This window comes from Pongo pygmaeus, chromosome 5, assembly GCF_028885625.2.
Source record: "Pongo pygmaeus isolate AG05252 chromosome 5, NHGRI_mPonPyg2-v2.0_pri, whole genome shotgun sequence".
Classification (NCBI taxonomy): Eukaryota; Metazoa; Chordata; class Mammalia; order Primates; family Hominidae; genus Pongo; species Pongo pygmaeus.
The window spans coordinates 117,540,694-117,684,872 of NC_072378.2; the positions used below are offsets into that span (position 1 = coordinate 117,540,694).

The 144,179-nt window shown below is 39.0% G+C and overlaps 2 protein-coding genes across 6 annotated transcripts; one reads left to right on the forward strand and one right to left on the reverse strand.

Moving 5' to 3' along the window:
* Positions 1–11,247: 11,247 nt before the first annotated feature.
* DCBLD1 (discoidin, CUB and LCCL domain containing 1) lies at positions 11,248–78,397 on the forward strand. Of its 4 annotated transcripts, XM_063666533.1 has the most exons (16): positions 11,263–11,525; positions 32,378–32,590; positions 48,405–48,539; positions 49,435–49,488; positions 50,112–50,163; positions 53,968–54,040; positions 60,884–61,017; positions 65,791–65,831; positions 67,198–67,413; positions 67,830–67,954; positions 69,245–69,392; positions 69,495–69,602; positions 71,694–71,781; positions 73,097–73,146; positions 74,050–74,169; positions 76,504–78,397. In XM_063666533.1, the coding sequence occupies exons 1-16, from the start codon at positions 11,414–11,416 to the stop codon at positions 77,034–77,036; spliced, it is 2,202 nt and encodes a 733-aa protein (XP_063522603.1). In that variant the 5' UTR covers positions 11,263–11,413; the 3' UTR covers positions 77,037–78,397. The 4 variants fall into 4 exon arrangements, with proteins under 4 accessions (XP_054346660.2, XP_063522603.1, XP_054346664.1 ...); XM_054490685.2 differs by lacking the exon at positions 49,435–49,488 and having other exon boundaries at positions 11,248–11,525; XM_054490689.2 differs by lacking the exon at positions 49,435–49,488 and having other exon boundaries at positions 73,101–73,146; positions 76,504–76,533.
* Positions 78,398–88,826: 10,429 nt separating this feature from the next.
* Positions 88,827–131,556, reverse strand: GOPC (golgi associated PDZ and coiled-coil motif containing). Of its 2 annotated transcripts, XM_054490690.2 has the most exons (9): positions 130,701–131,536; positions 107,652–107,816; positions 106,193–106,216; positions 103,723–103,898; positions 102,013–102,178; positions 99,411–99,506; positions 98,125–98,289; positions 95,407–95,587; positions 88,827–91,936 (listed from the first exon to the last, which is right to left on the reverse strand). In XM_054490690.2, exons 1-9 carry the CDS (start codon positions 130,983–130,985, stop codon positions 91,806–91,808), a joined length of 1,389 nt encoding a protein of 462 aa, XP_054346665.1. In that variant the 5' UTR covers positions 130,986–131,536; the 3' UTR covers positions 88,827–91,805. The 2 variants fall into 2 exon arrangements, with proteins under 2 accessions (XP_054346665.1, XP_054346666.1); XM_054490691.2 differs by lacking the exon at positions 106,193–106,216 and having other exon boundaries at positions 130,701–131,556.
* Between the last annotated feature and the right edge of the window lie 12,623 nt (positions 131,557–144,179).

A 144,179-nucleotide genomic window follows, 5' to 3' on the forward strand; every position in this document is an offset into this window, starting at 1 on the left:
CTCTGTCGCCCAGGCTGGATGCAGTGGAGCGATCTAGGCTCACTGCAAGTTCCGCCTCCCGGGTTCACGCCATTCCCCTGCCTCAGCCTCTAGAGTAGCTGGGACTACAGGCGCCTGCCACCACGCCTGGCTAATTTTTTGTATTTTTAGTAGAGACAGGGTTTCACCGTGTTAGCCAGGATGGTCTCGATCTCCTGACCTCGTGATCCGCCCGCCTTGGCCTCCCAAAGTGCTGGGATTACAGGCTTGAGCCACCACGCCCGGCCGACTCATATATACCAACTTTCATAATCCTGTCAACCCTTACATTTTTATATCCTAGTTTCAGGAACATTTCTTCTCCACGCCCAGACCAATTTACCCTCTCTTGTGCAAAAGGCTTTGAGTCCTCAGCTAACGGGGACTCAAAGGGCTGAGCCAAAGGACCCTGGCCCTTTTGTCCATCTTTCTTGATTGGTGGGCCTGATTATTGCCCTAGGCAGTTTCAGATCAGATTTTTCATTATAATCTCTGTCTTCCAGCTTTTAAAATTTCTCCAAACTGGGAGAAATACACCTAGGTGGTTTGGGGCCCTTTAAAGATGGTGGACAAGATGGGCCTCCCTTTGGTCCACCCAACTTTCAATGTGTTCTAGGTCCTTTGTTCTAACCCATCAATTTCCATTTTATTCGTTTCATTTCTGAATAACCATCTAGAGATCTTTATCCTGCTAGGATGAGTCCCATGACTCTCCCTTTCTTTTTCTTCTTAGTTTTACCCCATCACTACTTTCTTTATTCACCTTATTTCTTAATAACTGTTTTAAAATTTCCACCTTCCTGGACGAGTTTTTGACTCTCCTTTTTGCCTTTCCCAATTCTCTTGTTAATTAACTTAGTGTTTTTCTTAGCATCTGTAAGACTTGGCAAGCTGAGACAGCAAATTTGACAAGGCTTCTTGAACTGTCGTTCAATTCTGCAGGACTAACATCACATGGAGTACCCATGTAGAAGGGGCCCCCTTAACCACAGCATTTACCATGACTTGGGTAATAGACATTTTCAGCAGGTGAATATTCCCATCATCATAAAGCCAGTCCCAAACGGCTTGCATACAAAGCATATCAGCTGCTTCATCTGGGGTGTTCTACTTGGAATTTTTAGGTGGTCTTGGATAACCCCTCCCTCAGAGTAAACAGACCTTAAGGTGGCTTTTATCCTGTCCACCAGGCTGGCTCTTCTCTCAAGAATAATCTCCTGTGTGTCTGCATCATATATTCATCTGCAATTGCTTAATGGTGAGCTGTGGGTCTGGCATTAACCCAAACACACTCTTCCACTCTGCAGCATTTAAAACCAAAAATACTGCCCCTACATTAGTCACTCTCATAATCCATTTTATTATAGCAAAGATTCCATAGGAAGCTAATGATACCAATCTACAAAACAATTCCCTCATACTGTGTCCTCTGGTTTCAGTAGTTACTTGGTTTTGCCCTTCTCTCACATTGACTGCCTTCTTGGTAACCACAGGTCTTAGAGGTACTTTCTGTTGTTCCTGCATAATTCTGCCCTTGGTGGGCATCTTTGAGGCTGGTGGCCTAAGCCCAGATTGAAATCCAACACAGCATTCTCTTTTAATTTCATTTTAGCTGTTACAGATAACAATAACCAACAGATTGAAGATTTCACTTTTTCATTATTAGTTTGTATTTCCTTATACATCTAGTGAACCAACTCCTGGGAAGTTGGACCATCTCTAAATTCCACTGGTAACTTTTACCTTTAGCAACTGATCTCAACACATTGCAGCTTCATACCATTGTTACCAGAAAGGGTCCTGGATCCAGACCCCAAGAGAGGGTTCTTGGATCTCGCATAAGAAAGAGATCAAGGCAAATCCATAAAGTGAAAGCAAGTATATTAGAGAAGCAAAGAAATAAAAGAATGGCTACTCGATTGGCAGAGCAGTGGCATGGGCTTCTCAACTAAAGATACTTATAGTTATTTCTTGATTATATGCTAAAAAAGAGGTGGATTATTCATGAGTTTTCTGGGAAAGGAATGGGCAATTCCTGGAACTGAGGGTTTCTCCTCCTTTTAAACCATATAGGGAAACTTCCTGAGGTTGCTGTGGCATTTGTAAGCTGTCATGGGACTGGCAGGAGTGTCTTTTGGCATGCTATTGTATTATAACTAGTGCAAAATGGTGTAATAAGCAGTGAGGACAACCAGAGATCACTTTCATTGCTATCTTGGTTTTGGTGGGTTTTGGCTGGCTTCTTTACAATAACCCGTTTTATCAGCAAGGTCTTTGTGACTTGTATCTTGTGCTGACCTCCTATGTCATTCTGTGACTAAGAATGCCTAACCTCCTGGGAATGCAGCCCAGTAGGTCTCAGTCTTTTTTTTTACCAGCCTCTATACAATATGGAGTTGCTATGGTTCAAACACCTCTGACATATTTCTCCCCTCCCTTTTACAAGAGAACCCTTAATCCTAAGAGTTATGGAGAGAGGAAGATTCATTTTCTGTAACTTCTTCAGGCTGAATGGGGCAACGATATTCCTGTCTAATTATTAGGGTCTCTTGTATTCAGGGTAGAGAGGAACTCAGTCAGAAAGCATCAGTATGTCAAGGGGCACTCATAACTCTTGAGCTCTGGCAGAAAGTAATATCAGGAAAATTAATGTGTTCAATTTAAGAGAACATTGATTAAGCTTATTCTGCATTCCTACATATAGAGTACAATAACAATATATTCCACAAGAGTAAAGCTAAATAAGTAATACTATCCCAAGTAAACTAAATAAGAAGGCTTTCCACGAACTGGGCAATTGTTGAAACCAAGCTAATATGGAGTCACTAGATGATTCCAGTACGTGCCCAGAATTAGAATACTAATCCAGATTTTTACATTACCCATCTGTCTTGTTTCTTCTGAGCAGCAGCCAGAGATCACTTGTTGGTTCACAAGAATAAGCAGGGTTAGTCTGAATTGCAGAAAAAAAAAAAAAAAACCTCAAAAACAACTGATGAGAATAGAATCTAATAACAGGCATACCACAGTTTTTGAAACATAATTTTTCTCTCTCCCATTTTTTTTTACTAAAGACATTTTTACTAAAGACAAATCATGGTAAGACCGATATGCTTTGCTCTCACTCATAGGTGGGAATTGATTAATGAGAACACTTGGACACAGGGTGGGGAACATCACACACCAGGGCCTGTCATGGGGTAGCGGGAGAGAGGAGGGATAGCATTAGGAGATATACCTAATGTAAATGACGAGTTAATGGGTTCAGCACACCAACATGGCACATGTATAAATATGCAACGAACCCACACGTTGTGCACATGTACCCTAGAACTTAAAGTATAAAAAAAAAAAAAGAGACCGATAAGCTTTATTATGCTTGGCCTGATTATTTGTATACAGTACAGCAAGAATAATTATTTTTCACATAGGCTTTTTCAATTGGCTTTGATGGAACTCTGTTTCATAAGGAACCTCAGAAAAGACTTTTTTTTTTTTAAAGCCAAGCCCAGCCATGGGTTTGTACCCTCAAATACCTATGAGTTGGGTAACTTCCTCTCCTCTTGAGGTCCCAAGATAACCTGGGATTCCTGAGCCTGTCGGAAAGTGACACTCTTTACCTATCACACGTCAGGAACCCTGTACAGGAACTGTGTAGACAAGGTATGAGGCCAGTTTTCCCAAGGGACTTTTATTGGCTCTGTAAGTCAAGTTAGATTCCTTAAAGGAAAACACACAATTCCAGTCAAAGCCTTGGTAAAATAACCAGTTTCTCCAATTGCATCCTGTTGCAAAAGAAAACATTCTTATTGCACTTATGCAAATAATTATATTTCCATAAGTTAAGGATATTCACAAATAGTCTTCAAATTCTGGAAAAATCAGGTAGAGAGAAACAAATATGCTCCAAATTTTATTCATGGGAGTATACTTTATTCAATTGCTAAAAGCTGCCAATAGCTCAAAAGTTCTCTTGACTTGGAAAAACAAAACCAAGGATCTATAATATTTTAAGCAAAAAGTAAAAAAAAAAAAAACTTCAGCCTTCTACTGGTTCAGTCCATGAATATTCATGAACATTCCAGCTCTCCATAAAAGTCCTGAAAGTTTTTCCTCTATTCTAATGTCACAATCTCCAAAGTTATCAGAAACCTGCATTCAAGAGCACCTGTCAAAGTCCTATAGCTGACTAGAATCTAAACAAGACAATAACTGTCTGTGGATGACAAAAAGTCCTAGGACAGCCATTATTAAAACCACAACTGATAAGAAATTTTGGCTACTTCTGTGGCATAAAACAGTTTTACATAACAATGATAATTATTAATAACATAGAGTAAGTCATATCAGAATTATAGGAGTTTCCCGTAATTTTGGAACACATGCCAGTAACATATTTATACAATACAACCCAAAGAAAGCCAAACACCATTTCGTATTTAACAATGCTTCCTGTATGATTTTTATACCAAATAAGCCAAATGTCATTTTGGGACAGGGACCCCCTAATATCTAAAAGATTAATTACGTCAGAAAAAGTCACAATTTATAATTTGATTTTGGAAAGTTTGTCAAATATCAAATCCTAGGTGACCGTAAGTCACTCATTTAGCCAAAATAGGAGCTCAAAAAATAATTATTTTGAGATGGAGTTTCACTCTTGTTGCCCAGGCTGGAGTGCAGTGGCACGATCTCGGCTCACTGCAATCTCCGCCTCCTGGGTTCAAGCGATTCTCCTGCCTCAGCCCCTTGAGTAGCTGGGATTACAGGTGTCTGCCACCATGCCTGGCTAATTTTTGTATTTTTAGTAGAGACGGGTTTCACCATGTTGGCCAGGTTGGTCTTGAAGGCCTGATGTCAGGTGATCTGCCTGCCTCCGCCTCCCAAAGTGTTGGGATTACAGGCCTGAGCCTGTAATTTTTAAAAGACAAAAACGTTTACTCATCAATAGAGGGAAGACTTAGCTTTCCAAACAATCTGTCTCTTTCCTTTCTTTTTTTCTACAGTTTATTCAAAAGGGTAGACAAAAAACTTTCATTTTTTAAAATATTACATGAAAATCTTGTAAAAGAGAGAAAGCCAAATTTACCCTTGCCTTAGTGCACTATTGATGTCAAACCTAATTCTCAATAAAACCTTATAAACAAATCTATCCAATCTTAATCATTATGACCATATGCTAAGATTCTTATAAACGTTTTGTAATCTTTTACAATTTTTGTGACAGAGCAGACCAGTGCTGTGAGAAAAAACATGTTGTGCTTTTATTCCAATGTTCAATTTATGAAAAAACTAAATAATACTCCTTTAACTTTTAGCTAATATGTTCATATACAGAATTTCTTTTACAAGATTAATTTTTCACAAACATTCCACAACTTGCCCAAACCTTCAGCTTTTTCCTAACTTAAAACAATCCTTTAACCTTTTAATCTAGGCAAAAAATCTACATTCCCATGATTTCTTATATAATCTTTACCAAAAACACATTTTACTTTGCTTACACAACTTGCATGTAAAACTGTTTTTATTTTCCAAAGATTACTTAAGTTATGTGAGCTAAAAGGCATTACACTTCTTACTTTTCTGACAAAATGTTTGATTTAAGCACTTATTATTTTTTAAGCCAATTAATTAGAGCTCTTGTATATATAAACATCACATGCACAACACATATAAAAAGAAGAAGATCTAGTAGTTGTAAAATTTTTCATTTGCCAGTGTTTCTTAATTGAATTACTGGCTTCAGGATGGAACAGGGACAGGAAAACAGGCAGTTTCTACAGCCTAATAAGCAGGCACAGCTGGAAGGCAAAACAGATCCCCAAAAATTAAGGGTCCCATTTTATACCAGATCCTGGATCCCCAAAACGAGAAACGCTATGGAAAAAGACAGAACAATGATTTTACTGTGCATTTCATTGCAAAGCAATCTAAAGCCAATCAGCCCATTCTGTGATTAGCCCATCCCTCATAGGAGACTTATCTCTGGGTGTGTGAGGGCTGGGGAGACACATCTGCATACCTTCCAGGTGGCCAAGAGCATACTTCTCCAATCCAAACCAAGGAGTCAAGTGTTCGCCCATAACTGCCATTAGCCTTTCCTAAAAGTATATTTCCTACCTAGTTATTATACACAAAGTAGTTTTTGATACCCAAGAGTCAAAACATCAGATAACACAATGCAATGCAAAACAGAACAGAGCCTAAGATGTTGAGAGAGATCTATCCACTTTCAATTCCTGAGTTCTCTGAGGAAAACAGAGGTTTTTCCCCAATGCTGGTTCTACGGCATCTCCTCTGTTTTTCCCAAGGAGTCCCAGGCTGTTAGAACTTGAATATCCACTTTTAATTAAGTGGACTTTTCACCATAGCACTCTTTTTTTTTTTTTTTTTTAAAGTCCTTTTAAATCTCTTACTACCACCTTTAGCCACAACAAACTGCCAATATTTCTGGCTTTTGAACTTTACCAAAAATAATCGCACAGGTGGAACCCATAAGCCTTAACTATTAAGCTACAGCATTGGGAAGTTTCTATTGCACTTCCCAGAAGGAGTCTAGAGCAGCCAATTTTGAGTTTGCAAAGGCATAAATTTTGGGAATAACTATGACATGAACCCCAAATTCCTGTTCCCTGGATGGCAGAGACCAAGAGAAAGTACTGCCACATGGTTACAAGGTCAGGCTCCCAAGGACAGGCTCCCAAGGACATTTTTCAACATGTGGTCTCTGGGCAAGATGAAGGAGTGAACAGTTAACCTAACAGAAAAGTCAGAAAAGAGAAAGAAGAGAAAGAGAAACACAATTAGGAAACAGCTGTCCTGGGGTTGTCATAAGAACCAACTCAGATCAAGTATATGAAACTTCTTCAAAAACTATTTCTTGAAATGGCACAAATGTATCGCATGTAGTACAGATGCAACCAGAATTTAAAAATAGGGCTGGCCCCGGAAAGTGATACCGTAAATCGATGAATAATGAATCAAACACAATGACGGAATAAGGGAGAAAGCCTGGATAGGAGAGAGCCTGTTTGCCTCAATAGCATGCCTAAAGAAAGAATCGCAGGACAATGGTAAGTTTTATCAGAAATGGAAATTAGAGAAAGCCCACTTTGGGAGGAAAGTGTTGACTGTGCCCTGCTGAGCTCTGCCACAGGGAGGGAGGGATCTGACCTTTGTAGCCTAGCTGTTTAGTGCTTGTGGCAAAAATATCCACATGGGGGTGACAACGACTCTCTGTGACCAAACAGTCAAGCTCTCCTGAGCCTTCTTTTTATCTAGGCCTTGTCCTTGAACCCTGTCTTTGGCCTGCCTAGTCCAGCTTTAGCAAGAATTCTGCTAAGTTAGTTCAGAGAAAATACTCCACCCTCTGTATTGGATCAAGTTTCTCCTCCCTTATCTTTGACATATAAGTCCTTGACCTGCATTCAGCAAGAATCCCATTAAGCCAGTTTACAAGAATCCCCTCTACCCCTGATGTCTCCTCCTAGTGATTTTTCGTCACGGACCCCTCACCCTGCCCAGTGGTTAGAAATCCCTGATTCAAAGTTGAGCCTGATTGCTCCTCTATTGCTGTAATCTTGACACCTATTACAATGCAAATCTGAACAAGTTTCTACACTTTCCCTGCTTCCCACTACCCCCTGGAACCCTGAGATCCTGCTTATGCCTCCCACTCTGTATTCGGGCTCAAGTTCACTGATATAGTAGGCTCAATCTCTTTTTTATTTTTGAGGCAGAGTCTTGCTCCCACTCTTCGCCCAGGCTGGAGTATGATGGCATGATCTCAGCTCACTGCAACCTCTGCCTCCTGGGTTCAAGTGATTCTCCTGCCTCAGTCTCCTGAGTAGCTGGGATTACAGGCACCCACCACCATGCCTGGCTAATTTTTGTATTTTTAGTAGAGACGGGGTTTCTCCATGCTGGCCAGGCTGGTCTCAAACTCCTGACCTCAGGTGATCCACCCGCCTTGGCCTCCCAAAGTGCTGGGATTACAGGCATGAGCCACTGTGCCTGGCCAGGTTCAATCTTTATAAGCACCCTGTGATCTCTGTTTCTGAGCTTTTAAAATAATATCTTTTCCTTGTCTGACAAACATTGTCTTCCTTCTAATTAATATCTTCACCTCTCCCAGGCCCTGCCAGACTTTTAAAATCCAGGTTATATGCCCTTCTTCTGTGATTCCATGGTACCCTGTACCTCTTCTATCACTGTGCCTATCAATCTATATAATTCATTTTGTCTGTATAATTAACTTTTCCAAATTTTTATTATTAGATCATAAATGAGGAAGAGAAGGTATTTATTTTTATTGTACTGCTGTCACGTTGTTTCACATATGGAAAATGTCTAAAATATTGGGAATTACAATTGAACTTGAGATTTGGGTGGGGACACAGATTGAAACCATATCAGACATCTATAAGGGCTTCAGTTTTATAGCTCAGATAGTTTTCTTCATAGAGTCACAGGCAGAGTTACTAAATGTTAAGGATAAATTGAATTAGGTCATTGAACTGGACTACAATCTATTTTGAAGCTGTCTGTTTAGAATCATACTAGGTTTGCAGTTCTGTTTAAATTCTGTCTTACCTAAGCAAGACAGAACACATAATTTATAATATAAAATAAAGCAGCTCCTGACCAGCTGTTATGTATTTTTACAGAAGAGCTAGCAAATGTAAGCATAAATTGCAGTAAGATATGCAAAATAAGGACTGGATGGCAAGGGGGGAGATGGGTTAGAAGTGCAATAGCCTATGAGAGACACTTCCCTAGAGATATTTCCCATCATAGTATGTGAAATGTTTATAGATAGATCCTAATAATTTTTCTTAATGGAACTTGGTTCTTAGATTCCATCATGCATCATTTAAAAAAATCAAAATGGAATCGTCTCAAGATTAAAACAAGTATATTAATTCAACAAGGCTTATTTCATTGTATACAAAAATATACTGTAGTTCCAGCTACTCAGAAGGCTGCAGCAGAAGGACTGAGACCAGGAGCTGGAGGCTGTAGTGCACTATGATCAGGCCTGTGAATAGACACTGCACTCTAGCTGGGCAACATGGTAAGGCCCTTTCTCTAAAAATGATACATACATATACATATACATGTATACACACACACACCCCAGGTATATATATTTTATAATCTGTTGTATTTTCACATTTTTCTTTTATTATGATTTTCTTAACTAGAGATTTTACATTTCAAGGAAGGAATGGCATGATGAAATCAATAGGATCTGGCTGGTCTTTCTGTTTCTTCATTGTTACCAGATCCTAAATCTTTCCCCTTATCTGGCTCAGGATTCAGGTGTACAGAAGATAATTCCATTCCCATCAAGGTATTGACTGAGATAAAAAAAAAAAAAAAAAAAAGGTCACCCCTGAAAGCCCACCTGCCTCACATTATGAATTCCTCACTGGCAAACAATACTCCCCATTGTCTTTGCTTCATTCATAGCTCACAGTGTCAAACCTGTTGGAGCCTGGAAGCAGCTGCCCAAACTCAGAAAGAATGAAGGGAAATAAGAAAAAGGGAAAACTGAAGTTAGGAGGAGATTCAACGTATCAAAGTATCGTTTTATGTTTTTGAGTGTAAGAATACTCAATATTTTTATGGGTGTGAATTTACTTTCTGTTAAAAAATGATAAAACCTACCATTTATTAGGTACTTTCTCTACATGCTAGAACCTAATATACACATTCAGTTAGGTACTTTCTCTACATGATAGAACTTAATATACAAATTCAGTATACACTTAATATCCACATATATACCCAGTTTGATTCCGGACCTCATCTCTTCAACAAAGCTGAGGTCCAGAATCAAACCGGGATCCCCTCCATTTCTAAAGCCCAAGTTCTTTCATCTAAGATATGCTGCCTCAGAGAAAGCAAAGTCCCCAAAACAATCTCATTTGAGATTTTATCAGCTTGTTTATTTAGTTAAAAAAAAAAAAGGAAGAGGGAAAAATGAACTCATGTATGAAATGAGTCTGTCCAGGGTATCCAAAGATCACGAGGGGCCAATATTTGCCATTGGAGGGGCTGTTGCTTCCTCTCCGCCTCCATCCTTCCCTGCGCTGCACCTCTAGGTGAAACTTCAGCGTGCCGCGCGGTGGTGCGAAGGTGAGGGCAGCGCGCAGAGGAAGTAAACGGGGACTGCAGGGGACCAGAGACGTGAGATAGTCCTTAAAATACATATCTAATCTGTCCTCGTCATTTTCCACTGCCACCACCCTATTCAACTACTCGGTAATAACCCTGTAATTCTCCAGTCTCCAATCTGTCCTCCCCAAACCCTTCTCGCAACTCCTCAGAGGATCATCAGGTGGAGTACTTCCCCCTTCTGAACCTTCCGTGGCTGCTCACTACTCCGAGGACCAAGTTAAACATCCTTTAGGTTATTTAGCTGCACGTCCTGGCCCCTACTCTATACACTAGCTTCTACATCTGGCTGTGCACCCACCTGTTCACTGTGCTCCAGCCACCTGGCCTTTTCCTCCTTCAGCTTCTTTGCACAACTTGTCTGTTTTGGCTCCTGCTTTAATCTCAGCTTTGATGCCACTTAGGCCTTTCCTAGCTGATTCCCGCCCTCACCCCCGTTACCCGCCATCTAATTACAGCTCTCTAAATGTGCTTCAACAGCACCTTTCATGTCACTGATTGCAATTTGCATTGAATACTTGCCTGATTATTTTTAATGTCTGTAAGTGCCACATGGGTTTAGCCCTGCTCCTGACAAGCACACTGCTGAACTGAGGAAGTTTTGAATGAATGAATGAATGAATGAGTGAATAAATGAGTGAAGGTCCTACTTGGCACCGTCATCATCCTATCCTCAAAATATTTCGAGTCCCTCGGTGTTGCTATCCCTGGCATGCCCATCCCCGCGGGCGGGCAAAACCCTGGAGGTGGCAGCCTCCTAAGGCACCGCCGCGGGCTCAGCCCCTCCAGGAAGGACTCCCGCACCATGCGGCGAGGGGCGGGTCCGGCGGCGAGGTGTCCTGCTGCCTAGCAGGTTCACGTGTACTGGTGCAGGTGGGGAGGAAGGGAAGGAAGGAGCGCAGCAGGGAGCGCCAGATACGTGGAGGGGAACGCGGGCGGCGCCTGGCTCGCCTCCGGCCTCGCCGTCGGTCACTGCCTGGGAACGCGACTTCCTCCTCTGGGGGCCGACGTGCGGGGCGGGGCGGGGCCGGGCGGGAGACGCCCCCGCAGGGCTGGGCTCAAAGCCGCCCCAATGGGATTCGGTGCGGGGCAGCGACTGCGCCCCGTCCCGGCGCCGCGCTCGTCCGCTGAGTAGGCGGCCCGGCCCGGGCAGCTGCGGCTCGGAGTCCGTCGAGGGGAGGCCGAGCCTGCCAAGCTGGCGCCCAGCGGGGTCATGGTGCCCGGCGCCCGCGGCGGCGGCGCACTGGCGCGGGCTGCCGGGCCGGGCCTCCTGGCCCTGCTGCTCGCGGTCTCCGCCCCGCTCCGGCTGCAGGCGGAGGAGCTGGGTGAGTGGAGCGCGTCCGGCTGGCGGCGGGACCCGAGGCGCCGGGGGCGGGCTGAGGGCTGCGGGGCGGGCCGGGCCTGGGGGAACGGAGCGCGGGAGGAAGTCGGGCTCGCCGCTTGCCACCCGCGGAGTCCGGCTCTACCCGCGGGGCTGGGGGTGAAGTAGGTTGCTGCATTCCGTGTCGCTCCCCCACCAAACTCTTTCCTTCCCCCAAAACCAGAGAATTAACCTGGCGTCTCTGCACTTTCTCTCCGCCGCCCCCCAGCCCATTTCACTTAGTTTCCAGACTTCCTGACTCTGCTGGCCCCGTGAGAAGTGACCTGACCCCGAGGGTCGCCTTAGGGGACAGCCGTGTGCAGGGCCAGTTCTTTCCAGCCGCCTTTTGACAAAGCCGCTCCTCGGCCGGCGCTGGGCCCTGCCCTTCTTGCCGCAGCTCCTCCCGCGCGGAGTTGGAATCCCGGCGTGTGCGTTCGGGGCTCGTGCGGAATGGCCGGGGCACGTTTGCTGAGGTTGGCCTTGGACGCGGGCGACCAGGCGGTGCTGCCACCTCCTCCCGAGTGGCGCCGCAAGTTGGAATCGTGTGGCTTCCTGTGTATTTGAGCCGGTAGACTCTCAACCAGGCTGCTTTTTCTCTGGAGCTGGTCTTTGACTTGGAGTTAGACCTGATTAACCCACAACCGAGTTTACCCTCTGCCTGTCCAGCCGATTAAGGCAGCAACCCCCTTTACCAGCCCTGGGTGTCCCTATTTCATTTGTCCTCATTAATTAGTGCTTTTTTTTTTTTTTTTTTTTTTTTTAATAGCAAGGGCCAGCTTTCTGCCGAGTTGTTTCAGTGTTTCCTCTCCTCCCTTGCTCCTGGCCCAATATGCCTGAGCTTATTTAATGGCGCTGAGTCTATCCAGAGTACTTTGACAGCTCCCCCAACCACCATGCTTTCTGGTGAAATAAGAATCAAAACTAAAACCAATGCCGGCATTTTTTTCACTGAACTATGCCTCCATTCTGAAACATTGATACTCGAGATGTTGGTGGTGGTTCCTAAGTTTATATTACATACCAATTTGTTTAAAAAATCCCCAAAACCCTAAAGTTATTTTGTCTGGTACTGTAGCACAATACTAGGCAGATTGTAAAATTGTAATAAATACGTAAGATTTTGTTAAATGCGTAGGACTTTTATAATGGATGTTTTAAATATTTTTATTTTTTTCTCAACTCACAGTTTGAAGGTGCACCTTTAATACTATACGTCTATGAGAATCAGTCCAGCAGTATGTTCCTGTACTAATCTGGCCAAAGCTGTCACTTATCTTTCCCAATAAAGATTTAGATTTCGTATGGTCATCCAGGCTGTTAACTGGGCACTTTGTGAGAGCGGTTCTCTAGGAACAAGTGTGATTGCTTAGATTCTTTTTAAAAACCTATTATCATTATTATTATTTTTGAGACAGTGTCTCACTCTGTCGCCTAGGCTGCAGTGCAGTGGCACGATCTCAGCTCACTACAGCCTTAACCTCCTGGGCTCAAGCAATCCTCCCACCTCAGCCTCTTGAGTAGCTGAGACCTTACAGGTGCATCCCACCACACCTGGCTAATTTTTGTATATTTTGTAGAGACAGGGTTTAGCCATATTACGCAGGCTGGTTTTGAACTCCTGAGCTCAAGTGATCTGCCCACTCGGCCTTCCAAAGTGCTGGGACTTACAGGCATGTGTGGTTGCTTAGATTCTTACTGGGCTTCAAATCTTTATAATTTTATGTTAGGGTTGTGATAAAATGCTACCATCTGTGTTATAGGCAATTTCGTATTAGACTTTTATTTATTGGGTGGTTTTAGGAAACAAATGGCATAACTTGACCTGAATGTTTATAAGCCTAATCAATACAATTAATTAAGTTTTTTTGTGTCAGAGTCTGGTGACCTCATAAAGCTATACTGGGTCCTTTGTAGGGCAACTGCTTGCCTATCTGGTGTTTTTCTTGAATTAAATTTTTAAAAAAGTGTCCACACCTCCCGTTGTTTGCAGCCAGCCAGGTCTGGCATTTGGGTTTAGTGGCCAGAGCTTGGGATTATTTCGGCTCCTTATGCCCTGTTCTTCTGGATCCACTTAACTAAAGGTACATATTTACATAGATTGTTTCACGTAAGTTTGACCTTTCATAATAAGACATTAAGTTGATCATTAGTTTTTATTCCACTTGTATAAATTCATAGGTTTGGATTTAGTCCAAATTTGTTACCTTGATATACATTTTTGTAGAATAAAATACCCTTCATTTGTGTAATGAATTTGTGCAACCTAAAACTCCCTGCTTCTCTCTCCACCACAAGATTTGCAAATGGTTATTAGCTAAAGTATTCCCTTATGATTTAAGTGAAGAATCAGAATGAGCGCTTGATCTCTGAGGAAACTTCCAAGTGTAGATTCAAATCTTGCATACTTAAGAATTGCTTCAAAACCCTCTGCCCAACTCTTAATTTGTTATTTAGAAGGTCTGCTGTTAAATCATCTGTCATTTATTTTGGGTTAGACATAGGATCAGCTGATAGATGATGTTTTAGGTGAGTGGCTTTTTTAAAAATCAGCACAAATTTATTCTGTCACCTTCTGTACCAGTGTGTGCACTCACCCTTCTCTTGTCTCATCTGGACAGCTTGCCTTGTAGACTGTAAGATCCTGAGGGTAGAGACTGGGACTATATAGTCTTTGTCTCCCGAGTATCTGACAAAGGTGCTCAGTGTTCCTTGAGTTGAACTGAACAATCTCTTTGTGTTTAGGATATATTTTGAAATTACTTCCTAACTAGTGGAAACCAAGTAATAAAGAGCCTACTGACATTCTTTATAAAGATGTACATCTGCTGCTTCTACTGATTAATTTTGTTTATCAAGTCCAGCTCTCTTGGCATGCTTATTTCTATATGTAAGGATGCCGTTTAAATGAAAATACAGCAGAAAGAAGGGAACATGCCAGCAGAACAATATGTACAATATCTTTTGGCTCTAGTAGATATAATTTGTAACACTCAGAAACAGTGAGTTATATATTAATATTTCAGAGAAGAAAGAGGTTATGTTAAAAAAATTCTTTAAACAAATCAAATGACATGTTTAAAGCAGAATTTGTACTCTGAATAATGTCTCAAACTGCTTTTATTAACTTTTCATGTTACAATTTGAACCCTTTAACCTTGTGGAACTGACACAGACTTGAAAATCATTTTAAAAAACCACAACTTGGAAATTAGTAAGGCATCTGACATTTATGAGGAATTATGTCTTATTTTTAAGATACATGGGGGCATTAATTTAATTGCAGCATTTAGCAAAGGTTTTAGTTGTGTTAAAGCAGGAAAAAAAAGTTTGTTCTGGGAAATATACCCCATAGCATTTACATCTATTTCTACGTGTGTCTTAAAGCATAAAGTCAACTCTGTACATGTTAGAGCAATTAGTTGTTTTTCTTTATTAAAACAAATCAATAAATGTTAGCTATCTTAGTATTCATTACTGTTTATTACTATTGATGTGACAAATATTGAGGCCTCTTTGTTCTGTCTCCTCTACTGCCTCTCTGACCTCATTCCCTGAAATGCTCCCCCCATACTCAGGCCTCTCTAGCCGTTTGGTTTTTTTGCTATTTCTCCAAAATGACAAGCACTGTTCTACCTCAGAACCTTTGCACATGCTGTTCTCTGCCTGGAATAGTCTTGCCCCAAATATCCACAAAGCTTGCTCCTCCTTCAGTGTTTGTTTAGATGTTGCCCTCTTAGGGAGAACTTTCCTAACCACTTGAAACCCTCTCTTCATTCCCAGAATTCCATATTCCCCTTCTTAGCTTTCAGTTTTCTCTAGAGCAGGGATCCCTAAGCCCTGGGCTGCAGACTGGTACCTGTCAGTGGCCCGTTAGGAGCCGGGCCACACAGCAGGATGTGAGCAACAGGTGATGGAGCATTACCACCTGAGCTCGCCTCCTGTCAGATCAGCCGGGCATTAGACTCTCATTGGAGCTTGAACTCTATTGTGAACTGCATGTTTGAGGCATCTAGGTTGCCACGCTCCTTATGAGAATCTAATGCCTGATGATCTGAGGTGGAGCAGTTTCATCTCGAAACCATCCCCCTCCAACCCAGCCCCATACACGGAAAAATTGTCCTTCACGAAACCGGTCCTGTTGCCAAAAAGGTTGGGGACCACTGCTCTGGAGCACTTACCCTCTTCCAACAAAGCGTATAATTTACACTTTAAATTGTCTGCCTTCTTCCTACTGGATTATAAGGTCTGTGAGTTTTGTGCCTTGAACAGTGGCCATATTGGGAGCTCAATAGGGGATGGGTGCTTAGTGAGGGTGGGGTGAGAAGGCAGTGAAAACACAATTCTTGCCCTGTAAGACTCAACCTCACTCTAGTTAAGCAATCAAAACTGGCCAGAGGTGGCTCACACCTGTAATCCCAGCACTTTGGGTGGTTGAGGCAGGCAGATCACTTGAGCTCAGGAGTTTGAGACAGCCTGAGCAACATAGCAAAAACCCATCTCTAGCGAAAATACAATAAAACTAGCCAGGTGTCGTGGTGTGCTGTGGTCCCGGCTACTCAGGATGCTGAGATGGGAGGATCTCTTGAGCCTGGGAGACAGTGGTTGCAGTGAGCTGAGATTGAGCCACTGTACTCCAGCCTGGGTGACAGAGCAAGACCCAGTCTCAAATAAAAAAAGAAAAGAAATTAAAACCTGGACACGGCAAAGTAATGAAATTGTATGTCTAATCCAATGTTGAATGTAAAAGTCTGAAAGTATGTATGTAAAATAGAGAAATTCATTCTGGCATATTAGAAATTTGGCATTGAGGGTGAAGGGAAAAATATAGCCAGAATTTCAGATTGTTTTTTTTCATTAGACTGAGTAGTTTTGCCTTTTTGCAAACTGAGGAGTCATGTGGATGTCATCTTCCAGATGTTCATTGTCTGCTTTGTATATTAAAAAAATAGTTGTTTGCCTTACTGGGTGAGGGAGACTTAGTTTATGGGAAAAATAAAGCAAACGCATGTGATGACTTCTTACCCGATGTGGAAATAGAGTTGTGACTGTGAGCCCTGGTATGCTGAATCTAGAACCAACTGCCAAACTTGCCTTTCAGTGGGAGTTGAAGAGGAGGGGTTTTGGGGGATTGTGGGGTAAGCATTGGAGGATTCCCTAACCAAGATCCATGAAAGCAGAGATGAATCTCAGCCTCTTCTTTCACCACTAGCACCCAGTACGGTGCCTGGCACATAGCAGGCTCCAGATAACTACTAGTTCCTGAGTCAGCGCATGAATACTGTGGTTGAGGTTTGAAAGAATTGAAAGGAGGGTAATATTCATGTTATTTTAAACAGAAATTGTGTATATGACTATTGTGGAGCGTTAGGAAACACAGTGCAGGGATTTAAGAAAATAACTAGGCTGGGCAGGGCGGCTAACTCTTGTAATCCCAGTACTTTGGGAGGCTGAGGTGGACAGATCACTTGAGTCCAGGAGTTCCAGACCAGCCTGGGCAACATGGCGAAACCCCCGACTCTACAAAAAATACAAAAATTTGCCAGGCATGGTGGCACACGTCTGTAATCCCAGCTACTTGGGAAGCTGAGGTGGGAGGATCCCTTGAGCCCAGGAGGCAGCTGTTGCAGTGAGCTGTGAGGGTGCCACCATACTCTAGCCTGGGCAACAGAGTGAGACCTTGTCTCAAAAAGAAAATAACTTTGAAGTTATTCAACTCTGAAAAAAACCGGGAATCTCTGAGACCCTTTTACAGGCAACAGCAGGAAAACTGCCATGAGTAAGGGGCTGGCAGTCTTGAGATTAGACGGGGGAGCAAATGATCCACTGATTTAGACCAGGTATCCCCTATGGTCTGCTAATGCTTACACATTTAGGGTATCAGGGGCCTACTTCACCTCAAACATCATTTGGGGACAGTGTCTAGGCATTTGTGACATCAGCACTGTGTTAAGCCATATTGTCGTGTATGACTTTACTGTTTACTGCCATTTCTACTTGATTGATTAATCTCGTTCTTATTAGCTATTTCCTTAGGAGCCACATGCTGTGTGATAATATACCCAATATTTGCAGAGATGTCTTGTGTCTTGTATATAATTATATATGATTGTATTAGTCTGTTCTGTGTTGCTGTAAGGGAATATCTGAGGCTGGGAAATTTATGAAGAAAATAGGTGTATTTGGCTCAAGTTTCTGCAGGCCGTACAGGCATAGCATAAGCATTTGCTCAGCCTCTGGTGAGGGCCTCAGGAAGCTTGTAATCATATCAGAAGGTGAAGGAGAAGCATGTGCATCACATAGTGAGAGACAGAGCAAGAGACATGCTCTTAACCATCCAGCTCTTCTGTGAAGTAATAGCAAGAACTCACTCATCACCAAGGGGATGGTGCCAAGCCATTCATGAGGGATCTGTCCCTGTGATCCAATACCTCTCACCAGGCCCCACCTTCAGCATTGGGGATCATATTCCAACATGAGATCTGGAGGGGACAAAACATCCAAACCATATCAACAATAATTTTAGGCTAGGTAGATTTTTTTGTAGGAAAAGCTGCAAAGGATAATACTGAAATAAGGTAACAGCTTAAGTAGCTCTGTGTTACCCCCATGCCACCCCCCTTTTAAAAATAGAGCTGTGCTTGAGCTTCTTTTTTAAAAAACAAAAAAGAGGGGCGCCATGGCTCACGCCTGTAATCCCAGCACTTTGGGAGGCCGAGGCGGGCGGATCACAAGGTCAGGAGATCAAGACCATCCTGGTCTAACTCGGTGAAACCCCGTCTCTACTAAAAATACAAAACATTAGCCGGGTGTGGTAGCGGGCGCCTGTGGTCCCAGCTACTTGGGAGGCTGAGGCAGGAGAATGGCGTGAACCCAGGAGGCGGAGCTTGCAGTGAGCGGAGATGGTGCCACTGCACTCCAGCCTGGGCGACAGAGCGAGACTCCGTCTCAAAAAAAAACAAAACAAAACAAAAAAGAATAAATTTCTCTTAGGTTGGAGCTTTCTTCCCTACTTTCCCAATGATCTTCCCTAATGCTTACAATAGAAGCAGAACAGTTGTGAAACAAAGTAGGGTGTCAATAAATAACATTGTCCTGATATATCATAATCATGGAAAATGTTACACATAGAACCATTGAGGACATGTTTTGGTTCTATATATTTTTATGTAAATGCACACACACACACACCCCTATAGCAAATACATGTGTGTACACACACATTTACTATTGTTTTTATTAAATATTGTGTAGACACAAAATTATAGACTATAAATAAAGGTATAAAGAACAACAATAAAACTAATACCTGGGTTCCCCCCTCTGCTACCTAGTCTGTGTATGCTTTTATATTCTGCTTTTTTAAACCTATGTTTTATTGAAAGTTTTTTATTATATTACTTGGAAAAATTCCATATTTATATTTATTTTAGAATTTGCCTTGAAGTAAACCAAAAACTTAGTCATTTATTGCTACTGAGAAATACCTAATGGGAAAGTGGAATTTTTGTCCAGGCCAACTTATAATTGATGTGTCTTGTCAATGTTTTTGTTTTATATTATTCAAATTACTCTCTCTTACTCATGGAGTCATATAATTTGCCTATTCATACTTTATTTGAGAAAAGTACATAAGCTTAAACATACTAAGTATCAGAAAGGTAAGGTGTATTTTTTTAATCCTTCTTTGGTGAGATTCTTAATTTGTATTGAATAGATCAGGCTTGTTCATTATTAGACTATTTGGAGTTTATTGAGACCCACGTTAGTTTTTATAGTCAGCATCTTCAAACTCAAATTATAACCGCTATTGTGGCCTTCTTATTCAGTGTTCAACATATTTACATTTACTGAAAAAGAATAGTCTTTGTTTTCTTTCATCACAAAATTAAAATCCTTGAAAACGAATAATATATATAGCTCCATTTTTGCATTTGAGCATGTTTAATGGTTGTGCTTAAAGGTTGTGTGTAAATGATTTTTAAGAAGCATGGTATTCTTGAAAAACAAAGGAAAGAAAAACTTTATTTCACTATTATTTCTGACAAAAAACAAGACAAAAGGATATTAAAAGTGTGATGTCCAGTTAAATTTGAATTACCAAGACATAAAATTTCCTACAGGGACAATAGATAAACATCTGTGCATTTGTTGCCTAACTTTTAAATGGCTGAGTGGATTTAATTCAGCCTTTTTATTGCTTTTCACAAAAGCAAGTTTACCTCATATTAAAATATGGTTGATTTCAGCCCAAAAGAGAAAACTGTAGAGGCTTAATGACCCATGGGACCACTGAAACAGGAGATTCATATATTGAATTACTTCCATTCTGAGGATTTTAGAATGGAGGCTGCTTATTTTGAGAATAAAATGAACCAAGGTTTGCCCCCACCCCGCCCACCATTTTTTTGGGATCCCTGGAAAGCTTCTGCTTTGCCAAGAGACTAAAATAGGAGATGGCCTATTGCAGACAGAAAAATGGCCCTGTACCTACTGTCGCTGCCAGCTCAGAAGGGTCTACAAGTCTTTTGAGACTTCAAAATCTATTAATAAACTAAAAATTTATTAAGGATTTCTTGACTTTTTTCCTATTTCATTTGAATCTCTAAATATTTTCTTGCATAGCCACAATGTTATGAGCACACCTAAGAACACTAGTAGTTTTTCTTTAATATCATCTAATACTCAAGTCATATTCAGATTTCCCAAGCTATCCTAAACATGTCTTCTAACCTTTGGTTTGTACAAACAAAGATCCAAACAAGGTCTACATATTAGTTATTATGTCTCTTTAGTCACTTTTAATCTATCACTGACCCCCACCCACATGCTTTTTCTTTTCCTGCAAGGAAACCAGGTTCAGTTGTTCTGTGACACAGCTCATGTCCTTAAGTGTACTCACCGCTTCGGAGTAGTTTATCTTTTACTTGGTGCGTTATACCTGTATTTCTGTATAAGCCCGAAATTTGACCTAAAGACTCGATTAGATTCAGACTAAATGTTTTTGGTAAAAGTACTCAAAGGTGCTATGTACTTCTAATTGTATCACAATAGGACGCATATGTTATTATTGTTGTGATTATTGCTCCACTTTTAGTGATGCTCAGAATCACCAGTGACTTTAGGAAGTGATACATCGATCTCTCCATTATAAAACTGCCATCTCTCTATGACTTACAAGTAATCTTTGGAATGTTAGTTTCTTACTCAGTAAAAGTATTTCCCTGTCAACAATTCACTGTATGGTTTAAGCATCCAATCACTGTTGTAGCTTGTCCAGTCTGATTTTACATATAGACAAATTTTAAACCTCTATCTTCATATGTATTTTGAATCGTTGTATGTTTTTTACATCGAATTTCATCCCAACGATTCTGAGAGCTATTGAGGGAACTGAGATTCAGAGAAACAATTATTTACCCAAGACACATTTACTTCGTCTGTCCAAAGTGGGACCCAGGCATGTATCTTACAATTCTAAATGCCTTGAAATGGTTTCTTGCCCTTTGTCTCCAAGGATACCCATCATATGTTCCTATCCAGGGGAGAAAAAGTTAGAAAAGAAGTCATGGGGGAACACAGTTTGAGGGGGCTACTTATGCAATGAAACCTGAAATTCATAGTCTTTGGTTTATATTTGAGGTGATCACATTTGCCATAGAAATATTAAGATTTTTTAAAGTCCTTACTGGTAGCTAACCATTGCTTTTATAGCATTGCAGTACATCCAGCAGTGCAGAATATGGAATGTGGAAAAGCAGTACAATTTTCAGGACTGGACTGTGATATGAGTTTCATGAGGTTTATTTTTTCTCTCAACTCTCATGTTTCATACCTTATTAGATGTATGATAAGATACCATCTGTCTCCCCACTGAGATTTGCTATTTTCTTGTCAGTAAACATTGATTGCTTGTTCTGTGGATATGGTGCATAAACCTACGCTTGCACAAACCTTCCCATCCTATTTCTTTGTTTATTTTCCACAGTATGCTCAAGTAACTCCTGAATTGACACTTTTATCCAGGTTTCAGAAATGCCATTTTGGCTTAACTATAGATCCTGGAACTTATTGTTGCCTGTCCTAGACTTATAAATGAAATCTGGAGTGAAAATAAGTATCAGATACGGATGTGTTCCAATTTTAGGAATAGATATTAAAATTAAACCATACAAAATTTTTATCTTGAGGATTTTCTTTCACTTTAAAAAATATTCATGGCAATATCCCTCTTAATAATGAGGGCTTTTTCAGTCTGTTGCTACTCAGAATGTATCTTACAGGATCCAACTGAACAGTCACTAATAAGAGCTTTTTGGAAATGTAGAATTTCCAGACCCTGCATTTTGACAAGATCCCCAGGTGATTAGTTTGCATACTGAAGTGTGAGAAGTAGCACTTTAATACACTGACACCTTCTTTTACAAAGCATCTTTCAGGAGCTAAGCAGAGTGAACAACCTTTGTTGGAAGTAAAATAGGTACCTCTCATTAGACCTTTCCCTTAATAGTCTAGTAAAGAGTACTTCGATAATTTAAAAAGGGGGATGATAGAACTTCTCATATCATAATTTTTACAAAAAAACTCCTAATTAAACATGACTTTTTTCTCATGTTAATTTTGAGACAAAAAGAGTATGACTACAAAAAACTAAATATCAGTTATGCTGCTCAGCAGTAATGTGAGGTTGGGCAGTGTCTTAAATATCGCTACCTCAGTTTTGTCACCTCTAAGATGGGTGACTTAGGCAGTAGTGGCACTAGAGTACATGATTCCATTCCATCGTCTTTGAGGTCAGACTGGCTTCAGGTTAGGGTCTGATCCCAGCCCAGCCACATGGGCTGAGTTATGCTGCATCTCAGAGCCTTGACTCCTTCACCCACAGAATAGAGATAATAGGAGGGATGTGTGGCGAAGAAAGGGTATTGTGGGCTTCAGTTTTGTTGTATAGGAGATGTCCTATCTTATAAGCTACTGGGTATACACTTTGATGTTTGTGAAATTACTCTTTGTATGTGTGTATCTGTATATATATGTGTGTGTGTATATATGTGAAATAATTTGTAATCAATTTTTTAAAATTACCATTATCAGATATGGTTGTCATGAAGGCTAAATAAGGTAATATAAAGTCCTTAGAACACTGTATCTGCTACTTTTTACAATGAATGTTTGGTAAATGCTAATTTTTAGTAAGGGCCCTTTCATAATTTTATTTTTTTCCTTTCCCAATAACTTTTTGACTCTCAATTTTTAAACTATTATCTGTGAAAGTGAAAGCTCACATCTATGTGCAAAGGAGAAGTGTTTACAGTTTTAACTTATAAAACTCAGTTTAACTTTGTCTTTACTTGGTAATATTGGATTTTTCTGGACTCCAGAGAGAAAAGTCAATATCAGTATTACACTTTATCTGAATATTGGCAGTATGCATATTTAACATGAAACCAAGGTGAGAAAGCTAGCATGTTCCAGCGGCAGGAAAGATTTCTTGACTTATCTTCAACTGAAGCAGTGGCAGCTTGGTTATTACATCAACATCCTGACATTATTGACAAAGGTCAGCAGCCTCTTTTCTCTGACTTCCTTATTCTAAGCATCTATTCAACAGAGATAAAACAGTTGTCTTAGAATTGTTTCGCTGTACAAACAAGTTTTTTTTCTTAAAAGTCTTCTTTGAAATTAAGAAACTTCTCTTAACCAATGTGTCCAATTTGTTGTAGATGCCCACAAAGCACTTGTAACTTAATAACAACGGTGAGAAAAGTCTTGCTTTTGAATCAAGTCACATAATATAATTTCAGTATCATTTTTAGAACTCCAGAGGCCAAAATCCGCTTCTCCACATAAGATCTTTAATCCCAGAAGCCCTATCATGGGATCTCTCTGTGTGTCCCACTTGTGAGAGTCTAACCCAGGAGTTCACCAGTATCTCTCACAGAACACTACTCCCAGGAGATGCCCCAAGAGGAAAGAGTTTTCTGGGAAATGCTGTAAACTGCAACACGCATCAGAGCTTCACTATGCACTGTAAGGGCTTTGAGATGTTCTGTGGTAAAGAAAAAGGTGGGATTCTGCAAGCTTACTGACCTTGCAGCTCTTTTGAGGAGGGTGAGGGCATAACCCCCTGGTAAACCACCCAGACTAGTACCACAGTGTCTACTTCAGGACATGCTGACATAGCAGTAAGTGGGCATTAGATAAATACTGGGAAATGCATTCTAATTAGACTTTCTCAGCCGATTAAAGCACACACACACAGCCTTATTCATCTTCACCACACCCAGTTATGGTTGGTAATTTTACAGATGAGGAAAATTGATACACACTAAATGGGGGATTTCTCAGGATCATACAGCCAATGGGTGATGGAATTTGGACAAAGTCAGCTAATTCAAAGCAATATTTTTGATACTTTAATAATGTGTAGAATTTTAAGATAAAAATAGTAGCAGTTAATATATTGAATTTTTACTATATGGTTGCCTCTTTGCTTGATACTTTGTTTTTATTAGCATTCTCCCTTTTAATGCTCATGAAATTAGGCACTATTGTTGTCTTTATATTATGGATGATGGAATTCAGTTTTACCTTAGAGAGGTAAAAAGACTCACCCAAGGCCACAAAGCCAGTGTTAGGCAGGGCTGTGCCAGAATCCAGGTTGTAACCATTATGCTCTGTCACCTCCCAAGTATATGGAAATAATTTATGAATTAGGAAATGATAGGTGTGTCAACTCTCCTCCCCCACATCCACAAGCCTTCTAATAATCTTTTGCTTTTCAGCAGAAGTCTCAAGACTGGAGAGTGACCAAGAACTGCAGTGTTCACTGATTTTATGTATAGCACATTAAAGAATAGCATTGGCTAGATTTTGAGATTTTTTTCCTTTGGCAGCAAATTATGACTCTTGTAAATATCTTAACATGGTAATTATTGATGTCTTTGGACACTGATGGAAGTAATCCCACATTATATAGGGAATCATAGGGGAATCATAGATAGGATCTCTTTAAATGATTTGGTTCATTTTCATACATTCAGACTGATTTATTTTAAGTGATACTTTTAGCTGATAGGAATGTTGAAAGTTTCCACGGAGAGACTTTTGACATATTCCTTGTGTTTCCTTTTATTTTACTTTCAAATGTTTCATCTGCTGAGTCAACAGCATTATCATCCTTATTAGATCACTAGTCATATCATTAGCATCTATTTTATATGTGGTGAGAATAAAGTTGAAAGAGATTATCAAACAGTTTTATAAAACATGGTCGTGTGTTTCTAGTCGATAGCTGTAACTTCTTTCAGCATAGTATTATTATCCGTATTCCTTTCAGAAAAACTAAAGATTTTGATTAATTATTTTGTTTTATCATTACAAGTTCTGTTTTGCCTTTGTTCATTCTCACATAGCAACCGAGGCCCTTTTGCTCCTGTTTTTCTTTTGCTTCTAGCAGCCTACAAGGTAAAAAGCTAAGCACAATTGAAGAAGAGCAAAGTTTCCAAGAGAGTAAGGCTGAGAATGGAATTAATGATATCTTGGAAAATCTGTTTGCCCTACCATCAGACAAAACTCTTGTAATAATTGCAAGCTCTCCTTTGTGGTTGAAAAGATTGTAGTCATCAAGAGCTCACTTGATCTTAGACATGGGAAGAAATTTTCTCACACCCACACATGGATGATTGTATATGTGTTGAGACCTGTTGTAACTTGAATATTAGAAGAGCAAGGATACAACTAATGAAATCATGTTTTTAGAAATGGTTTTACTCTTGTGATATTTTAGGGCACTCTTTCCCAAGTTGCAGGTTAGGACCCATTAACAGATAATGAAATCACTTGAGTAGGCACAACCAGTATGCTTTAACAAAAACAAAAATGAAACTGAATAGAATAGGAAATAATCACAGTGCATTACATGTAATAAAATAATTGTATCACTTAACTTTTGTTCATTGTTTATGCATGTGTATGCATATGTGATTACTTGGGGTGTGATAAAAAATCTGTGTTCTAACTATAGGCCGTAATAATAATTTTAAAAAAGCTTGAGGTTTCTGTCTTACTCTAAGGACTAGTTAATAATCAATCTAAAAAGTATATTTGATTAGCCGGGCTTGGTGGTGCATGCCTGTAATCCCAGCTAATCGGGAGGCTGAGGCAGGAGAATTGCTTGAACCTGGGAGGCGTAGGTTGCAGTAAGGCGAGATCACACCACTGCACTCCAGCCTGGGTGACAGAGCGAGACTCCGTCTCAAAAAAAAATTTAAAAAAAGTGTATTTGCACTATTCATTTTACTCCACCCAAATCATTTTCCAACAAGTGCAATTCAGTTACAAGTTTTCTTTTAAAGTCTAATCATGCTTTCTAGTATTGCAGAACTTAGTCCATACCAGGTATATCTTATTTTGCTTTTCTTTTAGTGGAACATGATTTCTTATCAAAGGGAAATAGTCTTTTAAGGAAGTTATTGTTTTCCTTTCGTAGTGGATGGAATTAAAGTAGACTAAATAAAGGATTGGCTTGTGTATACAAGCATCTAGGATTTGTTCTAAGCTTATTTAGAAAGCTTGTATGTCGACAACTCCTGAATAGCTGATGTTAAAGGCTAAAAGGTAGAGACCTATCCATTAATTTCAGGCATTTGGAGAATAGATACTGAGTCCATATCTCTGTTTTTGTAAGTGTCAAGTTAGTCTCAAGAATTTACTTGTTAAGATATCTTTCTTCTCTTGACTGGACTTCTTGAAGTGAGAACTACAGTATACTAAGTTCCTAGTTGTTTGTTTCCTGAATTTTTAATGACAGTCTGAGACTTCTTCCTATCTGTATTATGAGGCTAATGTTGAAAGTGGCCTTTAGTGTTACAAAGAATGTTAGGTGAATTTGGTAGTTTTAATTATATTATTTTTCTCCTTTATATATATTCATATTATAGAATATTTAGAAGAAAAATGTATAAATAAAATGAAAATCACATGTAAACTTATACCGTAGAAGTAAACACTTTAAATATTACACATCTGTGTGTGTACAGTATATTCTGTATTAAAGTGTTTTCATTTTAAATATTCTTCTAAAACATGAGTAAGTTCCTTAACATCACATTGCTTGGAGATATCAGTTTGGCTATTCTTTTCTAATTTAGATTGTTTCCAAATGTTCAGAATTAAAATCTGTATACTTAAATTCTGTACATAGATCACTTTGGGAGTTCTGAAATATTCATGAATACTTGCACCTTTTTCCAGAATCTAAGCTTCATACATCTAGTTTTGTTCTTGTAAATTGTTTTTGAGGAAGTGGTGGTCAGTGTCACAAACCAGCTGTGGCTCCAAACAGACACCAGGATTTAGGCCCATTACAGAGAGACCACCCTGGAAATATTCTATAGTCGAGAGGAGCTTTCAGTCTAGAAGAGGAGGAAATGATACTTAGTTTAGTCATCATGTGCTTTGGCAAGAAATTACAGTCGAAAGGAAGGAACAGATAAACATTGTGTAGTAGCCGCTTTGAAGAGTGGTCAAATTCCCTATGGCAAAACTTCCTCCTCCCCTCTTCATTCCCCATTCCCCCTATTTTGATGTTAGATAGGTGGCACTTTACTGTGTCACTCCCCACCTGTCCTCCCCGCAACACTACTTGGAGTTTAATCATAAGATCGTGGTTTTATTTTTTTCCCTTAAAGAAGGATCTTTATTTCTTTTAATTTTTAATATTCTTAGAACTGTGAGCCCTCATCATCCATCTATAGCAACCATCAACATTTCTCCATATTTTTTCATTTATTCTGCATCTCCTCTTTTTTGCCAGGTATTTTAAGGCAAATCCCAGACCTTACGTCATTTCAGCCCTACATATGTCAGTAGGCATCCCTCAAAACAATGGCATTTTCTTATGTAGCCTCAAGGCCTAATAAAGTTAATAATTATCTGAAATTATTTAATATCCCAATTATCTATTTAAAAGATTTTATAAGGTTGGTTTTTCAAATCAGGATTCAAGCAAGTCTCACTTAATTGTTATGGCACGTAAGTGTCTTTTAAATCTAAAATAAACACTTTTTTGTGTGTGCCTCTTTAATTCATTGCTGAAGAAACTAGGTCAACTCTATTTCATAGAGATCTTTTTATTGCAGATCTGTTTAAATGCTTTAATTAAAAGAATTTTAGGCTAGGTACAGTGGCACACACCTGTAATCCCAGCATTTGGGAGGCCAAGGCGGGAGGATCGCTTGAGCCTAGGAGTTCCAGACCAGCCTGGGCAACATAGTGTGGCCCCCATCTCTACCAAAAAAAAAAAAAAAAAAAAAGATCAGCCAGGTGTGGTAGTGTGCGCCTGTAGTTCCAGCTACTTGGCAGGCTGACATGGGAAGATTGCTTGGGCCTCAGAGGTCGAGGGTGCAGTGAGCTGTGATCGTGCCACTGTATTCCAACCTGGGTGACGGAATGAGACCATCTCAAAAAGAAAAAGAAAAAAAATTAAGAGAAAAAGCATACAGGATAACAAAATGCAAAGAGTATAAAAAAGTATAAAATAGAAAAAGTAAAAGCCTCCTCACTTCCATCGCCAGCCAGGCAAACTTGATTGACATTGTTTTTTCAATTATTTAATTAACCTTTTTATTTTCAGATCATTGTAGATCACATGCAATTGGAAGAACTAATACAGAGAGATATTGTATACCTTTTACCTAGTTTCCCTCAATTATAACATCTTTGCAAACTACAATACCATATCACAACCAGGATACTGACATTGATACGTAAGACAAAGAAGATAAACTGATAGATTTTTAAGTAACTTTTGTCTTCTTTGTCAGTGATTGTCAATTAGAGAGTCAGGCTATGAGAGGTAGGCTACCTGAGTGTCAGAATGAGGTAATAAGAATAATGCTTCTCCTCATCTCTACTAAAAATACAAAATTAGCTGGGTGTGGTAGCGCGTGCCTGTAATCGCAGCTACTCAGGAGACTGAGGCAGGACAATCACTTGAACCTGGGAGGCGGAGGTTGCGGTGAGCTGAGATCGCGCCACTGCACTCCAGCCTAGGCAACAAAAGCGAAAGTCCGTCTCAAAAATAAATAATACTTGTCTATTAGTTTTCATGTGTATGCATCTGCCTTCTTCAACACATGACATTGTAGGCGTTTTCTCTCCCTAGCAGTTTTTCATTTTACCCTTTGGCATCTTTCTACTTAATCCTTTGAAATCACCCAAACTGTGGAAGCACAAGAGAGTGAAAATTCCTGATGTAGTTAATACCCATGGAATAAACTTATTATATTAGTCTTGCCACAGAAAACTCCATAAATAATCTACTTCCATAGGTCAGAGTGATACTAGAACTTCTGATGACAGTTGCTTTTTAATAAATTAGGACTCAGCACTTCCTTTGCGATTCAGGTTCTTTGGCAGAAAAAAGACTCATGGAGTTTTGTTCTGATAGTTAATGAAAGAGAGAAATTTTCCCAAGGAGGTACAGATCCCCAGGCAAAGTAACGATGGGAATGTTGACGATTTGAACTTGCCTGCATTGTGCCAGCATTGCTGGGTGAAAGAAGTTTTCTCTTGGGCCTTAGAGTGGAAGTGGTCGGAAAGAAATACAGTTACAGGGCTGAATAAAAGTGATACCCTGGCCGGGTGTGGTGGCTCATGCCTGTAATCCCAGCACTTTGGGAGGCCGAGGTGGGTGGATCATGAGGTCAGGAGATCGAGACCATCCTGGCTAACACGGTGAAACCCCGTCTCTACTAAAAATACAAAAAATTAGCCAGACGTAAATGCACCTGTCATCCCACCTACTTGGGAGGCTGAGGCAGGAGAATCGCTTGAACCCAGGAGGCAGAGGCTGCAGTGAGCCGAGATCCTGCCACTGCACTCCAGCCTGGGCGACAGAGCGAGACTTCGTCTCAAAAGAAAAAGTGACACCCTAAGATTTTCCTTTGCTGACGCATGTCACTTTAAAAAAATAAAATTTAGAATATGATAGTCACATGTAGGTTGACTCATATAATTTGCTCCTTATTTTATATTTAACTATGTTTTCTGAAAAAAAAAAAAAAGTTTTTCTCTTCCTCTTTTATGAAAGGAGAATTTCATAGTCCTAAGAAAAGTGACTTAAATATTTGACCAGGAGATTTCTTGGTGGCTTGGAGAGGTTGTGTTGTGTTTATATTTAGATGCATATTTGTTTGTACTAATTACCCTAGGATTGCTTTATGAGGGTGCTCAAAATAAATGCTTACAAAGGTAGGGCAGGTAACAGAAATGAGTAACAAGGACCTGGTGAAGAACTAGGGTGTTTGGCTCCTTTCAAGGGATAGCCACTGTATCACTAGCCCTGTGAGAATGCCTGATCACGTGGTTGTCACGTCTTTCAGTTGTTGTTGTTGTTGTTGTTGTTGTTGTTGAGACGGAATCTCACTCTGTTGCCCAGGCTGGAGTTCAGTGGCATGATCTCAGCTCACTGCAACCTCTGCCTCCTGGGTTCAAGCGATTCTCCTGCCTCAGCTTCCCGAGTAGCTGAGATTACAGGCTCGCGCTACCATGCCCAGCTAATTTTTGTATTTTTAGTAGACACAGGGTTTCACCATGTTGGTCAGGCTGGTCTCGAACTCCTGATTTCAGGTGAGCCGCCCGCCTTGGCCTCCCAAAATGCTGGGATTACAGGCATGAGCCACCACTCCCCGTTTGTCCTTCAGTTTTAAAGAGAAACTATAAATTGGATTTTTTATTAAAGCCCTTTAAAGCCGACAAATAATTCAGATTTTACATCAAAGCCTTGTGCACTGTGTGCTCCTGCACACTATGCTTCTCTCTTGTATCACTTTCATTTAATTCTTGGCAATTTTGTGTTTACCAACTGCCAGGGAGCCCAAGGAATTTAGCTGTCACCTCAAACTTAACCAAACTTACAACCTTTGTCCCCAAACCTGCTCCCTCTCTGGACTCTTTTTGCTGTCTATATTGGCCTCTGTGTTGCAATCATTTCTGGACTGAACAAGGCCTTGGTATTTTTTCTCCTTTGTTCTTCCCACTATAGTTCCCCCAAACCTGAGTCTGTTGATTTTGTCTCAAGAATTTGTCTGTTTTCTGTTCCTTTCCTTCCTGTTCCAGCTACCCCCATTGCTAGCCTGCCTACTGCTCCTCTGATCCAGATTCTGTCCCCATTCTAGTTCCTGTAGCATTGTCCAGCCAGGTTGATCATCTTTTTCTAATACCTCTTTCGTTATCTTCCTACTCAAAAAATTCTGTGTCCTTGTTGCCTACCATGTAAATTTCACTAATTCTGCCTAGATCTCAGGGCTTCATAGTAGTTTTATCTTGGCTGTCTAAAGTTCCCCCCGGCACTCCTTACCTATTGGTCCATTAAAGCCAACTCTATTTCCCCAATTCAGCCCCCTGTCAGGGGCTGCCAGGAATCTTGTGGGAGTTTCTGAATAATGGGTAGATCCTTTCCCTAGGCCTTGGCTGTTGAGATGATGGTTTTCAAATATTTTTCTTTTTTTTTTTTTTTAATAAACCTCTATTACCATTTGGCCCTGACACCTCAAGGCAAGAAGGAAGTGGAATAAAGGAAGACTCCTGAATCCAACTGTAACTGGGGAAGAGGCTGGGAGGGAAGAGGGCTGCTTTGAGGTCCACAGATTCACAGTATACCCAAGGTGAGGCTTCTCCATCAGAGACTTTGGGATGGAGAGGCCTTCTTTTACTACCTTTGAGAGTTCCTTCTTCAACAGCTTTCTGCTTCTCTCCCTCCAGCTGAGACCAGAAATTTTTGCTTTGTTTATGTGAAGCTGTGCTAACCACAGACATTTTGCAATCTGAATGCAGCGTATGCTCATTCTCCTTGCAGCCCACCCAGTTGTGCATGTCCTTAGATAGTTGTGTGATTGACTAAGTCACTTTAATCAACTAGAGCAACTTGTAGGTTAATAGGTGAACTTCCCTATTCAGAAAAGTCTTCAGATAATTTCTTGTTTTGATGAAATGCTGGTAATTCGCTGAAACATTCTTTCTTGCCTCTCTCCTTTGCATTTTGTTTGGACCCCTGATGTATATATAACACATAGCACCTAGAATTATAGTTATTTGAATGTGTGACTATTTGCCATTTTACTCTGAGTTCTATGAGACAGCAAGTGCTGCTTTTGTGTTTCCAGCTTTTAATACCATGTCTGGTTATGAAAAACACTCAACATAGTAGATCCTTGACATTTTCTGATTGTACATCCCAAGTCTATGAGGAACCTTAGAATCTGTGACTGTCATTAACTAAGACTTATATTTCAAATGATTATTAGGCTCAGTCCCCAGCTAAGTGACTTGTAGCTAAACAAAGTTATGTCAGCTTAAGCCTCAGATTCTAACAGGAGCATTTTCTGTACATTATCTCATTTAATCAGCACAACCACCTTCTAAAGTGAGTAATACTTTTTCTCCATTGTGAATTATTACATGACATTGACTTTGGGAGTGGCTTGGCAAATGCATGCAAGGCCTGCTGAGCAAGTTTGGACGGGTGGATAGATGATTAGAAAAAATAATGATTAAATGATTTGTTTCCTAAGGGCTTTCCGTTCTAATATGTGAAACATTTTGATCAACAAGAAGATAGAACTGGAAAACAAGAGATGAAATAACCTGAAACAATAGATATTGTTTAATAATTCAATCTTCTTTTTTTGTTTTTTGGTTTTCCTTCTCCCCAAAAACAATAAAATACGTAACTTGGAGATTGTATCGTACTCTCAGTCCTCAGTAATAATTAATTACCCCTTCTTCTTTTATTCCGCCCTTCTTTTTCTTTACCAGGTGATGGCTGTGGACACCTAGTGACTTATCAGGATAGTGGCACAATGACATCTAAGAATTATCCGGGGACCTACCCCAATCACACTGTTTGCGAAAAGACAATTACAGTACCAAAGGGGAAAAGACTGATTCTGAGGTTGGGAGATTTGGATATCGAATCCCAGACCTGTGCTTCTGACTATCTTCTCTTCACCAGCTCTTCAGATCAATATGGTAAGAAAAGAGAACTAGGTTTCTCTGAGCATCAAAATTTTCGATATTTGCAGAGAGGGGCAAGTGGTGTGTTAATTAACGCTATATCCTGAGAAGATTAGAAGAGAAACTTGCTTGTGTAAACTCTTGGGGATAACTTAGAAGGACACATTTGCTTCATAAGCTGAAACAGCAAAAGACATCTAAGGAGCTGTGAGCCTTGTGTGTGTGTCTCAGAACCTTTGTTAGAGTTTCAGTGCTCCTAGGAAGAGAATTAGAGATACGTGACATTTGGTAAACCATCTGCAGTTCATTATTCATTTGACAAATATTTATTGAATAGAACAGTGACCATGTTTCAGGTACTCTGTCAGGCAACTGGGATGTAACAGTGAAAAAACAAAGTTCCTCTATGAAACTTGCATCTGCGGGGAGAGGAAGGCAGAAAATAAGCAAATGCATCTGTAGTATGAGAGATGGTGAGAAAGAAAAGGAATAATGAAAACGAAGGCATCCAAAGGTGATGTAGAGCCTGCATTTGAGTGTTTTTGTGCCACTTCAAATGGGATGGTAGGGAGGCATCATCAGTAAGTGGACATTTGAGCAGAGACCCAAAACGAGGTAAGGGAATGGACTGTTCTGGTATGACTGAGGTCAGAATTTTCTGGGGAAGAAAACAGCAAGTGCAAAGGTCAGTTTCCTAAATAGCCTTTGAAATTTAGTGTTTTGTGCTTTGAGATGTGCTGTTAGCGCACTGGAACCTGAAATCACAGTAACAATGACCCTTTGATCCTAAGCCCAAGGAAATAGCTCAGGTTGGACAATTTGAAAACGATAACAAAATCTTACATACATTCTTTTGAGTATAGAGATTTTCTGATATTCTCTGTGCACACAACTTTAAAAATGATATAGGTTTTAGGTAAAATCCTGTCTGCCTGGTAGCTCTACTGATAATTTCTCAAACACACAGAGCTTTCTCACCTGTCTTGACCTTTGCACCCAGAGTTGCTTCCTCACTCCTGCTGCCTCTTCCCACAGTTTAGAAGCCCAGATCAGCCCTGAGACGATTCAGAAAGCTAAACTAGCTCCCATGGGATAAAAAGATCTAAGATTGTTTTTTAATCCCTAGGAGCATTGTCTATTTAATGATGGTTGAGTTACTCCGACAAAGTCAAGATGGTAGTTTCCATATAATTGTTGGTAACTTTTTAACTGTAGTTTGACTCAAATGGGCAGGATGACACTTCCAGGGATGCTGAAGGCCCCTGGGAACACTTATTGTTCCATTACCTCTGGTAATCTAATGTGTATTAACTTATGGAGGCATTTGTCAGGGAGTCCCTCATTAGCCAGGAGATTTCTTTCAGATTCTGAGGAGGGGGTGAGTGTCAGAGCTGCAGTGTGAAAAGTGATGCAAAGTGCTGCAGGGCCGGAAGCAGCTTTTCCACATGGGTCTCTTGGGGGAAGCATCTGCCTTGCCCGGAAGATGAGCATTTCATTCCACCTGCTGACATAACAGTGGAGGAATCATTTTGTTGCATAAGACTGTCACGTCAGAGGCTGAAGTGAGAGCAACTAAGGGAAGCAAATCCTCCCAAAGCAGGATGTGGAGAATGGATGTGGCTTTCCCGCACTAGGGAGTTTCCTCCATCATCTTTGAGGTATATTCATAAATATACACAAAGGCAGAAAAGGTCAGGGGCGGTGGCTTATGCCTGAAATCCTAACACTGGGAGGCCTAGGAGGAATGATCGCTTGAGCTCAGGAGTTCAAGCGATCCAGCCTGGGCAACACAGTGAGACCCCCATCTCTACATTATAAGAGAAAAAAGGCAGAAAAGAATGGAATTAGCTATGTATCTCAAGCTAGCTTGCAAGGTGATCATGTTCTGCCTCAGGGTGTTATCCTCCCCATTTCTAGATTCTTGAGCTTTCAAGCTTAGATGCGTCACTAGAAGATGAATAATGAGTTGCAATTCATTCACAGCAATAAAGCCAATTAATTTTTCTCCTTGAATTTTTTTCTGTATAAATTGAACGTTTGTCTTTTGAAAATAAAATGTATGCTCATCTTTATTATTATTATTATCATTCATTATTATAGAAATAAACATATTCAGTGCCTATTGTATGCCAGACACCTGCTTGGCTCTTACATATATTTTCTAGAATCCCCTAATCCACCTTCCAAGATAAATATTATCAATGCCTTTCCACAGATAGGGAAACCGAGGCACAGTGTGATTAGGTGAACATGCCCAAGATCCCAAGAGTGTACAATTAGGGGTGAAAGAGAGATTTATATCTGTGTCTCTGTGGCTGCAAGACACCTACTCCCACTGCTGTTGTCTCCTGGTTTCACCATCGCCAAAAAACCACATTGCACTATCATCCTTCCCGGGTGGACTGGCCCATTATTACATTGTACAGCAATTTCGTCTAAAACACAAGAAGTAGGTAGTATTTTTGATTCAGGATGTGCTTAAGATAAACTATATAATGATGCTCAGAATTTGTGTTGTGGCTACTTTAAAGATTTCCTTTGACCAAAAACACTAACCAGACCTATATTTTAACTTAGTTAAATAAACCCCTGGTCTGTTTGAACATCCTCCAGGAATGCAGAAGGAGGAGGAGACAGAAGTGCTTTGTCTTTCAGTGGCTGGCGCTCAGAGAGTGGACATTCCTGTGCAGCTGTTGCCCAGCTTCCTGGAAGGGTGGAAGGGTGGGAGGCACCTCTGCAAGCTGATGTGGCCACAGGATCTGGCATGGCTGCAGAGGCAAGGCCCTAGTGCCCTTGCAGGGTCCCAGGGATCCAGAGCTATATTGCCTGAACCAGTAAAAGAAGGGAATGTCTGCTGAAATTCAGCAGGGAGAGAATGCATGTTCTGGAATACCACCTTTAATTCCAAAATATGGTGGCTTCTAATGATTATGTGTGTGGCTGAAACAGAAGAATCGTTTTAGTTTATCCTGCCCGATATTTTTTATTAACCAACTAATTGTTAAAACCCACTGCCAAAGGATTTTAAAACTTAAAACTATCAGAATTTGAATATGGAGTTAATGTTTTGAAAAAGAATAATATTTTCTGGCATTAATGTTTGCAATGTCTGCCAAGAGTGGACATACTTGGAATGTGATTACATTAACCATTGTGAATATGCTAAAGTTGTATAGTGTTCATCATTACACAGTTAATTTTTAATGATTCCCCACCATGTCAATTTTGTTTTAAATATTTGGTTTATATACTTTGGGTATTTTGGTAATTCACATTCTTGCTAACAAAAATGCGTTGTAAACAAGTGTAAACACCCACAACAACTTTCACAGTAATCCAGCAAAATATGCACTTGATCTCACTGTTTCCTAGTACAGACAAAATGGGATTATTATTCTTCTCTTTGTCATATATTATAATTACAGCTGATCTTTCAGATTCAAGAATCCATTAGAAAAATGTACTTGTATGCCTATGGCTGAATTAAGACACTGAGATTTGTGTGCTATTAATATTATCCTGGCCAAAACAAAACAAAAAATCTTTAAGAAGTATCATACTTTTCTTAGTAGACATCATTTTCACTATAGCTAAGGGAATTCTAGGTTTTTGTTTAACAGACCGAAGTAACTGAGACTCCCTTTGAAAAAATGCTAATATCCCTTTTCCAGTCTGTGATCCAATTCAGGATCATAAAGCAGTTACTTGTCCTGACTTCTCAGTCTTCCTTCATCTTTTGACAATACTCACCAGTTATTTTACAGAATGTCTGTCAATTGAGTTGGTTTGATGTTTCCTCGTGATTGAATTCAGATTATATATTCTGGGCAGACATAATACTACTACTTTTTAAAGTAATCTTTAAAAGGCTTGCTTATAACAGTTTCTAACATTAGAAATTATGAGGTCATGTGTCCCTTCAAGAATGAGAACTAAATCTGCATTACATTTCTTTGCTTCCCTCTTGACTATTTGATTAAATGACTCTTCTTTTTTTCTATCAAAACTGCATTGATTTTTAGGTTATTTCAAGCTGAAGTGTCTTCCTGGAGCAGTTCTTTGTTCTTCAAAGAGGCCCATGTAATATGAAACTTTGAAAGGACTCAAATATAAGGTGTTGCCTTTTTGTAGAAGACAATTTTGGAGAAATTTGGGCACATAAGATAATAGAAAGTTGATTAAAGTAGCCTACCCAGGCTGTTCTAGGATTGAACATACTTTGAAACCTGGAATTTGGAGATGCAGACAAGTGGTTTATACTCTTTAAATTTAAACATATTGTGTAAGACATTTAAGATGACTGCCTTGGTCCTGTTCTCAGTTCCCCCCTCCCTCATTTTACATATATGTGGTAAAATAACAGGAGGTTAGTTATATAAAACACTGAAATATCTTACACTTTGAGGAAAAATAGCTGCTGATTCAGGCGTTGTGTCACACTAATATACACAAATTTAAAATATTAAATATATAATGTTGTATTTATTTATAACACTGAAGAAGGAAGGCTTTGCATTCATACTAAAGATACTACTCTTAACTTTACAGCTCTTTAGTGACCATGTAACCTTGACTTGCCCTCTGGGTAAATTCCATTTCCAGTCTTGCTGACCAGAATGGACTTAGAGATTTGAATTCATTCAGAGGTTTGTTTTTGCCCCACTGCCTACTGTAGGGACCTCAGAGGAGGTCATTTCTGTTTTCCTGATCTTTCAAGAAGGCTGGGTCTGAGTTTTCCCTTGAAAGGTGACCTCCACACTGGATGGAGTTTGGGGTGGGTCCGGGACTGCCTGAAGAGCTGTTGGAGCAGTCTTGGCAGGAGCCAGACACTGGCCAGTCTTCATAGGCATCTCAGGGTCTCAAAGGAGGTTGTTCTGATGGAGACTTCTAGACTTTACCACCTGGATCAGTGTAGATCAATAAAACCAGGCTGGCCTTGAAAATGGATTGAAATTTTTCTTGCTGCCTAGATATTACATGTGTGTTTAAGAGCACAAACTCTGTAATTAGACTCCCTTGCCTCAAATTCCTGCCTACTCACAGGTGTGAGCCACCGTGCCTGGCCCTGACTGCTTATTTCTAAATTGCTTGACCTTGAGCAAATTATTTAAACTTTCTGTGTCTCTATTCCCTCATATTTAAAATGGGCAGGCCAGGTGCGACATCTCATACCTGTAATCTCAGCACTTTGAGAGGCTGAGGCAGATGAATCACTTGAGCTTAGGAGTTTGAGACTAGGCTGGACAACATGGCAACCCCCCATCTCTACAAAAAATACAAAGATTAGCTGGGCATGGTGATACATGCCCATAGTCCCAGCTACTTGGGAGGTTGAGGCAAGAGGATCACTTGAATTCAGACGATCAAGGCTACAGTGAGCCATGTCGTGCCACAACACTCCAGCCTGAGTGACAGACGGAGACACTGTCTCAAAATAAAATAAAACAAAATGGGCAAAATAATAGTATCTACCACATATAGGTGACTGGCACACTTATATATGACTTTAAAGGATGATACCTGGTACATAGTAAGCACTTAGTAAACGTTAGCCATTATTTTTCCTCCTCCTCCCCTATCCTCTGCCCCTCTACTTTACTCTTCCTCTCCCTCTTCCCAGCCCCCTCTTCTTCTTCCTCCTCCTGAGTTGTCTTGCATACTGTTAATATTGTTTGTCTAAGATGTGCCCTTGTTCCCCTCGTAATACCCTGAGCACTCTCTGTTCGCCAGGCAGAGGCTGAGCTCCAGCAGCACACCCTACCCTACTCCTCCTGGTGGATTCCTGGTAATCCAAGAGTTGGCCCAAATCATGCCAAGCTGGTGGCAAGGGTTCACTGAGCCAGAACTAGCTGCATATACAGATTTTCTCCAGCCTCATGAGATGAACAGAGAACACATATTCTCTAAGCCACAGTATATTCAGTTTGGTGGTTTTATTTACTTCACTGCCACTGCCGGTCTATGTCTTTGCATCTTTTTCTCGTTGAAGAACCTCTTGATTTTTCTCTTCTCTCCTTTCACCAGTCTCAATTCCTTCCAGGCCATCTAATGTTGTGTAATTAAAAATAGTTGCAATAATTTCTTTCCTTAGTTCAAAAAATTGTTCATTGTGCCCCACTGTCTACAGAAACTTGCTAGCTTAACGTTGACGCATCGTCTTGCTTTCTTCTTCACTCTCATTTCTAGCCTCATCTCTGAGTCCTTCATCTCTGTGCCGTTTCCCAAATGCATCATACAGTTTCATGGCCTAGTACATTTTTACAGTCGTTGATGTTATTCCTTCCATGTCCCCCTCTTTTTCTTATTTTCCTGCTTTTTCTGCCCCTTCTAACACACACAGACACACAGACACACACAGACACACACACACACACACACACACACACACACACAAGTAAAAGTAAACCCTTCAAGTTTCAAATTCAGGGCTGCCTACCCTGGAACCTTCTCTGATGTTCATCAGTTTGTTCCTTTTCTTTGCTCATGTTCTCTTTCTAAAGTTTCAGTAGAGCATCAGTTTCGGGTTGGGATAATTATTTTAGCTTCTCTGTCAGATATGGGGTGCCCTGAGCCAGGAATTACATTTTATTCATCCTCTTTTATTCACCTAATATTTAGCATAGTCTTACAATTGCAGATGTTCAGTCAGTATTTAAGGACTGAGATTATAAGTAGTTTGATTTTGGCAAACATATTGAAAAATCTGGATTTTTACAAAAGATAAATTGGAGTGTCATTATTCACACTGTAGGGAAATTTACACTAAGATTCCTCTATAAACATTCCCTCTGCATTTAAAGAAAGCTTTGGTTTACATAAAATTTTAAAACTATGCTTATTATGTGGAAAAGACCATGTAATAATGTGGAAGGTGCCTGTGAGTGAGCATTCAACTATGTGCAATGCAATGGGCTTAGTACCTTAGCGTTACTAACTCATTTAACCCTTATAACAGGCCCTGTGAGATAGGTCCTGTTATCAACCTTTACACTAAGGAAACTGAAGCTCAAAAAAGGCCAACTAACATGCTTATAAGATCACTTAGCGGGACCTGGGATTCAAGTCTGGACATTTGAGGCCCTGCTCAAATGCCCAGAGGCCCTGCTCTTTAGCTCTGCACCATCCGATTCAGTGTTTGTGTTGAAAGCCATCTGTTCCTGTGGCTTGTGCATAAGAAGACCTGAGGTGTAGTTCTTGTTCGTCACTTACTGGAAGAAATGGAAACTTCTCCAGGCCTCTCCACAGGAGTATCCGGAGAATAAAGTGGGAGTCTGAGAAATCTCTTACGTAGAGTTCCAATATAAGTTTAAAGTTAAAAAAATGTTTCTTAGTCAAAATGCTAAGAGGAGGCATGGTGGCCAGTGATAGAAAGAAACTCCTTACTATAGGATCCTAATGGTAGTCAGTTAAATTGGTTGTGTTCTGCATAATGGTTTGCACCAGGAAGTTAAAAAATTGTTCTCCTACGTTTTCTGTACCTCCACTTCCAATCACAATATTTTTTTAAGCATTGTCAGTGACTTAGAAGTACAATCATGTGAAGTCAACTGTTAATGTTTATGTTACACTAGGAATGAGAGAAATAGGAATAGTTGGAAATAATACTAAGTGGTTAGACTCATAATCACAACAGGTTTCTGCATGTCATTTTTTAGAATGATACATATCTGACATATTGCAATAAGATCTAATAATTACATCTTATCTGTTGAAGTTTTTTAAATCCCAAAGAGGGAAAAGCACAAGATTGACAGCCTCTGTTTTGCAAATGGTTTATATGTCTCTCAGACATATTATGAAGTAGAATGAAAAATTTTTATGGCTTTTAAAGATAAAATAAATAGACTTCAAAGAAATTTCCAGCTCACAGAGAGCTGTTTTGGGCTGCAAACACCCTAGAAGTGCATCCTCCTCTATGGTTGAGACTACTTTGGTGGAAATTATTGAGAAGGACTGCTTTTTCTTTGTTTGTTTTGTTTTGCCTTTTATGCCAAGATAGAATTCAGAAAGAATCTTGAACATATAAAACGTTATATCAGCCAGAATGCTTTACTCTAGGTATTTTTTTAATACAACCATAAGCCTCAAGGAGAAAAAGCTATTGGGTTCCTCCTCCTCTTTCCCCATAAATACTTCCCTGGAGACTCACTGTGATTCAGTTTCAGTAATTGCCATCTTTCATTGGGAGAGAAGTAATGGCTTAAGTGGGTAGTGAACTCCCAGCGTTGACACACTTCTTGACCTGAGTCCTGTAGCCCCAAGGAAAGCCACACCTTTGTCTGAGAATCTGCCTGCTTCATTTATCATTTGTCACTGATTTTTGTGTGGGAATGAGAGACCAAAATTCTCCAGGGATACCACTTACTGTTACGTGACTATGGTTTTAATGGCACAGTCCAGGAATATCCCTTTTTTATGCTAATTTCTCTCCTTTTCAAAGAAAATGGCCTTGAAAATTCTGTAATGTTGTACAATGACCCTACTGCAATTAGCAAGCAAGGAAAAATCTGCGATTTGACTGCGTCAAAAACAAATTGAAAATGGACACAAATCTAATGGTGTTTGCAGCTTCAGCATTTCTGGAGATTGTTTTATCAGCATACCTCTGAGCACAGATCTGGGCCACGAGGAGTACCACTCGCCTGGCAGCCGAATATTCCATATGGCTGGCTCCACCCACATGTACTCCCAGGGAGGGTCACTTAGGTCAATCAGGCATGTTCTTATCTGTCATAAGAAAGAATTGTGTGCTTCAGATGATGCTCCAGAAGGTTAATGAGGGTTTTTTGGAGATTTTGTGTTGTTGTCATTGTTGATTTATAACAAACCTTTCAGGAGTTAGGTTTTTATTTGATCTCTCAGTGATTTTTTACCACTGACAGTATGGTAGTTAAAAAAAAAAAAATCAGAAATAATACTACTAAGGGAAAGAGGCTTCTTTGTTTCTGTAATGGCATGCATAGTATTTTTTAAACAGGTCCCTTCTATATATAAAACAATAACTTAGTTTTATCAGTTTTAAGATCAAAACCTTATACCCATCTGAAGTGACTTAGAACAAACAGTTTTTAACCAAACCATCATTGCCTTGTAATGCCCAGAGTCTTGGGCACACAGTCCAGGAGAATAGAGAAGTACTATACATTGCTATACAGATTGTTAGATTGCCAGAAAATCAAGAGGATTTCAGACTTGGCTTGTAGCAGACAGTTTATTCTTCCTTATAGGACAGCTTTCTTTTATTCACACATAGATAAAGGGTTTCCCTTGCAGCTGCTAATGAAATAGTAGCCCCAAACAGGGAATGTGCTGAGAGGAACTGGCCTACTGTGCTCAAAGAAGGCAACTCCTACAGTTCCTGACCCTTTATTCCCTTTGTCCAAGGAATCAGCCCATTGTCTGCTGGAGTCTCATGTCTGGTGCCAAATGCCACAGTGCTGTTCCATTTGGTATCTCTGATAGCTCTTCCCACAATATGGGGCCGCCAGTTACATTCCACAAAAGATAAAAGTTTTTCTTTTTTCCTGATTTTTCTGCCTACTCGATTAACTGCTGTGCTCCAGAGTGATGGGAATTTGTAACTGCAAAGTAAGATGGAACCTGCCTTGCAGACGGGGATAGATAGAAGTGAGCAAATGTAGGAAGTTAGATGGCAAGTCCAAGTGCTATAAAACACGTAGCACTGCTGGTTCTGAAGCAAACATCCATGCAAAACTGTGCGTCCTATTTTTAGGGAGGGGGGTTAGATTTCAGTCTGACTGAATTGAAGTATGTTTGCCAATCTAAGAACACTGCCTGAGCCCAAGAATATAACCACAATCAAAGTTAGAAGTCACCGAGCTCTCATGTGGGTTTCCAGTGAAATTGTCTTTGTAAACATTTAAATATAGGTGTAGATCCTTTTTAAAAGTCAGGAGACCTTTGGAGAGTACCAAGAGTGAAGTATATCACGTGGGCAGGGGTGAGTGGAGAAAGATTTTCTTTCATAAGACGAGAGATTATCCTTAAAGGAGTCTGGCGGAGCACTGAGGACATTGCTTAGGACAGACTCCCAGGGTCTCTCCATGGTTTCCCATTAATTATTTTTCCCTCTCACTGCTATCATATTTTCCCATTTTTCTTTCTTGCCTTTTAACTCTAAGAATGTGATTATTAACTTCTAGTCTATGAAAGGAATTTTCATCTGTCAGACCTTGAGACAGGCAATAATTTGGATGTTTTGCCATAGGCAATACTACAGCCGGTATTCAACTGTTATCCCCCGCCCTGAATTAAAACTCATTCTTGCTATTCTGATGTTTGTGATTATGACGAAATCATCAAAATAACTCTTCAGACCAGGCACTGTGGCCCATGTTTGTAATCCCAGCACTTTGAGGAGGCTGAGATGGGAGGATTGCTTAAAGCCAGGAGCTTGAGACCAACCTGGGCAACATAGTGAGACCTCATCTCTACAAAAAAAATCAAAAAATTAGCTGGACATGGTGGCACACACCTGTAATCCAGCTTCTTGGAAGGCTGAGGTGGAAGGATTGTTTGAGCCCAGGAGGAGCTGTGATCACGCCACTGCACTCCAACATGGGTGACAGAGAAAGACCCTGTCTCAAAAAAAAAAAAAAAAAAAATCCTCTCAATGATGATATTTATATAGAGAGGGTATCTCCTACCCCTCTAGTTAGAATTTTGCAGCACAGTAATAAAAATATGAAAGGGATTGATGTCTGTGTGGTAAGGGTAATTAAAGGGGTATGTGTTTACATTTTCCTTCTTTGATCTGCTTCCAGAAATAGTTACATGCCTATCATAACTGGGAGGATGAAACCAAATTAGAGTTTTACTATATTTATATGTTTTTGGTCTAGGAAATCATATATATTGCACAACAACTTAGTATGATGGTATACACTCTTACTTGTATAAAATATGTATACTTTTTGCAACTTTTCAACTGTTTCATAAAATCTAAAAAAAAAATCTAAACAAGTTCTCACTGATAATCAATTTAGATTTGCTTACCTTACAGTTTGTGGGTTTTTTTTTTTTTTTTGAGATGGAGTCTTGTTCTGTCACCCAGGTTGGAATGCAGTGGTGGGATCATGGCTCACTGCAACCTCCACCCCCGAGGTTCAAGCAATTCTCCTGTCTCAGCCTCCCGAGTAGCTGGGATTACAGGCACCCACCACCATGCTCGGCTAATTTTTTTTGTATTTTTAGTAAAGATGGGGTTTCACCATGTTGATCAGGCTAGTCCGGAACTCCTGACCTCCTGACTCCACTCACCTTGGCCTCCCACAGTGCTGGGATTACAGGTGTGAGCCACCGTGCCTGGCCACCTACAGTTTTCATTAGAACTCATTGGAATGCTATAGAAATTTAAGGAGAGATTACTATCATCATCACCATTTGGGGAGGGGTGTATTACTGGGTTAATATAAAAAATGTGATTTGAAAATATACTAACTAATTAAAAGCAACAAGTTACTAGTTACTTCACAATATTCATCCTTAGGTTTACAAAGCAAGTGTCTTCACCCCTCTTATCTGTGCAAAGAACAGAGGAATTTCAAACATATCTAAAACAAACAATAAGTTGGAAAAGGCAAGTATAGCAATCTGACTCACCTTAACTTTGCAAAAATGCTTATCATTCTACTTATTTAGTCTGAATTGCCTATCTGCTGTGCTTGTGAACAAGAGTAAAGTTTATAAAAATCCATATTATTCATTACACAAATTTTTTTCTTGCTTCTTTACACTTCTCTTCCTGACTTCTCCATAGTATTTAAAAGTGACAATATTAAAAATATTTTATGAATCGCTTAGTTGGATTTGGCTTTTAGAAACTGTTGTAAAAAGAGCATTTCAATTCAATTCAAACTGTTTTTGGGAGGCTGTCACCTGCCAGGTACTATGCAGTCTGTTGGAGATAAAGGGATGGATATAAAAGTTCCTGGCACTATGGAACACAGTCTGAAGAGAAAATAGGTATTACTTATTTTTTAATATATTCATTTTTAACAAGCACTTATATAGCTCTTACTATGTGCGAAGCACTATTCTAAGTGATTTGAAAGTATTGGTTGGGCGCAGTGGCTCACGCCTGTAATCCCAGCACTTTGGGAGGCCGAGGTGGGCGGATCACGAGGTCCGGAGATCGAGACTATCCTGGCTAACACAGTGAAACCCCGTCTCTACTAAAAAAAAAAAAAAATACAAAAAATTAGCCAGGCGTGGTGGCGGGTGCCTGTAGTCCCAGCTACTCAGGAGGCTGAGGCAGGAGAATGGTGTGAACCCAGGAGGTGGAGCTTGTAGTGAGCCGAGATCATGCCACTGCACTCCAGCCTGGGGACAGAGCGAGACTCCATCTCAAAAAAAAAAAAAAGGAAGTATTAACTCATGTAAGTAATTACATATGATGAGTGTTTCTAAAGAGGGAAGTGAACATTTTTTATTTAGATTTCACTATAATTTAGTAATAGGAAATGCTAGAAATTTGGTATGTGAGGGTAAGCATATAGCATTTCTTTCTTATTCTGTCACGTCTTCAGTATGTGAAACTTGGAACAGAGAGAAATTGGATCCTTTATACCAGAAGGGCAATGCTTAGTTGTGTCATGATCTTCTGACTCTTTAGCATGTATATTGGTCCATTTTCATGCTGCTGATAAGGACATACCTGAGACTGGGCAATTTACAAAAGGTTTAATTGGACTATAGTTCCACATAGCTGGGGAAGCCTCAAATCATGGTGGAAGGCGAAAGGCACGTATCACCTGGTGGCAGACAAGAGAAAAGAGCTTGTGAAGGGGAACTCCTTTTTTTAAAACCATCAGATCTCATGAGACTTATTCACTATCATGAGAACAGCATGGGAAAGACCTTCCTCCATGATTCAGTTACTTCCCACTGGGTCCCTCCCACAACACTTGGGAATTCAAGATGAGATTTGGGTGGGGACACCCAAACCATATCATTTTGACCCTGGCCCCTCCCAAGTCTCATGTCCTTTTATTTCAAAACCAATCATGCCTTCCCAACAGTCCCCCAAAGTCTTAACTCATTTCAGCATTAACTCAAAAGTCCACAGTCCAAATCTCATCTGAGACAAGGCAAGTCCCTTCTGCCTATGAGCCTGTAAAATCAAAAGCAAGTTAGTTACTTCCTAGATACAATGTGGGTACTGGCATTGGGTAAATACAGCCATTCCAAATGGGAGAAATTAGCCAAACAAAGGGGCTCAGGCCCCATGAAAGTCTGAAATCCAGTGGGGCAGTCAAATCTTAAAGCTCCAAAATGATCTCCTTTGACTCCATGTCTCACATGCAGGTCATGCTGATGCAAGAGGTGAGTTCCCATGCTTGGGCAGCTCCACCCCTGTGGCTTTGCAGGGTACAGCCTCTCTCCCCACTGCTTCCATGGGCTGGCGTTGAGTGTCTGCAGCTTTTTCAGGTGCAATGGGTCTACCATTCTGGGGTCTGGTGGCCCTCTTCTCACAGCTGCACTGGATGGTGCCCCAGTAGGTACTCTGTGTGGGGGCTCTGACCCCACATTTCCCTTCTGCACTACCCAAGCAGAGGTTCTTTATGAGAGCCCCTGCAGCAAACATCTGCCTGGGCATCCAGACATTTCCATACGTTTCCTGAAATCTAGGTGGAGGTTCCCAAACCCCAGTTCTTGACTTCCATGCACCCGCAGGCTCAACACCACATGGAAGCTGCCAAAGCTTGGGGCTTGCACCCTCTGAAGTCATGGCCCGAGTTCTACGTTGTCCCCTTTCAGCCATAGCTGGAGCAGCTGGGACACAAGACACCAAGTTCCTAGGCTGCACACAGCACAGGGACGCTAGGCCTGGCCCAGGAAACCACTTTTTCCTCCTAGGCCTCTGGGTCTGTGATGGGAGAGGTTGCCTTGAAGACCTCTGACATGCCCTGGAGACATTTTCCACATTGTCTTGGGGATTAACATTCGGTTCTTCATTACTTATGTACATTTCTGCAGCTGGCTTGAATTTCTCCTCAGAAAATGGGATTTTCTTTTTTATCGCACTGTCAGGCTGCAAATTTTCTGAACTTTTATGCTCTGCTTCCCTTATAAAACTGAATGCCTTTTAACAGCACCCAAGTTACCTCATGAATGCTTTCCTATTTAGGAATGTTTTCCACGTGATACCCTAAATCATCTCTCTCAAGTTCAAAGTTACACAAATCTCTAGGGTGGGGGCAAAATGCCACCAGTCTCTTTGCTAAAACATAACAAGAGTCACCTTTGCTCCAGTTCCCAACAAGTTCTTCATTTCCATCTGAGACCACGTCATCCTGGACATTATTGTCCATATCGCTATCAGCATTTTGGGCAAAGCCATTCAACAAACCTCTAGGAAGTTCCAAACTTTCCCACATTTTCCTGTCTTCTTAGCCCTCCAAACTGTTCCAACCTCTGCCTGTTACCCAGTTCCAAAGTCACTTCCACATCTTCAGGTATCTTTTCAGCAGAACTCCACTCTACTGGCACCAACTTACTGTATTAGTCCGTTTTCATGCTGCTGATAAGGACATACCTGAGACTGGGCAATCTACAAGAGAAAGGTTTAATTGGACTTACAGTCCCACATGGCTAGGAAAGCCTCAAATCATGGTAGAAGGCAAAAGGCATGTCTCACATGGTGGCAAACAAGAGAAACGAGCTTGTGCAGGGGAACTCCTTTTTTAAAAAACCATCAGATCTCATGAGACTTATTCACTGTCATGAGAACAGCACGGGAAACACCTTCCCCCATGATTCAGTTACCTCCCACCAGGTCCCTCCCACAACACATGGGAATTCAAGATGAGATTTAGGTGGGGACACAGCAAAACCATATCAAGCAGTTTTGTCCCTATTGGTTCTGGTTAATATAACCTGGTTTTATTCATATTGACTTGGAGCAGTCTTTTTCTTTTATTCTTCTTCCTTCATCATGATTGTTGTTGCTACTGACTATTTCCATACTGTTTTGAGAGAAGTTAATAAATAATACCTCTCTTCAAAATTTGCTTGCTAATCCCTGTTTCGTAGAGATTGTCTTGCGTATGTTAACTTTCAAAATGACAATTTAAAAGGTAAACTTTAGTTTGAGTAGTCTTAGGAAGAGTTTTTGTTATTTTATGCTCCAAATGTAATTTTGCCCTTTGAAAGTTCATTCAGATCCCTATTGCTTTTCAAGCAACTTATTTTAGAAACAATGTTATACCCTTAATTGTATAATTTTGTACTATAATATTTCAAAATGCTTTAGAAGTTATTCTGCTTTTGTATGCATTTTATAAATCAAAATGAATTTTGGGGATTAACCAGAAGTTACTGTAAAGGAAAATCAGTGTGTATGCTGCATGTGAATGCTGCTTGTGAATAAAATTCTTACCATGCTTTGCAAAGTCTTTTAACTTTAAAACTTTCCTGAAAAAAATGATTTTTTTTGGTTATTTGAGCAAATTTAGGAGGCCCCTAGAATAACATTTTTGTAATAAAATTTTCTTTACTACCTAATGTGTTTGACCTTTGTCTTCTTGTTACAAAAAACAAAACCTATCTCTTGGGTTGCTCACAGTTAACTAGTTCCAGCCTATTGCTTGTCTAGAGTAAGCCACTTTCTCCCTTGGCTTAGTTCACAGTTCACAATCAGTCAGAAACTATCAGTCTGAGTGTCAAGCTAAATTTCAGTTGGTAAAGATTATAATCATACATATGTATTGCCTGGTAAATTTGGCCTTTCAAGGAAAAAAATGCCATATACCAATCATTTGTGCTGGTATAAATTTTGAAATGTGCCACAAGTGTGCTTTGTTTTTAGGTCCATACTGTGGAAGTATGACTGTTCCCAAAGAACTCTTGTTGAACACAAGTGAAGTAACCGTCCGCTTTGAGAGTGGATCCCACATTTCTGGCCGGGGTTTTTTGTTGACCTACGCGAGCAGCGACCATCCAGGTATAACGGAAGAATCAACACAAATCTCTAAACATTATCTGTCTAAGAATTCCTCTTGCCACTTATCCCCATCCCTGGACATAATTGTGGACTCAGATGCAGAATTAAGATATGAGGGAGAAGAGGAACATTGTATCTTTGTAAATGGTTAGATCTGAACTGAATCATATTGTGGCACAGGTGTGTCCAATCTTTTGGCTTCCCTGGGCCACATTAGAAGAATTGTCTTGGGGCCACACATAAAATACACTAACAATAGCTGATGAGCTAAAAAGAAATTGCAAAAAAAATTTATGATTATGTTTTATGAAACTTTAGGAATTTGTGTTGGGCTGCATCGAAGGCCATCCTGGGCTGCATGTGGTCCAAGGGGCATGGGTTGGACAAGCTTATTAGCATGTTAGATTGATCAGTTGACTTATATGGGATAGGATTCATCTCATTTTTCCTAAAAACCTTGGATAGCACACCTTTGTGTTCCCCTCCTGACCCTTCAAAGTCTTCACTATTCTCTGGAGCCCTCCCCCATCCTCCTTCCCAGCTCAGGGGCAAGGCTTTTCACCAGTGAGCCCCTCCCCAACACACACCAATACACCAGCATGGGAGGCATGCACAGTGTGTGCAGGATGAAGAAGTCAGTGTCACACAGTGTAATAACTGTAAAGCTGAAACTTGTGTGGGAGAGAAGGGAAGGGAAACACGAACACTGATAAGAGAGAGAAGCATGGGCTCCTGTCCTGGGCTCTTGTGCTTCAGAATAATTACTGTGCAGCCCATACCATGTCTGCCTATGGTCATAGAGCTTTCTGCTCTCAGTCCTCTCTGGCAGAAAAGCTCTGGGAAGGAGGTACGCCATTCATTTTCCTCTTAGCCAATCAGCTCTGACTAATCACAGCAGATGCCTGCATGGCCGGTGTTCACCATATACTGCTCCCAAAGAACTGTTACGGTAAGTGTGGAATATTTTGGAAACCATATTATGTTGTTCTAAATGCATCAAGATCCACTGTATCTTAGCCTCTATTGCTGAATATTAGTTTGGTTCTGTAAATTACTCCAGACAGCACCTTCTTTTTTAAAATGCTTTGTCCTGGTTGAAGAAAGCTTATATGCTGTAGGTTTTCTTGGTAAAGGTGTGCTTCTCTGTCACCAGATGCCACTGGCTAACTTGTTGAATTAAAATGTTTGTGGGAACCTTCTCTATGAACTGTGTTGGGCTTTTGAAATTATTTTCTTCCTGCCAGGGGACATTATACACATGGTCTTTGTAGGCATATAGTGGATAGCAACTGAAGAGTATTGTTTTTTTCTGTTAACTATAGATTCTGCTATCATTTACTAGGTGATTGTGTTGAAAAACTATCATTGGTGGCAGAAAAAAAGAAACGAAAGGAACTCATTAAATACTGGAGACAGTGATTCTCAGTGTTTATTTTTAAAAGGAAAATTCTGATAACTACATAGTGAATAAATGCTTTTTAAAAACTCTCTTATTTTAGAAGAAAGCTTTGCAGGACGAGTATCCTAGTTTTTATTCATTCTATTAATTGCAATTATCTCTATTTATGACAGATTTAATAACGTGTTTGGAACGAGCTAGCCATTATTTGAAGACAGAATACAGGTAAGTATAGGTATCCTAACTGTGTTGCAGTCGTGTATTGCTGAACATTTTGTTTTCCTTCACGTTAAACCAGATACGTTTGTACTTAAAGCTCTTTTTACCATTCATGTTGTAACTAATGAGGAATATTTGAAATAGTTTCTTATATAGCAGGAAGTCAGCAAACATTTTCTGTCAAGGGGTAGATAATAAATATTTCAGGTTTTCCAGGCCATACAATCTCTGTTGCATTTATTCATATAATCTCTGTTGCTGTTGTAGCAAAAAAGCAGCCATAGACACTATGTATACACTAACAGACATGCTGTGTTTCAATAAAACTGTATTTACCAAAACATCAGTAGGGCGGATTTGGCTTGCAGGCCATAGTTTGCTGACCCCTGAGTTCCGCTATAGGGCCAATGAATCATTACCGAGTCTAGACTGTATTTTTTTTCCTGGCTGGTATTTGGGAGTGACTTTTAAAATTCTTTCATTTGGGAGGAGGTGCATTTTGTCTTTACCACTAGAGAAAAACCTACTGCAAATAAGAAGATGAAAATTTTCAACCCAGCTTTAACTGGAAAAACTACTTAGCCACTTTGATGTACATTTCCTCATCTATCAAGTAAAACAGTCTAAAGCAGAATTTCTTAGCCTTGGCACTATTGATATTTTGGGTCAGATAATTCTTTGTATTGCAGGGCTGTCCTGTGCATTGTTAGATATTTAGCAGCATCCCTGGCCTCTATGTCCTAGATGTCAATTGTGATAACCAAGAATGTCTCCAGACATTGCCAAATGTCTCATAGTGGGCAGAATCGCCCCCAGTGGAGAACCACTAGTTTAGAGATCATTGGCAACAACACTAACAAAAACTATTACTGTTTTTTTTTTCTCTTTTTATGAAAGAGGGTCTTGCTCTCTTGCCCAGGCTGGAGTGCAGTGGTATAATTATAGCTCACTACAGCCTCAAACTCCAGGGCTCAAAGTATGCTCCTGCCTCAGCCTCCCAAGTAGCTGGGACAACAGGTGTGCACCATCATACATGGCTAATTTTTAAATTTTTTTAGAAATGGGTGTCTTTCTATATTGTCCAAGCTGATCTCTAACTTCTGGACTCAGCTTCCCAAAGTGCTGGGATTACAGGTGTGAATCATGGCACCCAGCTATGACTCTCTAGAGTGCTTTCCTAGTGCCCGGTATAACTCTCTGCACTTAGCACAGAGTAAGTAGCTCTTGTGAACATTTCAACATGTCTGCAAGGAAGGTTCTGTTACATCGTAAAAACCGAAATACAAACCAATTAAGACTTGCTGAGGGCTACACACCTCATAAGTGTAGCCAGGGAGTCAGGCTTAAGAGCCTGTGGTCCTGTCTCAGACATTTGGTCATTCTAATGAATGAGATTATTTTATGTGCAGAAACAACTCTAGTGTTAACTAATATTATGTCTAATAGGGGGAAAAATGAAAATGAGCAATAATTAAATATTGCTTTTAAAGTTACTGTTCATCCAATATACACATATGCCAGTATTATCTATTCTAGCTATACATCTACAGTCCCAGTTGGTGATAGGGCCTCTGGACATCAATTGGTCATTTCCTATTCTCCTAAAGAAAGGGAATATATCCCCGCTTACAGGGTGGCATTATGGTGCCAGATTATCTCAGCTTTAGCCCAGCCATTTTGTAGTGTTTAGGTTAAAGATAAGGCCTGGTGACTAATACCCACAAGCCCTCATCCATAATTATGAAGTATAGAAAGTTTTGAAAGCCTTTTGTAACTCATTTGGTGGTGATTCTTGATTAATGTGACCTTAAATTCGTTTGACAGCAAAATTGGACTAGCTTAACATGTTTTTATCTAGTTTTACATATGTTATTTAATAGGATTATTAAGGCATTTGACACAAGTATTTTAATGTTTTTTATTAATGTGTGCAGACCCCACCAGCGTATTACATCATATACATCATTAGAACTGTTTTACTTTTCTAGAATCCAAGAAATTCAGAATTCTGAAATACAGCTGATTCTAAGGGAATTGGCTTTAGGGAATTGTTACCCTATAATTGGAATTCCCATTATTTTTATTTCTTAATTCCATGAGTACTGCTGCAATGCAGGGACTCCAAAAGGTCAATGGGAAAAAATTATGGAATATTTATTTGGATAGTTTTGATAATTAGTTGTTACATATATAATTTGCCAAGTCAGCAGGAGGACACTGAGAGGAAATGAAATAAAAACAACTTCTATTCTGGAATCTGTTTGGGCTGGTACACTCTTTTTAAACAAACCAAGTAAACATTATGTAAAGTGGTGTATATATAGAAGTAAGGGCACATGGCATGCATCTTCAAAGCTGACAACATTTTTATAATACTTTGGCTTCCTTTTTGTGTGTTTTTTATAGATGTTTATAGCTGTCTTCATATCTTGTTGATATGTTGACACTTGAAGGGACTAGAGATGAAGAAACAATCTAAGAGAGATTATATGCAATATCAGGGTCCCACTGCTAGCTAGGTAGTGCTGGAGCCTGTGTCACTCTGTTCCTAGCACTGACACCCTTCAGCTGCACCACATGCTATGACATGTTTCTGGAAAGTTTCTTGAAAAATGACTGTTAAGTAAATTGAATCCTAATTTTTTTTTTTTTTTCTTTTTTTTTTTTGAGGCGGAGTTTTGCTCTTGGTCCCCAGGCTGGAGCACAGTGGCGCGATCTGGTCTCACTGCAAACTCTGCCTCCCAGGTTCAAGTGATTCTCCTGCCTCAGCCTCCCAAGTAGCTGGGATTACAGGCGTCTGCCACCACACCGGGCTAATTTTTTTGTATTTTTAGTAGAGACAGGGTTTCACCGTGTTGGCCAGTCTGGTCTTGAACTTGAGACCTCAGGTTATCCACCCGCCTTGGCCTCCCAAAGTGCTGAGATTACAGGCGTGAGCCACTGTGCCCGGCCTTGGAATCCTAACTTTAAAATATATCCTTTTTTTCTGATTGCAAAAGTATTTCATAACTAATGTAGACCAGACCATCTAATATGGTAGCCACTAGCCACGGGTGGCTAATGAGCACTTGAACTGTGGTGAGTGCAAATTGAGGGGTGTTGTATAAAATGCACCCCAGATTTTGGAAGTTAAATCAAAAAAAGAGAAAATATCTTATTGGTATTTATTTCTGTTTATTACATTTAGAAATGATAAAATTTGAACATGCTGGATTAAATAGAATATATTATTAATTTTGCATGTTTCTTTTTACTTTTTAAAAATGTGACTACTTGAATATTTAAATTTGTATATGTGGCTCCCATTATATTTCTATCAGACAGTGCTAATATTATGGCAATATTACAGTATGTATAACATGGAAAGTGAAAGTTCTTCACAGTCTTACTCCCAGAGAGAATCTAGGGATATTCTTCTTTGTCTTTTTTATCCATAGAAAACAAAATTGTTACATATTTTAAACATTTCTTATAGAAACAAGATTATACTGTATATAATGTTTAGAAATGTTCCTGTTTCTGAAAAATATTTATTGGAAGCCTTAGAATCAAGTAAAATGCATTAGGGAAGCTCATTGTTTAGTAGACTTTATGGTGAATCCTTATATAAAACAAATAATTATTGTGTAAAAGTTGCCTTCAGATGAACATTGTAGATCAATCTGTATTTTCACAAATCAGGTTTCTAATTTGCCATTAAAGCAAGATATTATATGGAGGGCAGAAAATACTTTAAAAATTTAAGTACAGTTTAATTTTTTTGGTTGTGTAATTTAATAAAATATAAATTATTTATTTTTCTTTTTCCAGCAAATTCTGCCCAGCTGGTTGTAGAGACGTAGCAGGAGACATTTCTGGGAATATGGTAGATGGATATAGAGATGTAAGTAATTGAGGGTAATGGCAGAGAATGAATTAAAAGGAGTAAGTGCTTTACTCTGCCTAAATTAATTACTGAGTAAAGTCAAATGAGATATAAAACTCTAGGTAGATGCATGAGTCTCTCTCCTCCAAGAATAAATGAAATAAGTATAAAAACCAAGGTTACCCATGCATTCATTCCTATTTCTAGCATTTCCAGCTAAGCTTACTATAAATGAAATGAAAAACAAAACTTTACCATCTGAGAGTATTATTCCATCCACTTTTTGTAAGAGGTTATAGATTTACATCCTTTTTGTTATGGTTTATTTCTTTAACATTCCAACTGGTTCCTGTAATAGAGCAAAGGACATGAATATTCGTATCATAGAATAGTGACATTGTGTCTGGGGCCAATGAAGCCATCCACCCTGCTCTTATTCCCCTCTCTCTTTGCAAACCAAGTTCTTATGTCCAGTAAGACTACCTGGGTTATGTAGTAATACATTGTTCCTGCATGTTGTATCTCAGATACATAATCCTCCACTTGTTTCTATTTACAAATTTCTGTCCTGGAAATCTAGTATCTGATTTTTTAAAAATTTACATTGCTATTTGAAGTAGTTGGGTTTATAGCCTAGCTTTGGAAAGTGCCTGAGTTATTAGAAATCTATAGCAAAAATCTATTGTTGTGAAACTGTTCTTAAAGTTATTAACATGTATTTTTATGCCTCTGGGAAAATAACCTTTATCTACTTGTTCTAGGTGATTGATAAATCCTCTGTGGCATGGGGAAAAAGTTTGACTGTGATTTTCTCTTTTAGCACATTCTGATTCTGGGAACAGCAGATTTTGTTGTTATTTTGCCTTTCGTTCCCCTTTTCTGTATTTTTATTTACAAGATTGACACAGGATACTCATTTGACCTATAAATTGACTCTTAAAATGTTTTACACTATTTCAGTTTGAAGATTTACTTGGCTCAGGCAATTCTTAAATGACTACAAGGAATTAAGAGAAATAAAAAGTTGACATTTTTTCCCAGCAATAGAAAGTTTTTATTTATTATTTTCCTGTTCTATGCAAGAAATGTAAGAATTATGTACAATAAGAGAAATAGCATAGTTTTTTTCTTACTGTAGATGTTTATCTTACCTCCTCCTGACAGAGCTATATTTTTTAGCGTAACAGGTAAATGGTTCCCTGCATGGTAGATGGGAGTACATGATCCCTAAGTGCTGGCAAACAGGTTTCCTATTTGACCCACTAACTGATTTTGCACTATTTGCTTTTAGAATGATTTTATCTGCAAGGAAATTTTGTGTTTTGAAAGCTACTCTCTTCAAAGAACTCGGATTAGTGCCTTTTTTGTATATGTCAATGTCATGGATGTATTAGATATTTATTGCTGCATAATAATATTACCATAAACTTAGAGGCTTAAAGTGGCATATATTTATTATCTCATTTTCTGTGGGTTAGGAGACTGGACATGGTTTAGCTGAGTTATCTGCTTCAGGGTCTTATAAGGGTGCAACAAAGGTGTCAGCTGGGGCTGCAATCTCATTGGAGGCTCAAGTGGGGAAGGATCTGCTTCTAAGCTCATGTGGTGTTGACAGCATTCAGTTACTTGTGTGTTATTGGATTGAGGGCCTCGGTTTCTTCCTGGATTGTGGCTGGAGGCCGTCCTCAGTTCTTGTCATGTAGACTTTCCCAACGTGGCCACTTGCATCCTCAAAGCAAACAAGGGAGAGTCTTTGAGCAAAGGGATCGCCTAGCAAGATAGATTACACTCTTATATAATGTTATCATGGGAGTGGTATCCCATCACTTTTGCCATGTTCTTATAGACTTAGAAGAAAATCTCAGCCCCCACCCACACTCAGGGGGATTCAGAGGGATTCCACAAGAGGGGATACAGGGAGCAGGGATCATGGGGGTTATCTTAGAGTCTGCTTCCACAGTGCCTTCATCTTGGGAAATGCGTTCAGTTGTAGCAAGTCTTTTCAGAAGAATCTTTGCAAAACCAAAGCATATCCTGTAGGTCAGGATAACAGAATATGTAAAATAAATAACTACAGGAGCTGTTGAAGAAGGAGGTACCCTGTCTCAGGGAAGAATATGTTGTCTTACAGAGCTATTATAGAAAAGGCATTGGTTTATTCTGTGTTGCTCCAAAAGGCAGAACTGGGATCAGTGGATAAAAGTTATAGTGATGCCAATTTCAGCTGCATATAAGGAATAATTGAACAATGCAAAATGGGATAGGCTGTCTCGAGAAACTGATTTCCTAGTCACTGAAAATGTCAGGTGTAGATGTTAAAACCATTTGTCAGGGATAGACTGTCTTTGTGTGGGAAGGGTGCTGTGGAGTGGAGATGGGGGTGGTCTGTCAGGAGGTGTGAGGAGGGAACTTTAAAGTCTTTTTTGAATTTTTGAGATTCTGTAGTTCTGTCTGCTACTGACAAATTAAGGCATCCAAATTGGTGTATGTTTCCAATGCCAGTGAAGGAATATGGGCTTAAGATCTGCCTCACCTGCCCCCAGAACAATTTTTCTCTTGGCACCTTCTCCCCAGCCTGCTAACTAAACCATCTGTTTTTAAGCAGAACACATCACTTAATTAATTTGTTTCAGCAATTCTCCTCTCCCCAAAATGTTCAAGAAGTACTGTAAAATAGAGACAGTAAACATGTAGTGCGCTGCAGTTTAGGAGGAGAAGGGGAGAAACTGGGCCTCTTGTACATACCCAGAAAAAGCCAGAAGGAAATACATTATAATGGCAAGTGATTATCTCTGGGTAATGACAATATGAGTGATTTTTTTTTTCATTATTTCCAACATTTCTATAAAGAATGCACATTTTATGAAGAAAACATTATTGATATGGTAATTAGGAGGACTGTAACAGCACAGAAATAATTCGTATGATGGAAAGGGGCATATATTTGATCATTTAACATTTTGCTATCATTCCACCAACATTTTTAAGCATGTGCTTTATTCTACCTTACTGGTTTTGGTTCATGTTTTATTAAATGCAACCTAAAATGTTTACTTTTTTCTTACACTTCCTTTTAAAACATTGCCGACACTGTTTTAGTACAAGTTGATTTTTCCTAAAGGAAGAGTTAAGAAAATTCTGGGATGATTTGATAGTTGCTTGAAAGTTGTTTAGCCTTAGTTCACACTAATCTGTTTGGCTATCATTTATGGCTTAGTGAACTTCAGAAATGTTTATTGTAGATAATGCCATCCACCTGCAATTGCCTGAGGCATGAAGGTATTCTCTTCAGCTGGCCATTGTGTTCCCTTTCCTAAAGAATTATTACATTTACATTATTCTGTTTAAGTATACTTTGTTTAAGATAATTTACTAATTAAAACCATTTGTCAGGGATAGCTGAACGTCTTAGAATCAAGTAAAATGCATTAGGGAAGCTTGTTGTTTTTGTTTGTTTGTTTTTTGAGACAGAGTCTCGTTCTGTCGCCCAGGCTGGAGTGCAGTGGTGTGATCTTGGCTCACTGTAAGCTCCACTTCCTGGGTTCACGCCATTCTCCTGCCTCAGCCTCCTGAGTAGCTGGGACTACAGGCGCCTGCCACCACGCCCGGCTAATTTTTTGTATTTTTAGTAGAGACGGGGTTTCACCATGTTAGCCAGGATGGTCTCGATCTCCTGACCTTGTATCCACCTGCCTTGGCCTCCCTAAGTGCTGGGATTACAGGTGTGAGCCACTGCGCCCAGCCAGGAAGCTCATTGTTTAATAGACTTTATGGTGAATCCTTATATAAAACAAATAATTATTGTGTAAAAGTTGCCTTCAGATGAACATTGTAGATCAATCTGTATTTTCACAAATCAGGTTTCTAATTTGCCATTAAAGCAAGATATTATATGGAGGGCAGAAAATACTTTAAAAATTTAAGTACAGTTTAATTTTTTTGGTTGTGTAATTTAATAAAATATAAATTATTTATTTTTCTTTTTCCAGCAAATTCTGCCCAGCTGGTTGTAGAGACGTTCTGCTCTACAGAGCAGAATGTACATAGGCTAGGTACATATGCTGGGTAATATGTACCCATGTACATAAGGCTAGGTAATATGGCTTTCCAATATTTACATATCAGTGAGACTTAGACTTCAAAATAGCTAGAAAATAAAAGTATAAATTTTATCATCTGTTCAAAAGGGAATTTTCAAAAATCAGGTTCAATAAATGTGAATTTTAAAAATCAATACCAAAAAAAGTGACAAATAAACATCAATTTCCTTTAAGTTGGATGGATGAGGGAGTGACTATTTTAAAGAAAATAATCCTGGAAAATGTTCGTAATTTTATCATAATAATATGATAGTGAGACTTGATGGCTAGTCTTTTGGAGATGTATCCTATAGCCTACAATTAATATGAAAAGAAATGGCAAAAAACACAATTACTTTTGCATCAACCTGTTATGGAAAGCCATAGCTGCAATTAAATAAAAATTTTATAAAAAGGGTATTCACCATTGAATTCCTTCAATACTGGGTACTGTGAGAAATGAGAATATTTGTTGGCCAATGATGCTGTTAGATCCTGTTGCTCGTTGGCCTGTGAACCTGTCATCTTACAGCCAAGGAGGCCCTGGGACATGCCAAGTCCAGTGAGAGCTCTCAATAGGCAGGGTTCCTAGGATGAAGACCTGTGATCCCAAGGACAGTGGGAATAGCTGCTCAGCAGACCACTGAACTGATTCGGTTTTCATTCTGGGGTTTAGTGAGGGAGACAGGCCTGCATGGGTCCTATAAAAGGTGCACTGGGTACCCTTTAGAATCACAAGGTGACAGACCTTCAGAAAAGACACTAGACCAGCAGCCCCGAACCTTTTTGGCAACAGGGACCACTTTTGTGAAAGACAGTTTTTCCACAGATGGGGTGGGGGCTGGTTTCAGGATGAAAGTGTTCCACCTCAGATCACCAGGAATTAGATTCTCATAAGGAGCACACAGCCTGGATTCCTCACATGCGCAGTTGTCAGTAGGATTTGCACCCCTGTGAGAATCTAATGCCTTTGCTGATCTGACAAGAGGTAGAGCTCAGGCCTTAATGTGTGCTTGCCCACCGCTCACCTCCTGCTGTGTGGCCCAGTTCCTAACAGGCCACTGACCAGTACCAGTCCACAGCCTGGGGGCTTGGGGACCCATGCACCAGACAACATCCAGTCCAGGCTTGTCATTGTCCAGAGGAATGGGAAGCCAGGTCAAGAGCAGTGGAATGACTTGCATATACTTTGTGGAGTTAGAGGCAAAGCCAGGATGACAAGATAAATTGCTAAATTTAAATTCAGGACTTTTCGTCTTCAACTGGCTTCTCCATTTTGTTTGGACCCAGGAGTCCAAACTGATGATAAGAAAACTTTTTAATGAAAGAAAATTCAGGAACAATATACAAAAAATTCAGGAAAGAGAAAAAAGCAACCTGCATTCTTATTAAAGGGTATGATCTTTTTCTCTTCTAATTTTAATTCTTTTTTTCCTCCAAAATTAGGGAGGGTAGTATTTGCATCTCTGTTTCAGCATTCTCATTTTTTTTTCTTTCTGTCATGTAATCTTTCCTCTCTCTTGTTATGATAACAGTTATTGCAAAACTGACTCACTTTGCCAAACCTAATCTAGTTTGGGAAATATGAACTCTCTAAATTGAATATCACAAAGTTCTCAACTTTATTGCAACTATATTGCAAAATATGATTTGTCTCATTAGTCCTTATACTGTTGTAACTTAAGTCTAAGGGAACTTTTCCATTGTAAATAAGGTAAGCAGCATTGTCATTAACAAAAAGAGAAATTCTTGAGTCCAGTTATTGAGACACAATTTCATGAGCTGCCTTTCTATGTTGGCATTAACAGTCAAGAAGAAGTGGAGCATAGCTAAGGTTTATTTAGGAAATTATGTTTCTTATCCCCTCACTCCTGGGTCTGAGTGCCTTATCACCCTTCCACAGAGGTCTACACTTGGGGACCTACAGGCCTGGGCACCCCATAGAAAGTTCTAGTCATTTCTGTAGCCCCACTTCCTGACAGAGCCGATTCCAATCCCACAACCGCCTGTAAATCAGAGCCAGTCTGCTGCTCCTGCTGCATCTGTCAGAACAGCCAGCAGCCTGCTGACACCTCACACTGAACATTGCAGAGCTGAGCTGGCACCAGCTTTTTGATACCTCCTGAGGGGATTCAGGAAGTGAGATGGAGGCTGTCAGCCCTGAGTTGAACATCATCCCTCTAGGAACTTCGTTAAGCTTTCTGTTCCGTTTAATGTTCTGTGGCTGTCGTTACCATTGTGGTTTTGGTACCTTGATAAATCTCTAATTTAAAAATGAACACGTGGAATTGAAAGTTCAGCTTCTTAAATGATAACTTGGCATGTGTGTCTAATAGCCTAAGTATAAGAAGCTGGATCTGTTATCGATTTCTGCTTAACAAGCCACTCCAAAACTTAGTGGCTTAAAGTAGCAGCCATTTTATTTGCTGATGAGTTTGAGGGTGAGCAATTTGCCTCCACCCACACTGGATTAGTAAGCTCCCTTAGCCTGGAATCACTCTTGTGGCTGCCATCGTATGGCAGGTTAACTGGGGCTCAAGAGTCTAAGGTGGCTTCACTCACATGTGTAGCAGTTGGCTAGGCCCTGTTATCTGCAGCAGAACAAAGCAAGCCACATGGTCCAGAGTCAGTGAGGGAGGTGACCACTGCAGGGCATGGCCATTGGAAGGCTTTATTCATTGGGGCCACTACTATAAATTACCACAGAAACGAAATAGAAAACTCCAACTATATTTTAACTGTGTTCTTTTAAGTTCTGCATAATGATGTTGCTGTGTTTCAGACCTCTTTATTGTGCAAAGCGGCCATCCATGCAGGAATAATTGCTGATGAACTGGGTGGCCAGATCAGTGTGCTTCAGCGCAAAGGGATCAGTCGATATGAAGGGATTCTGGCCAATGGTGTGCTTTCGAGGGAGTAAGTACTTTTTTTCAGTATCGTTTGTTCTGAGTAGAAGGTAACCCTGAAGGATAATTAACCAGCTCACAACTTTGAAAAGACAGCAGGGATGTGATAGCAAGGGTTTGTCAACTGGAAAAATATGCATGAGTGCTTAGAGCAGCATTTCTGGTCTCTGCATGGATGATAAATGTAGCAATCAGAAAGCTCACTGGTTGTGCTGACATGTAAATTAAAATGGCGCACTCTGAAGCCCTGGGGCAGAGGAGTGTTTTTACTCTCAGATGCTTTTGTGGGAGAAAATAAAGGCTTAATTCTTTTTAGGTTTTTACAACTTCTGTAAATTACTGGTTGTCTCCAATATTATCATCATCTGAAACCCTTACAGAACCACTGAGCTCCCTAGAACACTCCTAGAGACAGTCGTTTAGTGATGAGTTTGGGAAGTGAAGAAAGATGGCCTTTGTTAACCCTGTTTAAAAAGATGGCCTTTATTAACGTTATATTCTTCGTTTGTTTTTATCCTGTGCTCTTTTAGCTTCATGAGAAAAAAAATATGTTAAGTGCTTTAAATGGTTCAACTTAAGCTTTTCATATTTTCAGATTTCCTCAGCCACTAGAAGGTGTAAAACTAGAGCTGTGTAGAACTCAGTGTCAGCCTACCCTGTGGTCCAGATGTCCACACATATAAACAGGCAGTTCAGAATGGCCAAGTGGGAGACACTCCTGGAGTGGAAACCTAGTGAGAGAAAAGTGCTCCTCAAGCCACTGTATTTCTCTCTCTCATTCTCTCCTTCTGCCTTCTGCAACTATTTTTTGGACAGGTTTTCACTTGGCCTGAGTTCCAAGAATAAGGCACAAGACAGAGGTTTTAGGCGTTTTGGGATCCAGAAGTGGGGGAAAAAATGTCAGGACCTATATATTCTGTCACTCATTAATCTGTATGACATTCTCCCCCTGCCCCTGCTATTTTGTCCTAGCCCCCTCTTGCATCAGAAAGAACATGGTCGTATTTTGCTGTTCCATTTTCACAATGGATGGTGGGCCATCTTATCTTGGGTAGGTTCTCAAGTTAGTCAACATAGATATGGTGACTCTGATGTTATTTTGATAATTGTTTAGTAGTATTTTCCTTCCCCCTCCTACTTTTTATTTAAGTGTATTATAGTTAGCAATGTCATAGGTCAAACAGGTATCCTGACCACAAGTTATAACATTGCTTTTATTGGAAAATGTGTCTTAAGTTCTGAAGAACCGACTTATGAACTCACATATAAACTTTGGGACTAACACCCATTTTATGATTGAGGTTGTTGGCCCATGTTCATAGGCAGTGGCATTTAGAAGCAGTAACTGAAGTTAAGGGAGATTACAGGGGTAGAGTCAAGACTGAGGAGCAATGTTAGAGAGGGGTGGGGGTGGCCATAGGCACACCATGCTCACGGCCAGGAGGCTGGCTGGTGGGTGTCTGGAGAAAAGGGAGAGCCTCTCACTGGCAATTCTGAGTTCAGGGGTCAGGGTGGGGGTAACTAGAGAAGATGTTCCAACATAACTCTTTCACAGGCAATGCAAGTAGTACTGTACGTAATCCACAAAAGACTTCCATCCACCAAGGACAGCAGTGCATGCCGTGCACTTGGACATGCAGGCTTACCTCATGATATTTGTGTTCTCTGCCTACCATGACCCTCCCATCTACTTTCCCCTTCTGGATAGATTTTTAGCTATGAGAGGACACAAAGTGTTGTTTTCATATTACCTGAACGTTCAAAGACAAATTAGTCTCTAAATTTGTGCCAAGGTTTAAGATCCAAAAGTTTAGTAACAGTATGCTATTAGAAATTAAAATCTTTACTCAAATGAATAAAAATACATATATACACACACATATATATCACATTTTTCACATAAATATTTGCCACATACTTTTCAGAACTTTAAATTTTATTTTAAAGTTTACATCCTGATTTATAGTAAAAGTGATCACTTATGCACAGTAAACCTTTAAATGCCAACTTGACCTTGACTTTTGAGAATGTATTCCTTTTTATGTTTTTTGATGGTTTCTTCTGTTGATACGAGGGTGCTACTTCAGGAAGATAACAGGCTCTAGCCTGAATTTGTTAGGTGCTACCACCTCCAAACAGGAACAAAGAACTTCCCTTTGGCTTTCAATCTGTTTTTTGGAATCATTTGTCTGTATTTGTATACATTTGAATGCCCCTTTTGTAGGAAAACAGGATAACAAAAAGTTTAACTTGGATTTTATCTTACTTTTGAACAAACATTATTAAAACTATTGAATAAATTTGACTTTATGTTCTCAGTTAACTTTTGCTACATCAACTAGACTTAATACATACATATATAATATATTTTATATAATTTGAAAAGTATATATTATGTATTTTATATAATTTGACGTTAAACTTCCATGCAAAACGTAGAGTACAGAAATCTAAACCATTAGTGAATTAGAAAGGGTTTTGCTTCATATTCCATATAGTTATTTGTACTAATTGTCTGATTTTTATTTTGGGGGGAGTAGATAGAAAGTTCAGAATTATATCAAGATCTCTTCTTATTTCTAGATCTGTGATTTTGCACTGAGCAAATAGTTAACTGTATGTTCACACAGCCTCTTCCACTCATTTAGATTTGAAATCTTCAGGGAGCAGTTGTTTTTATCTGTGTTGTTTTACTCTTGGGGAAACACTGTACATGCGGTCATTGAACTTATGTTCCCACACATGATTGTTTGGCGTTCAGGAAAAACCAGAGAAGGAAGTATTGCAGCTGAGGAAGGAGTCCCTAAAGTAAATATCCAGGGCTCTTCTGGGATTCATCTCCGGTCAGGTCATTTCCTTGATTTGAAGAGACCAGAATGGTATCAGGAAGAGGGACTGACCTCATACAGAGAACGATGGTGCTAACCATCAGAAGCGAAAACCTTCTTTCTGCTTCCATCAGATTATTCTTGATTGCTTCTGTAGTCCTCTGGGAAGGCTCCTTATTCCTGTAAACTGATTGAATTCATTCACTCTAATGTGTGAATGCTTCAGAACCCTAACCTCCCTAGGGTGTTTTTATTTTTAAAAGAGTGGGCTTATTAACCTATAGAATTCTTTAAGTGGTCTGTATTTAATTCGTTCAATGGAATGAAATGGAAAAATATTTTCCAGTTGATAATGGAGGAGAGCCAGGCAGACAGCTGTTAGAAGCAGAGCTTTTCCTGGTTTCTTCTCAGGCTTAACTCCGAAGTTATCCTTTCCATACTTTTTGGTCAACAACAAAACTAATATTTCATGACAAGTGAGCTTAGTTTCTTAGGGTTGCCGCAGCATTATTTAGGCTTATTTGAGCCACATTTCAAATTTAACAGCGTAGGAAAGTTAGAGAAAATGGAAAAAGAGACAAAAGAGAGGCTCTACATAAATCTTAATACAATTTCAATATCATTAGCACCTTTCTTTAAGTGTCAGGAGAGTTCTCATCCAAGCTTTTTTGCTAACTGTGAACTTAGGCAAGTCCCAGGACCCAAGTGGGTCTGAGTTTTCTCATGTAAGTAATGATTGGTGCCTGCATTATATTCAGTGCAGAGATTATAGAAGAACCTAGATGTGGAATACCAGGGTTTATGGAGTCTGCCATGCATAGACAATGTGAAAGAGAAAATCTATTCTAGAGAGTTTTACTACCCATTACTTCTAAAAAGAGCTTTTGATGGGAAGGTACTTATACTCTTGGCCAGAGTACTTTGGGGTTCTTTGTGGATTTCATGTTTTAGTACTCTCTGTGTCCATTATTCCCATCTATAATTCAGAATTAAACATTTAAAATAATAAGCAGCACTCTGAGATTGTAAAATAGTTGTGAAAAGTTGGACACAACGGGCATCTACCTTTTGGTGTTTAGTATCTAATACTGTGCACATAAAGCTAATGTTGAGGCCCCCAAATTTTCCATTCGTTCTCTGTATTTTTCATACCACTGACTTTGTGAGGGATTATTTTAAAGGTTGATCTGGCCTTCAAAGGTAGATAAGGACATTCCTGTGGCCTTAGGAATGTCTTCTGCACTGAAGGAGACAACTGCAGAATGAGGCTGATGCAATCATTTCTCCTGTGATAGTGATAGAAGCGGCAGTAAGGCCAGCTCACTGACATGCTGTGTGTTTTCTCCAGCTGTACCTTGTCATCCAGAAGCCGGAGCTGGTTCAAGGCTTGGTGCTGGTTGCTACAGTAGGTAGGAGTGTGGCCATGGAGAGAGAGACAGGGCAGAGACTGTCCCTAGAGTAACACTGCTGAAACATCCTCAGTGAGAGTCGAGAGATCTGTGTGGAAATGAGTGGGACACTTCAAGGTGACTGCTGAAACAAAGGGAGATTTCAGGGCAGTAATCCTTTCTGTCTTCATCCTCTTGCAATAATTAATTGAGATGTAAGGTTATTCCTGAGGCTGTATATCTACACATTCCTTTCCAATAAATTCAGCATGGTGGAAATAGCACAGGATTCTGATTCAAAAGCAGCATCTCAGAGTCCTAGCCCCTTTCCTAGCCCCTTGTCACTTACGTGAATTTAGGAAAGTTGCTTACCTTCCGTGGGCCTAAGTTTCCTGTTCTATAAAATACCGATGATGAAGATAATAGCAGTAGGTTTGCAGGGGTATTGTGAGGATCATGTAAGGAAGCATAGGTGGGAAAGCTCTGTGAGCCCTGGGATGTAGCTATATTAGTCACTAAGATGTAGGTAAGCAACTTACCTTCTCATGTTTGTCTTTATTGTTTCAGTGGTTCCCTGTCAGACAAGCGATTTCTGTTTACCTCCAATGGTAAGGATCATGCTTTCCTTAAGAATTTGATATTTTCGGTGGCTCACGCCTGTAATCCCAGCACTTTGGGAGACCGAGGCAGGTGGATCACGAGGTCAGGAGATCGAGACCATCTTGGCTAACACGGTGAAACCCTGTCTCTACTAAAAATACAAAAAATTAGCCGGGTGTGGTGGGGGGCACCTGTAGTCCCAGCTTCTCGGGAGGCTGAGGCAGGAGAATGGCGTGAACCCGGGAGGCGGAGCTTGCAGTGAGCTGAGATTGCGCCACTGCACTCCAGCCTGGGTAACAGAGCGAGACTCCATCTCAAAAAAAAAAGAATTTGATATTTTAAAAGTCTTCGGTAGTAATTTATTTCTCCATACCCTTCAGATTATATAGTTTAAAAGGTTGGTTTTTTTTTTTCTTTTTTCTCAGGTTACATAGCACCTTTTTTTTTTTTTTTTTTTTAAGGAGGCAGAGTCTCATTATGTTGCCCAGGCTGGTCTCAAACTCCTGGGCTTAAGCGATCCGCTTGCTTCAGTCACCCACACCAAATCTTCTTGACTTAACCATCCACAGGACAATAAGCCTAATTAACATTAAGCAGAAAATATGTTTCTTTATAATCTAAACTCTCTCAAACTTTTGCCAAAAAGAATAAAAAGTGAAATATTTATTTTAAAATAAATCCCTTTATCTTAGATTTTAAGAGAAAAAGCTTTCAAATATTGCAATTTGGTTTGTTATTAGAATAAAGTTACTGAAAATGAGTATATAAAGGCTTTTTAGCTTCTCCATCATGAAATGTGTTCTATGTAAATATTCTCCCTTAGCATAAACCATTTCAAGGAAAACACTACAAATATTTCTTCTTTGCCTTTATTTGCTGCCTTCACGTTGGTATATTGGGCATGGTATAGTTAAGGTCCTTTGGATGAATATTGGGTACAACTTACTGATGTTCAGAGGACTTAGACACATCTGCTTTTCAAGTATGTGGAAAAAATGGGGTTCCCCTCTGATTCTAAATCTTTTAAAGTGAGAAGGAACACAGCATTTTAAACCTTTAACACAGATTGCATTTTGTTGAAATCAGGATGAATATAGAAGGTTAGAAAATAAAATCTACAGTGGGGATGAAGAGGTGTCACTTATAAAGGATGTGACTTGGAGGTCTATTGCAGTAACAGTTTCAAGGCATGGTAGTACAAATGAGTGAAATGCAACTCTGGACCATTTAAAAGCTGGTAATTAAACACTTTATTCCATATCAGAATAAAAGTCAACTAGTTGAATATTTCTAGGTGAGATGTGGTACTACTTTTTTTTTTTTGCTATTATTTTATGTCTGTATCTAAAATATCTTACTGCACTCTTTTTTCAGGTTGCAGCAGATCCTTGAGTTTGGAACCTGACGGGCAAATCAGAGCTTCTTCCTCATGGCAGTCGGTCAATGAGAGTGGAGACCAAGTTCACTGGTCTCCTGGCCAAGCCCGACTTCAGGACCAAGGCCCATCATGGGCTTCAGGCGACAGTAGCAACAACCACAAACCACGAGAGTGGCTGGAGATCGATTTGGGGGAGAAAAAGAAAATAACAGGTGCAGAAAATAACACAAGTGCAAAGTGCAGGAGTAGTTTCATGACTGTAAATGACTCGCAGTTGAAAATATGCTTATTGTTTACATAGGTGCCTCTCTACCTACCTCCAAGATCTTGAAATATTTGAAAATGTAACAAATCTTTACATTCTTTCTGTGGAAAGAATCTGTATGCAGGTTGTAAATATGGATATATGGATTAGAGAGATAATTCTTCAATGGTGAAATCTTTATATGGTGTATTGTCAGTGTGAAAACATTAATCTGTGAAGAGATTTTTAAATGCAACTAATATAAGTTGGCCTGTGAGATGATCTGAGGTTTTAAATGAGGGAGAAAAAAATGAAACTTGAAATTATAATAGATGTTATATTTAACAAACTTTTAAAAATAGCCCGTAAATATTTTCTTACAAGGAATTCGGACCACTGGATCTACACAGTCGAACTTCAACTTTTATGTTAAGAGTTTTGTGATGAACTTCAAAAACAATAATTCTAAGTGGAAGACCTATAAAGGAATTGTGAATAATGAAGAAAAGGTAAGAGGTAACCCTAGAGGCAAGAGAACTGAGTAGGAGAACAGGCCTCTATATATTTTCGTCAGTGTGTTTACATTAAATATCTCAATAAAAGACAGTGAGGCCAGGCATGGTGGTTCATGCCTGTAATCCCCAAGCTTTGGGAAGCCAAGGCAGGAGGATCATTTGAGACCATCCTGGGCAACATAGCAAGACCCCACCACTACAAAAAAAAATTTTTTTTTAATTACCCAAATGTGGTGGTGCACACTTGTAGTCCTAGATGCTTGGAAGGCTGAGGCAGGAAGATCACTTGAGCTCAGGAGTTCAAGGTTACAGTGAATTATGATTGTGCTGTTGCACTACAGCCTGGGCAACAGAGTAAGATCCTGTCTCTAAAATAAAATAAACTATTTAAAAAGATGATGATGGGCTGGTCGTGCTGGCTCACACATATAATCTCAGCACGTTGGGAGGCTAAGGCAGGTGGATCACCCAAGGTCAGGAGTTCGAGACCAGCCTGGCCAACATAGTGAAACCCCATCTCTACTAAAAATACAAAAATTAGCCGGGTGTGGTGGCTGGCGCCTATAATCCCAGCTACTTGGGAGGCTGAGGCAGGAGAATCATTTGAACCTGGGAGGCGGAGGTTGCAGTGAGCCGAGATTGCACTATTGCACTCCAGCCTGGGCGACAAGAGTGAGATTCCATCTCAAAAAAAAAAAGAAAAGAAAAAAAGAAAGATGGGGCTTTCTTGGCATCCAAATCCAAGAATAAGAAATGTGTCAATAAAAACCTTGAGAGCTCTTTGTGATTTAATTCTTTTCTACTTCAGGAATGAAATACTTGTGGTTTTCTTGGGAAGTGAAAATTGGCCATTTGAAATGGCTGCTTCAGTATAAGCATGGTGGATGTTTGAGTTGGACATTTGTCTTGGGATCCTGTTAGTGACAATGAGAATTCGGAAGGAAATGGCAAAGTGAGAGAGCTGAGGCCTTGTGCTCTTGAGGTTGCTTGTCTGTAGCACCAGTTGAATGTAGGAATATTAAGGTCAAATAATACAACAAGGCAATTTTAGCTTCTTTATCCAAAATGAAATTTAAATCAGTAAACAGATGAGCAGCACCACCTTAGTTAGATAAATTGGCCCTTGTTTGCAAAGCCTCGTATCTTCAATATCAAGAGTGTCTAGAAAAATGCAACAGACATAGAATCCTTGCCTTGGTTTCATATAACCAGGTATAAGTGGGATGATAAACACCAAAAAACTCATTAATAGAATCTTAAGGTAAACATAATTTCCTTCTATAGGTGTTTCAGGGTAACTCTAACTTTCGGGACCCAGTGCAAAACAATTTCATCCCTCCCATCGTGGCCAGATATGTGCGGGTTGTCCCCCAGACATGGCACCAGAGGATAGCCTTGAAGGTGGAGCTCATTGGTTGCCAGATTACACAAGGTAGGGCTCAGGGCAAGCCAGTGAGTTACTCAAGTTTGGTCATATTTTTTTTCGCCTATCATTGTTACTAATGTGGTTTTCCCGACGTCTCTCCTCTCTCAGGTAATGATTCATTGGTGTGGCGCAAGACAAGTCAAAGCACCAGTGTTTCAACTAAGAAAGAAGATGAGACAATCACAAGGCCCGTCCCCTCGGAAGAAACATCCATAGGTAGAGCAGTGATTGTTTTGTGGTTTCATAAGGAGCATAACTGGTAACCCACTCAATATCAGTAACTTCAACAAAGTTTCTTTTTCTCTGTCATATAAACACTTGAGGTGGATGATCCAGTGGCATTGGCACATATATAAAATGATGTATATTTACAGCTTTTCATTGCAGTATTATAAATAGAAAAAGATTAGGAATGAACTTATGTGCCCTTCAAACACTAGGTACGTATTTTGTGGAAAAATAAAATATTAGCACATCCACGCAGTGGAACACTCTGCAGCCATACAAAAAAAATTGAAATATAGCAATTGGTAATATAGAAAGCTGTCTGAGATATAGTGGCAACTTAAAAAAAATAAGCAAAATATAGAACTATCTAAGTAGCACGACACCCTTTCTGCAAAAAGGAGAAATAAAGAATAAATATTCATTCCAGTATCTCTAGAAAAATTTCAAGAAACATAATGCGGCTTTCTGTGAAGGAGGAACAGAGGTAGGAGGGACACATTCCATTCCATACTTTTGTGTACTGTTTGCATTTTGAACATGTAAGTATATATTCTATTCAAATAACATTAAAAGTACATTTTTTCAGAATATAAAATAATTTGCATATCAATTTTATAAGAATTTGGAAAGATAAGAAAAACACAAATAAGAAAACAAAAATTAGTCATAAATCAGTATCCATAGATAATCACCAAATCTCACTGTTTCTAGTCAACTATATTTATATTTCTAACTTTAAGACAAAAATGGTAGCATATCATATTATTCTGTTCTGTAGCATATATTTTTCATTTAACATTGTATTATGAGCATTTTCCATTGTTATTGGAAGGTTGAAAACCCCAATTATTAATGTCTTTATAGTATTTTTTCACATGGATAAACCATTATTTACTTGACCATTCCCCTGCTGTTGGATGCTTAAGTTATTTGATTTTCCCCAAATTTTCACTCTTAAAAATAACACCGCTACCGGGCACATTGGCTCACGCCTGTAATCCTAGCACTTTGGGAGGCCGAGGCAGGCGGATTGCCTGAGCTCAGGAGTTCGAGACCAGCCTGGGCAACATGGTGAAACCCTGTCTCTAATAAAATACAAAAAATTAGCTGGGTGTGGCAGCATGCGCCTGTAGTCCCAGCTACTCGGGAGGCTGAGGCAGGAGAATTGCTTGAACCCAGAAGGCGAAGGTTGCCCAAGCCGAGGTCACACCACTGCACTCCAGCCTGGGTGACAGAGCGAGACTCCATCTCTAAAAAAAAAAAAAGAAAAAAAGTAATAATAACACTTCTGTTACTTATACACAAATTTTGTTTTCATCTAAATCCCTTTTCCCCTTCTTCATGAATTGCATTTTTCCACTCTTAAGCATCCCTTTATTTTCTTCCCAGGGATCACAGAAGAGAAAGATGAAGAGCAGATATTTTTCCTTTACTTTGTGTATTTTCTACAAACTTGGGGCCTGCCTTGGTGGCTGTCAAAGTGTCCTTTTTTTAGAGCAGAAAGAGTTGCAGGAAAACATGATGTGGTGTTTCATGCAACAGAGTGGAAATGCTGTTTGAGGTCATCAGGCTGCACTTCCTCTCAGTCCGCAGCCCCAGAGCTCTGTAACGAGGATCCCAGTTTTCCAGGCTATTGTTATGGTACAGGTCCAAACCCGCCTGCCATCTGGGGAAACACATTGCTTGAGCCAAAGCAGGAGCTCCACACTGTGCTTAAATCATTTAACTGTCTAAATAGTTCTCACCTGAGGGGTGGGGGAAGGGTTAAACGTTCCCCTCGTTTCAGATTTTTGGAGTTTAATATGGGCCAAGCAACAAGCCCAGTGTACCTGTTAGTCCCTGAGGAACATTGGAAACTGTCTCTGGGGGGCTGGGGGAGAAATTTTACTTTCCCAAACTTCAGCCAGGATTTTGAATCCTTTCTTTTTGCTTTCCAATGTCAGTAAATGCCTAACATGTATTCATTTTCCCCCTATATTAAATGCTTAAAGACTTTTCAATTCCATGTTCAGTTTTAGATCATGAAAAGTGGTTGTTGGTCATTTGTGTTGTAACGTGATGGCTTTCCCTCTTCTTTAGGAATAAATATTACAACGGTGGCTATTCCATTGGTGCTCCTTGTTGTCCTGGTGTTTGCTGGAATGGGGATCTTTGCAGCCTTTAGAAAGTATGGTGACTTTACATTTTTAAATTTCTTCTCTAATTATGCGAACAATAAAAAACCAAAAAGTTTATTCTTCAGAAATGCATATGTACAAAAGCAGCATGACTTCTTTCAAAATAAAATGTTAACTTATATTTTACAAACAAGATAGATAAAAGTAGAAATGATCGAGTATTACTTTATTAATCTTTTTTTATAGACAGGGTCTCCCTGTGTCTCCCAGGCTGGAGTGCAGTGGTGAGATTGCTCAAACTCCTGGGCTCAAGCAAACCCCCTGCCTCAGCCTCCTGAGTAGTTAGGATTACAAGCATGTGCCACCATGCCCAGCTAATTTTTTTATGTTTTGTAGAGATGGGATCTTGCTTTCTCACCCAGGCTGGTCTCAAACTTCTGGTCTCGTTTGATCCTCCCAAAGCACTGGGATTATAGGCATGAGCCACCGCACCCCACCATGTATTACTTTATAAGCAGTTCTTGTCATTTAGAGACCTTTGGTAAAGACTTAACCTTTGAGTATTGTTGAAGTATCCTGAAATTGATATATTGCTTTAGAAGTATCTGTGCTTCTCCTCCCTGAAGAGTAAAAGGAATATTAACTAGGCTGCTTGGGGTATCACCAAGCTGCCCCGTAACTCAGCCTCCCCAAGCCTGTTTCCTTATGTATAAAATATAGTTTACCCAGATGAATTCTGAATCTCTTCCAGAACCCTAAGATCCATGTTTATTTTAACAATTGTTAGATGTTGGATCTAAACAAAAAATGGAAAGTATTCTGAAGTTTTCTCTTTTTATATTTTAAGCAACTTCAGAATCTATAATGTGTGTATTAGTACAAATAGAATGAAGAATAGTTTCTGCCGTCATGAGAGAAGGTACAGAAGTCTCTGGTTCAGGTAGATATTCATAAGTTAAAGAATGCCTTAGTGTAATGTGCTTGTATGAAATGCTTTTAAAGACACCCACAGTTTTGGACTGGTGTATAGTAGAGATGAAGTGAGAACATGTGGTCATGAGGAATTGCTTCAGGATGACTGCATGAGCTAGTGATAAACTAAATAAGGCACTGATTTCTAATATGCAAAATAAGATTAGTATATATTCTTCTAGTGAAATCTTGTGAGCTTTCTTATAAATGAGATAAATTTATAGATAAATCTACATATTTGTATGATTTTCTAAAGCACATGGCCCTGCCATCTCACTTAATTCTCACATCAACCCTGTGAGGTAAGTACTATTATGATCCTTATGTTATATAGGGAGAGAGAGGCAGATACATTGGCTTATAAATATTCAGTAGGACTTTTTATCTTGATAGGAAGAAGAAGAAAGGAAGTCCGTATGGATCAGCAGAGGCTCAGAAAACAGGTTGGTTGAAAACTCTGTCTACAATTTTATCTGTCTTTGAGGAAGGGACAGGATCTGCTGATTGAAAGCATAAGAAGGCCAGTGGCCCACATTTATTTGGTTAAAAGACATAAGCCCTGTAGCCTTTAAAGTAGCATATCTATTAGGAAGGAATTTATTGTGTCCTGTCTCTTTATTTTAATGGCCACTTTACTTTTGTTCAATGTCATCCCCTATCATTTGTCGATGTTCTTTTTTCTTGGCCACTGGAGTTTAGGCCACGACACTGTCTGCCATCAAGGAGGTATGACAAAAGCCTTATCAGGGAACTGAAGTAGGCCCGTGTTGTTAGCATCTGCAGGCCTGTGCTGCACTTTCCACCCTGATGAGAAAGTGAGAAAAAGACCAGGCAGGGCTGGTGTGCAGGTTTCAGATAATCCTGCACACCAGCCCCGTCTGGTCTTTTTCTCACTTTCCCAGACACAGGCGCCCAAGCAATGAGTTAGCCATGGTCCAGAGAGAGAGGGCAGTGGGGCAGGACCCCGGAGAAAGCACAGGGACCATTTGAGACTCCACCTCCCCAGGGTCTAAACATCAGCTGCAGTGTCTCCTCTGCCTCACAGATGCCATGCCAGTGCAGATTGTGGGAGACCATACCCAGATGATCTCACAAAGGGAGAATCTGGGACCCGATGAGGGCAAAATACCTTTTAAAGGCACAGCGGAAAGTATGGTTAGAGTAGTGTTTGCTGTTGTGGTTAATGACCTTGGCATGCTGTTCTTAGCACACACACCTGAGGAGGACATTTATCACTGTCAGCTGTCAGGAGGCAGCCTGACCTCTGACTCATCAAGGAACATGTTCTGGAGGACGCGCATTACATTTCTGACATATTCATTTGTTTTATGTTACCTTTATTCCAGACTGTTGGAAGCAGATTAAATATCCCTTTGCCAGACATCAGTCAGCTGAGTTTACCATCAGCTATGATAATGAGAAGGAGATGACTCAAAAATTAGATCTCATCACAAGTGATATGGCAGGTAAGTGTCATATTTCTAGGACTGTGCTGTTAGATTGGAGGTGCTGCTTCTGGGGGAGGGAGACAGGAGAGAAATAAGGCAAAATCCTTTTCTATTTAGATAGGGTCCAATAAATCTGAAATGTGTTTTTTCTGCATTCTGCACAGAATTACAAACTGACACTGAGATATTACTTAAAAGCCCTATTCAGCCAGTCTTTTCACCTGCAGGGGATATAGTGACATCCATAGTGATAGCCCTGATGTGTTACTTGTATCTGGAAGCCCTGAATCTATTTTTGTTACCAGAGCTTTGATTAAGGCACTGGTAAAGAGGGACTGAAAGGAGGAATTAAATACAGTTCCTGCCCTGAGGAAGGTGAGATAGGAAATAAAGGAACTCTCTCAGTATGAGAAGGGCCTCAGTGTCCCTGACAAGCCACATCAAGAGTCGAGCTTCCCAAACCATCTATGGGGAAATGCTTTTTGTTTCTTTTTTTAAAATTTCTACTCCATCATGAATGAATACACTGTAAAATGCAATATAAAATACTAGTAATAAGGAAATTTTAAAGATACAAAATACAAAGCTCTAATTTTTTATTATTAGATTCAACAGACATAAAATTACTCTAAGAGTAATAAAGAGTAACTAAGAGTAGTTTCTTGACACTTAGTCTCAGTTTCTGCACCTGTCTCTATGGCACTGCTGAAAACAGTTCTCAGATACATAGGACCCTGTGGGGCATGCTCTGAGTAGCACTGCGCTCTGGCTTCTCCCTCCTCACATGCAGCCTGAGGACCCGCAGTATAGGCATCACCTGGGGGCTTGTTAGAAAGGGAGGCCATAGAACTGGAAGCTCCCAGGTGACGCATGTGCACATCAGTGACTGGGAGTTGTCAGCCTAAGGGTTGGTTGAGTCACTTTGTGGACAAGGAGAGCATCCTCTGCAACCAAAATCCATCCTCTTGTTCCTTGGAAGTGACATGAAGGGAGAACCTATTTTCTGTTCTCTTATGCCTTTCATTCTCCTTCAGCTTCTAATTCAGTCCCTCCTCCTTCCTCCCTGAGTGGTCCTCAGGCTCCTTAGATGTGCAATGACCCAGGTTCTGTCTCAACCCCACTCACCAGAGTCTCTCCCCTAAACAGTCCCACACCCTCCCCAACTTCTAGCAGTGCCCTTCCCTGCATGTTTGTCCATGCTGCTTCTCACACCCAGACTTCCCTCTCAGTCCCCAGTCCATAATTCTCAGCAGCCTGCTGGACGCCTCCACCTGCAGATGTCACCCGTTCCTCAGCACCCACAATCGAATCCATTGTTCCTAACCCTTACCACACATGCTCTGTGCATTCCTTGTCTAATGGCTTCTCGACTGCACATCCCAGCCTCATCCAGGCTTACCCTCTGGAAAGAGTCCTTGCCTCCCATCTTCCCTCATACCCCACCTCTCTTTGCTAACAAATTCCTGATTCCTGTCCCAAAGGGTCACTTTTCCTCTTTCCTAGTTTGTGACCTCTATGTGCATTTCTCTGTGCTTTTTTTACCTCTCACTTTTTGATCTTTTCCTCTTCGGTCAACCTCCACAGTTACCTCTGAAAGTGCCAGTCTGTCATTTCCCATAGAATTAAACCAGACTTCCTAGCAAGACAATCAATGCTTTTCCATGCTCTAACGCGTGGCTAACAGCATATATTCAGGATGTGCGTTTGAATCCTACTCCATCGCCCCATTGTGTGACCTAGGAAAAGTTAGTCTCTCTCTGCCTTGGTTTCCTGTTTGTAAAATGGAGTAACAGTCTACCTCAGGGGATTTTTTTGAAGATTATTAACATCTTGCTATTGGAATAGCGCCTGGCAAAGAGTAGGAGCTCTATAAATGGGAGCTCCTGGCATCATCCTCACTGTCACCACTAGGCCCTGACCTATTGCTTTGGTCCTCATATCCTATTAAACAAACTACTCTGTGTCCCTCATACTCTGGCCCTATCAAACTCTGTTTTCGGGGCTGTTTTTTCCTCCATTTCCACACTGTGTGACTTCCACCTCCATAGCTTCTCCAGAGCCAGTTTCAGAGCCACTTCCTCCCTGAAGTATTTCCCCATGCCCCAGGACGTCTTCATCGCCCCCATCTCTGAGAAGACCCTGCGAGGCTTCCTGAGCAGGCGGTGCGGTTGTGTACTGCCTGTGGTGGCTTCTGTGGCTTTCACATCAGGGTTTTCCGCAGTGCCAGGGACACCTGAGGGCACCCGGGGGGAGAGTCAGTCACCACAACCTGAAGCAGCGTATCCCCGTCTGCCACTGACAGGCCGGCCCGTGTGTGGTGCCCGCTAACTGCCATCTGTCTTGTGGTTGCAGATTACCAGCAGCCCCTCATGATTGGCACCGGGACAGTCACGAGGAAGGGCTCCACCTTCCGGCCCATGGACACGGACGCCGAGGAGGCAGGGGTGAGCACCGACGCCGGCGGCCACTATGACTGCCCGCAGCGGGCCGGCCGCCACGAGTACGCGCTGCCCCTGGCGCCCCCGGAGCCCGAGTACGCCACGCCCATCGTGGAGCGGCACCTGCTGCGCGCCCACACGTTCTCTGCGCAGAGCGGCTACCGCGTCCCAGGGCCCCAGCCCGGCCACAAACACTCCCTCTCCTCGGGCGGCTTCTCCCTCGTAGCGGGTGTGGGCGCCCAGGACGGAGACTATCAAAGGCCACACAGCGCACAGCCTGCGGACAGGGTCTACGACCAGCCCAAAGCTGTCAGCGCCTTCGCCACCGAAAGTGGGTACCCTGACTCTCAGAAGCCCCCAACGCATCCCGGGACGAGTGACAGCTATTCTGCCCCCAGAGACTGCCTCACACCCCTCAACCAGACGGCCATGACTGCCCTTTTGTGAACACAATGTGAAAGAAGCCTGCTGTGGTACTGAGCGTCGGGCTGTCGCAAGGCACTGGAAGAAGGGAGCCTGCAGGTCCAGAGTATGCGTGTGTATCGGTGTGTGTGTACACTTGCGTGTGTGTGTGTGATCCAGTAGGATCCTAGAGACAACCTGTCATACTGTTTACAAAATTGTGCAGCTGGTTTTGTGCTGACCCTTAGGGTGCGTCTGTTGGGTTTTGTTGGGCTAGAAAAATGAAAATTTTCAGATGGCGTTTTTCATTCCTCTGACTGTGATATTGAGCTGCTTTGGTGTTGAAGGTGTGATCTGTACAGAGTTGTATTTAACAATAATAAAAGTAAGTTAAGTTTGCTCTATCAGATTTTAGTTCTGCACAGAGGTTAAGTGGGAAAATGCAGCTGTTGCAAAACGTATATAAATAGTATGTTCATTTTTTTCAGTATATTATCTGATACTGTGTTAGCAGCAGGTCTGCTTAAACCTAATCTTGTTGTTATTGAGTCATTTCCTCTCCTTTGATAACTAGAACTAAAAGCGTTTTTAACATTCTTCTCCTGGAAGAAATGAATTACTTGAAGCATGAAAAGCACACCAGGGTGGTTGTTTATTTAGCAATTATGACTGTAGATTTAAAAACAAGCAAAGAAACAACACCTCAGTAGCTGCCCTTTTCCTTAGTCTCCACTTCAGAGGGGGATGCGAAGAGGTCGGCCCAGCTCCCGTGACCATGAAGGTGGCACAGGAATTAACAGTGTGAATGGCTGTGTCAGATGTTTTTGTACCTCAGATTAAAAATATTGCTGAGGTCAGATGCCACAGTTTTCATGACTTTCTTCAGAAGTAGCACATTTTCGTGACTTCCATTGTTCTCTGAAAAACAAAGTTATTTGGAACATGTTCATACAAAAGTGATTCTGACCAAGTCTAAATCGAGCTTTTCTACTGACATGAAACTGTTGGAAACTGATCTCATTTTATAAGAAATGATTTTCCCCTCAAGGAGGCGTCTGTAATTCCAGAACAGTCCAGACCTCAGCTGAACCTCATGTTCAGTAGTTTTTATTTGAGTTTCTTTTGTGAGTTAACTATGGGAGATTTAACCTCTTTTACCAAAGAGGAAAGTGTGTGTGTTTTTTTAATAGAAAATATGGACCAAAATTTTTTTCCCTGAAGAATGTATTATAACCCTATTTGTATGGTTATTACATCCTGTGAAATGTATATATGTTAAAATAATGGGGGTGCTGGAGGGTCATGGCAGACTAGCTGCTGGTTAGTGTGGAGGGGAAATGGTTTACTTTGTGGAGTTTACCTGGTTTTATGTGCACACTAATTGTAATAAACTATGCCAAACCAAACTGCCCCTGACTCTCACTGGTCAGCCCTACTCGCTGGGGTGTTAGAGGCACTCAAGGCTCAGCCTCCGTTAAAAGGCAGGTGCCACAGTGGAAAGAGCAAGAGCTTGGTGCCAGATTAGGCCAGACCCCAATCTACCACAGAAGAGAAGTCTGGCTGCTTATATAATGATGAGACTCAGTTTCCTCATGTTTGAAAATGGTGTTGTTGTGCTTTCTTCCTCCAAAACTTACTGATGAAAATTAGTTGGAACATTTATCAAAGTGTTGTCTATAGTAGGTCCTTTTTTCCAATGTAAGCCTTCAGTGGGCTGTTTACAGAGTTTTAATATTGGAATATTAGACCATAAATATAGGCTTAGATCTACAGCCCTTCTTTACAATAGAGCTGTGTTCATCTATCACGGTTCTTCTGCGGCACTAGTGATCTAATCATGACCAGTGGGAGAACAGGACTTTTTTTTTTGGATCATCACTTCCTCAGGGTAAACTCTGTAGAACAGGTTGGGTGAGTGGAAAGGTCTGATAAACCCTACACAGCTAAACCTAAACTAGAGGATAAGGGCAGAAAAATATTACGTCTTTCTTTTTTGGTGTTTTGCAATATCAGCACATATATGATAAGGTGTGAATGAGACAATTCTAATTGTATGATTTATGTTATCAAATCCTACTGGGAGGCAAAGATTGTATTCTGCCACTTCTTACGTTTGTGGTTGAAACACATTTGCTATGACAAGCAAGACTACACTTATACAGGCTCCTGAAGCTTTGCTCTGGGTTTTATTATTGTTATTTAAATTTTCATTAACATTTATAATCAGCCTAGAAAATAGAAAGGATGTGAGAGATTGTTTTGTGTTTATTTTATACTGCTTTGGATTCTTAACATGAAATCACATAGGCACAAGTGTATATACCATGAATAGCTACGAGGCCTTTCCTCACTCTGACCAGTCACAGCAGTCCAAATGTGGCCACCAGGTTGACCTCACTATTCCTAAAACGCTTATCTTGCATTCATGCACGTACCAAATAGTTACTGAGGTTCTGAGAGCAGTGTTACCCTGTACTTTCTTGAGTTGAAAGAGAGTATGCCTAGTCTCTCCCCCAGATCTGAGAGCAGTTGAAACCCTCCAATGAGAAGCTAGGGTAAATACAAACACTCACCCCAACCTGCAAGTATTTCCTGCCCAAAACACAGCCGATGCAGTCACCCCATGCCACATTGCACACCCACCCACACTGCTGTGTTCACATCCCACTACAGATGCCCCGTCTCCCACTGATCTCGCTCCCAGCCTCTCCTTGTTCTGGGATAAATTCCCCTAGAGGCTTTAAAGATTTTTATTTTGTCTTTGGTATTCTGCAATTTTACTACTATGTATTGAGCTATGAATTTGTTTCTGTTCACATTGCTCAGGACTTGTGCCTCTTGAATCTTAGGATTTATCAACTATGAAAATGATCAGCCCTCTTTTTTGGTTGTTTATTTTCTCCTGGAAATCCTATTGGATGCTCATTAGAGCTTCTCATCCTATCTTTGATTCTGATACCTGAGTATTTCCATTTATTTATTTATTTATTTATTATTTTTTTAGACGGAGTCTGGCTCTGTCACCCAGGCTGGACTGCAGTGGCAGTGTCTCAGCTCACTGCAAGCTCCGCCTCCCAGGTTCACGCCGTTCTGCTGCCTCAGCCTCCCGAGTAGCTAGGACTACAGGCGCCCACCATGACGCCCAGCTAATTTTTTGTATTTTTAGTAGAGATGGGGTTTCACCGTGTTAGGATGGTCTCAATCTCCTGGCCTCGTGATCCGCCTGCCTTGGCCTCCCAAAGTGCTGGGATTACAGGCATGAGCCACCGCGCCCGGCTTCCCTTTATTTCTTAAGAGCTTAGCTAGGCCTTGTGAAGAATTCTGATTTATTCGATCTGACATTCCTAGGAATTCATAATAGACAGGTTTTCTTCTTCTTTATTCTGCCATCCTGCTGGAATGATGCCTCCCCAACAGGTACAAGAAAGCATATTTATTAAAATAGCAGGCCAGGCACGGTGTCTTACATATCCCAGCACTTTAAGACTCTGAGGCAGGTTGATAGCTTGAGCCCAGGAGTTCGGGGCCAACCTGGGCAATGTAGTGAGACCTCCTCTCTACCAAAAAAATTAAATTAGCCAGTTGTAGTGGTGCAAGCCTGTAGTCCTAGTTACTGGGGAGGCGGGAGGATCACTTGAACCCAGAAGGTGGAGGTTGCAGTAAGCCAAGATCACACCACTGCACTCCAGCCTGGGCAACAGAGCAAGACCATGTTTTTGTTGTTGTTGTTTTGTTTTGTTTTGTTTTGTTTTAAAAAAAAAGAAAATAGCACAGGTTTAGAACCATATAGAACTTCGGTTTAACTGGAGATTTAGTCTTTGTAACTATGTGATTGCAAGCATATTACTGGTGCTTTCTAAATCTACTTCTTTATTCCCAGAGTGGAAATTATTATAAAAGGGCTGTTGTGCAGACTATATTATAGTGTTTTGTATACATTAGATGATCAATCAATATTAGCTCGTTTTCTCTCTGCCCAATCTGAAGTCATCCAACACCATTTGCCTTAGAGTCCTTTTTATTTTTTCAAGTGGAGGCTGCCTGTCCTCCCAACCAATGCACTTAACTGTGGCACACACCCTCCTCCCAACAGACCACTTCCACATCCTTTTTTACTTTTTCACTGCCATTCAAAGCTCTCCCTTTTTTTCTCACCTAGCTCTACCATCTTTTTCTTTTTGCTGTGACACCTAATATCTTCCAGGCCACTTTTTTCCATTCATTGAGGACGTTCACCTAATTCTAGGTCTTCTTCATTCCTCCTTTGTAATCATGCTAGAGAAAGAAGTGCCCAACATGGTCATTTTTATGGTTTCTTGACTTCCACTCTAGTAACCTCCTTTCCATTTAAACCACTCCCACACATGTCCACATTCTTGTCATCAGCAAGAACCCTAGCACTGTAAACCTAATCTCCAGCAATTCTCTCTCAGCCCAAAATCCCCTGAGTTCTTCAGCTTTCCACCTAGTCACTGATCTCATTTAGATACCAAACCCCTAGATCCCATCATTTTCCTCTGGTTGTTAATCCTTTTAGGTTGCATTTCCTTGCCTATCCATCACTGAACTGTTTTGTCTCAGCATTTTCACTCCGTTTTCTTTCCAGGAACCCCAAACCATGAGACCCCAACAACATAATTCGCCTTGAGAATACCATCTCTCCATCTTCATCACAGCAGCAGGGGAACATTGCAAAACTATTCACACTGTGGCTGTTACAAAAGCTCGGTTTCCAATTTACTGGGGGCCCATCACTCCTCAACGCTTTTATTTATCTTTGATTCCTTTTTCCATACCCCTCAGCAATTATTCCAAAGCAGTGCCACTTTTCACACTCTCCCTTACTCTGATCTTGCCACTTCCTTCACCTAAAAGTAAAAGCCATTAAAATCAGAACTAACTTCCTGCTGATTCCTCTTCTCACAAAACCTGTATCCACTTCATTCCTTTCCTCCTTCCTTCCTGTGTCAATGGAAAAAGTGTTATAAACCTTCACCTGTGATCTTAAATCCCACTGCCTTCCCGTTATCTCTTTGCTCCTATTATCCCTTTTTCCTTTATCTTCTTCTCCCTTTCATTGGAGGTCTCCCCCTCAGCCTTTAAACTTCCTCAAATCTCTCCCAAGTATAAAGAATTCTCCCTTAATATCCTAAGCCCTTCTAATTACCTGTTGTCTTTCTTCAAAGAGTGATCTCTTGGAATTTTCGTATGCCTTATTTCCCATTCATTCTTTTTCTAATGTAGTTTTTAGTCAGTTATATAAGTACACAAAACATAGTATCCCTTTCCATTTGTTCAAGCCCCTTTTGCATCCTTTCAGGGGATTTTAAAGGGTGCCCACATAAGTACTGCACATTTTTTGTTTAATTTATACTTAGGTGTTTTTTGTTGTTGCTGCCATTGTAAATTGTCCCCACCTTCTCTTTTATGTATCAAGAACCAGTATGGCCTAGTGGTAAAAAGCATGGATTCTGGGGCTTAGGCTGCTTGGGCTCAAATTCTGCCTTAGTTGTGACCAAGAAGGATTTACTTTCTATGACTCCATTTCGTTGTTTCTAAATGGAGATAATAATGGTATATACCTTACAGGGTTGTGGTGAAGATTACAAGGATTAATATACATAAAACCCTTACAACAGTGTCTGACCCATGATAAGTGCCACGAGGTGTTAGCTATTATATGCAGTCTTCCTGTTTAATTTCTACGACTAATTTGTACACTGCTCCTTTACTAAATGTCCTTATTATTCCTAGTAGCTTTTAGTTGATTTTCTTAGGTTTTTCTGGAATTTGATCACGTTTGCAAATAGTGCTAGTGCTATCTCCTTTCCAGTATTTATGTGTACATTTAATTCTATTGGCAATACTTCCAGTACCATATTAAATACTTCTAGTAGCTCCCACCTTAGCATGATGCTGGCTTTTAGGCAGAGGTAGATTTGTTATGTTGAGGTAAACCTTATTATGTTAAGAAAGCATCTATTTATTCCTTTTTTTTCCCCTCACAAGGAATGTGCTTAATTTTGACCAAAGCCTTTTCAGCATCTATGGAAAATATGATTTTCCTCCATAGGACTCCTCCCTAGAGCCAGTCAGATGATTAATTACATAATTAGATGTCCTAATGTTAAACATCTGGTTATAGTATATGAATCCATTACTGTATTAAATTTGCATGGACAGGATTTTACTTAGGATTTTTACATTAATATTCATTTGTGGGCCAGGCACAGTGGCTCACACCTGTAATCCCAGCACTTTGGGAGGCTGAGGCTGGCAGATCATGAGGTCAAGAGATCGAGACTGTCCTGGCCAACATGGTGAAACCCTGTCTCTATTAAAAATATAAAAATTAGCCGGGCATGGTGGCCTGTGCCTGTAGCCTCAGCTACTCGGCAGGCTGAGGCAGGAGAATCGCTTGAACTAGGGAGGCGGAGGTTGCAGTGAGCCGAGATCAAGTCACTGCACTCCAGCCTGGCAACAGAGCGAGACTCAGTTGCAAAAAAAAAAAAATCTTTTGTGAATCAGGGCTTTTCTTTCTTTGTGGCAATCTTGATCAGATATTATTAGCTTGACAGAAACAATTTAGAATTTTTCTTCCCTTTTTTGGTTCTCTTGCTAGGCATTAGAATTAGCTGTTGTTTAAACGTTTAGTAGCATTGCCCTGTGAAATCATGTATTTTGGTAATTTGTGGGGAGAGCACTTTGACAATTTCTTCTATTTTTCTTGTGGAAATTGGTTTGTTTAGATTTTAAAACTTCCTTGGGAACAGTTTTGGTACATTACATTTTCCTAGAAAAGTTTTCAAATTTATTCCTATAGAATTGAACAAAGTAGTCCCTTATTATCCTTTTAGTTTTCTCTTTTATGGGTGTTTCTCTCTTATTTCTTGTTTTGTATATTTGCATTTACTCCCTTTTTTCATGACTAGTTTAGTCAGCAGTTTGCCTTTTTCCTCTGAAAAATCAGGGGTTTTTTTTTGTAGTTACTTCTACTGTTTCAGAAGCCAACAACCCATTTATTACTGCCTTAGGCAGAGGTTAAAAATGCCCTCGACCATGGTGAACATGACAGTAGAGGGCACCTAGCAAGCATGACACATCCTCAAATGTCACAAAGGACACAAATATCCTTGTTGCAGTATTGCTTCCTAAAGAATATGGGGACAGTATGCACACAAGCAAGAAATAACTTATTCCGTAAGTATTTGTTGGGGGCAGGGGAATGCTATAGTCTTGTCGATCTAGAATTCTACTATGTAACTCTAGGAGTTCTCTCATTCTGTAGTCACTCCACTACAGCCAAACAGTTTCTTGTGAAATTCAAACCCAGCACAATCATCATTTTTAGAAATCAAAACTGTATCAAGCCAAAGGTCCATCAAACCTTGCACCTTTTAAGAAAAATTTTAAAAAATTCTACTGCAGTTGGCAAGCATGGAAAAAATAAAAATAATTGTTGGAATAGGAAGACTGAAAGCTGACAATTTTATCTATATTTCTCCTTTCCTTCTTTGTGGCCTATTAAAGTAGAATTAAGAGAGGGATTTGAGTCTTGGCTCAGACACTTAACTAGCTGTGTGACCCTAGAAAAATCAGCCTTCAATTTATTGATCTTCACAGGAGTATTTTATTTGATGAGTTTCAAAAAGCCTTACACCGCTAATAAAAGTGAAATTAATAATGCATCTGGAATCTGCTGCCCCCTGCTGGCAATTTACCAAATTGCAAATTCTACCTTTCCAACGCATAGACTCCAAGTTTTAGTGTCGGCCTATATTTTATCTAATTTTCCTTGTTATAGTCCATTACCTATCTTCCTTTTTTAAAATATATTTTTATTTTTATAGGTTTAGGGGGTAGAAGTGCAGGTTTTGTACATGCATATATTGCATAGTGGTGGAGTTTGGGCTTTTAGTGTAACCATCACCTGAATACTGAACATTATACCCAATAGGTAATTTTTCAACCCTCACCCAACTCCCACACTCCTATCTTCTGAAGCCTCCAACGTCTATTATTCCACTCTATATATGTCCATGTGTACCCTTTATTTAGCTCCCACTTAGAACATGTGGTATTAAACTTTGTTTCTGAGTTAGTTCACTTAGGATAATGGTCTTCAGTTCCATCCATGTTGCTGCAAGACATGATTTCATTCTTTTTTTTCATGGCTGAATAGTATTCAATGGTATATATTTACCACATTTTCTTTAGCCAGTCATCCACTGATGGACACTTAGGTTGATTCCATACACATCTTTGCTATTGTGAATAGTGCTGTGATAAACATGTGAGTGCCAGTATCTTTTCAATATAATTTCTTTCTTTCTTTGGGTATATGCCCAGTAGTGGGATTGCTGGATCAAATGGTAGTTCTATTTTTAGTTCTTTGAGAAATCTCTATACTGTTTTCCGTAAAGGTTTTACTAATTTACATTCCCACCAACAGTGTAAGTGCTCCCTTTACTCTGTAGCCTCCCCAACATCTGTTTCTTGACTTTTTAATAATGGCCATTCTGATTGGTGTAAGATGGCATCTCATTGTAGTTTTAATTTGCATTTCTCTGATTAGTGATGTTGAACATTTTTTTCATGTTTATCATCCACTTGTATGTTTTCTTTTGAAAAATCTGTTTTTTGCTCACTTTTTATCTTCTTACTTACACGCCAGAGGTATTTCTTTTACAACCAAATGCCCTCTTAAAACTTCAAATCAAGCTTGTTGTTCAAATCTTCCTTCTTTCCTAATTTCCCTGAAAGTTTTGTTGCAATCTCCCACTATGATGATAGATTTAACATTGTAGTAAATTGATTCTTTAAGAATTTAAGTAACCTTTATCTCTAATGATTTTTTTCCTAAAGTCTGTTTTTAAAAAATATAACTGTATCCATGTTCTTTTGGAGAAAATATGCCCAGTGTATATTCTTTCTGATTTCACTTTCAAATTTTTTATGTCCTTATGTTTTAGGTATGTTCCTTTTAAACAACATATTGCTGGATTTTTTCCAATTTAAATCAAATGTTTTCCAATTTCGGTTCTTTCTTTTAATGAGTTTACACCCTGATCAAGCACTCTCAAAAGTCAATTCTAGACTGGGCACAGTGGCTCATGCCTGTAATCCCAGCACTTTGGGAGGCGGCTGGATCACCTGAGGTCAGAAAGTTCAAGACCAGCCTGGCCAACATGGTGAAACCCTGTCTCTACTAAAAATACAAAAATTAGCCGGGCGTGGTGGCATACACCTGTAATCCCAACTACTTGTGAGGCTGAGGCAGAAGAATCACTTGAACCCAGGAGATGGAAGTTGCAGTGAGCCAAGATTGCACCATTGCACTCCAGCCTGGGCGACAAGGGTGAAACTCCGTCTCAAAAAAAAAAATAATAAAAAATATAAAATTCAGTTCTAGGAGTACACCTTTGGCTTTTGCCAGAATATGCTAGCTAATTCTTACACTTTTTGTGTAGTTTCTTTTCTCCTTTATCAGGCCCAGCAATCTCCCATCCTGGCTTTACTAGGATTTAGCCCTAGTTACAGGCCTGGCAGCAGACTAGGTAGGGGCAGGTATTGCCTTAGGGATGTGGTTAGTAGCAGCCTCTGTAACATCTTGGAGCATAGACAAGGTACAAGGTCTTATTAGAGAAGCGTGGGCTTCTTCTTAAGACCAACGGTCCAGTGGAGACTGCAAAGTCTCTCAGGTGCATCCATCCAGATCTCCCCATGGTTCTAGGTTTTCCTCACCAGGGCCTTGACTTTCACAAAATAGAAGAGGTTTGGCTGAACATTCAAGCGTCTGAAACTCAGCAACTCTTAACACTTAGGTGTTCAGCCTGAAGCTCAGCTGTTTCAATCCCTCCATTGTAGGAGGTAAGGCCTCCTTGGGAACTGCCCCACCCCATCCATTTCTGTAGGTCATCAATACAATCCTGCTGTAACCGGCCAACTCTGCTATTCTTGTAGATGTTGTTCTCCCCACATTTTTCAAATGTCTGCATCACTGACCCTCCTGGAGAGTTCCCCTCTCCATAAGCTACTATCTGTGTCCCGAGTCTCCAAAACTCTCCCCAAGTTGAGTGGTTTGCTAGGACTCATCAGACTAAGCAAAAAGTTTTATTCACAATTATGATTTATTACAGAGAATACAAAGCAAAATGAGGAAAGGGAAAAGGCATATGGGCAAAGTCCCAAGAAAATCAATCAGGTACAAGCTCCAAGATTCATTCCCCATTGGAGTCACACAGGACATGCTTAATTCCTCTAGCAATAACGTGTAACAATACATCAAGTGTTGTCCACCTAGGAAGCTTGCCTGACTGAACCTAGGAGTCAAGGGTTTAGGGAAGTCAGTGTAGGTACCCTCTGCCTAGCATGTACCAAAATTCTAGATTCCCAGAGGAAAGTAAGTGTTCAACAAAAATCCTATTGTTTGTACAAACATTTCAGGCACAGTAAACCACACTTACCAGCAAGGGGATAATGGGAATACTCCTGATATCCAAGTTGCTGGACGCTAGCCAAGGTCCAACCTTGCAAGCAGACCTAAAGACAACAGGTTCAGGCCTGTTCTGTTAACTCTTTTGTGCACACCATTTGTGAAATAGCCACTGAGCCATGCTTTTGTGCCAAGGACTAGATAAACCATACTTACCAACCAGATGTCATTGTCTTTACCCTTTGGGTGGGTTCCTAATGCTCATCTTATTACCTGTTTCCTCAAATCTCACTCATGGTCACTTGTGTTAGTCTAGCCTCTCTAAGAAGCAGACGCCAACACCAAAAAGGGATCTGCTGTGCAACAAATTTATTAAGGGCAATGCCAGTGAGGAAAAATAGGTAGGGAGCTGGAGTTGATGGGAGGCTGGAAGGCAATGAGATCACAATGGAGTTAAGACCCAAGGTGAATGAAAGGAGGAAGGAAGGTTGCGTGAAAGCAACTTGGACTACAATGTAATCCTAAGGGAGTCTGGCAAGACCATCATGGAGTGCTCCAGCTGAAGCTGAGGAGTCATCATACAATATCCCTGTCATAATCAGTCATTGACTGGCAGCAGCATGGATAAGCATAGCCTCACCATGTACACAGGGATGGATTTCAGACCACAGCAGCTGGGCCTTCAGTAAGCTATGCTCCCTCCTGCACGAGAACTGACAGATGCATTCTCATGGCTGCTGCCATGGTGGTTATAGCTCTCAAAACACACCTGAAAAAGGTTCATTATTAAACAAATATTCAGCACCAACAGCGCACAGTAATTTGCAATACTTTTAAAGTGTTTTTTTAAAGGTTACAGTTATAAACCCACCTAAAATAAAATACTGATTAACAATGAAAATGCAAGTTCTCTTTAAAATTTCATAAACTGACCAAAAAAAAATTCATAAATTGACCAATATCCTATGGGGTTGTATTCTGGGGAAAAGACTTCTTTTCAAATCACTTGGTGAATTGGGAGCTTAAATCAACACATGGAAAGCATATATGTATTAGCACTAAGTCAAGGTTAGTTAGTGACAAAAATGTATTTCTAATGTTCATAACATTTCTAAATGTTCATAACTCAAGTAATTCATTTACAATTATTTTCCAAAAATTATTTTACATATAACTTAGGAACTTCTAAATTATATATACTTAGATGTCAAAATAGAAGAATATCCTTTTAAATAGTATCTTAAAAACAGGATTGATTTTGTAACTTTTATCAATGTTTTCCTCATAGATAACAACAGCTGGCAATATTTATAACACAAAATTAAGCCAAGTCCTTTGCACAGACTTTATGACATGTTGGTACAAATAGAACTACTAGAAATAAGTAACAAGCCAAAATATTTAATGTCAAGGAAACAAAATGTTTATTTAAAAAAATGAGATCAATATTATTTTAATGTAGAAGATGCCATCTTTATTTACAGGCTAATAAAAAAATATTAAACTCAACTAGATATACTACATTATCATAAATGCAATAGATTTGAGGCCAACCATAAGTGTAAGACTGGATAGATGGAATAGGGATTACATAATCAGGATGTCAAATACTGTGCATCTTACACATGAATCACATGAAACCTTGTTTCTAAACATGAAAACAGCATAAGTCCACTGCGGTGGGGAAAAAACAGCACCACAGACAAGTTGTGCTAACTTTCCATAGCTGTTGACTTGTAATTGTCAAGACTCACAAAATTTTCATCTTTCTCAAATTTATTTTAACAATAGTCTCACCACCAAAATGTTGCTTTTCCATCGTATTCATAACAGAGATACTGTAGAAGAGAATTTTAGAGGTTAAGTGTAAATATATACATGCACACATACAACCCTCACATTCTATTAAAATGTTTTCTCAACCATTCTGTTTGTGTATACATGTGTGTATTTCTCCTTCTGTCCCTTTCTCGATGAAATGGCTTTGCAACAGTTCCCTCCTTACTTGTTTGGTTTTGTCCTAGAAGTTTCAGGGACATATGAATTTCTTTCCTATAAATGTGAAAATATTAAAATTGGTTCTCAGTCCTTTGGAACTAATAACTAATTCTTAGTTCATCCCCAAAAACCATACATTCTAAAATGAACTTTTAACTAGTTACTTTCTAACACCGGACAGGAAGCTCACAGTAGCATCTGAGCAATGGTGCTCTCCCGTAGGCTTACAAACCACAGTGAAGCAGGAATGAAAAGGAAACTGACCTGTGGAGTTTTAAACTACCTGGAAACTTTTCATTCTATTTATCAGTCCTTAAAAGGAATTTATATCATGACAATCTCACACAATTCTTCAAATTACACAGTGACCTCATAAAAATTCCAACTTGAAGTTTTAAAAAACCACCTCTTCATACACTTATTTGGTAGTTCTTGAAAATCAAAGGGTTATAGCTTACATTTCCTAAGGATTCAGTCATAGCAGATAAAGGATGTTCTCTGAAGAAAATACCATGGCCATTCCATTCAAGGCTGTGTTTTAAGAAGATAAGAATAACATGGTTTCATGTCACAGGAAAAAGGTTTTCGGGTCTGCTACAATGGACAATTTTTTTGACTAAATAAATATGGTGGCTAAAATCCAGTTTGCAGATCTCATGTCATGCATGGAAGGTATATGTTTGGCATAGGGGATTCATAAGGAAAAAACAAGTTGTTTTTTTTCTTTTAAGAGGCGTACCCTGTCAAGAGCAAACAATAACATGTAACTTGCTTATTCATTTGTACAATTAAATACTAGCTTTTGCTCAGTGACAATGCTATAAAGTATTTTAATGTCAGTAACAATATACACTATGAAGTGCACTTCTATTACAAATTAACATGGTGATATACAAATGAACACCACCACCCAAAACAAACCATAAATGAGCAACAGTTAAAACATTAAATTTATAAATAGCAAAACCACAAAATAAAGTATATACATTTTATAGATTTACCCTTGAACAAATATATAGTGTATCTGGGAAAGACAAAAAAAAAAATGTGTTTTATCACATAACATCTGAATACCAGAAATGAAGATATTGATAATATTCTAAAAGCCTTGTAGGCTTTCTCCCACTTAATAGTCCCTTAACTGTACGTCCTTTAAAACAGTGATATTAGCAAAACTATCACCTCTTTAATGCAATGTTTTGACTTTGCCTAGCAGGTTACAATGACCCGCAGAATATTAAATCAGAGAAGAGGCACTCCATGTTTAATCATGGGACAAGAGACCTAACAAATTTATAAACCTGCATATGAAGAGAGCTTTAGTCAAACATAAACTGACATGAAAACCCAACCAAAACAATTACTGTATCAAAATGTCTTTATCTCATCTTGCCCACCTTTTATATGATTGGAAATCATTTACTTAGAAAGAAAACTGCCGTTTGATTTGAATGTACTGTTTCATGACATAGTAATAAATCTGAACTTTTACTACCAGAAAAATTTATCTTTAAGTGCCAGGACTATCACAAGACAAACTTTATGAACAACTCAAAATGTATAAAACTGTCTTTTGTGGACCCCAGAAAACAAGCATTTGAGACTCAACATGAATGGGTAAATGCTCCAGTACCGTGCACACAGATCAACATAATTGAGAACAGATGTTTTACACTCATCTGCATTTCTTTTAAAAAACAAAAAAAGTAAAATGTTTAGTAACTTTTGAGAATCTATTTCTAGTGCAGCATTGATTAAGGACTGCTTAAAGAAAACTATTTCGTACTGCATTGAATAAAGCTGAAATGCAAACTCATTACAATAAATGATCATTAATAATTGGTTTAGATTTCAGGATGCACAATAAATTTTTTTTAAGTCTAAAGCCTTTCAGTTACAAAAATTAAGTCAAGCCTATATTTCTACAATTCATTGAGTCAAGCTCTGTCTTCTGAAACACCACAGTTAACATTCTAGAATATAAAATATGAATTCACTTACTCTCTGTATTTTAAAGGGTACTCCTTATAAAATTCCAGTTAGCACTGTCCTCCTACTAAAGGGAAAAGGAACCAAGTAAAACAGTAGGGTTTCATTTGGTACTTAAGAGCCCAGTAATACCCTTTTGGGAAACACATGCTTTGGTGCTTACAAGTTCAAGAAAATCAAAATTGCTTTACATGCAATAGCTAATTATGGTCTACCACAGAAAACAGGGTGTTTTATGCATTTAGAATTGTTCACATGAAGCCCTGAGGTACCTGCCTTTCATTTAGGCAAGAAACAGCCTCCCCTGATTTTGTAGTCTTTGTCACCATCTTCCCCAGTGCCCCAAATTCAGAATAGTCTGATTAACAATCTTGTCTGGAGATATGGTCAATTTAATAAGATTTTTTATGATACAGAGTGTGCAGATCATCTAATTTTGAAGCACCGTCATCTAGCGGAGTTTCACTTGCAGTGCCCAGGTCTCCATTTTCATGTGTGTCAGTTACTGCCTTCTTATTAAATCCTGAAAGAAAGGAGAAAAATAAAGCAGATACTTTCTGGTTTAAAAAGTTAGTTTTGGTCAGGTGCAGTGGCTCACGCCTGTAATCCCAGCACTTTGAGAGGCCAAGGTGGGTAGATAACCGGAGGTTAGGGGTTCGAGACCAGCCTGGCCAATGTGGTGAAACCCCGTCTCTATTAAAAATACAAAAATTAGCCGGGCAGGGTGGCACATGCCTGTAATCCCAGCTATTTGGGAGACTGAGGCCGGAGAATCACTTGAAGCCAGGAAGCAGAGGTTGCAGTGAGCTGAGATCGTACCACTGCACTCCAGCCTGGGCGACAGAGTGAAACTCTGTCTCAATTAAAAAAATTAAAAAAAAAAAAGTTAGTTGTATAAGTTTATTGAGTGAAAAACAAAGGAATGCCCACTGTAATTAACATTAGTAATCTGAGGCAAAAATAATGCCTTATATTAATCAAATCAGTAATTCCTAACAGGGGAATTCTTCCCCCTTATGGCAGGTATCAAATATTGTACAGATTTAAAAATACTATATTGGGCTTACGTAAAAATTGTATTGTTTCCTATCAAGTTTTCTTTCCCTTTTTTTTTTTTTTTTTTTTCTGAGACAGGGTCTCACTCTATTGCCCAGGCTGGATTGCAGTGGCATGATTACAGCTCACTGCTGCCTTGACCTCCTAGGCTCAAGCAATCCTCCCACCTCAGCCTCCTGAGTAGCTGGAGCTACAAGCATGTGCCACCATGTCCGGCTATATTTTAAAAATCTTTTTGAAGAGACAGGGTTCACTATGGTGCCCAGGTTGGTAACTCCTGGCCTCAAGCGATCCTCCTACCTTGGCCTCCCAAAGTGCTGGAATTACAGGCATGAGCCACCATCAAGCTGTCTGTAAGACTTAGAAGTAATACATATAATTGTAAAATTCAGTCAATTCTACTTACATAAATATCTACTGAACTGTGAATTATATTTTTATTTTTCATTGTTGCTTTCAGATTACATTAACTTCAGTTAACTGAGGCATATACTAGTTAATTGCTTAAAATGTAATTTGTTGGCAAGATGATGTCAGCTAAAATTTAAAATGAATTCTGATCATCTATAAAATAAATAATAGGCTTATAAATAAATAAGTGTTGACTATATCACCTATTTAGGTGATATATAGATCTATAAAGTATAGACATGTGTGAAACAATAACCAATAGATACTTTTTTTAAGTGAGTCAGTTAAAAGATATATACACACAAATTTTTAGTTATTTGAGTCACATTTTAAGTGTCTGCAATTTGCATAAGTGACAGAGAAAACTTCTAGCCTCAGTTACAAAAAAAGGAAGAGACAGGCCTTCTAATCCCGACAGAAAACAACAAAAAGTGTGAAATACAATGAAACCATATGGAGAGCAGCCCAACAGTGTAAGGTTTTGACATACTGCCACAATAGTTTTGCTCAAGATGCACAGTGAAAACAATAACTGCTACTGCTATCTTTGTGCAAACAGTTTACAACACACAAGTTTATCAAAAGTGCAACAGTTTATCAGTTCACCATAAAACTCCATGCCAGGAGTTCAACATTTTGGTCTCAGGAGGCCTTTATACTAAGCATTGAGGACTCCAAGAAGCTTCTGTTTATGTGGATTGTAGCTACTGCTGTTTCCCATATTGGTAAGTAAAACTGAAAAATCTAAAAAAAAATTCATTTCTTTGTTAAAAATGACAATAAATCCAGAATGTTAATATAAATAACATTTCTCTAATGACAAACAACTCTATGTTCCAAACAAAAAAATTCTAGTTAGAAGAGTAGCATTATTTTACAATTTTACAAATCTCTTCAATGGCTTTATAGATGATAGCTGTTTTCATATATCTGCTTCCATTCAATCTGTTACAAGTATATGAAGAAAGTTCAGCCTCATACAGATATGTAGTTGCTAAATGGAAAGTATTTTAATAGCCTTTTCAGATAACTGTCAGTATTGTTCTCTGATATTATACAAAAATTTGACAATGTGGAATTTGAAACCTTATCAGTGAACTTTTCACACTCTGTTATATTAAAATCCATTTGCCTATCTTGCATTTTGAATGGATCTTTTCCCATGCAAAATTTTATAACATCATTTACTGGTGATTTGAAAAATATTGGACCATGAAGTTATGTAACAATTCCAAAAGTTGACACATTTCACTTTACTGTATCAAAAAATCACATTCATTAATATCATCATCAATCTCATCAGAAAAGCTTAAGTGTCAGGAAGCTGTCAAGCTCATGGTGATCAACGTATGTTTTACAAAGTTCTAACTTTCACTTGAGAGCTCACATTTTATCACTGGCAATAAATATTATCAGTTGTCTTTCCTGAAGTGATGGACTTTGTTCATTTTTAAGAAAATGGCTTCCAAATAGTCCAAAAACCCATACTTTGTTAGTCATTCATTCAAGTAAAAATTGTCTTCCATGAAGAAAAATGGCTAGTTCAGTCACTTATGTACTTTCCCTTGAAACCAGCATCTTTGTTCAGTATGCAGAGTAAGTGCTTTACGCATACTTTCCATCTCATCACAAAGAATATTAAAAAGACAGGTACTCAAAGGTCAATATTTAAAAATTAACTGTTACTGCCATTTCATCAAAGATATTTTTAAGCAAAATTGGTATCTTCTTCTTCTTCTTTTACTATGAATGGATGGCAAGGAAGAAAACAATGATTACTAGTACAGTTACTAATATTAGCAACACTGCCTTGATTAGTGCTAAGGCACCAGCAGTTTTACCCCAACTGCTTTTGCATCAACCAGATACCATCAGTGCAAATATCAACATAGCAAAAAAAGACAAATGATGTCTTAGTATTATTATGAAAAGCTTTGACCTCATGAACTCTGCTAAAATATCTCAGAGACCCTCAGAGATCCACAGATCACAATTTGAGGACCACTGCTCTATGTAAAAGGAAGTGCTAGAGTTTTTCCTTAAAATATGTGTAAATGATAGCAAAGAAACTAAACCAAACATCCCCAAGATAATATAAGTTGATTCTAATAGCAATCATAAGGCGACACTATACTTCATACTTATTCATAATTAGCTTAAAATTCATTGTGAGAGATGAATTTGCCTCAAGACAGAAACAATGTAGTCTACAAGATAGATCTACTCAAAATAGTATGTTGGTCTTTGTTTCAGAGTCTAGAAAAAATTTTATTTATTTTTCAAGGATCACTTGCAGTAGAGTAACTGGTAATGTACTTGTCTTAACAGTCCAAGATGAGTATAGAAGAACATATATGGTAAATAAACTGTTAGCATAGTATACAATAAAACAATAAACAAGGGAAAGCTCTTCATTCCTTTGATTTCCTCACAAAACAGTTTTACTGAAGAAATTTTGAGGCCTTCACATTTTAAACATTTAATAATAATGAATATGTTAATAATAATTTTTAGAGTGATTTTTACCTTGTAATACTTTGATTTCCCCACTTGGGTCTTTGCAACTAGCACCAGGGTTACCACCTCCTTCTAACTCATCAAGGTACAAACGGTAACGATGTCCACTCTCATCTTCATACTCTACGTTTTCATCATCAGAATCCACTTCAGGAGCCACATAAACTACTTCAAATTCAATCTCTCCTCTCTAAAACAGGAAATGAAAATGAGAAAGTCAAGTTATTGTAATTGTAATTTAAAAAGGACTTCCAAATTCTTTGTGGGAAGGCTTAGGGGTAGAGAGATCTAAGAGATAGCTGATTTCCAGAAAATAAATAATAAAATTCTAGAATCTAAAGAGGTAGTGAGGCCATCATGTCTAGATCAGCCTCGTGAATCCTCTCTACAGTTCCTTTAAACATTATAGTAGCTCTTTCTACTGACCATAGTCTTTTTGCTAATAGATCTAAAATTTAAGAGGATGCTTAATTATTAAATTCATAGAATTTTGGAACAAGTATTCAGTTTTAAAGTTATTTGCTACTTTGTACTGCACACAGCAATTCAGCAAATACATCTAAATAGTCAGATATTAAATAAGGATATCATACAAACCTTTCCTTAACTAATTCAAGAAACCCCTACAAAATGATTTTTGTACACTGCCATAAGGACATCATATAAATCTTTCCTTAACTAATTCAAGAAACTCCTACAAAATGATTTTTTGTTTCTTATTCAATAGGTCTTGAGTAAGAACTTACACTGAGTACCAGACATAGACATAGTGTTAATCAAGGTATTCTGTCTCATACTAATAGTAATTACTATATTTATATATTTACTATAAATTATAGCCTTCAATCCTCAGAATAATCCTATTATAGTCTCTTTTACATGAACGAGAAAGCTGAGTGAGTCCTGGAGAAAGCAGATAACTTTCCCTACATAATGAACAAGAATAAAGAAAAACAAAAGTCTGACTCTGAAGTCCTTAATCTTTATATTATGCTAGACTAACTATAATATTTGTACTGTCATTCTTTAACAATGAAACATTCAAGTAAAAAGTTACAGATCATGCCAGGCACAGTGGCTTACACCTGTAATCCCAGCACTTTGGGAGGCTGAGGCAGGTGGATCGCTTGAGCTCAGGAATTCGAGACCAGCCTGGGCAACATGGCAAAACCCATCTCTACAAAAAAAAAAAAAAAAAATTAGCTGGCCATGGTGGCAGGCATCTGTAGTCTTGGCTACTTGGGGGGCTGAGATCGGAGGATCTGTTTGAGCCTGGGAGGTTGAGGCTGCAGTGATCTGTGATTGTGCCACTGCGCTCCAGCCTGGGTGACAGAGTGAGATCCTGGCTCCAAAAACGAAAAAAAAAGTTACAGATCATTTTATGTTAAAAGAAAAAATTCCAAGCTATAATTGTCATTTAATAAGAGACTCCAACCACTACATATAAGTGTGGTGTTGGCAATTCTGAAAATTATGGCTTGCCTTTGCTCAAAAGAAAACACGCCATTTTTGACTGCTACTCACTAAGTTAGTCTCTTTGGTGCTCTTCTTTCCCAGCAGTTTAAGGTTATACCTCAGAATTTTAATATGTGCTTAGTTAGCATTTCCTTAAAACTTATGACTGCCCATGGATAGCTCCTTCACCAGTTATCCCACTCTTTTGCTACTGGATGACAGTCAAGATGGATTGATAAAACACTAACTTAAGAGAATAGCATAGCATTCTTAGATCTCTCTTGTCAGCTAATGCTTTAAAAATACCATTTTGCAGAAAGAGACCGATGATGCAGTGGTCTTCAGCAAAGTTTTAGATGACAGAATTAGATCTGTGAGTAGCTGTCATGGAGACACAGATTTCAGGCTTAATATGAGAAAAAGCTTTCTAAAAATCAGTACTGTATAACAATGGAATGGACTGGTTGATATCAGCAAGTCTTCCCTGTAATATAATTATTGAAGTAGTGATGTTGCAAAGATTTATGCATCATATAGAATTGAACCAATGAACTATATTCACTTTCAACTCTGAGATTCAATTCTACAGAGGCATACCACACTGATAATCCAAGAAACATCTCAATGTACTACCAATGCCTCTAATTCCCTCAACTCTATTCTTGAAAGAAATAAACAAAATAAAACAACATTTTAAGTATAACTGTACGACAAATATGACTCCTGAATATGAATCTCAATTCTATAATTTATTTGCTCGGCAACTTTGAGTAAATTCTTTCATCTCTAAGAACTTTAGTTTACTCATTTTAAGAAAGAGAGTTGGGCTAGATAGTTTCTATGTGTGATTTCAATTTTAATATTCCATGACTAAAATCAGTCTACTTCTAGCACTGTCTTTTCTGTAATACCTTATATATAGTGTTCTAGGCATTAAGGATGTTTTTTCAGTCTCAGGTCCTGTTCTGAGTACTTTATATGTATTAACATACTTAATCCTCACAGCTTTCTTTCAATCCCTCCCACACAGGTGAGGACACTGAGGGACAGAGGACTTAAGTAACTTGCTCAAAGTTATGAAGTAAACAAAATGGAATGGTCCATTTTCAGTAAATCTGACTGAATGTCATCTATAAAAGCATTAAATCAAAGGAAACAAGAACTATGTGTAAACACTTTACTACTTTAGAAACTTCGTAGGGAAGTATACAGTGTTCAATAGATTCATAACCAATTGATAGATCCAGTTCTAATTATATGAAGGGAATTTACCTGCTGAGAAAGAATGGTTACAGCTTCTTTATGCTTTGTGTCCCTTAGGTTAACTCCGTTGACTGCCAAAATAGCATCCCCAACGTGCAGCCCTCCACATCTATCAGCAGGTTGCCCCGGATGGATCTCAGAGATGAGGATTGGAACACCATGTTCTTTCCCACCCTAACAACAACAACAAAGGGTAGTAAATTAAAGTATTCTTTGTAAGGTACAGTTACCGATTAATCTAGAGATAAAATATTTTCTTAAAAATATATTTCATTACACACCTATGCTGTCTCTATTTATGCTGGGTAAGTTTTTATTTGCTACTTAAGTAATGGCAAAAATTATCAAAGAGTATTGAACAGAAATTGGCTAAATTCTTAAATTATAAAAAACTTATGTGTTAGTACTCCATAGCACCATTACATTTTATCAAGTCTAAATCACTACGAATGACAAGACCAATTATTTTAGGTGCCACAAAAATAATTTTAAGATTATAAGATAAATTTCAATTTCAGAGAAGTTAAAATATGAAAATATATGCAATGTAGAATTGAAAAAATGCAGTATTTGGTACCTATCACTCTCTAGCTTATATCATTGTTGCGTGTGTGTGGGTGTGTGTGTGTGTGTCTTATTTGTCCTGCTAAAATGTATGCTCTTCGAAGGCAGCATATTAAAAAAGGTAAGTATTCAAGAAATATAGATTAGATGAGCTTTTTATTATAAGAAACATTTCTACATTAAGCAATACTAAAAAAACAAATGAACTTGCTCAATGCCTAAGTATTACCAAATGAAAATTAAAGCCACCTTATTCATTAAAGCACTGAGACGACAACAAAATGACTCCTAAAGGCATCGAATTTAAAAAAAGAATATATAACATTTAGACCCAAGAGCCAGTGAAATCTCACAGCTAATAAATGAGGCAAGAGAAAGATACACATACTCCGAGAGAGAACAATACAATCTGAAGCCATTTAACATAGAAGAAAACAGCCATATATATTTCCAAGGGCTCCTGGAGGCGTCACAGTATATGGCACAGAACTATTAAGTGAATCATAATAAAAATGTTAAACTATGCTTACTAAAGGTACACTTAATAGTTGCTAGGAATATTTATTTCTTAAAAAAATATTTACACAAAAGCAAACATTTATCCCCATGGGGATAAATTTTAATTATTTAAAAAATATATCCAGAATATCTGTTCCCCAGTGATGTCCAACAAAGAAGCATGATTATACTAGATAACTGCAGAAAATGATACTGGAAGCACTACTTCTTACTGTAATTGAAATGCCAAGGCCTTCGTGATCTTCCTTAAGGAGGAGAACTTTTCTAATTGGACCAACACCTTGGCTTTTCTTTAGGGAATCTTGATCCTTATTGGGAGGAAAAAAGAAGAAAAAGTAGTATCATTTAAATAGCATACCAAATAGAGTAAACTCATACTATATAACTTGCTTTCAGAAATCTGTATTAACTTCCTGGAATGGATAAACAGTATAGGGTTAAGAAAGTAACAGATAAAATGGAAAAATGAAAATAGCTATTCTGTTGATGCAAAATTTATAGATGATGTTCTCACACTTTTGCCAATAATGTTTAAAATATTGATACATTTCTTTTTAAATTGTAGGGCATTATAAAAGAAATTATTTCCAGGAATTAATTGAGGAACAAATATCCTCAAAAAATAAAAGTGTCTATCTTCACTGGATATCTTTAAGGTATACATTCATTTTAGCTGAGTTGTAGAGTTGAAAAACAAATTTCCAGTTGGACCATTAATTACTTATACATTCCTTGGTGCTCTGGAGTCTACCTCTTAAATAAAGGGCCTTGATCTACTAATAATCTTTTCTCTGGTACCCTTACTCTTTCTGTCTCTACTAAGCTGTTTTCCTACTCAGCAGATAAATGAATCACAAGCCTCTTCCAGTTTTAAAATACTGATCATGTGCAAACGCAAAACAAAACAAAAAACCTTTCAATCCTTCACTATCTTCCTTAGCAACTATCATCCTCCCCCTTTCCTTAACCTTCACACGAAGTTCATCCTCATCATATCTACTTCCTTGCCCTCACATTCAGTCCTCTGGTCTCTGTAATTAGAGTTTTGCCCCTACATGCACAACTGGAATTTTCTTTTCTGTGGTCACCAGTAATCAATATTGTTACACACAATTAACACTTTTTGTCACTACCCTACTTCAAACTTGCAGAAAGTTGATGCTGTTCACCAACCCCTCCTTGAAACCCACTCTTTCCGTTGGTTTTTATTACACTACTTTCCTAGATGGCCTGTATCTGACAGCTCCATCCCAGGCTCCTTCCTTTAGTGATCCTTTTCCTTCTCCCACTCCATAAGTTTCTATCCTTGGCCTCCTATTCTTTTTACTACATATATACTTTATATATACATATATACTTGGAACTGGCTTAATCAGTTCCAAGGTTTCAAGTATAATAGAAGGATAGTTTCCCTGATATTTCTTCAAATCAGATTTCTCTCCTGAAATCCAGAGTCATATATCCAATTGGATGTATCTTGGACATCCCATTGTCCCCTCAAACACTACTTGTCTAAAACTGATCTCATCATCTTTTCCCCAAATCCTTCCTTTTCTTCTATTTTCCTTCCCAGTGAATGCCAGATCTCACTCAGTTGCTCAAACTAAAAGCCCAGACTCTTCTTTTTCACTATTTAACCAAAAGCAGTTAGTCACCAATCAAACCCTCCTGATTATAATCCTCTCAAATCTGTCCTTCTTCTCAAATGCCACTTCTCCTGTCCTCATCACTTTCTCCTTGGATGACCATAGTATCTTTCTAATATATCTCCTTGACTCCAACTTGGTCCTTTTCACTACACCAAAATAACTATTAAAAAATGTAAATTTTATGAATTCTGCCATTTTATTTAAAACTTCCATGATTATCAGGTTAAAGTTAAAATTCCTCTATTTAGTATAAAATAATTTCTATAATCCAGCCACTACCTAAAACCCCAACCTCATATTTAGCTAATTTAACAAGCATGCTTTTATCAGACACATCTGATACAAACTACTTTGTCTTCCTCCTAACCACTCCATTTCCCAAATCTACTGGACCTAGAAGTTAATGGGGACCACCAGTGTCCTAGAAAACAATGGCATAAGTGCTTATCGCTATCCCCACTTCTCTTCCACCAACTCTATGTAGATACCAATTCTTCTTACAAAAATCTTTGCAGAGGCAACAGACTATTTTACTATTTAAGGTCATACATTATCTGGTACTAAGATGTGTGAACCCTCGGGAGACATGCTTTCATATATTAAGGTCTATATTATCAAGCAGCTGTTATGATAAAATTCAATAAAGATTTATCCAGATAGAAGCTTTTATATAATGGTGGCTACAGAAGCAGACAACTGGCTACAGATCTCAAATTCCATCTTAATCCAAGACCAAACAGGTGTAAATGTTAGTTCAGAATCTACATTTGGATTCAGTTACTAAAAGTTCCCTTAAAGAACTACCCCAAAATATTTGCCAAATTATCAATATGACCACACACTCTAAGCTAAGATTAAAACAAATTTAAGCATGCCCAATCATGATCCAGGAAAAACTGGAAATATGATCCAACATACTAGCAATATGCATTTGCTAACAATGGCTCACTGTCTGCAGCACTCTCAGGGCATTAGTAAGTCTGTGAAGAGCTACTAAAATTTCTATGGGTGTTGAAACTTCATCTACTTTGAATAAGTTGAATCCCATTTTCACTTTTAAATAAAGGTTTCAAACAATACTAGAATAAAGGAAAGAATGGAAAGCAACTTTGATTAAAGAAAGAAAGAAGAGGCTGGGTGGGAAGCAGCAGCAAAGCAAACATACATGGCCTGGTGGTGCTTGCATTGGTCGTTTCAAGTCATTACGTCCTCTGCAGGCTCGGATCACAGTTTTGTGACGATGCAAATGTATTTCAGCTTCTAATTGGTTCCAAAGCTTATCATGAGCAGGTCCCTTCATATCTCGTCCTAGCAATTGTATTTGTTGGACCCTTCATAGTGGGAAAAGAGTACATTGATTTTTCATTATATTCACTATAGTGAGAATTCAGGAAAATTACTGAACATAAGTAGCTTTTGCATGAATCTCAAATTAGTGATAAAACTAATACTCAGGAACTTCTTGATGTCTCTCAGATATAAAAAAATATGAAAACTGAAAAGAACAGGTATCTTCAAGGGAAAAACTAGTAAAAAAATTTTTTTAAAGGAATTAATGTGAACTCCTTTAGTCATATACTTAATTCAAATAAATCTAAAAAAACAATTTATGAGATTAATGTCAATCTGTTTTATGTCTTGCGTGCAAAGTCACTGAACTCAGATACTATTAAATGTTAGCTTTTAGATGAGATTAATGGACAAAAATATTTCTTCTAATTAGAGTTTCTTTTCACAAAATGATTATTTTAAATGTGGTTAAAAGTTACTAGAACCAACCAGGGCAACATGGCAAAACCTTAAAAACAATTAACCAGGGATGGTGGCGTGCCTGTCGTCTCAGCTACTTGGAAGGCTGAGGTGGGAGGATCACTTGAGCCTGAAAGGTGGACGCTGCAGTGAGCCAACATTGCACCACTGCACTCCAACCTGAGCGACAGAGTGAGACCCCATCTCACAAAATTAAAAAAAAAAAAAAAAAAAAGTTACTAGAAAATTTGTACTTCAAGATGATATAAATTATTTTTTCTTTGTTCCATGTTTTTAATGTGACATTAAAAGAATATGCACAAAATGATTTAGTACTAATGGTAAGTCACCAAAGTTTGTTAATAATTTACTTAATAAATACAAGCAGAATTCTGTGTATGATTATGATAAAAATCATTGTCATTAACTAAATACCAACATGTTTTTTTGAAGGGCAGGAAAGACTGGGTTTCAGTGATCATAAAAAGAATTCCTTATGGAAGTTCTGCTATGCATGTGAATATCGGCTGTACTGGTCTCAAGGCACAAAATAATTGAAAAGTGCTGCTCTACAGAGTTGTTAGCATTTCACAGTAAGATACTATCAGTGTTTGTGTGTGTAAACTAAACATATTTAGTATGGATAAATAGATCTGCAATACATAATGCTGTCAGTATTAATTTAACAACAGTAAGTTAAAACCAACTGTAAAATAATTCTGAGGAAAAAGATTAATGCTTCATTTACCATAAGAAAAAAGAGTCGGCCAGGTGCAGTGGCTCATGCCTGTAATCCCAGCACTTTGGGAGGCCGAGGTGGATGGATCACAAGGTCAGGAGTTTGAGACCAGCCTGGCCAACATGGTGAAACTCCATCTCTACTAAAAATACAAAATTTAGCTGGCCATGGTGGCAGGCACCTGTAATCCCAGCTACTCAGGAGGCTGAGGTAGGAGAATCGCTTGAACCCAGGAGGCAGAGGTTGCAGTGAGCAGAGATCATGCCACTGCACTCCAGCCTAGGCAACAGAGCAAGACTTTGTCTCAAAAAAAAAGAAATAAGAGTCAACCTCATTAAATATCCAATTTGTCACTTAAGAGTACAATAATACCCATTTTTTACACACCTTCCTGCCAGTTCCTTATCCAAGTACTTGGCAGCTAGTCTCGCCCCATATACTTCAGCCTGGAGAACAGCTATATGTCTACGAAGGGCTTCATTCTCTTTTCTCAACAATTTCACTTCAGCTTCAAGTTGTGCTTCTTTCATTTTTTCTTTTTTGTTTGCCTCAAGCTCTCTTTCCTATGTAATTTTTAAAAGCATATAATTTAATGAAAATAAAAACTCTTTAGCACTAGACCATGTTCCTGAAAATGCACAAAAGCCTACAGTTCAACAATGTATCACCTCTATAAAATGGAACACAAAGATCTGGATCTAGTTCTTTTGAACTAGTACCACAATATCTTGGAACTACTTCTAGATAAAATAATTGCACGCCATGGGTTACCCTGATATGGAGTATAGTAAGAAAAGTAGTCTACTCTAAGCTCATGTTATCACATATTAGTAAAAGTGGCTTCAATGGATAGTTGAATCTGCTATTTACTTCTAAAACTGACTTAGAAAACTGGACTAATATAAAAATAATCATTTTGGTGGTTGTTCCCAAACATTTAATTAACTTTAATGCAACAAGTCTATAAAGTAGACTTATCAGAACTTGCATATACACTTTATAGCTAATTTATCTTGGAGGACCACAAGAAACTTATAACACACACACAAAACTATATGGCCAGATAAAACCCCTTTGAGAGTTAAATAAGGACCCCAATAGACATTTTTTTAACTGTTATTTATAGATCAAAAAAACCACGTAAACACTGAAAACTTGCATTTATCCTGAGCAGAACTGCTTTTACAGAATCCACAAATCCTATGAAAACATGGTTACATTTGTTCACGATATGTGGAAGACATTATTCCCTATACCACCTTTGTCCCTTTTGTGAGGACGTAAATAAAAACCTACCTTAGCACCAGAGAAATTGTTTCTCTTGAGGAAATGATGAATAGTACTGTTTCTATTGTATGGGCACTGATTATTTTACATAATTATTTCCCTTTTTATTTTGGATATTGAGAAGCTAAGAAACAAATTTAAGCAAATTTTCAGCAATTCATGGAATATATTTTGGTACTAATTTAATGTGTCTCCTTTGGTCTACTGTTTTGAATAACATCAAAATAGATATATTTGAATACTGGTCAATAAATACCATAATCCTAAAAAATATATATATTTACATATACACACACACACACACATACAAGCTAAAACTAATGACAACTACTAAATGCTAGATATATTTATCACTTCTTTGATTAAAAATATTTGTTATATATATGACAAACAGATGAAAGATTAGCAGACTCTTTCAATTTCTGGAACGTAATTTCTAGATACTGGTTTTAAAGGATTCGAAAAACTCAATCTAGAATCCTCCTTTTAACATGATTATGGAATTATTAAAATCTTTATTTCAGAACCTATGTCCTAAAAGGGCAAGTATCTGTTTCAAAAGAAACCAGTTTGGAGATACGAACAAAAATCTTTCTTATGACATTTTAAAGTTGATGCAACTTTTGAAAAAGCATTCCTAGAAGACCAAGATTTCTTTGGCTTATGGGCTAAATAAACTTTATGTTGACGATTACCTACTTTCAATTACTTTAATGAGCTATTTATACTACATTAATGAAATGTGGGAGACATACTAAGCTACCACTCACTGGGGTTTTAATGATTCAAATCCCTAATGAATCTGAGAAACTCTTGGGCCTGAAATTAACAGAGGTAAGCAAGAATAAGACGAAGAAAACTGAAGTTAACCATTTCTAGATTTCCAGAAAAAAATTTTCTTGGTTCTTAGTTAACCTGTTTGTTACTAGGTAACACCCAAGATGTTCATTTTACATTTAGATACCAAAGATTGTATCTTCAAAAGAGGTAAAGCCATAAGACAAACTGGAACTTGATTAGGTTGGGGTAATGAGAAAAATATTAAAAATGTATTGTTATTTTCTAAAATAACTTCTGCTAAAGCATTTCAAAATTCAATTGTTTCAAAGGCCATATGATTATTCTCAAGACTCTTGAAAAGTTGTAACACATGCAGTAGATGAAGAAGAAACCAACATGCACATTCTTTTCTGGAAATAATTTCAAATAGAAACTTAAGGGGGTTAAAAACTAAGCCTGCTTGATATATCTTCAATACCCTGAAGTGGGAAAACCAATTGCTCTTTGAAGTAGAGGTATGAGCAAGTGACAAGGCTCAAAAATTGTCAAAAATTGACAGGCTCTGCAAATAATGGCTATAAATCACTAACAAAAGAAAAATGTTTAAAAACATGCAGTGAGAAAAGAGCAATGGGCCATCCACTGAACTTTTCAGGTACTGGAACATTAAAAAATTGCCATCATTAATGCTATTTTCAAATACAATGAGTGACAACATATAATATGCAAATAAAACACTAAGAACACTTCAGCGTGACATATTAAAGCAAAACAGAAACAATATACTTACCAGCTCCTCCACAGAGGGGCCAGACTTCAGATATAAGAAAAAAGTTTTATAATTAGAAAAAGATCAAACAAATGCTTTTATTTAGTGGTATAATCATTATAAGGAAAAATCCCACATGTTGAATATCATTTGGGTAAAATTCATTAGAACAAATATATTTGCAATCTATAAACAATAGTAACTGTTTATACTATTAAAAATTAGATTAAAATTTTTTGTTTTATCAAAATTAGTGAACATAACTGGTACAGTGTTCTTTTCATCATACTCTTTCAAATTCTAATGTTAAGACTTCAGGAAAATTCTTTTCTAGAGAAAATTCAGATTGTTTCTGAATGTTAATGTCAAATAGCTCGAAGAAGCAGTTATGAGCTTTTATTTCAGTTAAATAAAACCCTTCTAACACAGATTCACAGACTTTGAAAACTTAAGAGTTTAACTTAAAATTATTTTCATGAATTTTAACACATCAGTACTAGGAACTAATTAACCAAATGAAATTAACTGAAAACAAGTAAAACTTGTAAATGTATTACTCTCATTATATCATCAACATCATTTCATGTCCTGCCTCTGCCAAGCAATAGCTGTCTTATTTACTGCTGTGTCCCATATAGGAACAAAATATCTGCTATCTCTTACACACTCAAAACATATGTGGTACACAGTGGCAGGAAAAATGCTTACAATATATTAAGAGCAAAAGAAAAGAATGTGCTACTGGTTGGTACCCAATTCCATTTCTTACTTCTTCCTCATTAACAGACTCCAGTTTTACTGGAAGTGGCCATATGGCCAATAGGAGACTGACATGCAGCTGGGGATGGTCAATGAAATGCTGGCAAAATTACTGAGAAAGATTTAATATTAAGTTCTTTAAAGAAGGCTAACATCATGGAGAAGCATCTTTTTGCCCTTTACTTAGATTAATCCTTCTTCCTGCCTGAAATGCAGACATGAAGAAATACTGAGGATGGAAACCATAAGCTAAAAATGGCAGAGCACAGTGATGGAAGGAATCTGGATCTCTAATATCTGTGGAGCTGCCGTATCAACTCTAGACTGCCGGTCTCACATTTCATTTCAGAGAAAAATAAGCACTATTCAAGAATAATCCCAATGTTACTTTGGATTTCTGTTATATGCAACTGAATTTAATCCAACTGATACAGTAGGGCAAAAAAAAATCTTATATGTTATAATCACAAATATCTTTTAAACATATTTATACATATATTTTAAATAGGAAAAATTCTATCAGTTGATTGTTGATATCACTGATTATCTACAGGTGATGAGATTGTAGATTATCATAATGATCATAAACTTTATATTTCTTATATTTTCTAAATTTTCCACAATAAGCACATATATTTTATAATTTAAAAGTCTCATTCAAAATTGTCCTCTACACCCTGTAAAATACATGCAAGGGCATGTCACTCTCTAAACTACTTACCAATTTTGCCTTAATGGTACCAGAGTCAACACTTTGACCAGTTTTAGCATGAAGCTGAAGCTGAATAGAGTGCAGCTGTAAAAGCTGATCATGTACTTCTTTCTCCAAAACAACTTTTTCTGCTTGGGTTTCTGTCAGTTCAGATTTCAGATCCACCAACTGTGCCTTATAAAGAAAATAATAGAAGAAATTAAGGATGCTTAATTTTCTTTCTTTTGACTAATAATTGTTATTCAAGAATGACAACAGAGAGACTACCTTTGAAATAAATACACAAACATTAGAATAATATTATCCAAGATACAAGACATCTATCTAAACTGACAGAAAATCAATAGTATAAGTCAGATATTTTGGTAGCAAGAGAAATCTACTATAAGCTGTATCTTCTAATAACACAGAATGCTACTTCCATTTTACTTTGCTTACTTTAAGAAATCTTTTTACTGTTTCACCTTTATCTTCAAAGCTTATGAAAACACAAAACTATGAGGTGGTTCACCATGTGGTAGAGACAATGTGTGCTGTGGTGGATCACTAACATTAACAGTATTAGAGAAGATGTCACTAAGTGAGTTGTGTTCTGTCTTCAATCCAACAAATACTAGCCCAAATCATCCCAATCATTATCTAGTAAAGTTATTTTAGGTGCTAAGGTATCAACTTCTGAGACTATGGTAAGCCTAAAGATCAGAGTTAACTGTAAGTCTTCAGCTTTAGCATAGCAGAGCAACTCATCAGGACCACTTACCAATTCAGTTTGAAGTTTTCATTTTTGCACAGTTGATATATTGTTTTACAATTGTGCACAGGATGTGTCCCTTGTGTTTTTGGTTTTCCCAGCTAGCCAGTAGATTAAAGATCAAGACATGCCTTTGTTTCCTATTCAACAACATAATTTTGCTAAGTATCTAAGGGCCCAGAACTATGTCAGCACAATGAGAAAAAAATTGTAGATAATATTTTTAAAAATCATAGATCATAATTTATGCCCTTGACAAGCTTTCATATCAACTGGGTTGATAAATACACATGTGGACCAACTAAAATAATGTGGCAAGTTATATATATAGAGAGAACTGACCCAGTCCCAAGGAATTCAAACTAAAGGAAGGCTTAAAGAAGGGAAATAAGAAAAAGATTCATACTGAAAGTGAGTTTAGAAGGGCTTTGAAGGAAAACAACAACATGGACAAAATAGAAGCAGTAATGAAATACAGACATGGGAAGACTAGCAAAGGCAAAGTGGCAGAGAGACTAGAAGCCTCTCTGAGCATAGATAGGGATCAGATAATTGGAATATGTCTCTATATCCCAATTGCACCAACCAGTGCCTAGTGCATAAAAGATGCTCAAATTTAAGTATCTGCAAAGTTGAAATAAATTCTAATACTAGCCCTGTGATTCTAGATAAAACAGTCTGTCTCAAGTCCCCCCAGTTTAAAACAGTGATAATATCCATGGCTTTGACTATTCTCATAAGATTATTAATCTTATATACAAAAGAACTTATTAGACTAGGAAAATGTTATTATCGAGGAGACTAAACTACCTCAAGGGATGGTATACTGACAGACTGGATATGACCCGATAGGAGAAATGAAGCTGAATACAGTTAATGGCCTTTGGATGATAAACTAAAACTGATATTCAATCTAATAGGAAATCATTCTATGCCCTAAGTGACAGTTTTTTGTTTTTATTTTTAATAACACCTTTACTGAGATATAATTCAATATCATAAAATTCACTCTTTTAAAGTAAATAATATAGTGGTTTTTAGTATATTCATGAAGTTGTACAACCATAGTTACTATGTAATTTTGAAGCATTTTCTCTCAATGGCATTTTAGCAACATTATTAAGGAAGTGAAGACAAGGACACAGTAGCAACGTCCTATTTGTAGCTTATCAAATGACATGTTATCATGGTAACTTTGTAAATGAAAATAAAGGATTTTACAATGCTGAAAAGAAATTGTCAGCAATACTTAGTTACGGTGTGATCTAGTACAGTGGATGTGCAATGGAAGATTAGGTCAAGAATAATGCAAGTATTTCCAGTTTTGAGAATAATGAAGCCATTGATGGAAACAGTAAGATTAGGATGACAGCTTATATAGATATGAGAGAGAGAAAAAGATAAATTTAAGTTTTAGGCATGCTGATTTTGTGTCAACCATGATATAATCAACAGGAAATATTCCACAGAATGTAGGAAATAAAGAAAATAAATAAGTGAAAAGGTAGGATCTGGATTAACACTAGGAGCAGAGATGTGAATTCATATCCTATGAGTTACAGGGAGAACAGAGTATCAAGGACTGGGATGGCCCAAGAGGTAGAAGAAAAGAAGTAGCATGCTATAAATTAACCAAGATGTGGCATATTATAAATAGTGGGCTGCCTCTTGCTTTTTTACTTCCTGGAGATCACTCCCTATTAATAAAGCTTCTGCATTCCTTTTTTTTTTTTTAATAACTTTTTAATTCATATATAAACATATCAGGGAAGTACACAAGTAACACATTACAAAAAATACCTATTTAACTATCACTCAGATCTTGAAAAAAAAAAAAAGGGCAGTGCTAGCACCCCAGGATCCTTCTTTTGACCCCCTCCAATCACTACCTCCACCTTCATCCACAAAGGTAACCAACAGAGTATAAACTGACTTCTAACACCATAGTTTTGCCTGTTTTTGAATGTTTGAGTATGCTTATAAGATTTGTTCATAGCTTGTTTTGCACAGCTGCACTTCATTTTCAGCAATATTGTATTCACTAAATAAATATATAACATTACTATTTTTCATTCATTCTACTTTCCCTCAACTTAATTCTACTTCTCATTCTATTTCATTCTACTTTGGATGGGCATTTGTGTTGTTTTGAATTTTTGACTATTAAAATGATGTTGCTATGAATCTATCTTTTGACACATATTGCATATATTTCTCTTGAGTATATATCTAGGAGGGAAGCTTCTGGGTTACAGAGTATGTACGTTAGACTTCAGGAGAAAAGGTCACTTTTCCAGGTGACTGTAGCAACTGACATACCCACCATGTATAAGAACTCTGAGCGCGTCATATCCTTGCCTTTACTTGGCATTGTCAGTATTTTTCATTTTAGCAATTCTGGTAGGGATGCAGTGGTATTTTGTTGTGGTTTTAATTAAAATTTCCTCATTGCTAATAAGGTTTAACTGCCTTTTCATATGTTTACTGACCATTTGAATACCCTCGTTTGTGAAGTACCTGTGTTAGTCTCTTGCCTATTTTTCTAGAGGGTTGTCCATATTTTTCTTAGTGGTTTGTAAGTTCTCTTTCTCTCTCTCACTCTCTCCCTCCCTCCCTCTGCCTCCCTCCCTACACACACACACACACACACACACACACACACATTGATAGAGGCAGGAGGCAGAGAAATTCTAGGCAGACAGGGGGGTGTCCTCAGCAAAACCCCATCTTCGAGCCTAAAAGCTGAAGCACAAAGTGAGAACTTCCATCCCTGTGTGCCCACTCTCTCCCGACTGGTTCTTTCTGAATAAGGTCTTTTTACCAATCAAATGTTGTCTTTTCTAAAACTACCTATGGCCTGCCCCGCCCCCCATCCTGTGCCAATAAAGACCCCAGACTCAGCCAGTAGAGAGGAAAAGCAGCTGGACTTCGGGCACAGGCAGCATGACTTCAGAGATGGTAGCTGGACATCGGAGAGAGGCAACTTGACTTCAGGGGAGAGTGACATGCCCTTCCCATCCCCTTTCCAGCTCCCCTCTCTGCTGAGAGCCACTTTCATTCACTCAATAAAATTCTCTGCATTGACCATCCTTTGAAGGATGGTCAATGCAGAGAATTTTATTGAGTGAATGAAAGTGGCTCTCAGCATGAATTCACATTACCTCATTCTTCTTGGGCACCAGACAAGAATTTGGGACCCACCAAGCGCAGGTACCCAAAAAGGCTATCACACTGGCCCTCTGCCCTTACTGGTGGAGGGCAGCTGCCCCACAAAAGGCAAAAGGTGCAGTGAGCTGATAATACACTTCTGTCCAGTAGAGCTAAGAGAACCTTGTAACATGCCCTCTGGAGCCTTGGGATCGCAGGCACCCGGACCTGGATGCTGCCACAGGGCCTGCATGGAGTTTGCTCCTGCAGGTACTAAAGCAGCTGGCCAGTTCCTACACCTGCCTGCCTACACACTCCCTCCCATGAGGGGTGGAGTGCAGCAGACCCAAGTGAACCAAGTTTGCTTCTGCCAGTGCCAAAGCAGCCAGCCAGTTCTCACACTCGTTTGCTCGTGTGCTCCCTCCTGCCAGGAGTTGAGCAGGGTGGGCTGAGTAAACAGGGCACCCCTGTTGTGAGTACCGTGAAGGTGTCAAGAAAATATCCTGCATCAATATGAACTCCTTTATTGGGTATGAGTTACAAATACCTTCTCCCATCCTGTGGCTTCTTTTCACTTTATAAATGTGTATTTCAACGAACAGAGTGCTTAATTTTAATGCAGCTCATTACGTTAACAGTTTCCTCCCCAACAGTAAATGCTTTTTTGGCATGAGTTCTACCTTATCTGGTATCAAGTTTGCAACTCCTGGTTTCATTTTATTTGCAATTTACTCAGTATAATTTTGTCTGATCTTTTATTTTTAGCCTTTCATCCTATTTGTCATGTTATATTTGTATATAACATAACACACATGTAAAGTCTTCATTGCTCTCTTTGATGGCTTTAAAAACGTACCTTTTTTTAATCTTCTGGAAGCTCTGTATCTTTGTTCTAATGATTACTGTGACATTATATCCTAATTTCCTCTTTTGACTGTATTTTAAGCTATTATCTTTAAGGTATTATCCCTTCTATGAGCACTCATGAAATTAGCTAGTTAACATCTCACTTCCCTCACTCTTCTCAAACATTTAACAAAGTGTTATCCTTCTATTCCCAGCTAATAACTATGAGCGATCATCAAGCTTATTTCACATTTTCAGAACACTCTTCTCCCATTTTGAGAATTGAAAACAAAATCTATATTGCAGCGCATATAGCATTCAATATTATTCCATCATCTTTAACTCCAATAGTCTTTGTTCTGCTATTAAATATATTCTATGCTCAGTACCAGACCTTTAATCAAAGCTACTCCAATGATTTCAGCTCATTCCCAGGAATAGATTTATCAGAAAGGTTTCTTTGGATTAGTGGGAAAACAACCACAACTTCAAAGTGTTTTTCCTATTCTCTCATTCCACAATAATCATCACAGAAACTTCTGTGACCAAATGTAGGGGATTTCACCCCACCAACAAACAAGCAATCAATTTTGCAGCAGACATCAGTTGGGTGTCCCCCAATTCAATTTTGACACTATCTACCTGGAGATACTGTCAGATCCCACAGATTGAGGGCTCTGTCCTACAAGACTACCCCATTCTTTTCAGACACTAGTTGCAAGTCTATGCTTCCAGAACTTCTGACTGAATGGCTTCAAGTTGGGGTTCCCACATTTCCCTTTTTAGGTTCAATTAGTTTGCTGCAGCAGCTCACAGAACTCATGGAAGCACATTTACCATTTTATTATGAAGGATATTACAAAGGATACTGATAAAGAGATGCACAGAATAAGGACTGGGGTAAGGGACACAGAGCCTCCATGCCTTCCCTGGGGGCACCAGTCTCCATGAACTTCCATGCGTTCATCTATCCAGAAGCTCTCCTAACCCTGTCCTTTTAGGTTTTTATGGAGGCTTCACTACACAGGTGATATAGTTTGGATGCCGGTCCCCTCCAAATCTCATGTTGAAATGTGATTCCCAATGTTAGAGATGGGGCCTGGTGAGAAGTGACTGGATGGATCATGGGGCAAATTCCTCATGAATGGTTTAGCACCACCCCCTTGGTGGTAACTGAATTCTCACTCAGTTCATACAAGATCTGGTTGTTGGAAAGTCTGTGACCTCCCCCACCTTACTCTTGCTTCTTTTCTTGCATGTGATCCATCTGCTCCCACCTTCGCCTTCCACTATGACTGTAGGCTCACTGAGGACCTCACCAGAAGATGCTGGCATCATGCTGCCTGTACGGCCTGCAGAACTGTGAGTCAATTAAAATTTTTATAAATTATCCCTGTTTGATATTTCTTTATAGTGACACAAAAACAAATTAACACAAGAGACATAACTGGTTAAAACACTGGCTACTGGTGATCAACTTAATTCTAAGCCTCCTTCACTCTCTGGAGGTCGGGCACCAAAATCAAAGTAATTTTTTTATTCACAGTTTCCTATTAATCCACTTGCCTAAACTTTAATCCTCTACCTATATTATTTTCTAAGAATACACAACAACTGCACAATTTTCATTTTAAATATAAGCAGGTTTTTATTTTTTTAACTGTCTTATGGATAAATACTCCAATTATTTTACCTTAAGCACCCCTCAAAAGCCTCATGTTTTGAAGGAGGAGCAAACTAAGCCAAGAAATTTGTGAACATCAAGTTGCACAGCAGGAAAATTGGATGCAGCTCAATCATTACTTTTAGCATGCCATAGAGCTCTTTTGATAAAGTTTTAGAAGGTCTAAGCTAACAACCTAAAATATCTTTATTTTACACATGAAGAAACTGAGACCTAAGAGATTATGTGAGATGCCCCAAATTACAAATTGCACGGTATTAAAACTCGGACCTCCTCCTGACATCCTTTGTAATTCTGGCAATAATAGAAAAAATGGGGAAGATGTAGTGCATGAGCTCCAAATGAGAGCATATTCCCCAAATATCAGAACTAGACAAAGCTTTAACTAAACAGCAGATTCTGAACCCCATACACACACCCCATACCCACACACATGCACAAAGACAGGCACTGGTACTCGTGAGCATACACAGGTATGAATACACAGACACACCTGCAGGCATGCAAACAGGAACAGATGCAGGTACAGATATGCAAGCAAACAAAGCACACATTCCCCAAGTTGTTTAGGAATTACAAAGAAAATAGTTGACTCCACATGGCAATTTAACTGTAATGAACTACAGCACAAAAAGCTGCTGATAAAGATGTAAATATTATGTCACATCTACCTATAATTGCTTCTACACCTTTTGTTTTAAAGTATGTGTACAAAAAGTAATCACTTCACCTTTTAAATATCTGTATTCTCTTTATGTTTTAAAATGTAATTTAGGATGAAAGTACAGATTGGAATTTAAATCTCTAGCAATTATACCATTTAGTGCCAATATCCCAAATTTATCATAGACATCCATCTACTTTTCATAAGGCTTTAAACCTCATATAGTCAAAAAACAAAAATGTAAAAAATAAAAATCATATAGAGGTGGCAGGATAACACTATAAAAAATACTAACGTATTAGTTATTGAGTACTATATTAAGTTTAATATAGTAAATTGAGCTTCCAATTAATAAGAGAATCTTTACAGATTATATAAATCCCCTTTTCTCATTAGAGGAAGCAATTCCATTTTATCTGGCAAAACTGTCTTTTTTCCTGGAACTAAACTTTTAAAAGAATGCATCACAGAGATTCTTTTTTTTTTTTGAGATGGAGTCTCGCTGTGTCACCCAAGCTGGAGTGCAGTGGCGTGATCTCGGCTCACTGCGAGCTCCACCTCCCAGGTTCACGCCATTCTCCCGCCTCAGCCTCCCGAGTTAGCTGGGACTACAGGTGCCCGCCACCATGCCTGGCTAATTTTTTGTATTTTTGGTAGAGACGGGGTTTCACTGTGTTAGCCAGGATGGTCTCAATCTCCTGACCTTGTGATCTGCCCGCCTCAGCCTCCCAAAGTGCTAGGAACAGAGATTCTTACATAAAAGATCCTAAGCTACCTGACAGACAACAGAGGCAGAACCATTCTTCATAAGACCTTTTCTCTTGTGACAAAAGTCAAGAAGAAAATGTAACCAATGAAAGCCATTTTGATCCATTCTTTTTCTTGTACACCTTCAAAATATCATTTAACTCATTCACTTTATTATAAAAAATCTCCCTCTATTTTTTCTTTCTTCTATGTGCCTGAGGTGGTCAAAATCACAGAAATCTAATGAGTCTTACTCTAAAACACAAGACTATGACAAAACAGAAAATATATTCAAAGGTCAAATTGAAAATCTCTGCCATCCCTCAAGACAGGAAATAATACTCCTCCTTACTTCAAGTCAGCTCTTGAAGCAGTTATCTGGTCTATGAAACTTCTGTGAGAAAGCTGTATCTGTTCACTCTATTTTTTTTCTATCCAACCATAATGACCACTAATCTGCCATTAGTTCTCCCCCAAAAAATAAAATTCTACAGTCTAGACAAGCAAATGTAATCCTCATAATATACTCTGAGAGATGCACTTTTTATCCAGATACGACAACTGAAGTACATAGAGGTTAGGTAACTTCACCATGGTCATTAAAAAGCCAGTAAACCAGGCATACATAACTACTAGAGAAGCTAAGGCAGGAGGATCACTTGAGCCCAGAGTTTGAGGCCAGTCTGGGCAACACAGCAAAACCCCCATTTCTTAAAAAAATCAACCCCCCAAACAGTAATATATATATATAAAACTACAAATTGTAATGAGCTGTATGAAAGAAACTAAGAGAATTAGCAGAGTGGGAGTGTATGGCTATTCTTCTGGGAAGAGTTCTGATTATTACTAAAGCAGCAGGTCCCAAGGTCTATGGGACGTTTTCAGGGGATCTGAAAGGTCAAAACTATTTTCATTATAATAACACATTATTTGTCTTTTTCACTATGTTGATATACTGAAGGTACAAAAGTAATGATGAGTAAAATGTTGGGATTTTAGTACAAGTCAATGCAGTGGCACCAAACTCCATCAGTAGTCATTGTAGTCTTTACTGCTATGCACTTGTAGTTTTTGTCACTACTGATGTTTTGTTTTAGTTTTTTTTTTTTTTTTTTTTTGAGACAAGGTCTCACTGTGTTGTCCACGCTGGGCTGCAGTGGCATGATCACAGCTCACTGGGGCCTTGGAACTCCTGAGTAGAAATAATCCTCCCACCTCAGCCTCCTGGGTAGCTAGGACTACATGAGCACATGGTCATTTTTACATTTTTTTGTATTTTTTGTATTTATTTAAAAATAGGTTTCACTATGTTGCTCAGGCTAGTCTTGAACTCCCAGTCTAAAGTGATGCTCTCAGCTTGGCCTCTGTATTAGTCTTCACTGCTATAAAGAAATACCTGGGACTGGGTAATTTATAAATATTATTATTATAAACAAAAGAGGTTTAAATGCCTCATGGTTCCACAAGCTGTACAGGAAGCATGGCTGGGGAGGCCTCAGCAAACTTTTTTTTGAGACATTGTCTCACTCTGTCACCCAGGCCAGGGTGGAGTGCAGTGGCATGATCTTGGCTCACTGCAACCTCCACTTCCCAGGTTCAAGAGATTCTCCTGCCTCAGCCTCCTGAGTAGCTGGGATTACCATTGCCCGCCACCACGCCCAGCTGATTTTTGTATTTTTAGTAGAGATGGGGTTTCACCATGTTGGCCAGACTGGTTTTGAACTCCTGACCTTAAGTGATATGCCCGCCTCAGCCTCCCAAAGTGCTAGGATTACAGGCGTGAGTTATCCTCTATTAAGCCAGGAATTTAAAGGTTTGAAAAAATATAAAACAATGCTATTCTTCTAAAACATTTTTTGGTTTTAGAAAATATAATTACGTTTAATTTAAAATCATTTATATTAACATGTAATGAGTTTATTGTAGTTATTTTTAAATGATGTAATAAAGTTTTCTCAGTTTAATTTCTAATACAATAAATTCTACATTTATACTTTTTTTATATTTTATATTTTTATATATTTATACATATAACCCACATTTAAAAAACAAAAAAAGAGCTCTTTGGGGTTCTCAAAATTTGTAAGAATGCCAAGGGGTCCAGAAACCAAAAAGTTTGAGAACCTTGACTTAGACCTTCTGAAAAAAGGCTCATGTGGCTACACCATATAGATTGGGGGTAGGCAATCTTTTGGCTTCCCTGGGCCACACTGGGAGAATTGTCTTGGGCCACACACAAGATACACTAACACTAATGATAGCTGCAAGCTAAAATTAAAAAGAAAAAACAAATCACGCAAAAAAATCTCATAATGTTTTAAGAAAGTGTACGAATTTGTGTTGGGCTGCATCCAAAGCTGTTCTGGGCCACATGCAGCCCATAGGCTGCGGGTTAGACAAGCTTGATATAGAGTAAGAGGAAAGAATGGTGAGATACATCATAGGAGGGATACCCAAATGTCAGATCATGTAGAGCCTGTCTGCCAAAATTAAGAGTTTGAATTTTATTCAAAAAGCAATTGATGAATTTATGTTTTCTTATTATTTATTTATTTATTTTTTTGAGATGGAGTTTCGCTCTTGTTGCCCAGGCTGGAGTGCAATGGTGCAATCTCGGCTCACTGCAACCTCCACCTCCCGGGTTCAAGTGATTCTCCTGCCTCAGCCTCCCCAGGAGCTGGGATTACAGGCATGTACCACCATTCCTGGCAAATACTTTATTTTTAGTAGAGACGGGGTTTCACCATGTTGGTCAGGCTGGTTTTGAACTCTTGACCTCAGGTGATAACGCTCACCTCAGCTTCCCAAAGTGTTGGGATTACAGGTGTGAGCCACTGCGCCCTGCCCTAATTTTTTTTTAAAAGGCAGCTATGTGTAATATGAGAGACAACATGAATGAACTGAGTTGGGGGATGTGAAATGGAAACCAGTTGATAAATCTGACAAGTAATTTGCCGTAAACCTCAAATGAAGATCCAATCAATAAAAAATGTTTCCATTTTAATTTCAAAGCACTCAGTTGCTCCATAATCAAACTGGAGATGGGGTGGGGAGGAGAATCAACCTACTCAATATTTTAGGAATATCACAATTACTAAATCCATACTCAATATTCTTATTTAATGATGTTTAAAGTTATTTTCAATCAGTTTCAATTTTTTCCCAAAATAAGATACCATGAAATATTAACTCACAAATTATATGCTTATGAATTACATACCAGGGGAATAAATGAACCTGAAGATCAGTCTTTCAGCAATGGAGCAGGCACTGTATACATGAATATAGAGTCAACAAGACAGATACCATCCTAGCTCTCATGAAGCTTATATTACAGAATGATTGTGCGTAATCTTTGAAGATTTATAGCAGAACACCAGATGCGTTTCAAAAAATTCATTCATTCAAATAAACATTGAGTACTTACTGTGTACCACAATATGGGGACAAAAAGATGAATAAGACATGGATTCTAGAAGTTCTCTATTAGGAAAAGATAAGAATGTATTTCCAGGCTGGGCATGGTGGCTCACACCTTAATCCCAGCACTTTGGGAGCCCAAGGCGGGTGGATTGCTTGAGCTTAGGAGATCGAGACCAGCCTGGGCAACACAGTGAGACCCTGTCTCTACAAAAATTACAAAGAATTAGCTGGGCGTGGTGGTATATGGCTGTAGTCCCAGCTACTCAGGAGGCTGAGGTCAGAGGATCACTTGAGCCCGGGAGGTCGAGGCTGCAGTAAGCCATGATCGTGTCACTACACTCCAGCCTGGGCAACAGAGTGGGACCCTGTCTCAAAAAAAAAAAAAAAAAAAGATAAAAAGATTACATTTCCAATTGTGATGCAAAGTGTGGTAAGCACTATTTGAAAGACGTGTGATGTACCAATTCAAAAAGAGGTAAGGGGAGGTAGTCAGAAAGAAGTTCTCTGAGCTTTGAATGGAGATCTGCTAATACAGGGAGTGGAAACGGAAAGGTGAGATATAAAAACACCTGACAGGTGAAACAGGGAATAATTAGATCAAAATGGCTGGTATTTAACACATCAGTTCCAAATTTTTTTTTTTTTTTTTTTTTTTGGAGAAGGAGTCTCACTCTGTTGCCCAGGCTGGAGTGCAGTGGCATGATCCCAGCTCAATGCAACCTCCACCTCCCACGTTCAAGCAATTCTCCTGCCTCAGCCTCCTGAGTAGCTGGGATTACAGGCATACGCCACCACACCCAGCTAATTTTGTATATTTAGTAGAGATGGGGTTTCACCATGTTAGCCAGGCTGATCTTGAACTCCTGACCTCAGGTGATCTGCCCACCTTGGTCTCCCAAAGTGCTGGGATTACAGGCGTGAGCCACTGCACCCAGCCCCAAATTTCCAATTTTAAAAAGGGGCCAAATACCAATTCTGTAATCCATATATAAACCAATCTGATATCTATACCAAAGGAATTACTCAGCAATGTGGTTTGGGAGCATGGAAGCAAAGAATACAAAAAACAAACAAAAAGCTCCTAGAAACCAAAATAAGTTCACAAAAAGATAATGCTACCTTCTAAATCAGCTTTACAAAGCATTTGATGGTTCAAACTATTTCCCCTAAAACATGGTTCTGACTTTCAAACAGCTTACATTCTAGAGGTAGAAAGATGTGGTAACTGCTAATTATAGTACAATGTAACAAATCTAGCAGTACAAATAAGTTCAAGGGCTTAGGGCAGCCTCTGCCTATAAAGAGCAGAGAGGAGTGGAGTAAGGAAAGCCCTCACTGAGACAGTGACGTAAGTGGAGTCTTGAAAGACGAGTGTATGTTTGATACTGTAGACAAAGGGTACAGAGAAGGCATTATACACCAAAGCCTATGTGAAAGTACAGGTGCCATAAAAGAGCAAGGCCTATTTATAGAACTGCAAATAGACCAGTTTTATTGAGGCAAAAGCAGCTAAGAAGGGGTGATAAGAGATAAGGAGAGACAGACAGGCACACTGATCACGGGCCAAAGAATTTGAATTTTAGAGAGATACAGAAAGAAGAATGACAGAATTAGGTTTGTCTTTTTAAATATAAACCACTAATATGAATCACTCTAGAATGATCAGGCAACAAAAGGATGGTTTGGAAGGAATAATGATTAGGAGACTATGTTAGGAATACGCAAGAAGAATAAGGACCTTAATTATGCAGAATATCCTAATCTTATCTCATTATCTTTCCCAGACCTGCTCCTCCTTTTCCTGTATTCCTTACTTCAGTAAATAGTAATGTATTAACTTCCTAGGGCTGTTACAAAAAATTAGCACAAGGCTGGGCACGGTGGCTCACGCCTTTATGTAATCCCAGCACTTTGGGAGGCCCGAGGCGGGAGGATCACCTGAAGTCAGGAGTTCAAGACGAACCTGGCCAACATGGTGAAACGTTGTCTCTACTAAAAATATAAAAATTAGCTGGGCATGGTGGCTGGCGCCTGTAATCCCAGCTACTCAGGAGGCTGAGGCAGGAGAATTGCTTGAACCCAGGAGGCAGAGGTTGCAGTGAGCTGAGATTGTGCCACTGCACTCCAGCCTGGGCGACAGAGAGAGACTCTGTCAAAAAAAAAAAAAAATTACCACAAACATGGTGGCTTAAAACAACATAAGTTTATTCTTTCACATTTCAGGACGCCACAAGTTTGAAATAAGGTATTGACAGTGCTGGCTCTTTCTGGAGACCCTGTGCCTCTCTCCTAGCTTTTGGTGCTGTTGGCAATCACTGGCATCCCTTGGCTTCTAGATACATCACTCCAATCTCTGCTTCTATCATCACATAGCCTTCTTCTCTGTGTCTGTGTGTGGCCTTTTCTGTCTCCTATCAGCACACTTTCATTGGATTTAGGGCCCCCTGTAATCCACTATAATCTTACCTCCATCTTTACATAATTACATCTGCAAAGACCCTCTTTCTAAATAAGGTCACATTCTGAGGTTTTGGGGGTGGATATAAATTTTGGAGGGATACGATTCAACCCACTACAGATACTGAACAATCATTTCCCAAACAGAAATGCAGTGTTATCCTTAACCCTTTCTCTTATCTCCTGCATCTACATAATTATCAAATCCTGTCAATTCTCCTTCCTTAGTCTTCAATTTATCTCCTTTTCATCAGCCCCATTACCATTTTCACTTCAATAACACACTTGTCTGTATAACAAACTCCTTTGCTATAACATTGAATAAACCTAGTTATTACTCTCATTACTGTGCCTGTACCTAAACAGATATACATTGCTAGAGAAAATCACACAACAGTACAGACCGGTTGCACCATAATTTATGATAACTAACCCCAAGTCGGTCCTCAACAATGCCTGGCAGTCCTGTTTCTCTGGCCAACTGGCTCTCCCACTCTTCCATAACTATCTCAAACCTCTTCTGCTAGCCTCATGCTCTTACTCTCACCTACTTTCAGCAACTGACCTGGGCTCCTATTTTACAGAAAAAAAAAAGCCATCAAACAGAAACTTCCACAACCTCCTACTGTCCACTCGCATTCTCTCCCTCTTCTAAGTAGCTGTTATTACAAAATCTCACTAATATTAATTACCCCAATCTTTTTCTATACTTGGCTTTTCTCTCAAGTAGATGCTTCTCACAGACTTATGTTTTGTTTTTATTTAAAAACAAAATGAAAACAAAACCTCCCTTGTACCCTACAATCTCACTTCTTGCTATCTATTCAGCCACACTCAGTCTTTCTGCTTTTCTCTCCACCTCCTCCATCCCCCATCAGACATAATGTGTTTGTGCAGAGACTGATTTCTCTAGCTCCATAGCCTCAGGCCTCTTACTTAATCCCTGTAAAGTTGGAGTAACTATACTAATAAACCTGTTTCCAGGGCTGTTGTGAGAATTGGATGAATCAGTCTATGTAAAAGACTCAGAAGAGAGGTTGGCCCATGGTAATTGATCAATAAAGTTGGCAATATTGTTATTGCTAATAATATAACACATTCATCTATCTATTCAGGCAACCAGCTGCACAAGATTGTCACTTGGATTTATCCTGAACTCTCTCATCCCTCTGTTCCAATCCATCTCTAGGTTTTTTTTATTTTTACCTCTCCAGTTTCTCTTGTTCTGAATACCTTCTCCTACCTCTATTATCTTACTCCACATTATTATAATCTCACATAAACAGAAACCTTCTAAACAATTCTCTGCATTCATTCATGTCATTCTCCCCAACTTTCTCCATACCACAGTCAGAGTGAACTATTCTAACTTCATATCTGAGGCTACGAACTGGTTTAAAAGACTTCCCACGATTATGATAAAGCCCCAAATATTTCTGCATGGCCATAAAGTCATGTAGAAATAGTCCCTCCCTGTCTGTTCAAACTTATCTTGTATCTTGCTTCTTTTGCCCTCTTCTCTTGTAACACATACCAACTGTCTCTTGAATCTTCAAATGCACTATGCTCTTGCCCACCACAGGTGCTTTTCACTTCCCATTCCCTCTACTGCAATGTTGAATGGCATTCCTATTTCTCTTAGCTTAATTCATTCCTATTAACACATAATTCCTTTATGTCTTAGCTCAATAACTTCCTCAGGGAAGCCTTCTCTGACATCCCAAAATAGGGTCTCATTTACTCTTATGTACCTTTCACAGTATTCATCAAAGTTGCAATTTCTCATTTACATGATTATTCTCCCAACAAATTCCTCCAGTATAATCCAAACTCCATAAAAGCCATGACTACATCCCTTTTTTGCTCTCCATTGTATCCCAAGTGCCCAATACAGCATCTGGCACATAATTCGTGTTCATAAGTGCGTACTGGATCAATATTAAACTTCAGCTTCAATGTTGCAAAACAGACTGTTTAAAAACAGGACAGATTTAAAGCAGCAAAGGGACAAGCATATCACCAGTTCATTATCAATGTGGCTCTAGATCAAAGTTAAGTTTCTCTACTGTTGGCTATGAACAGTAAATCACTTCAAAGAGATACTAATGGAGCAATTGCTGAGGGAAAGGAGGATGTGACAGAAGGTGTATTGTTGTGCTGTTACTTTAAAAAGGAGTAACAGGCAGAACACTATTTCAAGGCAGAGGTGAATTTTTTAAAGTACTGGTTCACAATCTTTATTCTATTCCAACACACCTACTACTGCTACTATTACTATTCCTACTGTAAACCTAAAAGGAAGAGGCTGAGGCACAAAATATACTTTAGTATACCTGAGCCAAAATGAGGACAGCTACTCAACACATATTTCCCAGATGCCTGGGGAGTGCTCTGGCACCTGAATTACAAGCAGATTTTAAAGGGAAAAAGGAACAAGGCAGATACAAAGTTGCTTGATAAGAATTCTCATTGGTTTACAATCACTGATTAGTGACTGGCTATTCATTTTTGCACTATAAGGTATGACTTATGGTGTCCAGCATATGGTATTTTATGGCTACTTGGCGTCAGTTAGTCTAAATCCTACATAGAAGGTGGCTTCAAGAGATAATTGCTTAGGTCAAAAGGGAGTGCCATAACTGCGGTTTCATTCCAATGCCTCTCTAGGCCTCACAATGGAAAGGAACTCAGTTGTGTTTTGTTTTGTTTGTTTGGGTTTTGTTTTGTTTTGTTTTTTCAATAGGTTTCTGGGGAACAGGTGGTGTTTGGTTACGTGAATAAGTTATTTAATGGTGATTTCTGAGATTCTGGTGCACCCATCACCTGAGCAGTGTACACTGTATCCAATGTGTCGTCTTTTATCCCTCCTCCCCTTCCCACCCTTTATTCCAGATCCCCAAAGTCCATTTTATCATTCATATGCCTTTGCATCCTCCTAGCTTAGCTCCCATGTATGGGTGAGAACACACATTTGGTTTTCCACTCCTGAGTTACTTCATTTAGAATAATGGTCTCCAATCAATTCCACCCAGGTTGCTGCAAGTGCTACTATTTCATTCCTTTTTATGGCTGAGTAGTATTCCAAGTGTCTATATATACACACCATATTTTTTTAATCCACTTATTGATTGATGGGCATTTGGGCTGGTTCCATATTTTTGCAATTGTGAGTTGTGCTGGTATAAACGTGTTTGCAAGTATCTTTTTAATATAATGAATTCTTTTCCTCTGGGTAAATACCCAGGAGTGGGGTTGCTGGATCAAATGGTAGATCTACTTTTAGTTCTTTGAGGAATCTCCACACTGTTTTCCATAGTGGTTGTACTAGTTTACATTCCCACCAACAGTGTAAAAGTGTTCCCTTTTCACCACATGCGTGCCAACATCTATTTTGTTTTATTTTTTTGATTATGGCCATTCTTGCAGGAGTAAGGTAGTATTGCATTGTGGTTTTGATTTGCATTCCTCTGATCATTAGTGTTGTTGAGCATTTTTTAATATGTTTGTTGGCCATTTGTATATCTTCTTTAGAGAATTATCTATTCATGTCCCTAGCCCTCTTTTTGATGGGATTGTTTTTTTTTTCTTGATTTGTTTGAGTTCCTTGTAGATTCTGGATATTAGTCCTTTGTCAGATGTAGATCGTGAAGATTTTCTCCCACTCTGTGGGTTGTCTGTTTACTCTGCTGATTATTTCTTTTGCTGTGCACAAAGTTTTTAGTTTAATTAAGTCCCATCTATTTATCTTTGTTTTTGTTGTGTTTGCTTTTGGGTTCTTAGTCATGAAGTCTTTGCCTAAGCCAGTATCTAAAAGGGTTTTTCCAATGTTATCTTCTAGAATTTTTATGGTTTCAGGTCTTAGATTTAAGTCTTTGATCCATCTTGAGTTGATTTTTATATACATTAAGAGAGGAGGATCCAGTTTAATTTTTCTACATGTGGCTTGCCAATTGTCCCAGCACCATTTGTTGAATAGGGTGTCCTTTCCTCACTTTATGTTTTTGTTTGCTTTGTCAAAGATCAGTTGACTGTAAGTATTTGGCTTTATTTCTGGGTTCTCTATTCTGTTTCATTTGTCTATATGTCTGTTTATACCAGTATCATGCTGTTTTGGTGACTTTGGCCTTATAGTATAAAGTCGGGTAACCTAATGCCTCCAGATTTGTTCTTTTTGCTTAGTCTTGCTTTGGCTATGCGGGCTCTTTTTGGTTCCATATGAATTTTAGGATTGTTTTTTCTAGTTCTGTGAAGAATGATGGTGGTATTTTGATGGGAATTGCATTGCATTTGTAGATTGCTTTTGGCAGTATGGTCATTTTCACAATATTGATTCTATCCATTCATGAGCATGGGATGTGTTTCCATTTGTTTGTGTCACCTATGATTTCTTTCAGCAGTGTTTTATAGTTTTCTTTGTATAGGTCTTTCACCTCCTGGGTTAAGTATATTCCGAAGTATTTTAATTTTTTTGCAGGTCTTATAAAAGTGGCTGAGTTCTTGATTTGATTCTCAGTTTGGTCACTGTTGGTATATAGGAGGGCCACTGACTTGTGTACATTAATTTTGTATCCTGAAACTTTGCTGAATTCATTTACCAGTTCTAGGAGCTTTATGGATGAATCCTTAGGGTTTTCTAGGTATACTATCATGTCGTCAGCAAACAGCAACAGTCTGACTTCCTCTTTAACCATTTGGATGTCCTTTATTTCTTTCTCTTGTCTGATTGCTCTGGCTAGGACTTCTAGTACTACACTGAATAGAAGTGGTGAAGGTGGGCACATTCTTCAGATAAAAAGTTTCTTTTCTTTTTTTTTTCTTCCACAGTGCTACTACTGTTCCAATCAATGCCTATGATTCTAGCATAGCCATGATCAAGTGGCTCATGACAGCAAAAACTCACAAGCACGTGGAAAGTGTGACAGATGTGAGCAATTTGAAATGGCACCACCTCAAAATACACTGATATTCTCTGCTATTCCATTCTCTTCAGATATGACTCTTCCCAAATATTGCTATGGCAAAAAGCAGTCACATGGATATCATTTGTATTTAAGATGTAATCTATGTTCTTAAAAAACTAAAAATAGAACATATACACTAGTGATATATGCCCCCTAAAAAGGAAATCAGTATGTTGAACAATATGTGCACTCCCATGTTTATTGCAACACTATTCACAATAGCCAAGATACGGAAGCAACCTATATTTCCACAACAGATGAACAGATTAAAAAAAAAAAAAAAGTGGTATATATACACAAAGGAATACTACTCAGCCATAAAAAAGAATGAAATCCTACATTCAAGACCACATGGATGAGCTTGGAGGACATTAAGTAAAATAAGCAAGGCAGAGAAAGATACATAATGCATGTTCTCACTCAAACGTAGAAGCTAAAAAAATTGATCTACCAGGCATGGTGGCCCATACCTGTAATACCAGCATTTTGAGAGGGTGAGGCAGGAGGATCTCTTGAGCCCATGAGTTCAAGATCAGCCTAAGCAACATAGTAAAACCCCATCTCTAAAAAAAAAAAAAAAAAAAAACAGAAAAATTAGCTGAGTATAGTAGCTCATGCCTATAGTCCTAGCTACTTGGGAGGCTGAAGCAGAGGGATCAACTGAGCTGGGAGTTGGAGGCCACAGTGCACTATGATCACACTACTGCACTCCAGCCTGGGTAACAGAGCGAGGCCCTGTCTCAAAAAAAGAAAAAAAAAAGTTGATCTCATAGAAGTAGAGAATAGAACAGTGGTTACTGTAAGTTGGGAAGGGTGAGGCGGGTAGGAAGATGTTGGTTAACACAGCGGTCATCAACCTTTTTGGCATCAGGGACTGGTTTTGTGGAAGACAATTTTTCCACAGGACGGTGTGGGGATGGTTTCAACAAAAGACATTAGACTCTCACAAGAAGCTGGCAACCCAGATACCTCGCATGTGCAGTTCACAACAGAAACAGGATTTGTGCTACTATGAGAATCTAGTGCCACCACTGATTTGACAGGAGCCAGAGGTCAGGCTGTAATGCTCTCTCGCCCACTGCTCACCTCCTGCTGTTCAGCCAGTTCCTAAGAAGCCATGGACCAGTACTGGTCCACAGCCCGGGGTAACAAAATTATAGCTAAAAAGGGGGAAAAAGTTCTAGTATTCTATAGCACCGTAAGATGATTACAGTTAATAGTAGCTTAATGTATATTTTCAAACAACTAGAAGAGCAGGTTTTGAATTGTTTGTAACATGAACAATGTTTGAGGTGACGGATATGCTAATTACCCTAATTTCATCATTATTGATTATGTGTATCCAAATACCACACTGTGCCCCCTAAACAGGTGCAATTATTATGTCAATTAAAAATAAAAAAGAATAGCCCTAATAGCCTATTCAAGTAAAAAAGTAATCTATGATTTTTTTGCAGCAAAATTTAATATTTTAATAATAAATATAGTGTTTAATGTTAACTACATTATAAATTACCCAAATTGGAGGTATCTGTTTCTTTATTATATAAAAATATTTTATTACAGTAATATGATTTAAGGTATTAACCTCTGAAACCACTGAATGTCACCACGTTCGTCATATTAAACCATAAGTGGTCTCAAATATGTCTTAATGTCCATATAATTAAAACAATAGAACAAATTCAACCCTTTTACTAAAAAGTAAAAAAGGGCAAGAAAATATGGAAATTGTTTCAAGATTTCAAACAATATATGGAGCAACCACTGAAATTCTGTAGATGGAACAGCAGCAAGTCTACTTTGAAAGGCACTGCTGACAATGAACTTCTTTCCACAGCAATACACAATGATTCCATGAAAATGGCAGAAGCTGCTAAACGTCTACAGATTAACATCAAAGACAAATAAGTTGACTGTAACTGAAAAAACACAAACAAATGAACAAACAAACAAAAATCATTAGGATTTTTCCCCTCCCCATTTTCCTAAGATCTTTAAATCAAGAGTTTCAAGCATGTTTAAAAAACATGCTCACATTGTGGTATGCTAGCATTTCCTATTTTGAGAAACAATGCAACCTCCTAAATCAGGACATAAAGTCAGAATGTGTGATTTTCATTTCTGAAAAAAGAACATGCATAATTTATTACAATTCTGAATACTCACCTAAAATATTTAAAGACAAAAAAAATGGAGCACAGCCTCCTACTCAGAAAAGTATCCTTCCTCCCAATGTCTGTATTTATATCTGACATAAAAAAAAATCCCTGTTTAAAGTTTCCTTAGGTCATTTTAAAAATAAATAAAATATTGTTTCATTTTTAAAAAGTTGTTAATGCCCAGTTGATACTGCAGTTGTAAATGATATGAAATTTCTCATGTGATGTTTTAGTCCACTTTCTGTTTCTTATAACAGAATACCAGAAACTAGGTAATTTATTAAAAAAGGAATGTATTTCTTACAGTTATGGAGACAGAGAAGTCCAAGGTTGAGGGGCCAGATCTCGAGAAGTCGAGAGCCTTCTTGCTGGCAGGGGATCTGTGCAGAGTATGGAGGCAGCGTAGGGTGTCACATGGCAAGGAGGCTGAGCATGCTAACATGCTTACTCAGGTCTCTCTTCCTCTTCTTATAAACCAGTTCTACACTCCTATGATAACTCATTCATCCATTAATCCAATAACAAATCAATCTATAAGTGGATTAATCCATTCATAAGAACAGAGTACTCATGATCCAGTCTCCTCTTAAAGGCCCCATATTGGAGATTCAATACTGTCACATTGGGGATTAAATTTCCCATACATGAAATTTGGGGGACACATTGGAATTATACCATGTGGTAAAAGCTACTCTTGATCTTTGTTGTTTAAAGCTAGAGAACTAATGGCCAGGCACAGTGGCTCATGTCTGTAATCAAAGCACTTTGGGAGGCCGAGGCAGGAGGATCACTTGAGACCAGGAATTCAAGACCAAACTGGGCAACAAAGCACTCCATCTCTTTTTTGAAAAAAAATAATAAGATAAAATAAGATGAAATAAAGCTAAAGTACTATTTCTAGAAAACATTAAATGCAATTTCACTGTCTGAGAAAAATAGCTGTCTTGTGGAAATTACTACCAATAAAGAAATCAAGAGATGCTTTCATTTACCTACAGTAAGAAGTGATTACCTTCATATTAGCACTTTCTAATCTTTTCAAAAAGGATAGAAGAAATTAACAGTTCTCGCAGTGGAGAAGAGCCACAATTCTTGGATATGTAAATCTATGTTAATCAAAGATTAATTATGCCACATATTTCATGGCTAATAGAAGAGAAAGAATGCTGACCACTAGGCAAGGAGAGGATGTTTAACTGACATTCATATTGATACAGATACAATGGGCACTGTCAATGACAACAAGTAATGATGATTTCTTAGGAAAGCATGTTCAGAGTTTTGCACATCACTGATTATCCCATTTTTATCTATTACACTTTTTGAAAAGAGACCCATTCTCTTAAATTGTCTAGTTAGAAAGTACTCTTTATGCAATAATGTTAATCTATCTTGATTTCTAAATATTTTAATAATGCCCTTTTTAAATTTTCTGCACAATATGATAGTTTTTTTTTGTTTTTTTGAACCACAGCCACTCCACCCTCACCCACACCCAGGATCAGAGATTAAAGCAAATGATTCTTTATACTCTCTCAAAAATAAATCCAGACTTCGGAAAATTACACAGTAATGTACAAGCATATAAAAACTCAATGTCAGAAGTAATTTCAATAATTGCAGGGAGCTCTCTGGAGGTATCTGCCTGTAATTTAACGACCAACTATGGATGTAAACCAAGACAATGATACTATCGTTATGCACCACGAAATTTTCCTAAGAGCTTTGATCAGATTCCCCTAAATAGTTTATGCATGTCTCTGTATGCAATCATAGGCGCTGACCTGGAATAATTAAAATGAAAATAATCAGTGCTGTATCTGTCTTAACATATACAAATTCGGTTTATCAATGTGAAAGCAGACCTGCAAAACTCAATTGTCAAAAGGTGGCCTACGGTATTTTCATGACAGAGAATCTTTGTTAGGTTTGTTAATGTAACATGTGCAAGGGAGGCTGGTCTATGTAATTAGTTTCCTCCTCAGAGAGATACTAGGAAGGTGGACGACAGTACCCTGGGAACTCACACGTCGGTCTAGGGCCCTTTTTGTCCCCCACCCTCACCTCACCCCTTTCCTCAGACATGCACTCTCCCATCACATTTGAAGCCCCGGTGGGCAGTTTTCAAGGGTCGTTTCACTGGAGCGTTAAATGGGATCTGACGCCACCGGGCAGCCTGGGGTTGGATGCCACAGCCGCCAGCACCCACGGCTCACCTCCAGCTTGTGGTTGATTTGAGACACAGACTGGGCTTTGTGGCAAAGCTGTGCAAAGCAGGAGCTCAGGCTGGTCATCTTCTGTCGCCCCTCATAAGTGATGTCCGCCTGGTCTGGATCGATCTCGCCCAGGAGCAGATCCACATCCACAAAAGCCTTGTCGAACTCCTTCTCCAGCACCTCCAGCCACCGGAACATGGATACCCCGCCAGGGGCCCCCACGGAGCAGGAGGCGCCTCCTGGGCCCCCTCCGGCTGCTGCTGGGCATGGACCGCCCGCCGCCATGGCGCCGTCAAGGGCCTCTCTCGACTGCTGAAGACCCTCGCCGCCCCCCGCGCACGAAGGGAACTGCTGGGACTGAGGGGACCCCCGCGCGCGCGCGCACGCTCCGTCACCTCCCTTCACCTCGCGCCGTTAACGCCAGCAACACAGCCACAGAACCGCAGGAGTAACGAGGCTAAAGCTGAGGCGGCAGCGGCGGCGACACACGGAAGACTCGGTCCGTCCCACCTCCCAGCCTGCCCCCGCTGCGCATGCGTAGCGAAGAGCTGGGCGGATGCAGCCAGGAGGGACATAATAGGCGGGGACAGGATGCGACCTTGGCCTATGAAAGGCCTCAGCTTGGGAGAGGCCTGTCAGCAGCCATATTAACAACTGGCAAACAACGGCTTGAATCCCTGAGAAACCGAGGCGCGTGGTTTCTGCATCCTGGTTGGAAAGGCCCGAGGATGAGAAAGGTGTCCACGTCGCAGAAAGGAAGGATTTCCGCCGGTTTGACTTAACAGTTGGCGGGAACCGTTCCAATATCCTCCCAGAAAGTTGCTGCGGTGGCATCTAGGGTCAGGGAGGGGAGAGCAAGGAAGGGCGGTGTGAGCATGCGCAATAGCCACGTTTTACCTTCTCAATTCCAGTTCCTGGATAGGATGGAGTGGGTGTACACACTGGCTGTTCTTGGTAAACCAGACCCCAAATTCCAGGTGTGGACTGCCTAAAGCTGCGCATTGAAGCGGCTGACCAGATTTTGCGGAATTAATAGAAGACTTTTTGTCTTGTGATTAAGAGTCAGGTAGACCTGGATTCAATTCTTACCCTCTGTCACATACTACCTGTGTCACCTTTCATGTATTAGTTAACCTCGAAACCAAGTTTCCAAATTTTACTTAACTCAGTTGTAAGGTAAAACGCTTAGCGTCACTTCTTGGCACACGGTATTCCTCTTAATACACCATAGGTCACACATTTCAAAAGCAACTACAGTAGTGCTTCACTTAAGATGGGGATATGTTCTTAGGAATGTGTCCTTAGGTTAATCATCCCTTAGGGAACATCCTAGAGTGTATTTAAACACAAACCTAGATAGTATAGCCTACTGCACACCCAGGCTATATGATGTAGCCTATTGCTCTTAAGCTGTAAACCTGTACAGCATGTTGCCATTCTGAATACGGTAGGCGATTATAACACAGTGGTAACTATTTGTGTACTTAAAACATATCTAAACATAGAAAAGGCACAGTCATATACTCTTATAGGATCACCATAGTTTATGTGATCCATTCATTGCTGAAGCCTTGTTATTTGGCACATAACTGTACTTTAAAAGGTGTATTTATTTGAAAACTGGTAGTGTCCTCACACATGACATTTCAGAAGATCAAAATTGTGAATTCATATATTTACAAATATATTGAATGCAGAGCTCTGTTGCGACATTGAAGACACAAAAATGAATGAGACATAACCCTTACTCAAGATAGGCTAGTGAGGCTACTAACTCTCAACTATAACTTTAACTTGAATTGTTCAGTGCCTTTAAAAGTATCCAGCAACTCCTCTCTTTATATTCTGCCTACTTCCACTTCAAGGGTAGACAGTCCTAGAAAGGGAAAGAGAAACCTGTGTGATTAGAGTAGGCTGGTGGAAACTCCTGCATTGCCTAGAAGCATATTTAGCTGAGTGCAGTCTGCTGTTATCTGTTCTCGGGACAGACCCTTCCAGTTAATCACCACCCAAAGCCTGCATTGTGTGCCCTTCGCCGATGCAAGGCAACTGAGGAGCAAGAAATCACAATTTTATTTTTGCAGTCTTTGTACTGCATGGCAGACTGGTTAGCATGAAGCAATAAAGTCCTTCGGCTTGAGCAGACTTAGCTAATCAAAATGGATCATGAGATCCTGACCTTAGACTTAAGTAGGGACCTTCATACAGATTTTAGTACACAATAAATAATGTAAAACTAAAATTTACATCTTTCCCCATTCCCTGCCAAAATTAGCTTTATTTTCATCTACAATATTTGCAAAAACATCATTGCTACAGATATCAAGCTCCTAGCCACTTTATCTACACATAATACAGTTAGCAATGCATTTTCAGGAACGCGAAGTAAATAATTTAAAATTAGCAGGGCAGGGGGAGAATACATCGAACCACAATTATAATAGCTTTCAATTATTGAGTCCTTACTATGTTTTAGGCATTATGCTATTTTCTTTAATTCTTTGATCCTTACAAAATCCTGTGAGGTAGGTATGATCACGTCTTTTATTGTTGTTGAGACAGGATCTTGCTCTGTCGCCCATGCTGCAGTGCAGTGGCACGATCACAGCTCACTGCAGCCTCAGAGCCTTGTTGACCAGGCTGGTCTGGAACTCCTGGACTCAAACAATCCTCCTGCTTAGGCCTCCAAAAGTGCTGGGATTACAGGTGTGAGCCACTACACCCAGTAATCACTTTTTAACAGATAAAGTCACAGACAGCTTAAGTGTCTTGGTAAGGTCACAAAACTAGAAAGTGATTGAGGTAGTATATCAATCTAGGTGTCTTTTTCTCCTAAGTTGTTGCTGTTAACCATGTAATACAGAAGAATGAAGGAATCTATTTCTTCTTGTAAAAGTTAGCAGTATAATAAACTAGCAAGTCAGTTCCAAAAGTTCTTTTTAATTTCTTCCTAGTTAGAAACCATATACAAATCTATTAACATATAAGAAATATTACCAAAAAATTGTAATAACTCATTTTCTATTACTTGTAACTCTAATTTATATGAAGCACACTTGAGTATAAATTTCATTTCTTTAAAAAATCAACTTCCAGCTACATTGTGTGGGTGCAGCTGAGTGACATTTTAAGTGTTTATATGTTTCCAGTGCTCTAATGGTTTGTGGGTACCCCCATTTTCAAGATTGCAGAACCCAGCTTCGTATCTATTACCTTTACAACTTCAACAAGTCATAGACTCATCTGTGTCTCAGACGAGTTTCATGTCATGTTGTCCCTTCTCATTACCATAGTATGTAGACATAATCTTTTGCCCACCTTGATTGAGGTTATGCAAATCTGCAAATCACAGCAGAACATGGATGTGAAAAGGAGGGCTTATCATTGGGGCTTGATGTTCAAGTGCTGCCATCTGTTGTCGGTGTGCTCTATCTACACTTACTGCCTTATCCTTACCTACTCTGGAATTTGAGATTGTATGTAATGTCAATACTTGAGCGATTTGTTTTTCCACAGATATTAAAGTCTTGATACTTCTGTTTGCAATTGGATTGGCAGAAGCTTCCAATAACTGTTTTATGAATCATGCTTATGTGATTTTTAAAAAATATAACTTAAATGTGACACTCTTGTTTTAGGAACTTATCCCTACAGAGTTTTGTCACAAGGAATTACTAAAAATAAATTGGTTGGAGACTGAGGAAATTGGGGAAAGAGAGACGATGCTAAGGATTTCTTTGATAGGTACTGGTAATTAACTGTGGGGTCAGTGTATAGTTTAAATATTTATGGAGCATCATTGATTGCAAGGGCATTGTAATAAAAGGGTGTATAAGACCCACCTTGGACTGGAGAGGGAGATTATCACTTATTGAACTCTACTGTGTTCCAGGCTCTGTACCTAACTTCACCTGTTTCATTTAGTTTCCAGTAACCCTACCAAGAGAAGGGGTTAAGTATATGCTGTTAGTGGCTATAACAAGTTGTATATATGGTGAATGAAGAGAGTAAAAATCCACTAGCATTTTACTTAATCAATGTAGGAAAGGTTTGGAGTGTTGTATTCATACATATTATTTATATTTATTGAATTTATTATTCATATTACCCACAGTTTTGAAAATTTCAGATACATATGCTAAAGAAGTAAGTTTAGGAATCCAAAGGGATTTATTAGCCTTATTCTCCTGATTATTTCCCTTATATAAACAAAGGGATCTGGGTGTGGCGGTGTGCACCTGTAGTCACAGCTACTTGAGAGGCTGAGATGGGAGGATTTCTTGAATCTAGGAGTTTGAGACCCTCCTGGGCAACATAATGAGATCATGTCTCAAAAACAAACAAAAAACAGGACAACTGTTTGCTCTCTTGTTTTTAAAACTTGAGAATTTTGGTACAGTGATTTAGAATTAGCTCAGACACCTCCTCTTCCAGGAAGCCTTCCTTCTTTCTCCTCATATGATGCTATGGGCTCCATCCCCAATTAGTTTCCTGTAAATATCTTTTACAGCATTTATCATATTATTTTGGAGCTTGTTAGACTGTGAGTTCCTTGGCAACAATAACTGTATCTTACTTATTTTTGTATCCCAGGTCCTAACACAGGACCTAGAATGTGGTAGGAATGCTGTAACTATTTGTGTGATAACTTCAATAATTAAGGTGTTCGATCATTCTACCTAGGAAACTAACAGTCACTTCACTTTTCAAGACATACTTGTGATACATGCTAGAGAGCATAGCTAAATATTAATATATTTTTATATTGCCTCAGAGATTAGGATATCTATAAATTACATATTAGTCTTTCTTTTCCAAACCTAAAGATAAAGTTTTATTTTACAATGATCTGGCTTATTTGACTAATAAATCCATTATAATTTAGGCTTCAAGGATTCTTTTGCTTAAAATTTACTTAAAATTTGCTTAAAATTTGTTAAAATTTACTAGATACTATGTTTTGTATAGTATATTCAACCTAAAACCAAAACATAATAAATTTTTTAAAAACCATTGTTATTATATTTTTATTTCCTTACACTATCAAAGACAGTCTGTAACTGCTTTTCCCCTTTTCCCCGATGTACATTCTTCATCTACCACTTCCCACAGCTCCAAGTTTGCGTCAGCCTTGTCTGAAACCACCATTTATCAACAGTAGTATCAGTTTCCTACTCATATTTTCTTCTTCTTTTATCCACTGTGAAGTCACTGTTTATTTCTCAAGTGTCAGACTGTATGGATCAAACATAGACTTTCCTTCATCACCCTCTGTTTTTTTTTTATAAATTAGTCTACTAAGGGCCTCCCAAACAGTTGTATTCCAAATACCCTTCAACAATAATTATTTTTTCGAGTTTTGACTGAAAAGTATAAGTTATCTAATTAGAAATTTCAGCCGGGTGCCATGGCTTATGCCTGTAATCCCAGCACTTTGGGAGGTCGAGGCGGGCAGATCACCTGAGGTCAGGAGTTCGAGACAACCCTAGCCAACGTGGTGAAACCCCGTCTCTACTAAAAATACAAAAATGAGCCGGGCGTGGTGGCATGCACCTGTAATCCCAGCTACTCAGGAGGCTGAGGCACGAGAATCACTTGAACCTGGGAGGCGGAGGTTGCAGGGAGCCGAGATTGTACCATTGCACTCCAGTCTGGGCAATGAGAGCAAAACTCCATCTCAAAAAAAAAAAAAAAAAAAAGGAAAAAAAGAAACTAAAATTCAGAAAAGTGTAGTGAAACTATTACACAAAAAGCTCTATCACAACAATTGTTGGAGATAGTATTTGTTTTGTCCCCAGATGATTGTAACTCACTCAGAATTTGTTTGGCTTTTGTGGCCATGGTGAGCAGAGGGAGTTAGGATGAAAAGACTTCTGTAGTGAAAATTTGTCACTACTCGTGGGATACTCTCCATATTTGAGCTCCCTTCCTCTAGGGAATTTCCCATTTTATGTTACTTGGTGAGAGAGAGAATCCTTCCATAATAAGCTGAAAATGTCAGATGATCACTTTCCTGACTCTGTGACAGGTAGAGCACAGGGATGTGACCTAGACTCAGCTAACTAGAATTATCCACCTGAAATTTTTAACATGGAGATAGGCAGGATTCGGAGAATTCCTTTTGGTAGGGATTGGAGAGGGAGTGAGGATAGCAGTTTCAGCAGCAGCCATGCTAGTGTTGGTGTTGTGCTAGATTCAGGTTTGTGGTAGAGGCTGGTGCACTCGTGTTCTGTAGTGGCAGCAGGAATGGTGTCCTCACTCAACTGAGGTGCAATTTTGCAATTTTGCTTGTGATTCTGAGTATGCAGCCTTCCTTTATTCTTGGCCATTTCCAATTCACATTCTCCAGTCATTCTTATACTTCATTGTGCTACCCAATTTTCTTTCAGTAATTCTTTTTCTGCTTTAATTGGCCAGAATTTGATTCTGTTGCTTGCAATCCATAACTTAAACTGATACGCCAACTATCATTTGTTGAGATCCTACTTTTTGCCCATCAACTTGATAAACTTTAGTTTGCTTCATCTATTCCTTTCTGTAAAGTGGAAATTATTTCCCCCATTTTATCTTGTAGAAGAACAAAAATGAGGCTTAGAGAAGTTAAGTAGTAGAAGAATTTAATTTTCTGTGTTACTTTAAACGTATGCTCTTTATGCAACGTGCTTCAGAAGGAGCAAATATATTTAAAAATAATCATATACATAATTTGTTTAATCTTTAAAATGTCTTTTATCAGAGACAGGGACAGGGGTTTTCTTTTTTTTTTTTTTTTGAGACAGAGTCTCACTGTCTTCCAGGCTGGAGTGCAGTGGCGCCATCTCGGCTCACTGCAAGCTCCGCCTCCCGGGTTCATGCCATTCTCCTGCCTCAGCCTCCCGAGTAGCTGGGACTACAGGCGCCCGCCAACACGCCCGGCTAATTTTTTGTATTTTTAGTAGAGACGGGGTTTCACCGTATTAGCAGGGATGGTCTCGATCTCCTGACCCCGTGATCCGCCTGCCTGGGCCTCCCAAAGTGCTGAGATTACAGGCGTGAGCCACTGCGCCCGGCCAGGGGTTTTCATTTTTTAGAAGTCTTCTGTTTAGCTCCTGGCCAATCGGTTTTATTGCAGGAATAATGAGCTGATGCTTGTAATCCCAGATCAGGGAAAATTTGAGTTAGTTCGTTTCCTTTTTGGAATTCAGTTTCCTATGTACAATGGAAAAAATGTGGTGTTGATTAGATTATCTCTAAAGTTCCTTCCAGTGCTGACATCCTATGAAAGTAATAAAAATGATCCACACATCAAAAACAAAGTTAAATACTCCTTCTCTTTTTTTTTTTTTTTTTTTTTTTGAGACTGAGTCTCACTGTGTCACCCAGGCTGGAGTGTAGTGGCACAATCTCGACTCTGCAACTTCTGCCTCCTGGGTTCAAGCGATTCTCCTTGCCTCAGCCTCCTGAGTAGCTGGGATTCAGGTGTGCGCCACCAGGCTCGGCTAATTGTATTTTTAGTAGAGACAGGGCTTCGCCATGTTGGCCAGACTGGTCTCGAAATCCTGACTGCAGGTAATCTGCCTGCCTCGGCCTCCCAAAGTGCTGGGATTACAGGCGTGAGTACCTGGCGCTGCCAAATTCTCCTCCTAACCACAACAGAAGTTTCTGCATATTTATTTATCCTGGTATGATATGCCTTCTATGGTAATTACTCAAATACTACATGCAAGATATTAGGTAACTTCAGAGTTTAGGCCAATTATTTCTTGCCCTTTGCTTTTAATAAATCAGGGAAGGCCAATGTCCATCTCATAGAGGTACACATTTGTATGTACTGCAGCATTTTTAATGACGGCACTATGGACAGTTTGGACTCCATAATTCTTCATTGTGGGGGCTATCCTGTGCATTGTAGCCCCCACAATGAAGCAGCATTCCTGGCCATTACCCACTAGAGGCTGATAACACTGCCCCTCTTCCCCGTGTTTTGATGATAATCAAAAATAATGTTTCCAGCGGAGAACATGGTGGCACCCCTGTAGTCTCGGTTACTCTGAAGGAGTGAAGTTGGGGAGGTGGAGAATGCAGTGAGACAAGATTACATCACCGCACTGCAGCCTGGGCAACACAGAGTCTATCTCAAATAAAACAAAACAGAAAAGTTTCCAGAGAGAGAGAGAAAATAAGGATAAAGCAAGAGAGGGATATCCCAGCTACTCGGGAGGCTGAAGCATGAGAATGGCTCGAAGCCGGGAGGCAGAGGTTGCAGTAAGCCAAGATCATGTCACTGCACTCCAGCCTGGGCAAATAGAGTGAGACTCCATCTCAAAAAAAGAAACATAAAAATAAAAATTAAAATGAGAGTATCCAGCCTGGAGAATCTGAACAAACAATCTACTCCAATCCAAATTCAAATACAAAGCATATTTCTTGAGATTGCTATCTTTCACGTGTTGAAAGACTAAAGCTAGATTCTGAGCTCTATTTTGAACACAGTTGCTGGGCGTGTCGTTGAGTTGCCATACTTGAGAGGCACCCTTGTTCCTTCACTTGGTTTCCTCTTACCCAAAGGAGTCAAGTAATAACAATCATGTAAGGTGTTGTTAAAATCTTTGGAAAAAAGTACTGCATGCTTCACACTTAGCCTTAGGGACCCACAAGCTCCAGAGATAAAAACACCAGAGCTTTATACTTATGGTCCTCAGTCAATGTGTGAAAACTCCAAAAGTTGGCAGAAAGTGAACTAGAAGCTGAGCAATGGTGGCAGCTCCTGTATTGCTCCTAGCATAATAAAGATGAGACAGGCTTGCCATCTCCAGAAAAGGAACAAAACATGTGTGTCCTTCAAGCATAAAGGCTGTACCTTTGTTTTATATTTTCTCTGCAGTTTGTAAGTATCAACAAGACTTTGCCTCCTATTAAAAAAAAAGAAAAAATTGACTTTTCAGCTTAACCTAAATAAATAGGTATGTTCTGGGAAAAGACAGATCTTTTATTCTTCAAAACATTCTGAAACTTTTTATGATCAAAGTTATTTACATTTATAATGCTAAAATCAAAAAACAACATAAAACTCCAATAGTTAGAAAGTAGTTTTATAGACAATACTTTTGATGGACTATTATTTAGACATTTAAGTTTTGATTTATAGAAACTGAAATAATATGCAAAAATATAATAGTGAAAAGAGTAAAATATAAAGTTATGTATGAGTATGTTTACAACCTGAGAAAATAAAACTCTTCACAGTGTAAAATATTATAAATAATGCTAGAATTGCAGTAAAGGTATAGAAATGCCATGAAAAAGAAGAAAAAAATTATATAGTATAATTTCAAGGCTCAAAGAAAAAGGAATCCTATGGTCACCAACAAAGGATGAAGAATGGAACTCACCACTGTGCTGCATAACAGAAAAATTTGCTGTTATCAATGGCAGGTGAGAGGACAGGATTTTGCAGGCATTTTATTTCAAGTAACTGGATATGAATTTACCTTTATAGTAATGCAGAAACATGTGCAATAAGTATTACTCGTTGTCTTTTCAAAGCCTAAGCATGGAAAAGAAGAAACTGGAAATGTAATGTTTGACTTTGGGATGTGACTCAAGGTGAAAATTCTTCCCTCCTTGCTGTTTTGTGTTTTTTTTCCACATTTTCTTTCATTGAGCATTATTTTGATTGTTAGAAATTCTAAAAATCAAAAAGAAATTCTATTACTCAACAAAAGAAACCACAAAGTGTTCTGAAAGTCAGAATAGTTACCAAAATCTCTTTACCATTCCTTATCTGTGATAGATAAGAAAACAGAGGAAAAACAATTATTAAAAATAATACAAAAGTCTTTGGAGAAAACCACACAGAAATCCTTACTCTGGAAATAAAATAAATTGATTATTTGATCAAAGAAACTTTTAGCTTCCATGAAAGGAAAATATCCTGGGCCCCCAAAATCACTAAACTAAAGGGAAAAGTCAAGCTGAGAACTGCTTAGGGCAAACCTGCCTCCCATTCTATTCAAAGTCACCCCTCTGCTCACTAAGATAAATGCCTATCTGATTGCCTCCTTCGGAGAGGCTAATCAGAAACTCCAAAGAATGCAACCATTTGTCTCTTATCTACCTATGACCTGGAAGCCCCCTCCCTGCTTCAAGTTGTCCCACCTTTCCAGTCCAAACCAATGTTCATCTTACATATGTCGATTGATGGCTCATATCTTCCTAAAATGTATAAAACCAAACTGTGCTCTGACCACCTTAGGCACATGTCATCAGGACCTCCTGAGGCTGCGTCATGGGCGTGTGTCCTCAACCTTGGCAAAATAAACTTTCTAAATTAACTGAGACCTGTCTCAGAATTTGGGGGTTCACATTTTGGTAACCACGGAGGGATTCTGAGTGTAGGTGTCCCTCACCTTTGACAAATATCCTATGGGTGCTTGGTACCAGCTTCAGCAATCTTTATGACTCAAACTAGTAGAACAATTTGCTGAGGCCTGGAAGCATCCCCTCCAAAGAATCCCTGATCTCCCAAAATTTGGTTGAGAACTAGTTTATTTTGCTGTACAACTTTTTTTTTTTTGGAGTTTTACTTGTTTCCAACACAAGGAAGGCAAGTTTTTCTGCTTCCACGACGATGGTAGGCAGTGTTATATATAAAGTTTTGGTGCCGCAAAAGAAATAGCACTCAAATGTAAAATTTTGTTTTAATTCTCAGCAAGGCAAGGTACTTCTATAGAAGGGTGCACCCTTACAGTTAGAGCAATGGTGAGCACTCACCTGGACAAGGGAGGGGAAGGGGTTCTTATCCCTGATGCACGTGGCCCCTGCTGCTGTGTCGTTCCCCTATTGGCTAGGGTTAGATAGCACTGGCTAAGCTAATTCTGATTGGCTGGCTAATTTAAAGAGAATGAGGGAGTGAGTGCTTTGGTGGGAGTCAGGGCAGAGCTGGTAACAGGTAATTAGAATGAGGGTGGAGCAGGTGATTGGAATGAGTTAGGGTGGAGCAGGTGATCAGAATGAGTCAGGGTGGCGTAGGTAATCGAAAAATGTTGTTTTACGAGGAAGTTAAGTTTAAAAGTAGAAGGCAAAGAATTGAACATACTGACATATTAATTATTTGAAAAGAAATTTAGAACTCATATCTAACAGCAGGTAACTCCTTTGGGGAGTTTGAGCTTGCTTTCAACAGGGAAGAAGAGGTTTTCTTTCCCTGCTTCTAGGATGGTAGAGAGCAGTCTTCAGCTTGAGACCCAATCCTAGATAAGTAAGTGAATTGCGGTTTGTCTTGGCTAAAGTTAAGATTAACAACCAGCTGGTCCTAATTTCTCCTTACCATTAGAGCGCTCAGTAACTATATAAGTCGTGTGATCGTTTGTTTTGCTTAACTTTTTTATTTGCTGCTGTTTGTTTCTGTTTTTGTTGTTGTTTTGGTCTTTTTACCACTGGGTTTGATCAGCTCTATCTGACCTGATTAAATCTGAAGGAAGTTCCAAATTACAGGGAATGAGGCCTCTGAAGTGGCTAAATTCCTACCAAAAAAAAAAAATGGTGGTGTGATCGGGGAAAAAAATGGCCAGCAAAAAGGGAAAAAAAAGAGGAAAGATTTTTCATTTTGACTACCAAGGGGCTTTATTTACATAACAAGGCCACCTTTTCACTAGCCAGACCAAACTGAAAGAGCGATGGCTATACTTCTGAAATTGCAGCAATTTGTCCTAGTTGAAATACGGTAATGAGATTTTAAAAGATTTTTTTAAAGCAACTCAGTGGTTAAAAGTCAGCTTAATTAAAAGCTAACATCCAAGATGTGCGTGTGTGTGTGTGTATGTGTGCATATGTGTGTGCCCATATTTAAAAGGCCTTTATGTTTTTGTTTTTGTTTTTCTCCTAAAACCATGTCTTTTTTTGAGCAAAAGTTTTTTTTTCTTTCTCAGTTGACTGAATTCTGTTTTCTTCATTTACTTCTGCTGTCTCTCTTTTCTCTTGCACCCTCTGCTGCATAAGGGACTTAAAATAGTTTATAATAGCCTGGGGCTCCTTAAAGAAAATGAAGGCACCAGACTCCCTTTTGGGGAGAAACCTGTTTTTCCTTATGGGGAATGTATTTAATTATGGGGATATATTATCCTCCAGGGGCGGTCTCCAGTCCTCTCTCAGGAGGGAGCACGCTCTTCTGCCTCATTGCAGTGGCTTCGGGGATGAGAAATTGAGACCCACCCAGTGTGACGAATAAACCTGGACTCTCAGCAATGCAGAGAAAAAAAAAAGAAACTGGCCAGCAACCTAGCCACATACGTCTCAGTTCTTAGACTGCTTAATTTTGTATTGTGTTAACTGTTTTTTTATTTTTGACTAAAATCATTACCACAAGAGAAGTTACTCTTGGGTTTTAAAGGAAGAGTGTGGTTTAGACACTTAGAAGAGTCTTTAAAAAATTTTTTTCCAGTGTAAAAGCATCACATGGTCTAACCTCATAATAATTTTCCCTTTTTGAAGATTTACAATTCAGTGTGGGCTCTGCCCAGAGCTTGGAGATCCATAGATAGTTCCTATTTAAATAAAATTGGTCTCCTTATACAATCCTATGATAGATTTTTATAATTTTATGTTTGATTTTGCATCCACTTTTAATCTTCCTACAGCACCACCAAACTTACTCTTTCTGTACCTTATGATGTAAATTTTGCTATTTGAGTTTCACTTGAGTTGTTTACTTTAATATGCAAATTTAAGGCTATTTAACTGACTACTGCCTAGGGTTGTGAAACAGGTTATCAAGAATATGGAAGTCTCAGATAGGGAAAAACAAAAGGTTGTTATAAATCTAAAAAATGTACTTCTATCAGCACGCCTAATACATTTAGGTATTTATGCATTGCAAACACAATGTTTCACTACTGATATAAAAGAGCTCTAATTAATTGGCTTAAGAAAATAAAAACACTTGAATCAGATACTTTATCAGGAAAAAAGAAAAGACTAGTCAAATGCTTTCTTATTTACATAAGCAAAATCTTTAGTAAATAAGCTAGCTTTAAAATTATTGGTAAAGTAATATTAGAAATGTCTGAAGAATTGCCAGCATACATTTTTGTTTGCATTTATTAATCAAGCAATTTCATACTTATCCCTGCCAAATACTACAAGGTGTCAAAATTGGGCATAGGGGTTATAAAACTATAAACCCAGCCCAAGACAGAATGATCTTTGCTTGTGTAATTTTTAATAAATAAGACATTGATATTGGTTTAATAAAGATAGCTACATCTTGAATTTAGTAAGATTACCATAACTTCTAATCTTGCAGCTTTAGCTGGTCTAGTCCACAAACGTAAAAAGTAAAGCAGAGGTTCCTCTTCAAAGACTTTCCTCCCCAGTTAGGAATAAATAGTAACTTCTCTTAGAAGCAAAATTTATTCAAAGACCTGTGCTAACATTCTTAAATATCTGCTAGCCGTGATAAAGAAATCAATGCACTTTATGTTCTTAGCTCCCACAATTTAG

Coding starts and splice junctions, on each gene's coding strand:
- GOPC (XM_054490690.2), bottom strand. CDS start 130,985: ATGGCGGCGGGCGGTCCATGCCCAGCAGCAGCCGGAGGGGGCCCAGGA. Junction 107,817..130,700: donor AAATCAACCACAAGCTGGAG/GTGAGCCGTGGG, acceptor TTTCTTTATAAG/GCACAGTTGGTGGATCTGAA. Junction 98,290..99,410: donor GCCTTGGCATTTCAATTACA/GTAAGAAGTAGT, acceptor TGTTGTTGTTAG/GGTGGGAAAGAACATGGTGT.
- DCBLD1 (XM_063666533.1), top strand. CDS start 11,414: ATGGTGCCCGGCGCCCGCGGCGGCGGCGCACTGGCGCGGGCTGCCGGG. Junction 67,414..67,829: donor GGAGAAAAAGAAAATAACAG/GTGCAGAAAATA, acceptor TTTTCTTACAAG/GAATTCGGACCACTGGATCT. Junction 74,170..76,503: donor CATCACAAGTGATATGGCAG/GTAAGTGTCATA, acceptor TTGTGGTTGCAG/ATTACCAGCAGCCCCTCATG.